General features: G+C 40.7%; 1 protein-coding gene across 1 annotated transcript; it reads left to right on the top strand.

Annotated features, from left to right (window-relative positions):
• Positions 1 to 27,145: 27,145 nt before the first annotated feature.
• Positions 27,146 to 126,646, top strand: RGS7BP (regulator of G protein signaling 7 binding protein; the record flags this gene model as incomplete). Its single annotated transcript, XM_080933881.1, has 6 exons — positions 27,146 to 27,679; positions 28,592 to 28,758; positions 98,794 to 98,924; positions 112,469 to 112,616; positions 117,049 to 117,119; positions 126,555 to 126,646. Exons 1-6 carry the CDS (start codon positions 27,515 to 27,517, stop codon positions 126,644 to 126,646), a joined length of 774 nt encoding a protein of 257 aa, XP_080790007.1. The 5' UTR covers positions 27,146 to 27,514.
• Between the last annotated feature and the right edge of the window lie 17,533 nt (positions 126,647 to 144,179).

The raw sequence follows: 144,179 nt of genomic DNA, 5'->3' as shown, positions 1-144,179 counted from the left end.
GCACCATTCCACTTGCCTCAGCCCTGTTTTTTTCCAGGCTTTGCTGTAATCTTTGGTGCCCTTTTCTGCCTCTCTCCTGATCTAAATGGCATTTCCTTCTCTCAGGTTTATTTAAGAGCCAGGAAATTCACAACGTGTTTTCTGATTTACCACGATTCTTCATCCGTAGGTTTTTTTAACATCTAACATTCTGACGCTGAAATGCTGTTCTGTGGACTCTTCCATTTTTCGGTGAGAACGGAGCAAGTGAAAAACACTAATGCTTCTACTGAATTACATTGTACTCACTTATTACGGCCCTGATGGAACCCATCCAGGCAGTACACCGGAGTGCTGCAACCCCCTGAAATCTTGCCAACCAGACACTTGCACAATTGAACTTGGATTCAATGGATACATCAGGAATACAAAGTGCAAGCTTTGGAGAAAGAAGAAAAGTAAAACTTGAACAAATAAATGAAATTAGAAGGTTGGGTGGTGGCTAAAACTCCCTTCTGTAAGCTAGAGGCTGTGTGCAGGGCACACCGGTCTAGTTTGTAAAGTTTGTGTAAACAAAACGCTTCCAAAGCCAGGCAACAAAAAGAGATAAACCTATAAACTTACTGTAAGCATTGGTATAAAAATTTGAACACTAAATCTAATAGTACATTTCAAAATGGTAAACATTGCTTAGTTTACCTCAACAATCATAAGAATTTGCAGCAAAAAATCTATTAATGTTATTCATATCTTAAAATAGAAAATTGAGTTATAAGTAGCAAATTAAACAAGAAATATTTGATAAAGTTAAGCAGTTAATATCTTAAAACTTGTAGCTACTTAAGAAATAAAATAATCTTTCTCATTTTTTAAGACAACTGCAAAATTCTACAAAACTAACTTTAAATATGTTCCCATAACTTCTTCACTGTTGGTGGGGTTGCAAACTAATACAACCACTCTGGAAATCAGTCTGGCGATACCTCAGAAAATTGGACATAGTACTACCTGAAGACCCAGCTATTCCACTTCTGGGCATATACCCCAGAGACACTTTAATACACAACAAAGATATATGCACCACAATGTTCATAGCAGCTTTTTTTATAATAGCCAGAAGCTGGAAAGAACCCAGATGTCCTTCAGAAGATGAATGGATACAAAAATTGTGGTACATTATACAATGGAATACTACTCAGCCACCAGAAACAATGACTTAACCAAATTCTTAAGAAAATGGCTGCATCTAGAGAATATCATCCTGAGTGAGATAACCCAGTCACAAAAGAACAGACATAATATGCAGTCACTGATAGTGGGATGCTAACCCCAGAGGCTTGCACTGCCCCAGAAACAACTCACAGACTGTATGAAGTCCAAGAAATAAACAAAACAAAACAAAACAAAACAAAAAATAGTTATGCTCAATCCTTACCCACCAAGAACACATTGACAAATTCCAGGTTACACCCTGTATTACATGTACTGTCTGCTCATTGTAAAAAAAAAAAAAAAAAAAAAAAAAAAAATCTTTACACACCAAGAAAACTTTGACTATTTCCAGGTTGCATCTTGTTTTACATGTACTTTATGCTCATTGTTACTGGTGGGATTTTTATCACACTATCAAACCTTTAAAAAAAAAAAAAAGTACTGACAAAAATGTATTGTATAATTTTATGCAAAAAATGCTTAAAATCTGTACATTTATCTTTGTTTTGTAAAATAAAGTTGTTAAAAAAAAACAAACGTAACATGGAAATAGTTTTCTTGGTGATAAGCTGGTTCTTTTTTTTGTTTTTTTTTTGTTTGTTTTTTTTTTTTTTTGCATGTCACTTAATTATTTATTTTGTGTTTTAGAACATAATTTGTCACTTTACAGATCGTTAAAACGTAAGTTAAACAATTTATACTCAACATTATAATAAATGGTCATTTTCCAAATTAAAAAAAATATGTTCCCATAAAACCAACTATAAATTAATAAGCCTGACCCTATTACCACCACCTATATATATGACAAAGAATTAATACCTAAAATTCATAAACATATAGATACTCAAAAACTAAGCAAGAAAAAATAAATTGGTCAAAAATTGGACTAATGGACTTTCAAAAATAAAGAGTTCAAACAGCTAATAGGTGTTCAATGTTTTTACCCATAAAAATGCAAATTAAAACTATTCTGCAATTCTATATCATTTCAGTCAGAATGACTATCATCAAGAAACAAATGACAGAAAAGGTTGATGAGGAGATGGGGAAAGAAGCTCTAACACACTATGATGGGAAAGGAGTAAGGTGTGGCTATATAAAAATTAGATATTTAAAACATAATTAATTAAAACTCTTGTTATATGCATACAATATAAGTGCACATGTAGAAAATATCAGGGATCCAATACAAATAAATAAACAATGTCCTTTTCTATCTGCACAATAATTTTATAAATCTAAGAAGTTTTAACTAGAAGTTTGTTTGAAAAGCAAATATATACCTGTGTTTGAATTCATAAACTAGTTTGGCAAAACCACAGTACACAGGGCTATGCTCAGAAGACTGTCATAGTACTTAACCACCAACTGTCAATCTGAAAATAAGGATAAGAAAATTCAAGTCAAAATAGAACTCAATAGAACAAAACTGTACGCAAGTAACTTTCAAGGGACTGGCTGCTTTGTATGTCAAAAATCATGGCAAAATGCTGCTGCTGGAGAAATGAGGCTGTAAGTAATGGAGAGATTCTTTGTGTGTGGACTTGAAGGTTTGATATTTTTAAAGCTATTTAAATTGATCTATAAATTCAATACAATTTCATCAATTGATGCTAGCTTTTATGCAGAAATTGGTAAACGTATTCTAAGTCATTCAAGAAATAAAAAAAAAAAAGAACTGGAATTACAAAACAAAGCAAGGTCATTTATAGTTAGTTCTTTTTCTCTAATTCTTTTAGTCTATTAGAATATTTTTCTCTAATTCTTTGTTAAGTTTTTGGGTTCTGATAACCAACATCTGAACTTGAGATCTTATTATGACTGATTCGCACCTTTCCCCATGAAATAGTTCATTCCAGTTTCTTTTCATGTCTAATAATATGAGGCTGAAGACTAGAGATTCTATAAATGTTACAATGACTTAGAATTCTCCTGTGTTGATGTGAAAATTGCCCTCTTGCCTAATTGGCTACTCTGTTTGGGTTCAAGTTGCAAAGTTTGTCTTCCATACATTAGGTAACTTCTGATGTATGATCTATGGCTTGCATTGATCACCAAATCACTAGCCTTGTGCGTACCTGTACCTGTGTGATGTAGAGATCATCCAAAGATTTAGACAGTCATCATCCCAGTGTGTGAGAGCTCATCCTAGATTTGACTTCTCTCTAAGCACACATTATCAATTTCTAGATAGCCCACTGTCCTCAGACACTACCTTTCTTAAAAACATGGAGGTTCAGAACTGTAAGAGCTCTTTATATGTAGATGTGGGCTCTTACTCTCTGTCATTATTCCATTAAAATCTTCTCTTTAATTTTCCCATTAATTTTTAGCCATGAAGTAATTGGGTACCTTGAATTGATAAAGCTGTGGTTTATAGTTATGGTTTTCTAATTAAATTCACCTACATCTGGAGAAACCCATCAGGTCAACCTCTTCTCAAATTGAGCCACAATTTACAATCTTGACTCCTTCCTGCTGTGATTTCTTAGAGAAAAACAAAACTTGCCTCCGTTCTCTATTTCAAATGCTTCCTGTTGTTTCCAATCTATTGCATTTTAAAATGACTAGCTGTAATTACCACTTATTATATAAGTCAAGAATCTATGTCACTCCATTTACTAGAATTTTGACATTTTCTTTAGTTTTTTCCAATAGTTGTAAGTTCTTTTAAATTCCATTAGTGATCATGTTTTAAAAACATACACTGCTTTCTTGACTCAAGAGTAAATAACATACTTAAACTTCCTTATTGAGTTTATGACATAGGAGAAGACAGCCAGGAGAAGCATCTGAATGGGCTCAGGAAACTTAAATCGCACAGAGAATATAAAACTTGAAATAATGTAGATCATTATCTATGCTTCTGCATTCCTGGACAGCATCGGTGATTAGTTCATTGCTGTTGGTACTGACTTGCACTTACTGTGGAATATCTATATCCAGCTGCCCCATTTCTCAGCCTTTCAATACCTGTAGAGGTGACAGCTTGAGACCTGCACTAAAGAAATTTCTAATGCTTTAATGGTACAATAGAAGTTGCAGGCAGGGATTCTCTGACACTCTTTTGACCCCTGTCTCTAAATGAGGGACTTCCTGCCTTTGATATACAAAAACTTTTAAAGGCCGACTGGTTGAATGGATAGTGGTTGTTTTTTATGACAATTTTGGTTCCTAGAGAAAAAAATAATTGAATGTTCCCCATTCCTTACCATGTGTGCATTCTCCATATCACAGTCAGAAAAGGGACTGTCACCCCTGAGCAGGGAGAGAGATGGCACATTTGATCAGCTGGTGATGACTCCCACCCTGACTCAGCTAGCCCATCACTGTCTCTCCCTCTCTGCAGTCATGGGACATTTTTATGTTTCCTAGTGTCTTTCAAACAAAAAAGCATGAAAGTGTAGAATAAAAGGCAATGATGACAAGTTTTTCTTTCTATACCTATTATCAAAAACATATATACATTTATTTAAAGAAAATTAATTTGTCAGTGAGGGATATTATACATCAGAAAAAAGAAGAAAAGCCAATAGTGAAGCCAGTTATTATGCTATATAATAACCCAAGTGGAGGAGACATCCCTGTGTTCCTAAGAACCACTAAGAAGTTTGAGGAGTTCTACTGAAACCTCCGTCTCATTTGACTGAATATTTCCTCGCCAACTGCAGCTCTGGCTTAAACCGGGTCTGCGTCACACCACACTATTTGCCAGCCACAATTCTGCTGATCTCTCTGTTTTCCTCTTGGCCTCACTAACCTTGTCTGGAATAGCCACTACTCTAGCAAAATTGGGTTTCTGTAAGGACACTGTGGGCCTGCCAAGTATGCTAAAAGATACTGGAGCAATCCTGTAGGGAACAGGCTGTTTACAGAGCCTGAGTCTGAATTGTCCTTTGACCTATGTGTGTGCCCTGACTTATTCTGGCCCTTTACTACCCAGTCTTTCCCTCCTTACCTCCCTTCCTTCTCTTTCTTTCCCTCCCTACCCCCTTTCCCCCTCTCTCCCTCCCTCCCTCCCTCCCTCTCTTTCTCCTTCCCTAGTTCCTTCCCTCCTTTCTTCTTCCTCCCTCCCATTCCCTTTCTTATAGTCCACACAATTATAGTGCATGTAAAGATAACTTCTTCCTATCCTAGCCTCAATCTTTTCTTTTTATAAGTTACTACTAAGTCCTGCACATCTTCCAGCACTATAATGGACCTTCTTGAGGAATCGTACAATGCTTTGGTGTCTGTGTGTGACTAGGATTATAAGAAAATGTTAGATTATCTACCATTCTGCAAATTGTCTTTTTTTTTTTTTTTTTTTTTTTGCTTTCTCAACACTGAGTTATAAAAGGCATCAGCATTAATGTCCATTTACCTCCATATTGTAATTCTGCATATTGTTCTAGAGTAATAGCTATCTAAACAATTTCCCTAGTTGGGATATTTAGATTATTTCTAGTCTTTAATAGTATGTTTATAATACTTCACTAAGAGTATTACAATGGTTGTCTTCTTTTTCTTCATCTGAGAATATATTTAATACTTCAGAAAGATATAGGAAGAAATGAAGTGACTGGCTGGATAAAGTAGGTGGATTTGCATAGTTTACTCATGTTTATTTTGAAATGCTGAGAATAGAACTTAGGGTCTTACATATACAAAGCCAACACTGCTAATCACTGAGAGGGTTCATCCCCAGCCTGAATTTTCATATTAAAGATGCTTCAGAATTTCTTTCCAAATTATGCACAGGCTAACAATTTATAAAAGTTCTTGGGTGCCCATCCCTGCTCAGGCTGACATCATTCTACTCTTCCATGACTTTCTACTCTCACGTGACTTTCTTGTTTTCAGTCTGTATTGTTATCTTTTAGTCTTCAGGTTTCTCTTTGTAGATTTCAGGTGGTTTTTGTGTTCTTAACCAAGGATCTGTATGGATGAATATGTACTAATATTCACATATTCATGCAGGTGTGTGCACACATACACACCCATCTCTAAGCTCTTGTGGTCCAAAATTCTGTTCAAATTTATCATGAGTAGATGCAACCCATTTCTAAAAGAGTGGGCTTCTAAATTGCTTACAGTATGACAGGCAAGAAATGTGAAAGATTATTCAGAGTTGGGATTGGTAGCTCAGGCTTTGATATCCCAGCAATGTAGGAAACTGAATCAGGAGAATTACAAGTTCAAGAAAGCTATCCTAAACTATAAAAGAATTCACAGACAATTCAAGTGTCTTAGTTAGTCCATCTCTTAAACTAGGAAGTGAAATAGAATTAGGGATACAGCTGAGTGTCAGAACACTTCTTAGCATATATGGTGTCCTAGAGGATTTAGTTCCCAGTACCACAAAAGAAAAAAGATGAACAAAAGGAAAGACAAAAAATAAGAAACAAAATAAAAACAATTAATTCTAATGTCCTAATCTGAGAGTTTTCTTTTTCTTTTTTTTTTTTTTTCCTTACCATTGATAGAATTTAACCATTTAAAATATTAGGCTGACTCATATTCACAGATAGAGAAAAATTTAGAAGCTAAGAATTAGATATTGTTAATAAAGCCTTGAGAATGTATCTGGGCAGGAGTAAGTATATAGGGGGAAATGAATGGGAATGCATTCTAAATGCTGGTGCAGGTCTACAAATAGGGGGTGGGCCAATGTAAAGTGAGCAGGCATAGAGAGAGGATCACTAGAGAAAAAGGGTGCAGTGCACTATTGTCTCAGAGAAGAAGGGCAGGTGAATGCTGAGGAATCAACTGTGCTTTGTCTCACAGCTAGCTAAGAGGAAAAGGACACATTTGCATAAGAAGCACTGGTTGTGAATTTATAATGACAAAGGCAAAACTTAACCAGTAAGTTAGGTGTGAGGTGAGAGCAGGCAAGAATGAAGTCTGAAGGCAAGGAGGGACCGAGTGATACCCTTGGCAAGATGTTCTCATCAACGGTTTTGATTTACTAAAGCGCATGTTTGGAAAAAGAAGAGAAGAGGCAAAGAAAAAAGCAAATACAAATGTTTCTTCATAAGAACTTATAAGTATGAAAGAAAAATATATTAATGAGATAAAGTGATCCCATGTACAAATAAGGAAAAGTGGACTGACTTTTATTTTAAACCAGAAAAATATTGAACAATCTTCTCAAGAATTGTTTAAAAAAACACTGACAAAAAATATAGAGTTAATATATGTAGGTCCTATGAAACATATTGGATAAACTGCAGTATCTAGGAAGGAGGCAGGAGGATTGTGAGTTCAGTGTCAGTGTCTCCTCAAAACAGGTTTTAAAAATGTAGGTCTTGAAAGGAACCAAGGACTAGCCAGGGACAGGATCCTTCAGGTGTCCACCTGCCCCCCAAAGCTAAGGCTGTTTCACAACTCTCCATACCCAAACCCTGCCCAGAGAAAGCTGGTCTCCCAGGAGTTCTCTCATTCCTTAGCCCACAGATGAGACCACCACTTTCGTACCAATAACCTTCTAAAGGGGACTCTCCAGGAGCACATAGGGCACAGTAACTGCAGAGCTAGGGACAGGATCATGCCTGTCCACATGTACCAAGACATAAGGCAGTTCCACAGACCTCCATACCCAAATCCTACCCAAAGGAACCTGGTCTCCAAGGAGTGCTTTCATTCCTAAGATCACAAGCTCACAGGCCCTCAAGAGGGATAAGTGCCAGTCAAAGAAAGCAAGACAAATAACACCAGAGATAACCAGCTGACAAGAGTCAAGGGCAAGAACCTAAGCACCAGAAACCAAGGCTACTTGGCATCATCAGAACCCAGTTCTCCCACCAAAACAAGTCCAAAATACCTCCAACAAACCAGAAAAATTAAGATTTAAATTTAAAATCCCATCTTATGATGTTGATATGAAACTTTAAGAAAGACATAAATAACTGCCCTATAGAAATACAGGAGATTACAAATAAACAAGAAGCCCTTAAAGTGGAAACACAAAAATCCCTTAAAATTACAGAAAATAATAACAAAACAGGTAAAGAAATTGAAGAGAACCATCCAAGAGCTAAAAATGGAAATAGAAACAATAAAAAAATCACAGTAAAAGAAACCTAAAGATAGAAAACCTAGAAAAAATATTAGGAGTCATAGACACAAGCATCACCAACAGAATACAAATGGTAGAAGAGAGAATCTAGGGGGCAGAAGAAATCATAGAAGACATTGACACACCAGTCAATAAAATACAAAATACTAAAAGCTCCTAACACAAAATATCTAGGAAATCCAGTAAAAAATGAGAAGATCATACTTAAGGAGAATAGGTGAAGAAGAGAGTGAAGAAACATAACAAAAGATATTGAAGAAATACAAAAATTCATCAGACCCCACTACAAGCCTACATTCACCAAAATGGAAAATATGCATGAAATAGTCAATTTCTAGACAGATACCAAGTACCAAAGTTAAATCAAGATTAGATAAATCATCTAAATAGAGCCATAACCCCTAAAGAAATAGAAGTCATTAAAAGTCTCCCAACCGAAATTTGAAGCAATCCCACTAAAATCAGGGACTCGAAAAGGCTGCCCACTCTCCCCCTACCTATTCAACATAGTACTAGAAATCCTGGCCGGAGCAATTAAACAGCAAAAGGAAATGAAAGGGATACAAATTGGAAAAGAAGAAGTAAAAACATCACTATTTGCAGATGACATGATAGTATACTTAAGTGACCCCAAAAATTTCACCAGAGAACTTCTACAGCAGATAAACAAGTTTGGTAAAGTGGCTGGGTATAAAATTAACTCAAACAAATCAGTAGCCTTCCTCTACTCAAAGGAAAAACATGGAGAAAGAAATTAGGGAAAAGATACCCTTTACAATAGTCACAAAAACTATGAAATACCTTGGTGTGACTCTAACTAAGCAAGTGAAGGACCTGTATGACAAGAACTTCAAACCTCTAAAGAAGGAAATCGAGGAAGATCTCAGAAAATGGAAAGATCTCCAATGCTCATGGATTGGAAGAATAAACATTGTAAAAATTGCCATCTTACCAAAAGCAATCTACAGATTCAATGCAATCCCAACAAAATTCCAACCCAGTTCTTCATTGAGTTGGAAAGATCAATGTGCAATTTCATAATGAACAACAAAAGACCTAGAATAGTGAAATCCATCCTCAACAACAAAAAAATATCTGCAGGAATCCCTATCCCTGACCTCAAGCTATATTACAAGGCAATTGTGCTAAAAACTGCATGGTACTAGTACAGACATAGGCACGTGGATCAATGGAATACAATAGATGATCCAGAAATGAGCCCTCACAAATTTGGTCACCTAATTTTTGACAAAGGAGCTGTAAACATTCAATGGAAAAAGGACAGCCTATTCAACAAATGGTGTTGGTCCAACTGGCACTCAGCATGCAGAAGAATGAAAATAGACCCTTTTTTATCTCCTTGTACAAAGCTCAAGTGCAAGTGGATCAAGGATCTTCACAATAAACCAGGTACACTGAAATTATTAGAAGAGAATGTAGGGAAAACCTTAGAACTCATAGGCACAGGAGAAAATTTCCTGAACAGAACACCAATGGCTCGTGCTCTAAGGTCAAAGATTGACAAATGTGACTTAATGAGATTGCAAAGTTTCTGTAAGGCTAAGGACACTGTCAAGAAAACAAAACGGCAGCCAACAGAGTGGGAAAAGATCTTTACCAACACCACATCAGATAGAGGCCTAATATCCAAGGTATACAAAGAACTCAAGAAGCTAGCTAGACACCAGAGAATCAAACAGCCCTATTAAAAAATGGGGTACAGAGCTAAACAAAAAGTTCTCAATTGAGCAATATCAAATGGCTCAAAAGCATCTAAGGAAGTGCTCAACATCTTTAGCCATCAGGGAAATGCAAATCAAAACAACCCTGAGATTCCACCTCACACAGGTCAGAATGGCTAAGATCAAAAATTCAGATGACAGCAGATGCTGGCGAGGATGTGGAGAAAGAGAAACAATTCTCCACTGTTGGTGGGGTTGTAAACTGGTACAACCACTCTGGAAATCAGTCTAGCGATTCCTCAGAAAATTTTACATAGTACTACCTGAAGACCCAGCTATTCCACTTCTGGGCATATATCCCTTAGAAGCTCCAACATACAACAAAGACACATGCACCACAATGTTCATAGCAGCCCTATTGATAATAACCAGAAGCTGAAAAGAACCCAGATGTCCTTCAGTAGATGAATGGATACAAAAACCGTGGTATATTTTCACAATGGAGTACTACTCAGCTATCAGAAACAATGACATTATGAAATTCTTAAGTAAATGGATGCATCTAGAGAATATCATCCTGAGTGAGATAACCCAGTCAAAAAAAGAACAGACATAATATGCAGTCACTCATAATTGGATACTAACCCCAGAAAGCTCTGAACACCCTGAAACAACTCACAGACTATATGAAGTTCAAAAAAAATAAAGAAAGAAAATGAAAAATCATTATGCTTAATCTTTACACACCAAGAAATCTTTGATTAATTCCCAGTTACATCTTGTCTTGCATGTACTTTATGCTCATTGTAACTAGTAAGATCTTAATGCACACTCTCAAACCTTTAAAAAACCAAGTACTGACAAAAGTATATTTGTATACTTTTGTGCAAAAATGCTTAAAATCTGTACATCTATCTTTGTTTTGTAAAAGAAAGTTGTTCAAGTTTTAAAAAAAGTATCCCAATTAAAATAAGCCCAGGACCAGATGTTTTAAGTGCAGATTTTTATCAGAGTTGATCTTGAAGCCTACTTGATCATGGTAAGTGATTGTTTTGATATGTTTTGTATTCGGTTTTCAATAATTTTAGTGAGTATTTTTGTATCAATATTTCTAAAGGAAAATTTTTCAATGTATTCTTTCTTTGTGGAGTCTTTGTGTAGTTTAGTCATAAGTATAATTGTAGCTTCAAGGAATGAATTGGATAGTGTTTCTTTTTTTTCTATTTTGTGGAATAGTTTGTAGATTATTGGTATTAAGTCTTTTTTGATGTTCTGCAGACATGATTATCTCATTAGATGCCAAGAAAGCATTTGATATATATATAATTCAACACCCCTTCATGCTAAAAATCTTAAAAAGATCAGGAACTAAAGGCACATACCTAAACACAGTAAACCAGTAGCCAACATCAAACTAAATGGAGAGAAACTTGAAGCAATCCAACTAAAATGGGGTCTTAGACAAGGCTGCCCACTCTCTCCCTACCTATTCAATAAACGACTAGCAGTTCTAGCCAGAGCAATTAGACAACAAAATAGGTCAATGGGATATAACTTGGAAAGAACTAAGTCAACATATCACTATTTGTAGATGGCATGATAGTGTACATCAGTGACCGCAAAAATGCCACTAGAGAACTCCTACACTAAATAAACAACTTCAGCAAAGTGGCTGGATATAACATTAACTCAAACAAATCAGTTGCCCTCCTCTACTCAAAGGATAAACAGGCTAAGAAAGAAATTAGAAAATCAACACTCTTCACAATAGCACTAAACAATATAAAAGACAAGAGTGTGACTGCCCAAGCAAGTGAAAGATCTGCATAACAAGAACTTCAAGTCTCTGTAAAAAAAAAAAGAAAAAGAAGAAGAAGAAGAAGAAGAAGAAGAAGAAGAAGAAGAAGAAGAAGAAGAAGAAGAAGAAGAAGAAGAAGAAGAAGAAAAAGAAGACCTTAAAAAATAGAAAGTTCTTCCATGCTCATGGATTGGCAGAATTAATATAGTAAAACTGGCCATCTTGTCAAAAGCATTCTATAGATTCAATGTAATACCCATCAAAATTACAACTCAATTTTCCATAGAGTTAGAAAGAGCAATTTGTGAATTCATTTGGAATAACAAAAACAAAAAAAAAAAAAACCAAGATAACGAAAACTATTCTCAACAATAAAAGAACTTCTGGGTAAATCATCATTCCTGACTTCAAGCTGTATTACAGAGAAATAGTGATAAAAACTGTATGATAATTTTTGAACCAATATGAACCAGAAATGAACCCACACCCCTATGGTCACTTGATCTTTGACAACGTAGCTAAAAACATCCAATAGAAAAAGATAACATTTTCAACAAATGGTGCTGGTTCAACTGGCAGTCAGCGTGCAGAAGAATGCACATCCATCCATTCTTATCTCCTTGTACAAAGGTCAAGTCCAAGGGGATCAAAGAACCTCCACATAAAACCAGATACACTGAAACTAATAGAAGAGAAAGTGGGAAAGAGCCTCGAACACATGGGCAAAGGGGAAAATTTCCTGAACCGAACACCAATGTCTTATGGTCTAAGATCAACAATCGACAAATGGGACCTCATAAAATTGCAAATCTTCTGTAAGGCAAAGGACACTATCAATAGGACAAAACAGCAACCAATAGATCTTTATCAATCCTACATCTGATAGAGGGCTAATATCCAATATATACAAAGAACTCAAGAAGTTAGACTTCAAAGAATCAAATTATCCTATTTAAAAATGGGGTACAGAGCTAAACAAAGAATTCTCAGCTGAGAAATACCAAATGGCTGAGAACCACCTAAGGAAATGGTCAACATCCCTAGTCATAAGGGAAAAGTAAATCAAAACAACCCTGAGATTTCACCTTGCCCCAGTCAGAATGGCTAGAATCAAAAACTCAGGTGACAGTAGATGCTGTGGAGGAAGTGGACAAAAAAGAACTCCTCTATTGTTGGTGGAATTGCAAGCTGGTACAACCACTCTGGAAATCAGTCCAGTAGTTCCTCAGAAAATTGGACATAGTACTACCTGAAGACCCAGCTATACCACTCCTGGGCATTTACCCAAAGGAAGCTCCAACCTCTAACAAGGGTACATGCTTTAATGTTCATTGCAGCCTTTTTTTAAATAATAGCCAGAAGCTGGAAAGAACCCAGATGTCCTTCAACAGAGGAGTGGATATAGAAATTGTAGTATATTTACACAATGGAGTACTACTCAGCTATTAAAAACAATGACTTCATGAAATTTTTAGTCAAATGGATAAAATCAGAAAATAGCATCCTGAGTGAGGTAACTCAGTCACCAAAGAACACACATGGTATGCACTCACTGATAAGTGAATAAAAGCTCAGAATACTGAAGATATAATTCACAGACCAAATGAAGCTCAAGAAGAAGGAAGACCAAAGTGTTGATGCTTCAGTTCTTCTTAAAGGGGGAGGACAAAATACTTATGGGAGAAATACAGGTGCTAAGATTGGAGCAGATACTGAAGGAAAGGCCATCCAGAGACTCCCTCACTTGGGGATCCATCCCATATGCTACCACCAAACCCAGTCACTATTGCTGATGCCAAGAAGTGCTTACTGGCAGGGGTCTGATATAGATGCCTCCTGAGAGGCTCTGCCAGAGCCACACTGATACAGAGGAGGATGCTTGCAGCCAACCATCAGACTGAGCACAGGGACCCTAAAGAAGGAGTTGGAGAAAGGATGAAGGAGCTGAAGGGGTTTGTGACCGCATAGGAAGAACAACAATATCAACCAACCAGACTCCTTTCCCCAGAGCTCTCAAGGACTAAACCACCAAGTAAAGAGTGAACATGGAGGGACCCTTGGCTCCAGCCACATATGAAGCAGAGGATGGCATTGTCTGGCACCAATAGGAGGAAAAGTCCTTGGCCCTGGGACGGCTCAATTCCCCAGTGTAGGGGAATGCTAGGACAGTGAGGTGGGAGTTGGTGGGTGGGAGAGGGAGCATCATCATAAAAGCACAGGGAGGGAACATGGGAGAAGGGAGAACCAGGATAGGGAATAACATCTGCAATGTAAATGCATAAAATATCCACCAAAAGAAAAAAGAAAAAATAGGACTTTAAAAGATGCAATTATTTGTTGAATAAATAAAGGGTTATAAAACAATACCAGCAGCTATCATTGAACTGAGTTGTTGGATCTCCTGAACTTTAGTTATTGAAATTCTGATGCAACAGAGGGTGGTAAAAGAAAGTTGGGAATCACACACTAAGGTGCTGGCTCAGAAGCTGACTAGTGCATTTTCTTTGAAGCTGGTTCTGCATAATGATTCTATGGCTTTTTTTTTTTTTTTTTTTTTTTTTTTGATAACCTGTTCCAGCATCAAGGAAATGTAGCCAGTGAATTCATCTTTGTGTATACTTAATAGACATGAAGACAGGTGAGTTGAAAAATATGAACTGGTTTCCCATCCTCCGTCCAAAATGGAGGTGTCCTATCTTAAACTTTGAGAGCTAAAGGAAAACATCGAAGGCAGGAGAGTTCTCTTAACTCCATGATAGAGAGGACTTTGGGCTTCTGCTCCCTGAGGAGACTGAAGAGCAAGGGGACCCTTCTAAGAGACTAGGGCACAGTCCACACCCTTCTGTTGGCTTGCTCTGTCCTCTCACCCCTTCAGTGGAAGTTGGAAGAAGTTATCTCATGCCTCGGGTCTGGACGTCTGGCAGAAGCAGAGAATGCCCATGTCTAGTCTGGCAGCAAATGTAGTCTCAGGACCACTCAGTTTCCCAGTTGCAAGAGGAGAGTCCACCAGCAGCTTCTGAAATCTGTTATATGTGCCATGGTAATTGAGGCCACTATCTTCATCACGACACTTCTCCATCTTCCAACATTCATATCAAGTCAGGTTTCAGATTCAGGAAAAACATTCAATATCTTTGCCCTTCTTCAAGAACATGCACAGTACTTTCGTCCTCTTCATACACTTGAAAGTCAGTGTCCATAACAGGGTCTCTGATATTAACCCAGATGAAGTAAAAGTAACTTTAGTGTAACTTCATAGCACATATAACTTTACCTTTAGGGTCTAATTGAACTTTTAAAGTCAAATGGTCACTTTAAATCAATGTTAACTTTATGATCTGAATGAAAGATACAAAATATTCTTTACACAAAAACATTAACAAGAGAAGAGATCCAATGATATGCTATTGATTAAATTTAAGAAAAATGCAAAGTGAGTAAGAGAAATAAAGATAAAGAGAAATGCTTATAAGGAAGTACCTCTGGCTCATCAATATTTGAATACATTTTGTATACATCTAAAGAAATAACTTTTTAATATATTTAAGCTTTCAAGTTACTCCATTATTATAGTTGCAATGAAAATTATTAACAGATAACCCATGTAAACTGGGAATTCTACACAGCTAGAGGAAATAACTGAATCTAACTCAGTACATGACTATGTTAAAGGATCACAAATTAATATCGGTAGAAAATAGACAATTCTTCATTGTAAAGCTAAATTTCAGTCTAAATGATGTGTGTGTGTGTGTGTGTGTGTGTGAGGGAGAGAGAGAGAGAAAGAGAGAGAGAAAGAGAGAGAGAGAGAGAGACAAAGGCAGGTTGTCATTGATAATTGATAAATCTTAACTGATACCTGGCCCTGAAAGGCTGACTGTGCTGCTGCTGCTGCTTCTGAAGAGACTGGGCAAAGTTGGTCCAAATGCCCAGGGATATCTCGTTCTCTTGGAGAGTGTTTTTTTTTGGGGGGGGGGGGAATTCCAAAATAACTGCTCTTGTTACCAGAACTAATTACTCAGGAGATGTTGGTCAAAGGATACAAAATCTAGTTAGACAACAGGAATCAATTCAAGTGATCCATTTATACTTATGTTTACTAGAATTAGCAACACTGTATTATGATTTTAAAGACGGTGTATTTTTTTAAGAATCACACATCTTGCCCATAGTCACTCTCCAGTCTTCCCAGATCTACCCCTACGTCTTCCCCATTCCTCACTTCATATCCTTTTTAAAAATAATTTAGTTCAGTGTGTCCTACCCATATTCATGAGTGTGGCACTGTCACTTGAGTCCCTCAGTTAGAAGTGGGGACTCATGAGCCCTCTCTGCTCCATATTAGAACGCTGTTTATCTTGATCTTGTAGGCAGCCGAAGCTGCTTTAATGTCATGACTTCAGTCTTTCTGTCATGTCCAGAGTTCCCTGACCTCTGGCTCCTACATTCTTTCTCCTCCCTCTTTCTTGATGGTCTGCAAGCCTTTTTGTGTATGTGTGTTTGGGGGGGCGGGGTGATGATGTTCCATTTGTGGCTGAGGACTCTGCTGACATTTATTCTCTGCCCTTTGATCTGTTGTTTCTTTATTTAACATCTGTCCATTACACAGAGAGAGTTCCCTAATGGGGTTCAAGAGCAGCACTAATCCATGGGTATATGGATATTAATTTATAAGTCAACTTCAAATATACATTTATCAGAGTAATAGTGTGAGGTTCACCTCTGGAGCCTGTGAATTCCCAACCATAGGTTCTTAGACAGATTTACAGTACAAGGCACATATTTCCTCCAGAGGCAGCCTCAAATCTAATCAGAAAGTGGTTGGCTGCCCTATAATATTCCTGTTACTACTGTACCCATGGGCACACTGGTTATCATTGTAATCCAGTGTTACTGTGGATATGTTTGTTAGTGACAACTCTGAATCCTGAAACCTATAGAGCACTTTGGCACTAAGAAAGAAAGCAGATTTTAAGTTTTCTTACTGAACAACAATAAGAAGAATCTGAGACAATATTTATGTTAACTATTTGGTTTAGGAATTTTATGGTGTCAAAAACACCACATTATCCTTGATAGAAATATACAACTTTTCGGCTGGAGGATGGAGAGAAAATTTTTTTAATAATGTAAGACACTGGTAAGTTCCCCATATTCCTATAAACAACGTTCCCACAAGCCTTAATGAATACATAATTAACATACCACACACACACACACACAGAGAGAGAGAGAGAGAGAGAGAGAGAGAGGAAGGGAGGGAGGGAGGGAGGGAGGGAGGGAGGGAGGGAGGGAAGGAGGCAGGGAGGGAGGGAGGGAAGGAGGCAGGGAGGGAGGAAGCACAATGAAAATGGGAGTGGAACAAGAAAAAATAATAAGTGTAAATGTGGTTGAAATAGAGAATGCACACGTGAAAATGTCAGACCAAACCCATTTTTTATATAATACAGAACGCTTTTGAATGATCTATGAAATTCCAAGCCTGTACTATTCGAATACTATTTTATGTTCATTTTAACAAGAACACTAAGGCTATATGAGAGGGTACCAGTGGGTCAAATGGTTTACAAGAACTTTCTGTGCTATTATTGTAAACTCTCTGTAAATCTAAAATTATTCAAAAATAGAAAGCTTATTGAAAGACAAATGAAAATCTAGTGTGACTCATTCACCTAGTATCCGCTAAGTACTGTAGACACAAAGACAAACTGGACAGGTCTTACTAAAAAGCACTCCAGTACCCCCAGCAATTAGAAATGACAAACGGCATCAAACATTGTGTGTGAGAAAAGTTTATTGGGAGCGAGTCTCTCAGCATGCGGGAGACAAGGAAGCCGACTGAGAAGAGCTCAAAAGACACTGTGGCCATAGAGAAGCAGATTACGATTTGGAGTGTGGCTTCATTTTCCAGAAGAATCTAACGATCTGAAAAAAAAAACTGAAGCAGAAATTCATGTGACACAGACCATGCCAATTTCTTTTGGGAACAGCAAACAGATGTAATGCAATGACCTAACTGGTATAAAAATCTGTCTACTCCAGGCTTAGAGTTTTGGGCAACAACGCTGGTTTTAGGTCTGGAGCATTTTGTGCTATGACCTGCTTTGGAAGAGAGTGTTTTGGGAGCTGTGAGTGGAACGTGGCTGTAGCGTGGAAAACAGTATGAAGAACACTCATTACTTCGTGAGAAGTGGATCAACGGACTGTGAACACACTTCAGGACGAAAGGTGTCACGTTGTGGACCGCTTCTCTAAACAATAGAAAAAATTAACTGGAAAGTTTAGAAGTGGAAATTTAGCAGTATTTCGAAAGCCTATGCATGGAATGGATAAAGTGGAGTTTCGAGTGCAAAAAGACTGTTGCCCTGACATAAAGGAAGCTGGGAGACAGAGGGGAGAGGAAGGAGGGAGGAAGATAGGGAGAGAGGGAGAGAGAGAAACAGACAGAGTCAGAGAGTCGGAGAGACAGAGAGAGACAGAAAGAGAAAAAGGAAATGTGTGTGGTAGGTGGTAGAGACTTTTCAAAGGAAGACTTGTCAGGCCTTTGATAGAGAAAGAGAGGACTTGTGAAGGTTTATGCACTTTTATATTTAGGAGGCTGAATTTCATCTGCAATATCTAAATCCAGAGAGAACGGTTGGGTAGGAAAACAAACTTAGCTGAGTGTAGTTGGATTGAAATGGTGTTGCAGTGAGACTTCCAATAATACACAGCACATCTGAATTATTAGGAGAGGGAGGGCCTCAAAGTGGAGTATCTGGGAATCGCCAGCGACAGTGGAAGCCTTCAGCTTCTTCAGGACCCTGAGTAGAGCGGCAGGCCTCTGAGCAGCCGTGCAGCACTGGCTTGGACACGTGTTCTATCCCCTCTGGCCTTGTTTCGCTGGAGGAGTAGCCTTGCTTCCTTTGTGAATTTTGTTAAAGGAAACACAAATGTGGAGAGCCACTGCGAACACGGCAGAGCGCGGCCTGGACAAAGTGTCCCTTTGTCGAACACGCAGACTGTGGTTAAGAGGCCCTAAGTTCTTCCTCTGGAATTAGTAACAAGGTGGATGGAAGGAGCCAGAAAGAGCTTTAAGTACACAATATAGAGAGAGCCTGCCTGGTAATGAAGCCAAAGAAAACAGTGCCTGGATTCCACTGACAGCGCATTGTTTGAATTCTTCGGACTAGACGTTCTTAAATTTAGTCCTTTCAAGCGATTGCCACATACCATCAGAGCATACTAAGGTTGAACTGGAAAAGGGAAGAAATTTGACTATGGCTGCCGGATTAAAAACAGGCTGAGTATCTGGTTATTTAGAAGAAGATGCATTTTTTTTTTTTTTTAGTTTATGTGTATGGGTGCTTTTTCCTGCATGTATGTCTGTGCACCGTGTGCATACGGTGCTCATGGAGGCCAGAAAAAGGTGAAGGATCTTCTGGGGCTGCCGTGTGGGTCCTGGGAACCAAACCTGGTCCTCTGTAAGGAAAGCAAATGCCATTCTCCCGCCCAGCCTGTTTATGCTGATGGGATTGTTGGGTGTTTTGGGTACAGATAGCATTAACTACATAGACTACATGTGTGACAAAATTATTCAGAATTGTAACTAATATAGTGAGAAAAAAGTGGCCCTGTAAATGTAAATAAGACAGGGTTGTTGGGTTGTAAAATTTTAATTGATATGCTTCATTGTAAGTAGTGGGGTTTCATAGCTAAATTTTACTAATGTCAAGCATCTCAAAGGAAAAACAGACATTTTTTCACAAACAAGTACCCTGCAGATAAACCCCTGTTCTATTAACCAAACTTCCTTATAGTGTAAATGGATAGAATAACTTTAATTTTTCTAAGGAAAGTATAAGAATAAGAAATTATAGCTCAATATCACTTTTAAACAGACAGACAGACAGACAGACAGACGGGCAAATATTGAAACCCTAAACAAAACACAAACAATGACAATCCCTGCAGGAAAATACTACTATACCATTACCAATGTGGGTGTCTACCTTGCGTTAAGATGAGTTGTTTTGGAGCCATGATCTTGTCTGTCGTCCTGGCTAGCTTCGAACTAATCGGGTGGACCAGGCTTGACTTGAATTTATTCTGAGATAACAATCACACACCACCATGCTGGCTTCCTGTTTTTTACTCTTTCCTTCCATTCTTTTTAGAAACAGTGCACATCATCTTCAAACTTATCTTCCCAGGTCAGCCTGGAACTTGTAATCCTCCTGCATCAGCTTCCTATGTGTTAGTTAATATTACAACATGCATGAGGACAATGCCTGTCTTTAAAGTCACTATAAGAAGAAATCATTCTTCATATTATCAGCTTAAATAAGGCAAGAAATGCATGAGATTTTTTTAATCCTTTTTTTTTTTTACTCAGAATCTGTCACCGGTTAGGTAAGTACTGTACCACTATGCTTTATCTCCATCCCTGGTTTTATAGAAAAAAAGGTGATTCATGACATTGATAGAAATTGAATATAAATGCTTTATGAATTAGTCAAGAAGAAAAGAATTACCAATCCTTATAAAAGGCATCTAATGAATATTAGAGAAAACATTACCTATAATGATGAAACACGGAAGACATTACCTTTAAGATGTATAAAACTACCTAAGTGTTCCTGCTACTACTTGCATGAAATTACATTTGTGATACCGAGACACTAAAACAAGGCACACAGAGTAAGCATGGGAAAGGAATCAACGTATGTATGCACTAGTGCCATCTGGAAATAAAACTAAAGATAAAGAAGTAAGGGCATGTAGAGTTGAAATCAGAAGAAAGCAAGCAACCAGAGGCAGCCTCTGTGTTCTTTGTGTCTCCCTTTCCTTATAAAGGTTTGGGTCACATGAAACTGTAGAAAATACATTTAGTGTATGCTCCTCCTGGTTGGTTTTATGGCAATGTTCTTGGGCTTTTTCAGGACCATAAGAAGATAAAGTGGGAACAGAAAAGGTTCTGTAGAGTCAGAACTAGACGAAAATCTCAGGCAGAATTGTCAGTGGGCTTTTGTTGTTTCCAGGAGAGACTGAAATTCCTGATACCTTGGATAGTCCAGATTTCTCTCCTAGTCAGTCCTGTTTGCAAAGTAATGCTCTGACCTTTAAACACACACACACACACACACACACACACACACACACACACACACCCTTTTTAAATATCTTAGTGGTTCTTAGGAACATAGGGATATCTCCTTCACTTGGGTTATTATATAGCATAATAACTGGCTTCACTATTGTTTTTTTTTCATTTTTTCTGATGCATCCCTCACTGCCAAATTAATTTTCTTTAAATAACACTGGACTCTTATTAATTTACTTAGATGAAAAATGGCAACAGTCCTCTTTTGCCATGAACTCTCCTAACCTGGTGTCAGGATCAAACTGTTCTGATCTGAACGTTCTTACTGCCACCAACTCCCTCCCTCCCATCAATTCCACTCCTGACCATCGATTACTCAGCATTCTGAAGCTCAGCCTTCAAGACCTAGTCCACAGGCACGTGGAAGGTGAGTGGTAGAAGAAACATTAGTCCTTTGGGTGTATCACTTTTCCCCAGTGTGGCCTCAAGTCATATGCATTCTTGTCATTCAAAGTAAATTATTACAGTTTCTTTGCTGCTCAAATCAAAGGCAGCAGACTACTTATCCTGCTCTGGGAACCTCCCTCACAAGGCTTCCCCATGAGCCTCCTCTCTGCTATTAGATGCCCCACCCCCAAATCTCTCCCACTTTCCTCAACTGTCCAGATCCTGCCCATTGTTTGATAACTATCGAGTAAGTTGGGTCTTATGTTGAGGTAACCTTTTTCTTCTACTGATGTCATCCAGAGATCTTGCCCATCTCTAAATCTCTATAGTGTTTGTATATAACAAAATATTATTATACATTTTCTTGTTCTTGGTGGCTTCATGCATTTGTTCCCCCTTTCAAGTATAAGTTCCTTATAGAGAAGAATTTTTACCTTATTTTTATTCTCTTTTGTTTTTCTATAATTCCTTGGTCACACTGGACATTCAGTAAGTATTACATAGTGAGTTACTTAGAGGTATCCTTTGCCTTTTAATAATGGTTCTTTAAGTATTGTACTAGCCCAGTCTGCTGATTGGCCATGGCAGTATCTCCAATCCAAATGACTTCATTTAAAATGCCTTCTTCTCGTTGTTCAGTGAGCTGAAGCAGTAATACAGTTTAACCGTTATAGTGCTGGATCTACGCACGTAGACACAGTTCAGTAATGCATTTTTGTCTATCTCTCCCTTGATTAAATATGAGACAGTTCATGACTGACAAAGGCAGTCATCAACAACTACTTCATATTTGTCCTGGTTTTATTAGAAATAAACAATTTATTATGTAACTTATTCATTAAGTCTTCATAATGACAATATCAGATCATCAAGCACCACTAGAAAATAGTAATAATGTGATTATTCCCTACATATCTTCCTAGCTTCTAGAACTTGGTCACCTTGGTGCTTTTGCTCTGCCTCTGTCACAGACCTTTCTGTTTCACCCTTTTGACCTGAACTTTAACCTTTGGCTTCCAGATGTAAGCTTGCTTTCAGCATCTCTCTTCATGAATGGCCAGGATAGCTCATAGCTCTCTCCTACTCTAGTTCTCTAAAGCACCAATCAGAAGAAATGTACCAGTTGTTCATATTCATTCTAAGCTAATACTCTCTGAAATAGTCTTCTATTTTGGATTTCAAGACAAAATAAATTTTCTTAAGCTATAAGAGAGAGAGAACGTGCAGTGTAAGGTGGGCCTTACGTTGAGGTGACCTTTATCGTGGCCCTATAACCTGTAGGGAACTCATCATCAGAAAAGGGTTGAACCTGGGGTTAAGTAAATACAAAATGTGTCCGTCTTACTGAGAAGTCAGACAGCCCCGGGAATATAAATTCCTGCTGTTTTGAGTGTGGGGGAAGGTGAGAGAAGTAAGCCTGCTGCTCTTCTGATTACAACATTTGTAGCTGGGAGACAGCTTGATGCTATTTTTCCTCCTTTCGGGAAAATGGCTTGTATCGGGAAAGGCCAAGGGCAGAGGCAAGTGACAACTTCTGAGTCCCCAGCACATGTGCGAGCCCGTAGTGCCTATGACATGGCAGTAGGCTCCTTTATGCCCCCTGTTCCCCTTGTTCCCACCTCCTGCATGGAAACAGGGTAATGCAATTATGTCGCCTTTTTTTCTTCCTTTTAATTTGCTGAAATAATTTCTAGGCAGAATGAGGGAAGAAACCAGATGGGTGTAGCTGGAGTAGAATGACAGCACTGAGGAGCTTTAAGTACGCAGCTCTGGTGGAAGTCTCTATTTCCTTGCAAAGAAAGGAGGTGAGATTCCAGAAGATTGGCAAAATATTAGGAGCACACGGAGTGTCAACGTCCTGTTCTCTAGTGTTTCTCCATGAACCAGAGTGCCAGTCCCTTTCTTTACTCTCATCAATCCTATCAACCATGTACAACAGAGAATTTTCAATGTGGCAGGTGGAGGAATCGGTATGAGGAGAAATTAATAGCAGCAAGCAGGGCTTACTTAAGGAATTTACAAATGAGCATAATCCAAGTCATTTTAGAGTCCCTTGATCTCTCCATTGTTCTATTCCTCAGCTACAACTTCATCAACCCCTAAGTTCCAATTATGTGATACAGTAATTCTTCAGCCCTTCTTCCTATACACATGAAGCAGAGAGCACACTGAGACTTCAGACAGAGTCCAGGAGCTGGCTGAAGGCTAATTTATCATCTTCTTGAGTCTGTGGAGAGATAAGCAACAACTGAGTCCTTTTATGCTGAGCTGCCAGTGGAAGCAGTGCACAGAGAAGAGGAAGAAGCATTGGCTGTCCTTCCTCTAGTGTCTGTGGCAAATGTCTTGTCTTCTGTGGGATAACAAGGAAATAAACTTGGATCTACATTCAGATCTCTAACTAGTAGGTTTCAGTTTTCTTCCACAACCAAATAAATAATGTCCTTTCCAATAGTACTCCATCACACTGCAAAGAATTCAAACAATTATGGCATGAAACACCTGGGGCTGACCCTAGATTCAACATGTATAAGGGCTTCACTCCTCAAGACTGTTGGTGGAAAGTACTGGGTTTGCAGGTTACTCGTTCTGCTGAAGTGCTGGGTTTACTGGCTAATTGCTCTGCTGTCCAAGCAGGACATAGATTCAGAAAATCCCACAAGTCTCCCTCTCAGACTGAAATTTTATGACAAGAACTCACAGAACCTAGGAACACTTTTTAGTTATTACCATTTTATTAAAACATATGTCATCCTGGAACACCAAACAGAAGAGGGACACACATTTGGAGACAGGAAAATGGCTCAGCATATAAAGATACCTGTCATCATGCCTGAGAAGCTGAAGTACATCCTTGCAACCTACATGGTGGGAGGAGAAAAGAAATGACTACTACAAATTTCTCTGTTTCCATAGGCACCTTGCTCCCCTCATAAATAAATAAAACTAAGTTAAAATTTTCAATAATCTTTAGTGTTATCCCAGAAAACTTGAGACCTTTAAAAAAACTCCAAATGGAAAACTGTCTCCTAAAATAAATGCATAAACATAAATAAAAAAAGAGTTTAAGTGGAGTTACCTAACATGGAGGGAGGTGCTTATCCTGGACTACATAGCTATCAAAGGAAATGCTCAGTGTCAGGAATAGGTTACTTCTTCTGGAGTTGTTAGTCAGTGGGGTCCCAAAGTCCTCCCCACAAAAGAACTATAGGCTATTAGTGCTCCACCTGGAAGCTTTAATCCTGCTGGCTGGCTTCTTAGGTTGAGTGATGCTAACCAAAATGCCAAATGAGAAACACAGTCATTTTTTTTATCCATCTGTAAACCCTGTGGGCTATGGAAAAAAAGGCCAGCCTCATAAGGAGCACATATGTAATGGGAATAATCAACCATTTTCTGATTAGATTTAAGACCTGCTTCATAAAATAGAACTCATGTCTGATATTAAAAAGGCCGAGATCCCATGGCTAAGTAGGTCATGGGCTCTAGGGAAGAGCCTACTACAATTATTTTGCTAAATGGACAGAGTATTAAACCAATTCTTAATGAGTTATCATTATACCCATAGACAAGCACATCGTTCAACTCTCATTAAAATAGCTTCTGTTAATCCCACAAATTTAGGGGGAAAGACCACTGACCCGAATCATGGCCAAATTAATTAAAGCAAGCAGTTACTGACAGCAAGCTTTTGTTCATTCATGTACACCAAGCTGTCTTTGCCTAGAAGTGAATCTCAAGAGACCTGTACTGGACATGGGTAAGATGAGGTGTTGTTCCATGGCCCAGGAACAGGGGTTCTGAATGAGGGATTGGGCAGGCAAATAGGATGGGGTACACAGGCAGAAGATAAGTACAAGAACAAGTTGTTCATAACAACCTCCTAAAAATAAACCAAGACATGCATACAAGGTGGTCCGAACAGGGTAGTCATAACAAGGGGGTCATAACAACGGGTAGTCATAACAGGTGTTCCGAACAGGGTAGTCATAACAAGGTGGTCATAACAATGGGTAGTCATAATAACTTTTGAAACAAAAGCCTGCTTGCTGTTTCCTGGAACAGCAATACAGACAAATTTTGTAGTTAAGGTTACAGGTGGGGGCACAGTCCAACTCTTAAGAAACAGATCTAATCATAAACAGGAATGAAACTGGTTTGTCTTTATTATAAAAATGGCTTTCAAAATTAAGGTGACGGTAGGCCGGTTAGTCATTTCCTTTTTTCAGTAGATGGCAATTAAACACAGAAACCTACCAATGGTCAGTAACCAAAGAAGAGACCACAGAGTGTTTAATCCTAATGGGACATCTGTATCACATACCCTTGTCTCCAAGGCTAAGGGTTTATGGAAGAAGGGATGGAAATATTGTAGGAGCCAGAGACACTAGATTATTTCAAGGAAACAATTGCTGTGAGTTCTGTAGAACTGTCCTATTGTTTCTGGAGCAGGGCCACTTAAGGACTGGTTTTTGTTGCATCAAGACATTCCCACCACCCCTTTCACTCAGACAGTACAATGGTTTTAGAAGGGCTGTATCAAGACCAGAGACAACAGACTAAGATGCTTCTTTATTATCCCACACTATCTCAATGTGTTTATCTGAGCATTAAAAGAAAAACCAGCGGAGGCCGTGGAGGTGGGGGTGGGGGTGGAAGTACATAGGAAGAGTTGAAGGCGGTAAAAATGATGCAATTTTATTTAAATTTCTAAAAAGAAGGCAATCTAGAGGTACTTCTAACTCCCATTTAAAGTGTTGGATTCCTGGCTATTGCTGCCTCCCCGTTCTGTGAACTCACCACATTCACCTAAGGCAATGACCAAGAACCACTGATCTGTTTTGCCAGGGTTGTTCAGTACAGAACTACTTCAGCAGGGAACTAGTTTACCCTAGCACTCTTCCTCTTCAGAGTTGAATGAATGGCCTCACCACTCCCTCTTCCTTCCAGGAGGATGTTACAAAGTCACTGGTCAGGAAAAAACTGATTGGCCGAGGACCCAAGCCCGCCCCCTTCTGAAGACATCTTTGCCCTCTGACCTCCTGTAGAAAGAAAGGGTCGTTTTGTGTGTTGTGGGGTGAGGGAGGGAGATCTGTTGGCCCTTACTTCCTTTGGTCTCTGCTGGTAAACTGTTGCAGGTCTCTGTTGCAGAGCCTGCATCACAAGCACCTGAAGCAGGTGAGGAGCAGTAAGTACCAACTTCAGTGAATGCTGTTCTGCCGTCACCTCCTTGCCCCTCCCAGGAATAAAGATCAAACAAAAGCAACTCAGGGAAGCATAGCTGTCCCTGGACTCTCTCAAGAGAGCTTCCTTTGGAAACAAAATACCTCACTCCCCCCTATGACCCCGGAAATCTCCTCTCACGTGCTGATGGCCTTAAGCCCCAGTCGGTTTATTTGAAATTCGTGTTTAGGTCCCAGCATGTGGCAATGTGCTCCACTCTGATGACACTTTTCGTTTCTAATAATAGAGCAGATGAAGTAATATTGCAATTGATGTTCCCGGGAATTTGATTGGATAAGTGCATAAACTGTGGAGGGGAAGGAGATTGTATGGATGGATCACATTAGTATTCCTGTCCTATCAATGTGCGGGGCCAAGACCAACGTCAGCCGGACCGACTCCGTGCGTCTGCCAGTCCCGCCACGGATTCATCTGGGATCCTCACACACCCAAGACCGCCGAGACGAGGGATCAAGGCGGCCCGCTTAGCGCCAATTACCTGCTGCGGAACAGCTCGCCCCTTCCAGGTCTAGCGAGCGTGGAGGGAGGGGGAGAGGCGAGCCGCGCGCGTCGCTGCGGGAAGACACCGAAGCAAGAGCGACACCCCCTCCCGCCCCCCACCCTGCAGCGCAGGCTTTCAACGCCGCTTCCCCCATCTGAATGGAAACTCGGAGCCGCCCGGCGGCGCGTTGCTCCTCGCTCAGCCCGTCAGTCCATGCGGAGAGGAAGGCGGTGCAAGCCCGCACCAGCAGCGTCCAGCTCCCGGGACAGGGCCGGCAATGCTGCTGAGCAGAACTTGATCGCGCCTCCCCGTCGCCGCTAGCGGAAGCGATGCTGCACCGCACAGGCAGCTCTTCTCCGGCTCTCCTTCAGGCTGAAGGTTACCCACCCGCGCAGCCAGCCGCAACCTTGTGAGCCGCGCGCTCCTCGGGTCCGGGCTCTGGCTGCTCCGCGGCGGCGTTCAGGGGCAACCACCGGGCCGCCCGCGCCGGGGCGCACTGCACCAGCGGCTTCGGCTTCGTGGATGTGTATGCATGAGTTCTGCACCGAATGGGCGCAAAAAGCGCCCCAGCCGGTCCACCCGCTCCTCGATCTTTCAGATCAGCAAGCCTCCGCTGCAGAGCGGGGATTGGGAGCGCAGGGGCAGTGGCTCCGAAAGCGCTCACAAAACCCAACGAGCCCTGGACGACTGCAAGATGGTGGGTGAAAATTGCACCTTTTTTTTTTTTTTTTTTTTTGGAGAGGGTGGTTGGGGGAATCGTGTATCTTAATCCTTTGCTCGAGTGCCAGCCACTCCCCACCCTCAGCCTCCCCATGCCGATCACGTGCACGATGTACTATTTTTAAATCTGCACTCCCCCAGATGCGGGGTGACACCCAGGTCGAAATGGCCCTGCTGAAACAAGAGTCATGGGGTCTGGATCCTGGAAGGCAGAGGCTATAGGTGATGCCTCCACCCCTGGAAGATGGTAGACGCTGCGAAAGAGGGTGAAGTGGCTGGCTCACCAGAGGGGGTGCGGGGTGCGGGTTTGTGGTGACACAGTAACAAACAAACCCAAACATAGCGCAGGAGCGCTGCAGAGTCTATGAAACGTCCCAGAGCAGAGGACAGGACATGGCCAGTCCTTCTGTTAGGGTCCAAGCCAAAAGCGTTCAGGTTCAGTGGTCCAGCAAGAGGTGAAAGGTTTGCCTGCTGTGTCCTACTTGTGGTTTGGTTTTGTTTGGCTGGTTTTTGTTTTTCTGTGCCGCTTCAAATCCATAATCTAGCAGAAGAGAGCATCTATCTCAGAGCCCCCAACATTATTCTCTCCTGGCCTGGGAGTGGTTTGAGAGCTCCGGAGATGTTCTTGCCCTTCAGAAACCAAGTCTAAATGTGGGGGCAACTGGGAAGACAAACGGAGCCTCCATGGCTAGCTTGTAGAGGGAAAACAAACATTTGCCTTGTATAAAGAGACTTCGCCATCCTTGTACCTTAAGCTTTAAACAGTTCTACAGGTTCTTAGCTTAGAGACTTGGGGGCCAGCCCAGAAGTCAGTGAAATCTTGTTTATAAATACTAAAATAGTTACGTTTCTGATAAGTGTTGGTGAAAGAAACTGGCTTCTTTTCCAGCTTGTCCAAGAGTTCAACACCCAAGTGGCCCTGTACCGAGAGTTGGTCATTTCTATTGGGGACGTCTCAGTCAGCTGCCCCTCGCTGAGAGCAGAAATGCACAAGACAAGAACCAAAGGCTGTGAAATGGCCCGTCAGGCACACCAAAAGCTGGCTGCCATCTCAGGGTAGGAGACTCTTGACTGTGTGGTAATTCGTCTACATGATGCATGGATGCTGGGAAAAGTCTGTAGTGACCGTGGCCTAGGGACGATCTCTACAAATCTAAGAGTTTTATCCGATCATTCTCAGATGGGTGACATCATATAAGCTGTATTATGAGATCTGTGTTATTGGGATGATAGACAGACAGGCAGGCAGGAAGGCAGATAAAAACACATGCACATGTGTGGTTTTGCTCATCAACTGACTTTTAAAAAGTTAACTTTCAGGTAATTTTAACTGTAATTGGGAGGGGAATGCATATGCATTAAAGTTGCATTATTTGTTTGAAGATGATTTTGTAATCTGCTGTTGGACCAAAGGCCTGTGCTAGAGAAAGAAAAATCTTTGCTGAGTCTCAGCTTATAATAAATAACGCCATGTGAGACATTCCTATGGTGATGCTTAAAGTCAGGAAATAATTTTGACACAAGTAAAGATGGGATTTTTGTCATTTTTTGTTTGTTTTTACACATTGTAGATATTGACAATTTTGACCTAACATCAGTTACATTCACCCCCCACACCCCTCATTTTAGTTTATTTATCACATTTACGGATTCCCAACTCCATAGAAAATGCTAATAAAGTACATGAAAACCGCTTTTCTGGGGTCCCATCTATTTCACCAGAACCTCAGTACTGAGAAAGGACCAGTGATTTGCCAACAGTTGCTGCTGTCAAATTAGCAATTCCCAGAGGCATTGTGAGGATCCTTGCACAGGCACGAAATGCGTGGTTCAGTCGTGCTCTAGACTCTAACCATTTTCTTTGTGAGTGTGGCTTTATCATAGGACAAGTGTGGGAAAGTCTGTTCACCTGATGATGATGCAGACAGTTCACTTAGGAAATAAATCTAATTCCTCTCTTTCCCACCTTCAATGTCAATAACATACAATAACATGACTGGGCTATAAAGTTGAGAAAAACCATGTTACTTCTTTTAGTAACATTTATGTTTGACAATGGACATTTTATTTTATTAAAAAATGTAAATTTTCCTTATTTACTTCGAGTGAGATGCCCCAATAGCATGCAAACCTACTTTATTTAGGAGTAAAATTGAGAAGTTTTACCCTTTTCTGTCCTGTTGTATTTAACAGGAAGTAAACTTGGAGGTGGGGGAGAAGGTATTTGAGGTTGTACCTATAACAACACTGAGAAAAGCCAGTGTGCAGCCAGAAGGGGAGCCATGATGCTGACAGCAGAGAAACACTGGCTGGGCAGGAGAAAGAAAGTGGGCATCTCTGTAAATCAAAGATGAACTCAAATCCAGACCCCCTTTTTGTCAAAACTCAAAAATGAGAATACGTTGCAATCAGAGAGGGGGAATGGAGAAATTAGCAGACGTTCAAGTCAGTTGACTTTGCCGTCCTCAGGAACTGAGTTCTCTGAATCATCACTTAGCAAAGAGTCTGGATGCTTGGGACAGCTACTGAACAGGAGGCTACGAAGTGGATGGGGCTTACTCTGAGCCTGGCAGTCCTTTGCTGCTTGCTTACCTGCTATTCTGCAGTCGATGATAATGAAGGCAGTTTTATAAGAATAGACTGAGAATGACAATATTCATGGATCTCCGTAAACATAAAAGTCCACAGTAGTCTAGCATGTGATTTGGCACACACCCCCTTTTAAATAAAAAATTAAATGCAATGTGATGTTCCTTATAAGAGGTGACAGTGATACAATTGAATGAAATCCCTTCAGTGCCTTAGCATCTGGACACCAACTAATGAAAGCCATGGTTCCTGTCGGCAGAATTCTTTCTGATATTGCTTCATTATGTGGCTCTCGTTTCAAACTTGAAGTCTGGTAGGGAGGATGTAAGATTCACTTCACAGCTTGAAGCAGGAAGTGAGAAATACACAGACTGTGGGGTAAAGTAGAAGGATTGCGTTTACTGAGTGACTATTGCCTGATGCCATAACTCAGCTATTCACAGAAGAGTTGCCCAAGAGGATTATTAGCGCCGATCTACAATATCTCAGCAATGCTGGGGAGTTCCGCAAAGACTCAGCTGAAAGGTGCCACAGACTCGAATGAACATTTCCTTTCCTCCGAAGGCCATACTCTTTTCTCTACACAATGCTGCCACACAACAGGGTGTCACATATTTTTATCATTGCTAAAATATGAGTGAACTTCAAAACAACAAATAGGCTAGCTGAAAGAAATCATAAAATATCACACATTCTGTGATGTTTTTTATATTAAAATTTTTTTCTTCAGAAAAGGCAAATCTATAGAGACAGAAAGTAAAATAATGATTACCTAAGTCTGATTAGAACAGATAGCATATCTTTTCAGTGTAATAGAAAGGTTCCAGAATTGGACAATGGTGATACTTCTAGAACTTTGTGTGTTTAATAAAGTTCATTGAACTTCCCTCTAAAAGTTAATGTGTCTGTTAACGTGAGTTACATAAAGGTTAACTCAGCAAGTTCTCTTTTAAAATGTTGCCATCATCAATATGATTAACACTTGATTATTTGTTTATTTCATTCTTTTTCTACTCACATGGCTTATAATAAAGTAAGATACACTATAAGAAAGAACAAAAGCTGAAGTTGTTCTAGGCATTTGTCAAGATGCCTGTCCAATAACTATCATCACAACACTAACGCTTCTCTATTTGTAGGAATACAGAAACAGCTAGGGCAGGACTTCAGGAGATCATTGAAGTCATGTCTTTCCTATAGCGCACACCACCTCTTCCTAGACCATGAGCTGAATTTGGGGCCAGAGGAAGGAGGCATGGTACAAAGCAGACAGGGACAAGGAACATGAAGCAAGACTGGAAGGCGAAAAAATAAACGTAATTTAGAATGACGCCACAAATACTTTATGACTCTCATCCCTGACTAATTGAAGCCTTCTGGGGATGATAGTGTTCTCACTGGCTCTGGGCAGGAAAATCATCTTTACCAACACTGTCTCACTCTTTGTTCAGATCAGCAGCTGGCCCAGCATGCCCTTTGCTTTCAAAGTATAAGGTTCTTTGGAACTGACCTAGATAGGGAAATGCAAAATCTTCTCTGACAGAAGTGTCAAGCTATTATGTCTTTACAACCCAGCTCCTTTCTTAAATTGTATGCTCGGAGTCAGGGAGGCAGGGAACCTTAAAGATCAATTGTGAAAATGGTCCACAAACTTTTTTAAATATGAAATATAAAAAACTTTTATTAGGCAGGTCAGAATAGCATTACTATGCACTGTTTGGTGTGGATGGTGTATGTGTGTGTGTGTGTCTGTGTGATTTTGTTTGTATGAGTGTATCTCTGTGTGTGGATGTATGAGTATGTCTGTGCATCTATGTCTGTGCGTGTCCATGTGTTCATGTCTGTGTGTATGTGTGTGTATGTGTGTATGTGTGTCTGTGTCTGTCCATTTGTATGTATACATGTGTGTGTGTCTGTGTGATTGTGTGTTTGTATGAGTGTATCTCTGTGTGTGGATGTGCATGTCTATGTGTCTATGTCTGTGTATGTCCATATGTTCATGTGTGTGTGTATGTTTGTGTGTGTGTGTGTGTATGTGTGTTTGTGTCTGTGTGAGTCCATTTGTATGTGTACATGTATGTGTGTATGTTTGTGTGTATGTGTGGGTGTCTATGTTTGTCCATTCACACACACCAAAAGAAGACAACAACCTAGACTCTGTTTCATTGGAATTCCTTTCCAACTGACTTCTGAGACACCTGAAAGAATTCTTGGAGCTCTTTGCCACTTTATAACTGAGGATTCTGAGAGTCAATAAATTAAAGGAACTTTGGATGCATCTGAGCACAGTGCACATGGAGATTTGAGAGTCAGATAGACTTGGGATATTTATTATATTTTAAAACTTTTGTGGAATTTATGCTCTGAACCTCATTTACTTCCTTGTCTATCAAGTGATTGTCAGGGGCAGTTGTGTGGGCTCAGTATATAGAGCAGGAACCATATGTCCAGCCTGTCTTGTGGCATGTCCCCATCAACGGCCACATTGAGACTATAACTCAGTGTCTGTCCTGTTCTAGTGTTAACCTTATCAACCACACTTCTTTCTTAGAAAGAAAACAGGGGAACACGCAGGAAGCCAACATCTTCCAGAAAACTTCAGGATTGCACTGTGACTTGTGGGCTGGCTGGTAGAGATATTTTCCCATCACTGTGTGTATGGTACCTATGTTGAGTGAGTCCTCCTCATACCTATACTTGATCACAATGGCTCCTGGAGAGTCAATGTGAGAAAGGAAGTAGGGAAGAGCTTATAAACACTCGTGAGAGGGACAAAGTGAAAGGCAAGGAGAGAGAGCACTGAGTCTGAAGTAGATTAGATCTGAATAAACCCGCCTTCACTTCGACTCTTACTAAGGACACATGTGTAAGCCAATAAGAAAATATCTTCACAGTATAGCAAGTGGTCATCTGGTCCTGTGCCTAAGAACATAGGCATGGAAACCAGACCGTCATCCCTGCTAATTACAAATAGAGTGAACTTGGATGGAGGGATTATGACCCTCTGCATCACTTTCTTAAGGCAAATAAAGACCAAATCTCATAGCATTGTGAAGAAACTGACTATCATATAGTGAGTGCTGTTATTATATGCAGGTCAGTGTTTTTATAACTATTCAAACACTTGAAAACTCAGATGGTCAAGAAACACATATTTAAAATTTTATATTAATCCATCAAATAGTTTTCAAATAAATGCTTTCAATGAAATAAATTTTGTTTGCCTTTCATTCTTATATTATCTGCTGAGGTATTTTCTATATTGAAAATGCCCCTAGAGAGCCATAAAATGTCCTATTCTTGCAGACTCTATGGGTGATTTGGAGATTTGACAGCTCAAAGGTCAGTGTAGAGTTATTTTCCTCATGAAAATCAGCCTAGATTACTCTTAGGGCATAGAATACTTACAAAACCTTTAAGCTGGTTCTTTATCTGTATGGCATAGCATTGACCAGTTCTGCTAAGTTCACTGTCCACCTCAGTGAGAGCGTTGAATGGCTTTTCATCCCCCTGCCTTCATTGGTCCAGCATTCCCCGTTAGCTGATGTAGAATCATGAAACTGAGCTATGAAAACCATAAGCGTAACAGAGGGTTCAGTGATGAAAACCTCAAAGTGATGGCTGGGGATCTGAACAGATACTCCATTCAACAAAGGCATCTTAATTTCCTGGTAGCCTTCTGCTTCACTGTGCTGAATATCACAGAGAGGTAACAGTAGACTCTGGGAGTTTTCCCTCCAGCCACATTTTCCCCAAGAGTCAGGGTAGTGGTTTTCTTCTTCTTCACCCTCAATGTTCCAGCTTTGTTTGTTGTCTACAGCAGTTTTTGTTTTGTAAATCTCTGTTTTCCAGCCCCACTTCTACCTGATTCTGCTCTATCCCTTTGTTCTGTGTGTTCAGAAATTGGGCGTCCTGAGAGAGAAGAGTGAGAACAGCAGGTGATTCAGTGTCCCTTCTGAAACCCTGGCTGAGACAGCAGCAGTTATGTGGGATAGAAGGTTGTTGACAAGCTGACTGACATGGATGTGCTTCCCACAGCTTTCTGTGAGTCTCATGATGGAGGCTGTATTGGTGGGCTGTGGCAGCCCTAACTGTCAGCTAAACAGACCTGTACTTGGCCAACATGCATATACATCCACTCTGACCTTTAGCCTCTCTTTCTTATGGAGAATTGAACTCTCACTGGCCCAATACTGAAAGACAAGTTATGGAAATGTTATTGTATTATATTTCAGTAAGATAATGATGGCACCACTGTTCTCAAGCATCTGGCTAATGCCAAAATTTAAAAGAGCCATAAACTAGGTGCTACACCAGCAGGAACTTGTTACCTCAGGGTGGTGGAGGTGAGGAGTTCAGGCTGAACAGTTGAGCAAAGTTGGCCAGCAGGAGTCTCTAACCCGCATCTTGCTTAGATTCTGGTGGTTTGCTAGCAGTCTTGGATATTGTTTGGTTTGTTGAAGTGACTCCACCTTTGCCTTCACTTGGTATTTCCCTGGGAGTATGTCTGTGTCTAAATCTCCCCTTTATGCAAGGACACCAATCGTATCAACTGGGAGTCCAGCCTACCCAGAGTCGGTGTGATCATACTTAACTCAATATATCTGCAGGATACTCTTTCCCCAAACAGGTCACATCCTCAAGTATTCAGAAGTACAACTTCAATTTATAAATTTGAAGAGGACATAACTAAACACACAGCAAGCATTTTGATCTATTGCTTTGTCTGAAGGGGAGGTGCACAGCAAAGGTAGAGTTTTGTTCAGAACTTCCTACATCTCCTCCACTTTCACAAAAATGGCACCCCAAGACCAAATGCTTTATATTTGTGCAGCATGGTTAGCATTCTGTTTTATATGATGTAACTGTTGTGGAGGAGAGACAATATGGGTTAGAGTAGGAAAAATGTCATCAGTGGTCCTCTATACAACAGCAGTGGTCCCTTAATGGTGCTAATAATTGTTACTTATGGGCCATAAGCATCATCTCCAGCAAGTGACAAGGGACTGACACACACCAGGTGTAAGAGAGTTCTTGCTTAATTGGTTTGCTTGCTTGCTTGATTGATTGATTGATTGATTGATTGATCGCTCTACACGTCTCAGGACCCCCTCAAACTTTCTATCTTCCAACTCAGCCTCCCAAGGTTTGGGTTTATCATCCTGTCCCACCATGTCCTACTTGAAGGAGACAATTACTAGCAAGTAAACTCAGCATAATAAGTGATCTCCCACTGATTGAAAATTTTCTCCCTTTTACCATTTGAACAGATCTAGTGTCGTTCACCTTGTTAGAGTCTTCTTAATAAATGTTCCAATTCGAAAGAAAACTGAATCTAAAATAAAGTTTAGACAATTTACCATTGCTTTGTTATTTAAACAGTGAAGTTCTGGAGAACACGGTTATGTTTCTTCCACATCTGCATCCTGAGTAGCAATTTCAATGGTGCTGTGTGTCCTATAATTTTACCAAGTTTAAGGGAATTTCTGAACTCTCTTTGTGATCTTAGTAAGTATAGAGAGATTAGTCTCCATGGGTGTGGCTTCTACCAGAGTTGGTTTATTTTTCTGTTTACATATTTTAAACTAATATATTTCCGTTTACATATTTAAGACTAATATACTGACTTGAGGCACATGCGCAAGAAGCAATTTCAGGAGCATACCTAAAACTTGGCTTGTAGCTTTCTTTTGGATAGTAAATAATCACTAGTCACTGAGATGACCTTTTAGAATTATTCTTTTAACCTTTATCTCTGGACAGTGTGACTGTGCTGCATGCTAGGGAGAGACCAGGACATGGCATGACCAATCTGGTCACTCAAGTGCCTGAATTTTATTTCTCTACTTTGGAAGGTAGGGCGGTGTGCGTAAGCATATGTCAAGACTTGAGGTTGATAGTGCCCCTCAACTACTATGCACCTTATGTTTGGAAAGATGGGGTTTCTCAGTGAACTTGGAGCTGGCTGACTTGGCTGAACTGGCTGGGCAGTGAACCCCAGTCCTCCCCCTCCCCAGTAGTGCAATAGAAATGTTATACCACCTTGCCCAGCTCTTCACAATAAGTCTGAACGTGGGTCCTCATTTTTACTGACTTTCCCATCTCCCCAACCTCCGTGAACTGTGTGTGTATGTGTGTTCCAAATAAGAAAAACCACATGAAAAAGTTATTTGCTTATATACAGTTACATACAGATATAAGCCTATGCACATCCACAAAGCAAAATTATTTATGAGATCAGATCTTGTTGAGTAAAGTATCTAAGACTTTAAATTGAATTGCTTTACAGACAAACGTTTCTGACCTACGCATAACAAAATTATTTTTTAAAAATGCCAGGATTAACAGACACAGACACATCTTAAATTAAGAATGAACAGTAAGGTCACAGATTAGAAGGTGCCCCAACCTAGTGGGTTCTTCAGGTCACTAATGCTGTCTTGAAGTTAGCCTTCCACTCCTGCAGTGTTTTATCTTTTCAGTGTGTGATAAGCCTCTTTTTGTTCAAAGTATCTATAACCATTCTCTGAGCTAAGAAATGTATCTACCAAGGGCATAGGGATGTCACCTACTGAGCTCAGAAATGTATCTACCTGGATGTCACCTGCTCTGCAGCATCACCTTCCCTGTGACATCACCTCCCTGTGACATCACCTGTTCCTAGCCTCCTTACAGCTTGCCTGCCTTCAGTCCCTCACCTCTTGTCTTCAGCTTATTCACCAGCTCCAGATTAATCCTCCCTAAATGCTCTTCTGATCTTTGTTATTTTTTTGCTTTTGAGACTTCCAAAGATCCCCTATTGCCTAAAGCAGTGTTTTTTTGGTTGTGATCCTTGGGCCGTCTGTATGGAAATTGCCTGCCTTCAGGTCTGAAAAAATAAAAAAAGCTAAAGATTCTGGGCATGAGGCCTGGAAGTCCAGACGGTTAACAAGCATCACCATATTCCCCCTGGAGACTCTGGAACACACTACACAGAGACCTGCTGGCCTCACATGATGATTCTCAGCCTGGGCTCCCCGGGGGGATCACGATGCTTTAAACATTTGTAGCTCCTGACTTTCATGCCTAGAATTTCTGATTCAATCGCTGTTGAATGCAGCCTAGGCATTAGATTTGGTGTTAGTAGTTGTTGTTGTACGTTTTGTTTTTAAGTCTTCCTACAAGAGCATCTGAAGGGATTTTGTTTGCCCCCTCACACACACACACACACACACACACACACTGTATACATTTTTCTATTCTTAAATAAAATAAAGATATTACTAATTTAAAATGTCAGATGGACGTCAGAAAATAACAAACACTGTGTGGCACAGAACATAACATATTTCTTAGTTTTATATTGAACAACTTGTAAACATTTTTGTTCTGTAGTACATACAACAGGAGAACCATATACCATCATTCCTCACACATGGTCTCCATATGAAGAGTCATGTTCAGCCAAAAGAGAAAGTGTCACTTGTCTGAATATCAATATTATTATTCTAGTCTCATTCTGGGCTGTCAGACTCCTTATATTGAACAGTTGAGTTTCTCTCCCCTGATTAAGATTTTTCTGTCTTTTAGAAACATAAAAAATATAAAGTTCAGAAACCATTTTGGGGGACAGAAAGTTAGGCAAAGTGGATTTGTAATGATCGGAGGATAATTTTCACAAGACAGGATGTGAAATAAGACATGGACATAAAGAAATATTGATGACAGAAATATTGATTACTCTGGAGAAGCTAGTTTTTTATTCCTTAGCTGATACTGAGTGGGACCCAGAAACAAAAACAAATCTCTTAAATCTCCTATAGTAAATGGAAGAACCAGATGCATTAGACAATTCGACTGTGATGAACTATTGTGAATGGAAGGTGGCAGAAGCCAGACAACACAAGAAAGTAGGTCAAAGGTCAAGGTCATGAGTTCATTAAAGGACATTGAACTTCAAGTGCAATGTCTTGTGTAAACAGCAGGTTGAGGTAGGTCATATCCACATTTACCCACCAATTCCCTAAATTATAATCCAGTGTGTATGATAATCTCTTTGATGGGAAGACGTTCCTGTCTAACCCAGAAGTCAGTGCCCCGGGAGCCACATGATCTTCCAACCACTATAAAAACTGATGAGGCCCTTGATTTCACAGTGACTACGGAGACCAAAGAATGCAGATTAGAGAGAGCGTTTCAGATAGTGACAATGCAGTGGCAAAATCAAAAGAAGACAGTAGCATTAAAGAATTAGAGATGAAGGGCACAGAGCTACTTTCAAACAGTATGGCCACTGTTGCTTCTGAGGGGATATTCTTCCTTGATATCTGACCTTCAAAAGGAAAAAGTCCTGATATAATCTGAGCAAAAAGCATTTCAAGGCATAAGGAAAAGCAAGCATAATTGTCCTAAGAAATAACTAGCCTTAGCATGTCAAAAAAACAAAGACTGTATTTTAAGTTCAGAATTACCTTCAGTTGTTAAATAACACGGGTCAGATGTCAGTAATTCAGTCCTTCAGGCCCTTTCCTTCCAAAGTTGTTGTACCTCCAAAAATTGTATCTGCATCCAGAAAAGTTCGTCAGACAATGAAAATATTAGTCGATTACATGTGTCCCTGTGTGAAAGACTTTCACAGAAGACTCCTAGAGCAATTTACATGGATATTTCCTTGGCCAGAATCATGAAAATTCCAAGTTTCATGTGTACATATTGCCAACTGTCTAGGGAGAATAAACATTCCTGGTTTATCAGCCAAAAGGATTCTTCCCTGAAGTCAAGGGAAAGATGTTTTATTATTATTATAACCTGTTGTGTTTGTGTGTGTGTGTGTGTGTGTGTGCATGTGTGTGTGCCTGTTTGTGATATGTATGTGTATATGTGTGTGAGTGTTTTATATGTGTGTGTGTGTGTGTGTGTGTGTGTGTGTGTGTGTGTGTGCAGGTGTATACATGTCTTGGTGCACACGTGAAGGCCAGAGAATAATTTCAGGCCTTTCTCCTGTCTCCATCTTCCCACTGTAACACTGGGATTAGAGGCATGAACTATCCCAGTTTGTCTCTTCCCACTTTTATGAGAAGTACTGAATTCATTGAGACACATCCCCATCCCCAGGGAAAGAAATTCAGCCAAACAGGTGGAAAGGAAAGTGAGGAGCTTGTAAGTGAAATTTAACAGAAAGAAAGTTCTTGGTATGCCTGCCTTCTCCCCGCACATCCTGCACTATGGGCCAGATGGTGTACGAGGCCACAGCACAGACATGAATGGAGCACAGTCCCATCTTTGAGGGGACGCCTAGCATTGTATAGACCTTGACTTATAGACAAATCATTGCAAAGCAGTGGGATTGGCACTGCAGAGGGATGTCCAGAGGTCACAGTCAAGTCTTAAGGGAAGCAGCAGTCGGCTTGGATCAGTTGTGGCTGGCTCATGAAAGAAAATGATGCTCTGGGAGGCAAAAAGAAATGTGCTTTCTCTTTTCCTTTTGTGGCCTTGCATATTGTGCCATAGGAAAGCTCTGGTGATGCTGTCCAGTCTGTAACTCAAAGGGAAAGAACAGGAGTTTATTTTTAGTTTTTTTTTATGGAATCTCAATATCTTGTCTACGATGGCCTGAAGCTCCTGGGCTCAAACAGTTCCTCAGTTTACCAAGTAGCAGAGGCTACCTGCATAAGCCATCATACCTGCTCAGTAACAGGAATTCAGGTGTGCTAAGAGATAGAAAGCTTTTGTTTCTCTCTCAGATATTCTACTACGTACCCTACACCATCTACACATACTGTTTCCTGACTTAACCAGTTCATATGAAATAATATTTGCTCAAAATCCAGCAAATTACTATTCTTCGAGCCTGGCATTCTGCGTGGGAAGTGTGTGTGCCCACATACAACAGACCAGCCATCTCTTCACAGCGACCCACTCAGAGAACCAGCTCAGCAGTGTGTTGGCACTGGGGTCATTGCACCGGTTTGAGGATGACAGGGCTGAGATCCTTCAGGTTTAATGTAGACCCTGCTCTGTCAGTCCAAGATGGCAACCCTATCCAGTGCAAGCAAAATTCCAGGCTATCTCTGAACTTTACGTGAGGCACATGGACAAGCTTTCCTGAGCACACAAAATGTCATATTTTTAAATCTCCATTTTATAATAAGCTGGCATTCTGAAATGTTGATCTGTGTGACCTACTGGGGTTTGAACCCTGGTCTCTATGGTGCTAGTTTTTCTATTTTCATTCCTACAAAGGTTTTTTCTCCTGAACCTAGGGCTGCATTCCTTCCTGTCATCTGCCACAAACTATTTCAGAATCTTCCTTCTTCCCTGGACACACTTCCAATTGAGAATCTTCCTCACCAGGCACATTGCTGATATGAGGTTTTTAAAGCTTCCTCAGAAAAGAAAAACAGGAAGAAAGAAAACTAACAACATGGCGGCTGGCTGAAGCTGCCAGAAGCATAAAAATGGATCTTGGCTCTGCATTCTCAAAGCTTCAGCACTTTTCTCTGGACCCCAAATTTTCCAGAATTTTCCCCCCACATAATCATGTTTATTCAAATTGTTCCATCTGGCATCTTCTCTCTTGGCTGATCATCTATGCAAGTCCTAAAAATGACCCTGTAGGATGAGACTTTGATCCAACTCAATTCTAGGTCATTTAAGGAAGAAGCCATTTTCATTCCAGTGCAAAGAATTTAGCTAAAACTGAACACTCCATCAGTAGAACTACTTTGTCAACCCAGCTTCCTTGCAGGACAGCAGTGGCCACAGGAATAAAACGGACATGGTGCTAAGTGTGGGTGGGGCTTTAAAAGCCCAGCTTCCAGCTGGTAACAGGAAGCCTTGCAAGACTTCCATTTCTGCCACCACTCACTGGGGAAGGATGTAGCTCCTCTGTGTTTTCATTCATATAGTCTTCATGAATAAACAGAACATTTCTCACTTGCATCTTGAATATATATAAATCCCCAAGTTTTCACTGCCACAGAAATTTACGTTGGTCTTACAAGGAACAAATCACCCCCTTATTCTTACCAGTATAGTCTGTATTTAGGAAAAATTCAAAGAGAAATGGAGGCTCCATCCTAAAATTGTCCCTAATGTACAGTAAGCTCTTCATACTTCTTGAGTTGTACATATTAAAGGTTTGGGGAGTTATGTCATGATCCTCATTTAATATGTGTCCTACTCTATCTAGTCCATGCTTTCTTTCTGTACCTGCACCATGAAGTGCGTGGGACATGCACAGACTAAGAGGCCATTGCATGGAAGGGTCTGTTCGCCATCTGAATCCCAAGCCCCTGTGCTATTGGTACTTCTTTAGCTGTTACAGACTCCATTTGTTTTACCATTATGACACTCACCTGCTCTTGCTCACAAGTGGCAGACAGTGTAGGCAGACATCCCCACAAGGATGGTCCCCAAGTTCTCCCCCTTTAAATGACAGAGATGAGCAAGCAAATGGCCAGAATCTCCTATGACTGGTTTAGTAATGGGTATTTGTGGAACCTCAGCTTCCATTGTGTGAGTTCTTCTCATCACCACAAATGACTCAGAACAAATTTGAAAAGCTCATCTGGAATGTTTGAAAAGCCCCCACTGTGTGCACAAGCCAGTGGGGAAGGATTGAGATCCCTGCCAATTGACACTATGTAGGATTTGACAAGCATCCCTCTCTCCTAAACTAGGTGATCCCTGTAATTCCTCTCCCGTAATTCCTGTCTTGGGCTTAAGCTCCAATGGCAGCATCTGTTGATGTCAGCCTTGTACCGTCCCTGAATGATGAATAAATTGCTCAGATTATGACGAGCTACAGCATCCCACCCCCTAACAGTTCTACAGTTGTTTCTTCCATGAAACAAGCCGTAAAAAAATGGTTTTTATATCCAGAGACTCAATCTTTTCTTCTCTGAGGCTGAAGTATGTTTTAAGCTACCAGGTCTGTTCAGACTTTGAGTGGCTTTAAATGATTCCCTAAGTCTTCCTGGTACTTATTGTCCAGGTTCCACTGCAGCTCACGCAGAAGAATGGGAGGCAAGTTCAGGTGTCTAGTTAGGGTCTTGCAGAAGCAAAGCCATCTCATGTCAGTTCATTCCAGGAGACGCTGGCTCATCGCTTCAGCTTTACAAAAAGCATCCTCCTGCCTGCGAGGAGGAAACTCTGTGGGATGTGAGGGGGAGCAAGGCAAAGAAGGAACATGATTCAGATGAAAAGAAGAAAGAAAATGGGAAGGAGGGCCGGATTTGCTCTCTGGGAATTGTGCTGACTAAAGGGTTGGACTGCCAAGAGAGGAAGGATGGAGTTAAAAGAAACAAAAAGGGACTGAATATCTGGACACAGGGGAAGGACTAGAGGCAAGCAGGATGTCCAAACTCGGATGAGGGCAAGCGATGAGATCACGTGTCATTGTACCCAAAGTGGTGGCAGCCACCAGACCTTTTTGATTGCTAGTTTCAATGTGAATCAAGAACAAAATTTTTGTGGCTTGTTTCTGTCTTTTCTTCCTTTCATTTCTGTTTTTTATATCTTGGCGTATTAACAGTAGGGCCTCACATATGCTAGGCAAAGTCTCCATCATTGATCTCCGTCCCCAGAGCTTACCTTTTTATTGTAAGACGGGATCTATCTCTCCACCACATTCTCCCAAACTAATTTAGTGACCCAGGAAGGTCCTGAATTTTTATCTTTGTGTCTCAGTTTCCCAACTAGCTGGGATTAACAAGACTGTATGACCAAGCCTGGCTAGTTGGTTTTTTCTAAGAGACTCCAGGGACTAGAGGGATAGTTCAGTGGTTAGGGACACTTTTGAATTTGGTTCCCAGCACCCAGGCTGGGTGGCCAGCAAGCATCTGTGACTCGAGCTCCAGGAGATCCAGTACCCTCTTCTGGCCCTCATGGATACCTGCATGTCATGCACTCATACACACACACACACACACACACACACACACACACACACACACACACACAGAATAAAAATGAAAGACATATTTTAAGAAGAGACTCCAAACTTCATGTAAGATACCATGAATTTTATGTGTTGCCTAACAAAATTGTCCCCAGAGCAGGAGGCCCTCAGACACCTGTTAGCTGTTCCCTTTCTGTTTGCCTGGGACGTGTGCAAAAATGCCTTTTATCACCTTAAGTTCTTTATTGTTATCACAATGACCCATTGCAGAGGACAAAAACTTGTGACTTCATCAAAAAAAAACCCTGCCAAATACATTTTTAAGAGAGGTGGAGAGGAATATATTTTTGGTTTTGAGTAATTAGCTAATGAAAGCCAAACTTATTTAATTAGCCTTGGAAACTTGTTAAACACTCCTGGAATTGACCCTAAGAAAGTAAATGAGAGTATTTATCTATCTTTCCTAAAGTCAAAAGAAGAAAACCATTTAATTATTATAGAGCTTAGACACCACCTCACATTAAACAAGAGCCAAAAATCATATAATGATCAAGATCAAGACAGGTAGCATGTCAAATATAAAAGCACGGGGTCTGTAAACATGCCAAATACTGGACTCGTCTAAATGAGACCTTAGGAGGAAATGGTTTTAAACCTGATTTTTTTGGTATTTATATGACTTAATAGCCAGGAGGGTTTAATTAAAAGAGTATACCTTGTGTGCAACAGTGACAAGTTTTAATCTATATAAAAGAGTTATGGATATTTCTGCATTTCAGCAGGGTGTTCAGTTTACTCTATGAAGAGCTTATGCTACTAGGTGTGAGACCAAACATTCCTTTCCAATAGTCAATTTACTGCAAATTCTGAGTTGATGTTATATGTAACTTATTGGTTCGATCTTCCATCCTTCACCTGCCTCTCCCTTAGTGTACCCCCCCCCACTCTTCCAATAAAAAGTGCGCAGTGTAATAAGGCTATCAACCAGATGTTCTCAGCCTTCCTAATGCTGTGACCCTTTAATACCATTCCTCACATTGCAATGACCCCCCCATCCATAAATTATTTTGCTGCTACATCATAACTGTAATTTTGCTAATGTTATAGATTGTAATGTTTATAGATGTGTGTTTCCAATGATCTTAGGTGAACCCTGTGAAAAGCCTATTCAACCCAACCTTCCAAATAGGGTTGAGAGCCACAGGTTGGGAACTACTACTGTAGACATAAGAACTAGAGATAAAGAGCATGTGTGACCTGCAAAAGAAAAAATGACTAGAGAAGAACTTTATGCATTAAGAGGAAAGCTGGGTCATCTGAGTAACCTGTGAGCCCATGAAACTAATATGCAGCAAATTATATCCTAATTTACTTTGCTTTGGTAGTTTCTCTAATTAAGGATTCAGTATCTGTGTCTGTGAACAGCATAAGTATTTCATGGGCCAATATTCTATTGTTAATACAATTATACTTCTGACCATCTTAATGTTAGGAAGGTTCCCTCAACCCTAAAATCTCAGGGCTCTGAAACTGTTCTTATTAATATTTTCTGTTATATTAGTGAACAGAGACCTGAATATGAGCCTACTTACCAGTCTGCAACCATGGGTACCACACAGCATCTTTGAGCCATACTCTCATGGTCCTGCTTCAGCTTGGTTCATCTATGTTAACTGAACCCACGGCCTCTTGGCTCAGCCCCCATAGTCTATTTCCCAGACAAAAATTTCCAGGGAAAAGCTTCCTCCTTCTCCTGAGAAAAATGGGACGTTCTCAAGTCTGTCCATAGATGTGAGTTGAGTTGACAAAAGCAGAGACAGGAATAGCAAAGGAGCTACAGATAAAGAAGTGAGTTCATGACTGGGACCATCTCCATCCCAGTACAGTCTGCTGAGTTAAATAAAGAGTAAGCAGCCACTGAGCTTCCGTCTCTTCCTAGGTATCCCATGAATCCCTTTAACCTACCCTATCATTATTTGGGTTGTTCGAACCTGTAACTGCAGAGATAGAGTGGATACCGGGTGATATCCTTGGTTTCTTAGATACTGCTGGGCCCTGAGCAGTCCTTATGCTCTATAGACAACACAGTAATCATCCTCCTGCTCTTCCAGAGCATAGTACATCCATAAAAATATTATTCTGAGTCCTCTTTGTACCTTGATGAGCTGAAAATCATCTTCATTTTACTTACAAGAAAACTGAAGCTCTGAAAGGCAAACAGGACACTTTCAGTTACTAAGTGTGAGCACTTGGAATGGAGAAGTTGGTTCCTAATGTCCAGTTCATGGCTTTGCCCATAACTCCACAGGGACTTTCTATGGCATTGTCTTTAAGGAATTTCTGAGTTAAGATTAAACAGATTCTCCTATCTCTTGAAATATAGACCTATTTTTATTTCCCTCACCTTTTCCCTTTAATAATTCTGATTGATTATGCAGATCTGAAGAACCCTGCTAATAGAAAGGACATTGAGAAGCCCCAGAGGCATCATGTCTGTAGGAATTAAACACTGCGTCAGTAGAGTCAGAATCTTACAGTCCAGGGTACTCTGCCTCCCAACTCTTCTACAGATAAGTGAAAGTTAAATAGTCCTTCCTATCTTGAAATCCCCAGCTTAGAAAAAAAATGATGTTTAAAGCTTCACTTTCCCCTAACCTTGGTACACAGAATATTTTCTGTCTCACTGCAACCAGAGAGGGCTAATAGTCTCAATGAACAAGTTCCACTCCAAACAACAGTTGTATGGACAATTAGAATGTTAAGGTATGAATGTTCCAACCAGTTTGGTGAGCATCTAATGGAGTCCAATTATACCCCTGGAAGTACTGAAAAGAAACACAAATGTTGGACTTCTGGAAGTGTCTAGAGGAGCCACTTAAAGCTAAGCACGAAGGAGAGGCCAGAGTTGCTGAGATCTGAGGTCTAATGCTGAGGGGGTTGTAGCTCTGTGTCTAAGTGGCAAGCCTGAGACATTCCAGTTTCCCACAAATTGCAAATCTTTATTTGCTCGTCAACCTTTCCTCAGTACTTGCTCTAAAGCAAGCATCCAAAGCTCTCTAAAACCTGAGCGATTACAAAAATACACTTTACATCTAGCTTTCAAGACCAAATATACCACAAAAATGGACTAAGAAGTCACCAGAGCCATATACCTGGGTACTGTTAGATTAAGACAGAGTAATTGCCGGATATTTTGAGAGTCTCTGTTATCTGATTCTCTCTTTAGTGTCTTTGGAGTCCCAGTACATATGTCTAAGAGGTCTTGATTCCAACAGCAGTTTGGTGCATACTGTGAACCTCAGGGGGAGCTTTTAAAAATAATGATTCCTGAGCTCCACCCAGGAGAAAAAAAAAACTCCCTGCACATGAGTTGAAAACCTCAGTAGGAATTAGGAGCCTCTGGTGGAGAGCAAAGACCCCGTTAACAGTCTCTGCAAAACATTTTAACCAAGTAAACTCTGGCCACTCTGAGTAGCAGATTTCCTATCACTTCTACGTCTGCTGAGGGCTGAAAAAATCAGAATGTTCATTACAGTGTGACATAGAATCAAGTTAGCAGGTGTGTAACAAGAAATTAACTTAAGGCTCTAATGCTAAGTAAACAAACAAATGACAAATACAACAGTTTATAAAGCAGTTTGTTCTCTGATTTTAGTTTTAAAACAAAATATGAATATATGTAGAGAGATGATAGGTAAATGATAGATATATAGATAGATCGATATGATATGATAGAGGTGTGTCTGTGTGTGTTTGCAAGGTTATTCACAAAAATCTTTACAGGTTTTTATCTCTAGAAACTGACTCTATTTTCTTCATTTTGGGTGTCTGTTTTCCTAATTTTATATTAAATATTAAGGGGGGACCTACTAACTGATGTCAAGACCTGAACATTCATTAGCTTGAGTTACAGAAAACTTCAAAACTAATTAGGTTTGTGTTGAGTTCTTTCCACTGCGGAGGATCAAGGCCAGCCTCACATACGCAGCAAACACTCCCCACTCTGACCCTGCGGCTTCGCCTGTCCTCTGCGTTCTTATGAAGATGTGCTAGCCTTGGACAGATTCCTCTCTCTGGACCCAGGCGATCCAGGGAGAGGGGAGGATGGAGGTTCTCCTGCAGCGTTTGTTCTGGGTCCTGACAGAGCTGCTCACATTCCATTCGAGAGAATAATGACAGAGGAAACAAGAGAAGGAAGTCACAGGGCCAGGGAGCTGGAAGAAAAGACTTCTGCTTTGTCTTCTTCCCTAGAGCATCTCCTCCTGTGTAACTGCCTGCTGTGTTCGGGGAAAGAGGTTAGGATTCGTTCAGGCTCACAGCTGCTTGACGCATTTCCACTCGTGCTCTAGGAAGTAAATGACTTGCCATTTATTTAACAGTCACGTGACTCCTAGAATTAACCTCTGCAAGCCTCAGTTTTCTCTCAACACACAAGGACAACAACAGCAACGGTTGCCATGAGGCTGCACTGGTGTGATGTAGTTAGAGAACGAAGCAAGGCAGAAAGCACATAACACACGCTCAGCGGGTACCACCTGCTGTTTTTACTCCAACACACCCTGACTAACCACCGAGGGCATCCACAGCATCTTCACTCCCAGGAGCCAGAGAAAGAGACGTGCACACCAATAATAAAGGATAGTTAGGGAAGTAATATTTAATTAGACGAATCTAACTTTTATAAGTAATGAGTTTATTTTTATTTTACCAATGTTGACTTTGGTTTTGCCTTATGTATGTCTATATGAGTGTGTCAGAGCCCCTGGAAATGGAGTTAAACTGTTGGAAGCTGCCATGTGGTCTGCTAGGAATTGAACCCAGACCCTCAGGAAAAGGAGCCAATGTTCTTGACCACTGAGCCATCTCTCCAGCACTGAGAATCTGATGTTCTACCATTTCAGGACTTTAAAGGCGGTTGGGGGGAAGGATTGCCTTAAGTATTTTAAAAATTATTCCTCTCAGGTCTGGCACCAAGAATATAATATTTCATTTTAGGAAGAATGCCTTAGAGAATGATGGACAAAGGCACTAGAAAATGACTTCAGGTGAAAGACAAGTGCTTCTCTGATATAAATGTGACTGACGTGATTGGGCAGGCTAGAGGAGTGTCAGTAATATGCCTGCCATGCAAGCCTGGGGTGGGGACCTGAGTTCAATACTCAAAACCCACATAAAAATCTAAGCATGATCACTCACACATACACACTCACACATTTACACACACACAACTCACACACACTCACTCACGCACACACACTCACACACACACATTCATACTTAGGTACACAGACACACTAATAGTCATGGACACAGACACACACACTCACACACTCCCACACACACTCACACACACATACTCACACAGTCACACTCACACACACAAACACACACACAAACTCAAACACACACACACACTCATAGTCACCGACACAGACACACACACACTCACACACACACACATACATACTCACACACACACAAACTCACACACACACACACACACACACACATTCACACACACCTATAATTTCAAAGCAATGGGAAAGGAGACAGGAGGATTGCTTGGGCTTATTGGCCACAAGCCTAGCTCTAGATTTAGTGAGAAACCTGTCTCAAGGGATTAAGATAGAAAGAAAAATAATGGGACTACTCAAAGTTCTCCTCCAGCCTTCACATACAAACAGGAACATGTAACTGCATATATACTGTGCATATGCCACACATGTACTTGTATACACACAGAAAAAGAAAAGAGGTTTAGTTTTCTTTTTAAGTTATTAGGCTTTTAGAAATGCTTTCATAACAATGTAATAATGCACTTTATCTTGGTCTGACTTTACTGCTGGATTCAAGAGCTCAGTGAAGAAACAAGAGGGAGAAAACTAACCTCGTGATGATTCCAGTACATGGACTTTACTCCAATACATGAGTTATGAGAGCAAGCTCATGCCAGTAGTTCAAAAGTGCTGTTGCTTGTCAGGCCAGACTCACCTTGTCAGTGAGTGAGCTCCAATTTCTGAGGCTAATTTGCTTAATCTGGGGCATGGCCTGGGCTCCAGAATTCTTTAAATATTTCCTGAGATGATTCTGGTGTGTGAACAATTGGCAGAGACAGCAGATCTATAGAGATCTCTCCCTCTTTCCCCCAGGTTCCCAGAGAAAAGCCATCACAAGCAGCAGGACTGCATCCTCTCCCTCTCCCTCTTTTCCTCCCCCTCCCCCCTCCCCCCTCCCCGTTTTTTCTATTCTTTGTGGGGAAAATTACCTCAACTCGTACACTACATCCTGTTCTTTGCATCCCTTCACCACACCACCAGGAAACAACTAAGCTCCACTTAAAACCCTCCAGGAGCAAGTCTTTAGTTTTATACTACATGGTATTACCAGACCAAGACCAGACAAGAATTTCAGCCAGAATCCAACATGTTGGAAGGATCACCAAGTAATGAGTTAGGGTTTGTTCTTGTTTTTTTTTTTTTATTTTTATTTTTATTTTTTGGAGCTGAGGATCAAAGTACTGTTTTCCCACAGTGCCCGCCCTAGAAGAAGTTAAGTTGAAAGCAGCTCCCTTTGCCTGGATTTGCATGTCTGTCAGTAGGAGATGGAAGTAACTGGGTAAAATACAAACTTAGCTTTTGAACTGAGAAAGGAGGAAGTCATCTGCTTCTGTCCTTTTAACGGTGACATTCTATTGCTTACAGTGGAAGCAATGTTCTGAGGTTTGGTTTAATGCTATTTTAAAGCCAAAGGCATCGTGCCCTCCTAGTTTCTATCTGAAGAAAGTGCAGGAATGTATAATGGATGTGGATAATGGACAAAGGGAGACGGCACAGGAGAGAACTTACTGGTCTGACATCATAAAAATGGAACTTCAATACGTAAAAACTTTCATGATAAAAATAATCTTACATTATTCTTTGGACGGATCTGCGTGATATTTTATTTCTGTCTATTAGCAAAGAAAGGAAGCCACTAGAGATGAAGTGTCTTGTCCAAGGTTACATGGTCTATAAATGGTAGGGCTGGTGTTTAAGCACATATATCCCTCTGACCAGACTCTCAATTGTGCCACTACTGGGAAATAGAAATAGTATGTGGATGTTGTGCTAATTTATTAGACAATGTGGACATTTTTTTTTCTTAATTTTGGACACTGCTGCCAGGGATGGACTTAATTCTGTTTGTTGCTCAATAAATGAGGAAATGTGACGGATTTAGTTATCTTAAGCAAATAGGAGAACTGACTGGAAGGTGGAAGGAAGGCCCAGGAGTGAATGGAAGGCAGAAGAAATGCCTTAGGAAACAGTGCAGGCTCCCAGGCTGCATAGCACACAGTAGGGCAGAGAGGACTGGAGCAAACCCACCCAGGGTTCTGGTGAGCATTAATGCTCTCTTCCCTTTGGACCACTCATCCCAGCTTCAAGAGAAGATCAGGGGGACCAGTAGGAACCAGTTAGTTGAATGCAGTATCCTTGCTTCTGGGAGTAGGTAGAGAAAAAACAGACAGACAGACAGAGACAGAGAAAGAGAGACCACACATAGAATATGAATCTTACTTGGCCTTTATAGTGACATTATGAACCCTCAAGACAACTCACTGATGGTGAGAAGAGGAATTAGAATGTCAAATGTTGGACAAGCAGCAGAATATTTCTTGAGAAACAACACTGGTTTAAGAAGGTCTATGCTCTAATAGTCTTTCTATAGTTCTAAAAGGTCTTCTCAGAAAGAAGTCCAAGAAAATTTGCTTGCTATTTTATAAAGAATATTTTATTCACTTGCTAATTTAAAAAAATCAGTGGCTAACAATGAAGTCATTAAAGACATGAGTCAATGTGCCCTTGGAGAGGAACACAAAATTCTGCCCTGCATAATCCATAGGTCCCCTCATGAGGAAGCTGGTGGGGTTACACGGTCAGTAATTTTTTAGCCAGCTCCATGACATAAGTCCAAACATACACCAGAGGCTAGAAGCACATATTCATTTATTCCTTCTTTAGACACATCTGTTATACTTTTCTCTGTGTTAGGCAGGATGCTTTTAGCACCTGTTTCTTAAAATATGAAGACAACCATGTGTAAATCCAGATCCCTTCCAAAAGGAAATCCTCATTGGGTATGTGTGTGGTGGGCTCATCCACATATATTTGAAAGTGTATGTTGCTTTGCAAGACTTATAGTCAAGTTTTCAAAGTGCATAGAGAATTTAGGCAATGTAGACAACCCTTTTGTTGAGTGCCAAAGATACTACTGTATGTTAACACTATTCAAATATGTGGTTGATTTCGAAAGTCACCTCCTGCTCTGTCATGGTTGCACCTTCTCTCTATGCTGTGCGCGCGCGCGCGCGCACACACACACACACACACTATCTTACATACATATTCACACACACTCTCACACAAACACACACACACACACAGAGCAAATGTTCTTCGCTGCATAGCAATAAAAGCCATCTTTAAATAAAACTTAGGGTCTTAAGAGAGATAACCAATAAAATTTTAAAAAGAGAGATTTTGATTCATAAATCACTTTTGCAAAAAGGTAAAAAGAAACTCACCAAGGTCAGACTTGGACTCAGAGTTGGATTGATTTATGTAGTGAAAACCAAGCTGTTGCTCTATACAGAAAGAGTTGTAGTGGCTTAATGCCACTGGGTTTTAAATCTTCTCCTAAACAAAGTTAGCACGGTCACGATTTGTTGCAATATGCTTTACCCTGGAGTCAGAGCAGTGCCTGGGTTCTATCAGTTCACTGTCTGTTTTCATAAACCCAAACAGAATCTGGTCCTGGAACAATGAGGCTTAATCACAAAGCTTGGAGAGGCAGAACTCACTCCAGGGAAGCATTCATTCTTGAGAGAAATTGTGTAAATACCTTCTCAAGTGTCAAAATAATAACTTTCTGTCTCTGGAAGTTGAATGTAGAAGCATCATTGTTTGCTTTTTTAGGTATTTGGAAGGTCATTTCCATTGAAAAATAAGCAAGACATTGATCTAGACTCTTCTTTCACAGAGAAAGAACAGACCAGAGCTGCTCAAAAACTCTTGTGAATAATGAACAGTTTCTTGAATTTCTTTGGTTACTGGAAATTTTTCTCTCCTTTCTTTCTTCAACTTAAGATCCTATTCTGTAGTCCAGGCTGGTCTTTAACTCATATTAATACTCTTGTCTCAGTATCACCATTGCTGCGATCAGTAGTGTGATCTACTACACCCACACTGAACCCACCATTGCTGAGATCAGTAGTGTGATCTACTACACCCACACGGAGCCCAATTACTATTAATGTTGTTGTTTTCATTATTTGCTTGTATATATGTATACTGTATTTACATTTTGTCCTCTTCCTCAAATCCATCCTGTGCCTGCCTTCATTCTGTTCCCTCTGAAATCCATGATCTCTTTTTCTTTAGTCACTACTGACACACGTGCATGCACACACCCAACCAGATAAATCCATTTGGTGCTGCATGTATCTATATGTTTTTAGGACTGATCACTTGCTATCAGACAACCAAGTAGGGGACTCATCCCCAGGATTGACCAGTTCTCCCTCTCCTAGCATTCATTCATTATTTGCTTATGGCTCATCATCCCAGAGTGTGTGCATGCCAAGGGGTAGGAGTGGCTCATATTAACAGGTATTGTCAGTTTTTAGGTCCTGATGAGAATACACAATGTTGAGAGTTCATGGGTGCAGCTATACCTATCATATCTGCAAGACACAACCTCTCAGCAGATATTCTGGTTCTCTGTCTATTACAATTTTTCCTCTCTCTTTCCCAAAATGTTTAGGGCTATCTTGCAGAGATATTTAGTTTGACTTAGCTACTCTTATTTCAAGAAGGGTTGGTAATTAAACTCGGGGCCCACCACATTTTCATCTCTAGGGAATACTCCAACATTTAATACTCTCCCAAAATAGCAGGAGACAATGAATGCCCTTCCTCTTTTAGAGAGCCCAGTGTCTCATGTATCCTTTTGTCTGGTATTCTCAGAAAGTAAACTTGGGTATCAGAGGCCTTTGCTTCAAGTCCCCTATTGAATCTGCCAACACTGACTCTTCAGTCTGAAGCACTGATGGGCTGACTTCTGTCCCCTCCACGTTTGCTCTCTGTGTCTCTGGCCCTCTCAGAGTTCCATCTACTGATGTAAGTACAGACCACAATATTTTGCCTCCATTTTCTGGGCCACTGCTCACATGAGGCTTCTACAACCAGTTAATCCTCCCTTCTAACCAGAATCTTCTCACTCAGTGGTTCTCAACCTCTGGGTTGTGACCCCTCTGGTAAACCTTCTTCTCCAAAAATACTTACATTACAATTCATATCAGTAGCAAAGTTCAGTTATGAAGTAGCAATGAAAATAGTTTCATGGTTGGGGTCAGGGTCACCACAGCATGAGAAACTGTATTACAGGGTTGTGTTGCAGGTTATTTGTTCACACTGAACTCAGATTGCTTTGTTTACTGAAAAAAAAAAAAAAACCAACCTTGTTTCTAGTGTTGGTGTGGTTTATTCTTAGCACACACTTTTAATCCCTCTGGCTGGAATACAGACCTGCCCTTTGCGTACAACTTTAATCCAAACAATGAAGGTAAAGTTGGTTTGTAGGAGGAAGTACCCATGTTTGAAAGTGATGTCTAATTGAGTGGCAGACAAAGTGATGAGTCAGAGAAGGAGTTGACAGATTAGGATATGCCCAACTCTTACAGAAGAGAGAAGAAAGGGAAGCTACTTAGAGAGTGGTGCAGGGGTTGGGAAAGAGGAAAGAGGACAGTTTTACTAGGGTAGTTGTTCAGAGACAGATTGAAGAAAGAGAACAAGATAGACATGAGTGATGAACCAGAAGATTAGAGCACATTGCCAACGTTAGTATGAGGTCAAGCAGAGCAATTCAAGAGAAGCTAAGAGAAATCAGATTGAATCAGTCAGCTTGGAGAGGAGTTTGATCCAGAACAGCTGAGTTGAACTAGCCAGCCAGAGACCAGAATGAACAAAAAAAAATGTGAACTTATTCAGCAGTAAGTCTCAGCAGCTGAAAACATTCGAGGCCTAGATAAGATCGCATGGAGGCTAGAAGCTTCCAGGGCTAGGCCTAGGTTAGCAGACTGAGGCAGTAATCTAGAGACAACAATCACACCAGACAAATGGGGTATCAGCATTGGGAAGATTGAGAAGACTATCACTGTTCTAAATGACGCCTCTGAGAACTCTTTCCTCTATTGGCGCAATGCATAGCTAAATCCATTCCTTGACTGAACTCCATAGATGTCTTCATTTATTTTTCTTCATGCAGCTTCTTGTTGCTTCTGAAACATCACCAGTCTCATTCTGGCTCTCTCCACAGAGCCTTCCCAGCTTTAAGAAGATTGATCCAATTGGTAATGGTGATGCTGAAATTCATGATGTTTTAGGCTTTATCCTACCTCTGCAATGAATAAAGAAGCCTACGATACATAGTCCTTAGAAAGGTGACTCTGTTTTCCAGCATCCAGGGTATTTGGAAAGTGTATTTCCTGAGGTCCATCACCCCTACAATATCCCCTTCAACAGGCACTAGAGATAATCTAGGAAATAAAGCAAAGGTGACTTCTTATGTAATGTGCATCTGCCAAAAGAGACTTAGAGTAGATAGGAAACTACTGGATGCATATTAGAGAACCTGGAAAGCTATTAAAACTTTGACACCCAGCACATATCCGGAATTAATGATATCAGCATCCCTGGGGTGGGAATCAACCACTCTGGGTGATTATAGTGAAAAACCAACTTTGAGAGCCACTGGCAGAAGCTGTGGCAGAATCAGAATTAAACAAAAGACTGATGACCTTTTCTTTTACAGAAAAACTCCTATACATCCATTTCATATACATTCAAAGCTTTGTGTTGTTTTGTATTTGCAAGTTTGAGGGTCACTCTGATCTTTTTGACACCCCATGTCTATTTGTGAATCATAATTATTCATTAAACAAAAATTTATTGAACTGAAAGTCTGCTATGCACCAAGCCTCTGGAGAAGTGCTGTGGGAAATAAATAAAGCTGGCATGGTTTGCTGTGATACAGTTCAGCTCTTCCACTGCAGAGGTGATACGAAAACAAACAAGATAATACAGAAATGTTATTTGTACAGAGGCAATAATACAAAAAGGATCACACTGGAGGACAAGAAAAAAAGCATCTGACTTAGTGAGCAGGAAAGATCTCTCAGAACCATAAACATTGTAGTGTGAGCTCAATTAAAAAAAATAAAAAGAGCTAGACATGGGACAATCTTGAGCAGAGCATGCCAGCAGAAGCATGTGCAAAGGCCCTGAGGCAGGAGCAAACTTGGCAACTTCTGACGAACTGGATTGAATCATGAGAGATCAGGACAAGGTCAGAGCATGATAGAAACCAGCCAAGCAGCTCCATATTGGGCCACAAAGAAGAAGGGATCTGATTTAAGGGGAGATGAAAATCCATGAGAGACAGGAGTCATGATTCTGAAGTGTGCAGAGAGACTGTATGGGTCAGGAGAGGAGTCTGCAGCTTGGCACAATATAGCTTATTTTAAACATATTATTTCAGAGGTAAGGACAGCAGGACTTGTAGATAGGCTGAGAATTGGAGGCGAGATCGAGCCATTCATGGTAGAAAGAAATTTAAAAAATGAGTCTTTTTTGATTTGGCCTCGGCACCTGACTCCATGGAGATGCCATACTATTAAGTGGGAGGGGCTAAGTGAAGCACACTTTGGAGAATGAGAAAATAGAACTCAAAACCTGTGCTTGAATTCAATGAGAGATTTTATTTAGCAATCCATTAATATCTATTAGGCATTGATGCCTATTAAAACAGCTCTGAAACGCAGATGAAAGTGTGGTGTAAGGTTTTGGGGTTCCTGAGTCTGCTCTGCCACAGGGCACGGATGCTGGGGAGGCAGGACACGGGACGTTTGATTGCGCTTACCCCATGCCATTGCAGGTGCTGGGCTGTAGGTTAGCATGGGACAGCACTTAGTGGGTGGAGAAGCACAGTCTGAGGTCTGGGAGACTGTGGAGCTGGTTCGTGGTTCCCGGGCTTACAAGGAGGCTGAGGGCGTCTGGTTCCCAGGCTCTTGGACACCCAAGCACCACTGGTTGATGCAAAAGAGCTGAGAATAGAGTGGGGGCCTGAAGGCTGGGCCTATCCTGGGGCTGGAGGGGGAAAGAAGGGCACTTGATGGTCCCACAGAGATAAACTTTGGCTTGACTAAAGCAGACTTGATGCTTGGGCTTGGTGGTGGCTGTGGCTGGGAATGTCCTTCTACAGATTAGACAGGGGCTCAGTAGACGAAGGCCTTCTCCATGGATCCACACAGATCCCGATGAAAAGTGACAGTCCATGGTCTTAAGGCATTTATTGTCATGGCAGAAGGAGAATGAGTAAAGCCACACCCCCTCTTCTCAGGGTGGACCTGAGATTAAATACCTTTTGCAGGGAGAAGTGTCTGGGAAGGAAGGTTTACTGGCTAATCCTCCAGGCCTTTAGGTACTTTATTAAAATGGAAATCTGTCTTGAGCCTACATAACCTGTGGTCACATTCTTTACCTGTGGAGGGGCTTGGGGTGTTGCCCTTATGTTACTGATGGCCACAAATCTATGGAAGGCTGTGGCTAGTAATGGGCCTGGTCCCTGAGAATCAGGTGAAATGACTACTGTCCCTTCAGTGTCACTGGGGTTTCTAGCCTTAGCTCAACCAGGAACCAGGCTGCCTTTCACGTTCCCACAGGTTGGGGCTATAGGATGAGAACTGGAAAATGTAGCTGTGGAGGTAGTATCTACAACTTTGGAATCAAATGATTTCATCCAAGACAATAAAACAGACAAGACATGGAAGAACACTGAGGACTGAGTATAGAGGCACTCCCAACCTTTGAAAGAACCATCCACTAAAGGAGACTAGGGAGGAGTCAAGGATCTAGGACTACAAGACTCTAGAAATCAACGTATATTGAAATAGAGATTATGTCCCAGAAATGTAGCCCAGTTAATACAGTGCTTGCTCAGGATACAACAAGCCCTGGTTTCGATCCCCTGTACCACATCAAAACAGGGAGTGATGGCATGATTCTGACCATGTAGCCGTCCTGGCTACATTGCAAGTTCAAGACTAGCCTGGGATACATGAGTCTCAGGCTCAAAAAAAGAAACATGGAGACTGCAATATGAAGACAAATGTAGCTGAAATGACCAATCAGATGAAGACTAGCAAACAGTGCATTTTGTGAAAGGCATTCTTGGTAATCAGGACATGAGCAGTCATGGGAGACATAAATCCAGATTCTGTTGATATGCCTACAGAGATGCTGTGTTATTCCTGGCAGCCTGGGCTCATTCCTTACCCTGATTTTAAGCTTTGAACCAACAGATCTACTCCAGGGTGCACATTTTTCTTGTCCTTAGATGTCTGCTCTCAAGTTAAATACCATATACCTGGGGCACTCAGTGCATCCTTTGCTTTATCAACCGCCAGAAACTTGAATGGATACTTGAGATAGGATGAGCTCTGTGCTCTCCCTGTGTAAACATAACTGCCAGCAGGCTGCTTCTTAGAAGCTCTATCTTTCTAACTAACCATAAGAGTCAAAGAGAAAAATATATAGTCATTTTAAAAGAGCAAAAACTAACTATCGGGAAAGACTTTCCCACACAGAAAGCTGCAGTTGTAAGTAGTGAAGTCCAGGCTCCTTACATGCTATTCATTGGCTCTTAAAGTCAGAATAAATTCATCTGGCTCTCAGCTGAGCAAGATTCATCCTCTCCTCCAGGGCATAAAGAAAGACACAGGCCCTCCTTTGTGGATGGTTAATGTTCCTATCAGTGTGCTTGAGATGACAGCTCTGAGGGCCAGATGCATGTTTGGCCAAAATGGTGTTAGAAGAAAAGTTTTTAAAAATTTAAAAATAAGAGTTTAGAAATACAAGAATCTCCTCTTTTGGAAGAGAGTTTGGGGGAATGGAAGTGGATAACACATGTCTTAGAAAGAGCCCTTTGGAATATAAAAGTAATTGAAATAAGTAACCGGGAAGAGAACTAGTTAAGTCTGTTCTGCAGGAAAACCTTAGACTCAAACTTGTCTTGTTCTGCATGGCAGGGATTTTAGAACTGGAGTCTTGAGTCTATTTGGGAAGGAACAACCTGGAGCCACAGGGAAAGGATGGTGGGTCTGAGTTCTGGGTATAAATCTCCGTGGAAAGCAAGAAGAGAGAGCCACAGTGAGGTGGCTGGAATATAGAGTCTACTCAGTGAGGGACTGTGAGAAATACTGTAGTCACAAAAAATCCTAGATGAAGGGAACAGGGTGCAAAGGAAACTGTGTTACCAATGTAATTACATTCCTTCTGGCTTTGTTGCTGCTACTCACAGTACACAGCCAACTGTGCCTTGTCCTGGCAGTAGCTGTGGTGCATGAAAATCTTGACCTTATTCATGTGTTCCTGTGGCTCAGTTTGGTGTGTCTATCACACACCTCACTTCTCAAAATGTACCCAAGCATATGTGCACTGTCCCTGACAAATCTTCTAGTTGGTTTAAAGACCTACGTTCATCTTAGTCATGGGATCAAGCAGCACTCCATTCTTTCTGGGAATCCCAGTGAATTGTTACCAGGTTAGCAAGCTACTTCTAGACTAGAACTGGAATTCTGCCCACCCCCACCAGTCTATGTGTATCAAGAACCAATTATGTGCATCTATAAACCTGTTTATTCTGTAATTTGGCTTAAAGGTGACATAAAAATAGGAGTACCATTGGAACTGTTAATATAAACATTATAAGAAGGATAGTAAAAAAAATAACAAACAATGTCAAATTTGATGTTAATAATAGAACTATAAAAGGCTATAAAAATCAACGTAAAAGTCAAGAGGGATTGTTACACTTTGTGTGCTTACGGAAATGGCTTGAAATTTTTGCTGCACATAGAGAAAGTGAAAAAGGAGATTGGAGCTGATATGTTATTCTGAGTGCCAGATGCAGAACTCCAATAGATGGTTCCACACTCACAAAAGGCCTCAGGCTATAACCTCAAGACATGACTGTATATCTACCAGCTCAGGATATAGTTACTGCTCACTTATTAGGCACCCAGTGACAAGTCTCAAAGACCAAGGGTAAGAAGGCTTCTGTTCTTTCTACCAGGGTCGTTTGTTTTGGATGCTTTAAGCTTTAGCACTTTGCCAAAGCCTTAGTAAAATTATTATTATTCAAGAAAGACAATGTATGTAGGAACATGGTGAGTTTCAGGCCCTATCACTAGCTAGAATGAGACAAAGTTCCAGAAAAGCTGTCCCACTGACCAGCTTACTATAGATCATGATTGAAACCCTGTTAGAGAAATGTGATGTTAATGGTAGGCGCTTGACTCTTATTGAGGACCCATATGAGCAATTGTTGTACCTGGTCTATCAATCCGCCATCAAGGCCTTCCATATACTATCTGCAACCTAGGACATGAAGAACCCTGTGGTAATTGTTCTGTCTTGAGTCACCTCAGGCAGTCATAGAGAAACTGGAAGAGTTCAAAGGGGCTCAGAAAGAAAAAAAGGAGAGAAATCAGTCTTGGAGATAACTAATGTCTTGGCCAATTAAACATAGAGCTCCACACACAATGCTTCCATCTATTTTCTTATGGGTTTTTGGGGTTTTAAAAGTTGTAGGTATTTAAAAGTAAATATCCAACTTTGATCTAATTAGCTTAAGGCACTATAAACAACTTCAGTAAATGTTATCATGAAAACTGAACATTTTATAAAACTTTATTTTTTTCACATTCAAAAATTATCATTTCTAAAACTTTTATCTTTTGATCTCTGCCTCCTATAATTTTAATTCTTTAAACTTTAACTTAGAGTAAAATCTACTTTTACGGATTTCTGAGAATTTAGAAGGATATTCAGAATCTTTCTACATAGCTCTAACTGTCCTAGAACTCACTCCGTAAACCACGATGGCTAGGAACTGACAAAGATCCACCTGTTTCTGCCTCTGGAGTGCTGAGATTAAAGACATGTGCCACCAACCGTGGCATAAGAGAGTTTTCTATATGTTCTTATTATGAGTCCTTATCAGGTAATGTACAAATATCTTCCCTATCCAACATTTGCATTTTAATATTTTTATGGCATATTATCTGTATTTACAATTCAGTTATTATCCCCTTTCCACAAACCCCATCCCCTCCCCCCCTTCCCATTGCCTCCATAAACAAGCTCACTCTCACAACCTCCATCTCCTACCTCAGCATTCCCCAACACTGGGAAAATGAGCCTTCGCTTGCTCAAAGTCCAAGTCCTCTCATTGATGCCAGAGAATGCCATCTTCTGCTGCATATGCACCTGGAGCCATGGGTCTGTTTGTAACAACTCTTGAATAATGTTTCAGTTCCTGAGAACTATAGTTGGTTTGGTTACTTTATCATTTTGTTCTTCCCATGGGGTTGCAAAACCTTTCAGCTCCTTTAGTCCTTTCTCTAGCTCCTTCCTTGTAGTTCTCATGGTCAGTTCAATGGTTAGCTGCAAGCATCCTCCTCTGTATCACTATGACTCTAGCAGAGCCCTTGAGGAGGCATCCATATCAGATTCCTGCCAGGAAGCACTACTTGGCATCAGCAATAGTGCATGGGTTTAGTGGCTGCAGATGGGATAGGTCCCCAGGTGAGGCAGTCTTGATGGACTTTTATCCAACCCCTGCTCCTCTTTTGGTCCCATTATTTCCTCCTATGAGCGTTTTGTTCACCTTTCTAAGAAGAACTGAGACATCTATCTTCTGGCCTTCTTTCTCTTTGAGCTTCATAAGTTCTGGAATTGTTTATTGAGTATTCTGAGATTTGGGGGCTAGATTCCACTTATCAGTGAGTACATACCATTAATGTTCTTTTGTGACTGGGTTATCTCACTCAGGATGACAGCTTTAAGTTCCATCAATTTGACTAATAATTTCATGAAGTCGTTTTTAATAGCGGAACAGTAATCCATTGTGTAAATATACAATTTCTATATTCATTCCTCTGCTGAAGGACATCTGAGCTGTTATAAATAAGTCTGCTATGAACATGGTAGAACATGTGTCCTTGTTATATGTTGAAGCTTCTTTTGAGTATATGCCAAGGAATGGTATAGCTAGGTCCATAGGTAGTACTATGTCCAATTCTCTGAGGAACCCCCATATTTATTTCCAGAATGGTTATACCAGATAACAACCCAACAAACAGTGGATGAGTATTCCTCTTTCTCTGCATCCTCGCCAGCATCTGCTGTCACTGGAGCTTTTTATCTTAGCAATTCAACAAAACTGAAAAATCTAGAGGAAACGGACAAATTTTTAGACAGATACCAGGTACCAAAGTTAAATCAGGATTAAATAAACCACCTAAACTGCCCCATAACCCCCCAAAATATAGAAGCAGTCATCAAAAATCTCCCAAACCCCTCCCCCCCAAAAAAAGGTTCAGGCCCAGGACCAGTTTGGTTCATTGCAGATTTTTCATAGAAGACCTAATACCAATACTCTCACCACACTGTTCCACAAAATAGAAATGGAGGGAACACTACCCAACTTATTCTTCAAAGCCACAATTACGCTGATTCCTAAATGACACAAAGACCCTACCTAGATAGTAAATTTCTGACCGATTTCCCTCATGAAAATTGATGGAAAAATAGTCAATAAAATTCTTGCAAACTGAATCCAAGAGCACATCAAAACGATCATTCACCATGATCAACTAAGCTTCATCCCTGGGATGCAAGGATGATTCAGTATATGGAAATCCATCAATGTCATCCACTACATAAACAAACTTAAAGAAAAAAAATAAAACCAAAACTCACATAATCATCTCTTTATATGCTGATTCAAGGCACATACTTAAACATAGTAAAAGCAATATACAGCAAACCAGTAGCCAACATCAAACTAAATGGAGAGAAACTTGAAGCAATCTCACTAAAATTAGGGACTATTCAAGGTGGCACATTCACTTTATACCTATTCAATATAGTACTAATAGTATTAGTCAGAGCAATAAGACAGCAAAAAGAGGTCAAAGGGATACAAATTGGAAAAGAGGAAGTCAAAATTTTACTGTTTGCAGATGATATGATAGTATACTTAAGTGACCCCAAAAATTCTACCAGAGAACTCCTACAGCTGATAACTAACTTCGGCAAAGTGGCTGGATATAAAATTAACTTGAACAAAGCAGTAGCCTTCCTCTACTCAAAGGATAAACATGTTGAGAAAGAAATTAGAGAATAGACACTCTTCACAATAGTCACAAAGAAAATAAAATATCTTGGTGTGACCCTAATTAAGCAAGTGAAGGACCTGTATGACAAGAACTTCAAATCTCTGAAGAAGGAAATTGAAGAAGACCTCAGAAGGTACAAAGATCTTCCATGCTCATGGGTTGGAAGGATCAACATAGTAAAAACGCCATCTTGCCGAAAGCAATTCCTATCAAAATTTCAACTCAATTTTTCATAGATTTAGAAAGAGCAATTTGCAAATTCATTTGGAATAATAAAGATCTCATGATAGAAAAAACTATGGTCAACAATAAAAGAACTTCCGGGAGAATCACCATTCCTGACCTCAAGCTGTATTACATATCAATTGTGATAAAAACTGCATGTTATTGGTATAGAGACAGGCAGGTAGATCTATGGAATAGAATTGAAGACCCGGAAATAAAATCACACACTTATGGTCACTTGATCTTTGACAAAAGAGCTAAAAGCATTCAATGGAAAAAGAACAGCCTCTTCAATAAATGGTGTGGGCTCAACTGAAAGTCAGCATACAGAAGAATGCAAATTGATACTTTCTTATCTTCTTGTACAAAGCTCAAGTCCAAGTGGATCAAAGATCTCCACACAAATCCGGTTACACTGAAACTAATAGAACCTAAAGTGGGGAAGAGCTTAGAATACACAGGCACAGGGGAACATTTTTTGAACAGAACACCAATGGCTTATGCTCTAAGAATAAGAATCTACAAATGAGACCTCATGAATTTGAAAAGCTTTTGTATGGCAAAGGACACTGTCAAATGGGCAAAACAGCAACCAACAGATTGGGGATAATCTTTACCAATCCTACATCTAACAGAGGGCTAGTATCCAACATATACAAAGAACTCTAGAAGTTAGAATCTAGAGAATCAAATAATCCTGTTAAATGGGGTACAGAGCTAAACAAAGAATTCTCAACTGAGGAATACTGAATGTCTGAGAAGCACCTAAAATGCTCAACGTGTCTAGTCATCAGAAAAATGCAAATTAGAACAACCCTAAGATTCTACCTCACACACTGCTATTGTGTGTGGTACAATATATGGCTTGAACTTTAGTACAATTTCTTTTATGAATGTGTGTGCCCTTCTATTGGGAGCATAGATGTTCAGGATTGAGAGTTCATCTTCTTAGTTTTTTACCTTTGATGAGTAAGAAACTTCCTTCCTTCCTTCCTTCCTTCCTTCCTTCCTTCCTTCCTTCCTTCCTTCCTTCCTTCCCTTCTTCTTCTTCTTCTTCTTCTTCTTCTTCTTCTTCTTCTTCTTCTTCTTCTTCTTCTTCTTCTTCTTCTTCTTCTTCTTCTTCTTCTTCTTTTGACGACTTTTGGTTAAATTTTTATTTTATTTGATCCTAGGATGACTACTCCAGCTTGTTTCTTGGGACCATTTGCTTGGAAGATTTTTTCCAAGCCTTTTACTCTGAGGGAGTGTCTGTCTTTGTCTCAGAGATGAGTTCCCTGTATGCAGCAAAATGCCCATCCTGTTTATGTATCCAGTCTTATAGTCTATGTCTCTTCATTGGAGAATTGAGTCCATTGATATTAACAGATATTAAAGAATACTGATTGTTGTTTCCTGTTATTTTTGTTGTTAGAGGTAGAACTATGGTTTTTTTATCTTTCTTCTTTTGGTTTTCTTGCATCATTATTTTCTTGCTTTTCCTATGGTGTAGTTTCCCTCCTTCTGTTGGAAGGGAACATCTATTATCCTTTGTAGGGCAGGATTTGTGAACTGATATTGTGTAAATTTGGTCCTGTTCTGGAATATCTTGGTTTTTCCATCTATAGTAACTGAGATTTTTGCTGGATATAGTAACCTGGGCTGGCATTTGTGTTCTCTTAGAATCTGTATGATGTCTGTCCAGGATTTTCTAGCTTTCATAGTTTCTGTTGGGAAGTCTGGTGTGATTCTGATTGGTCCCCCTTTATATGTTACTTGTCCTTTTTACCTTACTACTTTTAGTGTACTTTTTGTTTTAAACCTTTGGTATTTTAACTATTATGTGTCAGGAGGAATTTTTTTTCTCTTCCAATCTATTTGGAGTTCTATAGGCCACTTGTATGTTTATGGTTATCTCTTTCTTTAGGTTAGGGAAGTTTTCTTCTATAATTTTGCTGAAGATATTTATTGGGTCTTTCATATGGGAGTCTTTGCTCTCTTCTACACCCATTATCCTTAAGTTTAGTCTTCTCATTGTGTCCTGGATTTCCTGGATGTTTTGGGTTAGAAGTTGGATGTTTTAATTTTTACATTTTTTTCTGACTATTGTATCTATGCTTTTTTTTTTTTTTTTTTTTTTTTTTTTTGCTTTGACTATTATTTATTAGGGTCTAAAGATAGAAAGGAGGAAATTAGAAAATATCAAATTCATAAAGCTGTTTGTTTCTTAGGGGACATTAAGTATCTATGCTTTCTATGTTGTCTTTGGTCTCTGAGAGTCTCTCTTCCATCTCTTGTATTCTGTTGGTGATGCTTGTGTCTATGACTCCTGACCTCTTTCCTAGGTGTTCTATCTTCATGGTTGCCTCTTTTTGTGCTTTCTTTATTGTTTCCATTTCTGTTTTTAGATCCTGGGTGGTTTTTTTCAATTCCTTCATCTGTTTGCTTGCGTTTCCCTGTGTTTCTCTATCGGCTTTTACTTGTTTGTTTGTGTTCTGAATTTCTTTAAGGGAGTTATTCATGTGCTTCTTAAGGCCCTCTATCATCAGCATGAGGCACAATTTTAAGTCCAAATCTTGTTTTTCTGATGTGTTGGTATATACACTGCTTGCTGTGGTGAGAGAGCTGGGTTCTGATGTTGCCAGGTTGTCTTGGTTTCTGTTGCTTAGATTCTTGCTCATGCCTCTTACCATCTTCTTATGTTTGATGTTAGTTGATCTTGTCTCTGAATGGAGATTGTCTTTCCTGTGCATATGTGGTCCATGAACTCCAGATGGAGATAGGTTCTGGGTGGTCAGCTCTCTATTGGCAGGCTGTGAGTTCCGATGGTAATGGGCCAGCTCTAGCTCTGTGTGCAGATGGAGGCCTGAAGGACACAGAACCAAGCAGTACTGTGGTACCTGCTTTCTAAGAGTTCCCATAGAGCTCTCCCCAGACAATCAGTGGAGAGAGAGAGTGGGCTCACCTATGGGCTCAGTAGGAAGAGTGTTTCTGCATCTTCTCTGGGCACTCAGTTCCCTGCAGGCAGGCTGTGAGTCCTGATGGCAGTGTGCCTGATCTGCCCCTAGCTCTAGGAAGAGATGGAGGCCAGTCTGGTGTATTTTAATATTCTTAATAGTATCTTATACAGACCATTTTTTTTTTATTCAGTGAAAATCAGTTTGTCAGTCTTTGTCTATTATGAATCATGCTTTTGGTACCTTAAAACTTCTTTGTCTAATTCAAACCCATAAAGCCCTCCTCCTCTGTTTTCTTTCAAATTTTTTATCATTTTCCTGAACAAGCTAGTGCACAGCTCATCTATTCTAAAGGATGAGCACAGAGGCTAATTTGAGCCCTAATCTGGATTGTCTAAGGACAAGCAGGCCAACCAGGTGAGGAATGGATCAGGTCAAATCTGCCATGTTACTCAATGGTATGACCCTCCCTGTGAATAGTGACTACACTACAGCCTAAACAGCATAGAAAACTAGACAAGAGAAGACTATCTTAAAAAGACACAAGCAGGAAAAGGTAAAATTCTCCGTACTTCCTACAATGTGACTCCACACTATAGAGGGCTGGGTGTTATCACTAATGCCTTTAATCTCAGTACTTGAAATGCAGAGACCAGAGCCACCATGCAGGTCTGAGGCCAGACTACTCTACATAGAGAGTTCCAGGCAACCCATGACTGCATAATGAGACCCAAGGTGGACCAAAAACAAACAACCAATCATACGGACTCCACCAACAAACTATTAAATCTGATAAACACCTTTCAGTATAGTTGCAAAATGCAAAACAAATTTGAAAAAAAATCTGTAGCTTTTTAATATACCAATAACTAATTTTCTAGGAAAGAAATTAGGAAAATATCTCATCCTCAATAGCTAAAAAATAATGTACCTACAAATTAACTTAGTACAAATAAACAAAGAACATCTGAAGGTACTGGGAGGAAAAGCAATTGGGGGATGAAGAAATGCTGCATTGTTTAAGACCAGTGGGTTCTCTTCCAGCAGACCTGGGTTTGATCTCACATGGTGGCTCACAACCACCTTTATCTTCAGAACTAAACAATCTGACTCTCTCTCCTTGACTCGAGGGTACCACATGGATATGGTACACAAACATGCATGAGAGCAAAACTTGCATACATATAAAATAAAAATAAAATGAAAACCACTTTTGAATAAAGGAAGGAAAACGAAACAGAAAAAAAAAGATACTAGACAATGAAAAGGAATTTTATGCTGCTACATTGGCAGAATGCTATTATGAAATTGGTATATTGACAAAAATAGTCTAGATTAATGTAATCTCTCCCTGTCTGTATTCTAGCAGCATTCTGCACAGAAGAGGGAAAAGAAAGCCAACCCTACAGTTTATATGTAAACATAAAATGCCACAGGCTACCAAAGCTATCCTAACCAAAAAGAGGACCACCAGTGCTGTCAGACTACCTGGCTTCAAATTAAGCTAGAGGGACAAATCAAGCAAGAATCATAGCACATATAATTTGACACTTAGACCAGTGAGAAAGCAAAGAGAACCTAGAAACAAGCCCATGGTCACTTAATGTTTGGCAAAGGTGTTAAAGCATACACAGTTCAGGAGGGAACATTACTTGACAAATGCTTCCTGCCAAGTCTGGATACCAACCTGTAGAGAAATGGAATTATCTCATTCTTCACAATTGTCAATCCAAAATTGATTAAAGATATTAAATTAAAACCCAAGACACTGAAATTGCTGCCAGAGAACACTTCAAAATATAGACGTAGGCAACAACGCTCTGAATAGGATCCCACAAGCATAGAAAATAGCTTCAAGATGAATAAACAGGAAAAGATGCAATTATAAAACTTCTGCACAGCAGACTGAACAGACAGCTAACAAAATGGAGGAGCCCCGTCGCTGGTTCATACTTCAGCCAGGAGGTAAGATGGAGTGTATACAGAGAAATGCACAAATTAAGTACCAATAAAATTAAATAAAATAAAAAGCTACCAATCAAGAATGGCACAGAGAGGACAACAAACACTGATGAGGGGATGAGGGGATGAGGGCGTGAGGAGTGAGGGACCCTGACTGGCTCACTGGTGGGAGCAGAAACAGGGTTGGGGACAGTATGGAAATCAGTTTAGAGGCTTCTCCAAAGAGTATAAATAACGGGATTACTGGTCTTGGCTACTTTGTGGGTTTTTCTTTTCCCCACCCTTTATTCCCTAGATTTCACCCCCTGTCACTAGACAGAAGAGAAAGAAGGAGAGAGAGTGTGTTGCTGAATTTAATTTCTTTCTCATTTTGTTTCTTTCTAGAGCATGACTGATACAAAGAGCAACCAAACCCCCTGAATGATGATAGAGATAGAGATGGAGATGGAAATGGAGAGGGAGAGGGACAGGGAGAGGGACAGGGAGAGGGACAGGGTCAGGGTCAGGGACAGAGATGGAAATAGAGATGGAGGGGGAGAGGGAGAGGGACAGGGACAGAGATGGAGATAGAGATGGAGGGGGAGAGGGAGAGGGACAGGGACAGAGATGGAGATAGAGATAGAGGGGGAGAGGGACAGGGACAGGGTTAGAGATAGGGAGAGGGACAGGGACAGGGACAGGGACAGAGATGGAGATAGAGATGGAGGGGGAGAGGGACAGGGACAAGAAATAGAAGTGTTGAAGAAGCAGGAGATAGTAGAACAGGGATGACAGGAAATGAGGTGGGTAATGATGAGAGTGAAGAGAGACGTGGACGGGAAGGGCACAGGAAAGAGGGGCAGGGAGTAGAATCAAGAAAAGTAAATGATGCTTGAAAATCGATAATGAAACTCATTATTTTATATGCTAATTAAAAACAGGAAAAACATACAAATTTAAGGCCTGGCTTGTTGGTTGGTGCCTCTAATCCCAGTGCTAAGAGGCAGGAGAATGGGTGAGCTGAAAGGATGAACTATGTAGCAAGTTCCAGGGCCAGTCCACCCGTGACTTTGCACAGAGCATGATGCAGGGATGTTGTAAACATGGAAACACAATGTTCATTTTTCACAGGGTTGTCATTTCTCTACTAAATTGTTTCTCACTGCTTTTCTGAAATTCTAAAGTTGCTGGTTTCAGTTTCAGAACAGCTGAACAACTCGGGAAAATAATAAGATGCAGTCTGGCTCGTAACACCAACACAGACAAAATTAATAACTGATTATAGGTTGATTCTTTCTCACCTTTAATAAGGCTCTTGTGAATTAACATTTTTACTGTAAAACATTTATTGCAAAAATTTTAGAAGTTACAGGAAAAAGCATAAAGCATAAAGTGAAATGTATCTTCATACTTATATTTTCTGTTCCTCCTTTCTCCTTATATTTGAGCAAGTGCACCCACCACTTGCAATTCTTGCTTTTTAACACTGTAATAAATAACTTCCCACATCCTTAAACCTGAGACCACTTGAATGCTTTTTGAGAATAATTGATTAAATTCTTTGTCATGAACTTTATTTTCACTTTTTCAAGTATAAATGATGTTTTCAAGTATTTCTACATAAAACTGTGTAACTATTTCTGCTGACATCTATAACATCATTCTCATGAAGTGGATGTCAAATATCTCTTCAGTATTGATTTGCAAAAAGAATACTTTGCTCTGTGGTGTAGGCACTCTGAGATGCAGACACTGCAGTGGAACTGAAAACCCAAGACACTTACTGGGGGCCAGCACTCGTGAAGGAACAGGATTGCGGCTTCCAGCGTTGCTGGAATTTGTGGAAATGTGCTTGTGGCTGGTTAACAAGGCCATAAAGAAAGGGCTATGGACTCCGGAAAACACCACTAACCAAGGCTCCTGGAGCCTGAGATGCCTGCTGAAAGAAGCAGAAGGGAGGGCCCAATGCTGGGTCTGGAGAGCTCTAGATCTCAAAAAGGCAGTCAGCTCTAGAAAGCATGTTCTCTTCTGCGTGACTGCCATATTCTCTCCACTCATGAGGAAAGCGTGAGGGTGGCTGCCGTGCAGGACTTTGCTTGTGGGATTTCTCATTATCTCTAACTGCTGCTGGGGTAGCACACAAAACTCCTGTTTCCTTCTAAAAAACCTTTATTTTAGTTTTTCTTGATTCATAGCATAGTTATACATGCATTCATGGACACTTTGTATTTCAATATTTGACATTTATTTTATCCTTTTCCCATGATGCCTTTTTTCCCAGAACATTTTAACCCTTGGTATCTTGCTAAGCACATGTCCCTCAAAAGTGTCATGAATATATTTCTGCCTGTCATCTATCTGCCCTTTTTCAATCATTATTCTGGTGTTTGGTTATACTTTGTTTTATACTTATTTTTGTTTTAACATATAATCCTAGGAATCCGTTTATTTCTAACTATTAAGTCAATTTTGACAAAACTACCTTTAAAAACTCTTCTGTGTATGATCTACTTCTCCTTATTTATCAGCTTCTGATTTTTTGTGTATGTTTGACTGTGTTGGTTAAAGAGTAGAACGCTCAAAGTAGACTCCTGAGCATCATCCTCACTGTCCAAGCCCACTCTGTACCCATGAGCATGGAGTACCAACCAGAATCTAAAATGGATGAAGCACTCTCTGAGTTGCAGCCAGACACCATCAGTTAACACTGTCCTTCTTTTTCATATTGGGATGGGTTTGGGTTAACAGTTAGCTGTTGAGTTCTTAACAGTTCATGTGAACATGATGTTCTTTAAAAAAAAAAAAAAGCCACTTTGGTTTTGAGGTTCCAAGTTTTATACTTTTTCTAATTGGACAGAAAATGCTTACATGAGTACCTACCAACTTCCAGGCAGCCATGTCTCATAAATCCATACACTGCAGGTTTATTTACAATACACAGTCTAGAAAGAACATACTAGTCCTGCCAAAACCTATCATTTTAAACAGGGGCCCTGGTATCTTTCCACTAGTAAATACTATTAGCATATTTACAAGGAGCCTGTTGAAGCCAATCATCTCTAGCTACAGAAAACTACTCTGGGGTTGCTATTAACTCTTTCCTCCCCATGTGGACACTACTTGAACCACCAATAAATGGAGACATCTATGACTTTGTTTGATTTCTTACTTCTGTCTCTCCCAGCATCATAAACTGAATGAGTTCTATATATAATATCCACCAGGTTTTTCTTTTATTTGTTTTTTAAAGATTTATTTTTTATTTTATGTATGTGAGTTCACTGTTGCTGTCTTCAGACACACCAGAAGAGGGCATCAGATCCTAGTCACAGATGGTTGTGAGCCACCATGTGGTTGCTGGGAATTGAACTCAGGACCTCTAGAAGAGCAGTCAGTGCTCATAACTGCTAAGCCATCTCTCCAACCCCTTCACCACCATTTTTGACACTATGTTTTCATAATAATAATGGATAAAAACTAAATGTAGAATTTAGGGTATACAGTTTAATAGAAGTGTTTGTCTCACAGGCATGGCATCTTGGGTCCAATGCCCAGCACCTAGGAAGGGAGGAAGTGAGGGAGGGAGGGACAAATGAACGAATGGGTGGGCAGAAGAGAAAACTAAATAGGAAGTTGTTGAACACATGATATTTGTTTCTTCTACATAGATCATTTCCTTTGTTCCCACATAACTCAGTCAATGGCTAATGATATGGGAAAACTCATTCATACCACTTGATCTTCCAAATGTGAAGTCTCTTTGCTAATGTATTCACAGTCTGCTGAACTGTAACAGAAGGCATGTCTGTATTTTGTACATGATACAGTACTGATATTTCATATTCAAATGCAAATGCTCAAAGTACATATGTCATACCCTGGCAAGCATTCACAGGACGTAGATTTAAGGGAAGAAGAGAAACAATATAAACAAATTTTGTTTTTAAAAATGATAATTATTAATCTTTTGTATGCTAATGAAAAAATAAAAAATAAATATATCTAAAAGTGAAAATATGCTCTAGAAATCAAAGTATTCTCCATTCTCTTTGCATAAAAGCATTCATATAAAAAGAATAATTAAAATAGAAGGTTTGGTCTGGCCATAGGGTATTGGAGACTGGGGGGAGAGTGAGTGGGAACTGAGGAAAACCTACGAGGACTCTGTGTCACTTACATGGGCAGTGATGTTAACCTGACCACCATAGTAAAGTGGGACCAGAAAGAAACGGAGAAAATTGGCGTGAAACACTGAAGGCAGTCTCTAGCAAGGATGCATCGAAGTAAACACGGTCAGAGGATAAGCCACGGATAACTAGTACAGCTTTGGCTTGGTCTTCCGAGGGAATGCTGCTGCCTCATGAGGCAGGGCACACATAAGAAGATGTGGGGACAGGACAATAATATAAAGTTTGGATATATGTGGGAAATCAAAATAGACCTGCTTAATAGACTGCCAGATAAATCAATCTGGGCTTCCACAAGATCATCTAGGCTGGAAAAGAATCTTCCAGGACTTAATGGCAGTGTAGGGAGGTGGGGATGAAGGTCTGAGTGGGGGGTGAGGGGCAGTGGAGACCAGAGGGCTCCGGGGAGAGGAGGAAGCTGCAAAGGGGCGGAGCAGGCGGCTTTCTGACCGGCAGGAGGAAAGGCAGCGTCAGGGAAACAATGAAGGGGTTGGTTTTCAAGGAGGAAGAGGAGGTCAAAAGCATGAAATGCTCCAGACAGGTCATAAAAAGACACTGAAAATCGTTCATCAAATTTAATAGCAATGATATTAGGGATGTTGGAACATCTTGTTTCAGGGGAGGACAGTGCTTGAAGTAAGATAAGGTTAGAGAGTGATCACAGCCATCTTTAAAAGGACTTTGTAAAAAGAAGGACAGAGAGATACTATGAAGTCACTAAGGGCCAGGAACACAGAGATGCTATGAAGTCACTAAGGACAGAGGCAGGTACCTCAAGGTAACTAAGGGCTATTGTTTTTATTTTAATATAGAGAAGCTTGAGTGTATGTTTTCTGACTTTCATTAAGCTAAAACCATCGGTAGCAGATTTTTTTTCTCTTATGAAGTAAGATACACAAACAGCAAGGTGAGTTTGTATCCTAATTTAACATGCAGTCACCTAATTCCTAGTTGTGTACACAGGTGTATAATCACCATCCATTTTCCTTTTGGATGGCGCTCAGACAGTCTGTTCATGCCTTTTCTAAATCTCAATCCCTAGAGATAAATAATTCTGGTCTCCCTTGGTGAAAAGCAGCTTTTCAGATTTCATGCAAATGAAATCCCTTAGGATATATGTGAGATTAGTTCATGTGTTTCAAATGGAGGCTTTTTTTTATTATTGTATCACATTTCTTTGTGGGGCTATATGATTCATCTAGTGCCTTATCGGATGACATTAAAGTTGTTTCCAGGGAGAGGATGCACTTTCCTGGAAACAAGTGGAGGGGGAGGAGGGATGGGTTCGAGGGGGGTGGGGGAGGGGATGACATTTGAAATGTAAATACAGAGAATATCCAATAAAATAATTTTTTTAAAAAAGTTGTTTCTCGTTTGAAGCTATCATGAATAAGGTTGCTAGCACCATTCTTATTTCTGTCTTTTGGTGGGCAGAGTTCCTCAGAAGTCTTAGATAAAAATCTAAGAGCAAAAACATGGGGTCACTGGTTCCATGCACTATTTTGAATAAATGCCACTGATATTCAAAGGAGGCGTAGCATTCATGGCACTCTGGATCAACTTATGCGAAGTCCTTCTCTTGGAGGCTTCATGTTACCACTGTGTAATTGTGGCTTCTTGGTGAGCAGACATTTGGAAGCCAGAATGATTGAGATTATAAACCACAGCTTCTCACTTGTTACTTATAAACATTTCTTTTTGTATTTTTTTTATTTAAACAACTTTATTTTTTTTAAGGGACAAATGTACAGATTTTTTAAATTTGCATAAAACTATATGAATATTTTTTCAGTACTTGATTTTTTTAAGGTTTGATAGTATGCATTGAAATCTTACAATGAGCATAAAATACATGTAAAACAAAACATAACATAGAAATAGTCAAAGTTTTCTTGATGTGGAAAGATTAAACATAATGATTTTAATACCAAGAATTGCCACAAGGCTATATTCTTAGCTCTTAAATTATTAATGGTTTAAGGTCTAGGTGTACCACACTCTGAGAGGGTGCTATACACTTATTTTTTTTTTCCTAAGAAGGACTGAGGCTTCCACTTTTTGGCCTTTTTTTTTTAAGCTTCATGTGATCTGTCAGTTGTTTCTTGGGACTTATAAACATTTCAAAGCCTTCCCCTTAAGTATTTCTCATCATTGGCTACTGTTCTTTGGTAAACCAAATCTGACATTAAAAACACAGAAACAAATTAAGTCTTATGAGAAAGAATGATTAAATTATCCTTTATAGTTAGCTGAATTGAAACATGATGATCAGAAAATCCTGACAGGAAGAGCTGAGCCCCTGATTATGAATGTGTAGAGAATACCACGTTCGATGTATCACTGGAGAGGCAAGTTGGTCTCTGTGGTATTGGAAACCCCTCCTGATTACTCCGACTCATTCTGCATACAAGCAGTGGGCTTAGAGATAATGATTCACTTTCCTCTCCTCGGTTTTATTTTAATGAGCTGTATTTAAAGCCATCACGCTCTGTGATCTGTATTATAGTCTCTACCATTTAGAAAAATGCTAATGATTCTTTGAGAGGGAATAATGAAATAGAATAAGATGTTAACATTACATTGGATATGATTATTTTTATATTTTCACCTATGGTCTTTCCCTGGCTCTGATGCAGTTTCCCATTATCTGAAGCCTGAAAAAGAACATAAATATGTGATATACTCCTCATATTACTTATGTTACTTATAAATTCATATTATAAATTTATTAATGTTGACATTGTACACAAAATTCCTTGTCAACACTAATTCCTTCCCATTTACTTCTAAGTGGTCACTTCAAATCCTTAGGAAGCTGAATCTATTCACTCACTTCATCAAAATAATTCACTACAAATTTAAGTGTATTTCCTGAAAACTGCATAAGAGATAACAGAGTCATATGCTGTATGGTTTTATGTGAAACAGGTTCTCAGAACGATGCTGGAACCAGCAAGCATAAGGAAGACACTTAGCAAATGCCATACAATTTAAGGTTTCTGTGTGCTGCGATGTGAATTCAGAATTTGAAGCACTTTTTTTGAGCAATTCATCTGTTCTCTTTTAAAATGTCCCTGTCGTGGTAGAGCAAGAGTTGTTCTACATTAAAAGCAGATAGAAGAAACAGAATTGTGTGATCCTTAAGTAATTCCGGGTTAGTTGGCTGGTTTCGTTGTTTTTTGTTTTGGGTTTGTTTTCTTTTGTTGTTTAAGACATTTTGTAATGACTGGGAAATTTAAATCACATAGAATATTTTCTGTGCATATTACATAATTTGTTGCATTATCAATTGATTCCTATAGTTCTCTATCAATTTTAAGATGAACACTAAGAAATATATCAAGCATTTCAAAATAAGTTAAGCTAATAACTTGCCTTAAAACTTTTACAAACTACTTTTAAAAAGCAACCTCAGGAATACAATTTTTCAAAGACATGTAATGTCAATTCATTGAAGAAAATGTAAAATGATGAGACCATTTAAGGAAACTGCTCTGCTTACCAGAAACCACGGCAATGGGACTTAGATTATCAAATACAGAGCTGTGAAGTTACCTCGTCTCAAAAATGCTTGGTAAAAAATAAATTAGACTTGACGTTCATGCAGTAAGATTTTATCAAAAACCTTAACAATGTTTCTAGCTTTGATTTAAAAATTCCAGTTACAATGATCCAGCCTACAGAAATAATCTTATGGCTAAAACAATTCATAGATGAATTTTCTTTAAAATGAAATGTTGACAGTCTTGTAATATAAAATATATTCACACTGTCTAAATGACAGTTGCAGATACCACTTAGGATTTGATGTTTATTCTAAGATTATCACTTTTATAAGTTATATATTCACACAGAAAAACATTTAAAATACAATAAAGGGTGAGTTTTACTCTGCGGAATTATAACTTTGTCCTGCTCCCTCAGGCTGAAGGTATTTCCCAACACATACAGTATAGTTTCTTACTGTGGAAAACAATGCATTCCTTAAAACAGCAGTGTGCTAGGTGACTCTGAGGACTTAGAACCACCATGATTGCCGCTTGTGTTAAATGTCTGTGATTTAAATCTGCATCTAGAAAGGTGAACTAAGTTTCCAGGTGTCTGAGATGGCTGGTCACTCACTTTTCCAGTGAAACAGAGAAGGCCCGGGTGACAATATGTTAGAGGCTGATCCCTTTCTTAGAGAAGGCTGCTGCTATGAGTCTTTCCCCATAGACCCTCGGGAGCTTTCTTAAGGCAGTGATGTGTGGAATACACCATGCTAATAGAGGCCGAGTGTGGTTGCTTTCTTTTCCTCAGGGATGGACTAGTAACATCAGTGTGAATGCCATGTTTTATGAACATTGTCCTAAGTTCAACTAAGCATTGGGGCTTTTAAGAGAAAAATTTTTAAATTATCTTATTGGATAATATCTGTATTTATATTTTAAATGTTATTCCCCCTGCCCAGTTACAATACTCCCTCCCCCTCAACTTGTCTCCACCCAAGGTGCATCCTCTCCCAATCACCCTCTGCACCTCAGTGCCTTGGCATTCTCCTACACTGAGAAAACGTGCCCTCATTGGACCAAAGGTCTCTTCTTACAATGACGCCAGACAATGCTATCCTCTACTACATATACAACTGAAGTCCTGGGTCTCTCCATATGTGCTCAATGGTTGGTATTTTAGTCCATGGGAGTTGTGGAGGGTTTGGTTGGTTGATAATGTTGTTCTTCCCATAAGGTTGCAAACCCCTTTTGCTCCTTCAGTCCTTTCTCTAGCACCTTCATTAAAGTTCCCGTGTTCAGTCTGATAGTTAGCGTCAAGCATTCTCAACTTTATCTGTATGACTCTGGCAGAGCCTCTAATGAGGCATCCATATCTGGTTCCTGCCAGTAACAACTTCTTGGCATCAGCAATAGTTCTTGGGTTTATTGGGTGAATATAGGGTGTGTCCCCAGGTGAAGCAGTCTCTGGATGATCTTTTCTCCAATCCCTGCTCCTCTATTTGTTCCTTTATTTCCTCCCATGAACATTTTGTTTTTCCTTCTAAGAAAGACTGAGACATCCACATTCTGGCCTTCCTTCTCTTTGAGTTCATAAGTTCTTTGGATGATTTCTTGGGTATTTTGAGCTTTTTGGGCTGGTATCCATGCTTTAAGAGACCTTTCAAAGTAATTATTAATTTTAATTACATTATACCAGCTTTATAAATACGTGTTGACACTTGTAATCACGCAGCCTACAGTCTGTCTCCCATTTCTATCAGCTGCCTAGTAGTTCTCTATAGCATCCCCACACACTGGTCCTCATAGGCTTTACTCTAGAACAGGCTCTGCATTTGCTTAGCTTTAGCTTCCACTGAACGGTGATGTTTGTACAGATTTTATTCACTTTTATGACACAGGCGTTTTTAAGAACATGCCCTTCTCTTTTTATAGGATGGCTCTGTCTTCTTCAGCTGTCAGAATGAAGTATCATAGTTGGGTGTGTAACAAACAACACAACTCAAATTTATTTTCTCACCACTCTGAAACCTGGAAGTACAATGTGCTATGCTAGCATTGTGAGGGGCTGGGGAGGTTTCCCTTCCTAGGTGAAGGAGGGCGACTTCTTATGGTCTTTAGAATTCTCTGTTATCCTGTGTTAAAGGGATGCTAGCACCACTGAACCAAAGGCTCATCCCCTGCTCTAACATGAGGGGTTTAGTTGGGAGATTTGACCTCAAAACGTGAATAATAGAAGGGTGATGAAAAGATTCATCCCATAGTACAGGTTGTTTCTCACTCTGTAAAACAAATGCATTTTGAATATATGAATAAGAAATTGGCCTGTGTTATAAAATAGTATTTTCTAAAGCTTTGAAACTAAAATAAAACCATAGCATTGATTTCCCAAATCAGGTGCTGACTGAACTGATAAAATTCTCTGAAAGCCTAACTGTGCACCCTAGTCTCTGAAGGTAGCCTTCCTCTTCTCATACGTGGTCATAAATGTACCCTTTTCTGGGGATTGGAAAGAATCTAAGAGCCAGAAAGCCAGAAGAAAGTCTGGAATGTTGTCTCCTGGGAAAGGCCTGGTCAATGCGCGATTTCACAGAAGCTGTGTCAGTGGGGCTGCCTGTCGGCCATAAACTGGGAATGGCTTACAGGGCCCTACAGCTACCTTTTAAACTGACCTATGATAACTTTTGGTAAAAGGATAGTTAGCCATTTTCATTCAAAAGGAGCCCACCAGGTACCAGAGAACAATTTCAAAGCCTTACTCATCCTGGTAAATCTCAGTGTGGTTTGTTGTTGGTTTGGCTTGGTTTTTGTTGGTTTGTTGTTTTGTTTTTGCTGTGTTTTCAATGTTTATTTGCTTACATTCCAGATTTTGTTCCTCCATCTTCCCATCTCCCCTCCCATAGTACCTCATCCCTCTCCTCCTCCCCCTTGCCTTGGAGTGGGTGTTCCCCCTACACCAGGTCTTCTCACTTCCTGGGGCCTTGAGACTCTTGAGGATTAGGTGCATCTTCTTCTACTGAGGCCAGACCAGTCCTCTGCTGTATATACATATGCTGTAGGCCTCAGAGCAGCCCATGTATGCTACCTGGTTGGTGGCTCAATTTCTGCGAGCTTCCTGGGGTCTGGGTTAGTTGAGACTGCTCGACTTCCTATGGGGTCCACCTCCCCTTCAGCTTCCTTCCCCTAATTCAACCATAGGGGTCCCCAACTTCAGTCCAATGGTTGAATTTAAGTATCTGCATCTGTCTCAGCCAGCTGCTTGTTGGGCCTCTCGGAGGACAGCCATGATAGGCTTCTGTCTTCAGTCTCTTCTCTATTTTTGTCCCTGCCATTATTGTATTTTAAGTATGAATTAGAAAAGAGACTTGTTAGATGAGGGTGGATAAGGAATTAAGAGAGGCTGAGAGATTACAGTGATCAGAATTAACTCAGTATATGTATGAAACAGTCAAAAAGAAATTCAGTTAAAAGGTAATTTTTAAAAAAATGATCCCTTTCTGCCGACAAAATATTAAAGTGGATGATGTATTTACTCTCCTTAGAAGCATTGTCTTAAGAATTTTTTTTCAGGAGCCAACCTTCATCAGGCCCATAGAATGTGCTTCAATTTATTTTTAGACATCAAATATTCAGAGAAAATATTTGAAGTCAGCACTTGAGTAACAAGACTTGAGGGATTTTCCTATGCAGCCTCCAATCCTTTAGGTCACTAGAATGGTATTCCTTTTTCTATATTTATTTTAAGTACTGTATCTTTATCATTTTGTATCTTTGTTATGAAAATGTAGTTCCATTATATGTTAATCATATATTTATCCCATAATATATATGTATATAGGTGTGTGTGTTACATATCATATATTAAAATTTAATCTGCTGGAAATTAGTTCATGTGTTCTTGATAGTCAATCTAAATTTTCCTGCTTACTGAATTTTGAAAATTTTTTCAGTTGTTTCAATTAGGTGTCATCTGATTTATATACAGTTTCTCTTAAACATGTATTTGTTGTTCAGACACAGTGGCAAGTATCTATAATTTCAGCATTTACAAAACAGAGGCTGAACGATTACAGCAAGCTTGAATCCAGCCTGGCTTGTAGAATGAGTTCTAGACCCACAGCAACACAGCAAGATGTTTCTTTCTACCATTACTCAGAAACCAAAACCAACCAGGTTAGTGTATGAACTTTACAACTCATACTTTACAAGCTTGACTAGTACGTGAATCTTTGACTTTATCAGATCTGTTGGGAAAAACTGAAGTATCTGTTTATTTGTTATATAGTCTAAAGTGAATCCCTTTCATTATTTGGTTATGCAATAACTTTTGAGAATGACAAACGTTGATTATGTATTCAACTACAAACAACCTAGAAAAATGTATGCCTTAAATATCTTTCAAAATTATGTTCTTAAAGTGAATATGGGAAAATTTTCTTTGTATTACTTTAAGAAATGCTTTCTCCCTTTTCTTCTATGATTCTATTTCTTCCGAAGCCAATATTTTCTGCTTAGCTTTTTAAAATGTAAACAGTTCTTAGATGACATGAACTTCTTCTGGCATTGCCTTTAAGTAGCTCATTGTCTGTTTCATTTTCAGTGAAATTTCTTTCATCTCTGGACTAATTTTTTCTTTGCTCTTATAGAACCAAAGGTTTAGAATATGGTTGAATCATTATCTTTAACCCATCTTCATTTATTTATTTATTTTTATTAGATACTCTGTATTTACATTTGAGGTGTTATCCCTTTCCCCCACTCCACTCCCATCCCCCTCCTCCCATTTGCCATCACCATGGCCCTCCCTCCTAATCACCCTCTCCACCCCAGTGCTTTGGCATCCCCCTACATTGGGAACACATGCCCTCCCTGGACCAAAGGTCTCTTCTAACATTGATGCCAAACACTGATATCTTCAGCTACATTTTTGTAAGACAGGATTCTACAAGGGATTAAACATTGTTGAGTCCAACTAACAAAGTAACAAACAGTTCTCCAAACATTACAACAGACTAAAAACCTGTGTTTTTAAGTTTTTTTTTCAATTTATTGAATATTCTCTATGTTTATATTTCAAATGTTATACCCTTTCCCCCCACTCCCCTCATTCCTCCCCTTCAACTTGCTTCCATGGAGGTGCTCCCTCTCCCAATCACCCTCTTCACCTCAGTGCCTTGGCTGGTTGATGATGTTGTTCTTCCCATGAGGTTGCAAACCTTTCAGCTCCCTCAGTCCTTTCTCTAGCTCTTTCACTGGGGTGCCCGTGTTCAGTCTGATGTTTAGCTGCAAGCATCCTCATCTGTATCTATATGACTCTGGCAGAGCCTCTGAGGAGACATCCATATCTGGTTCCTGTCAGTAAACACTTCTTGGCATCAGCAATAGTGCTTGGGTTTGGTGGATGCATATGTGGTGGTTCTCTGGGTGAGACTGTCTCTGTAGATCTTTACTTCAATCCCTGCTCCTCTATTTGACCTTGTATTTCCTCCTGTTTTGTTCTCCCTTCTAAGAAGGATTGAAGCATCTACATTCTGGTCTTCCTTCTCTTTGAGCTTCATAAGTTCTGTGAATGGTTTCTTGGGTATTCTGAGCTTTTTGGGCTAGTGTTCACTTATAAGTGAGTACATACCATGAGTGCTCTTTTGTGACTGGGTTACCTCACTCAGAGTAATAGCTTCAAGTTCTATCTATTTTCCTAGAAATTTTATGAACTCATTGTTTTTAATAGCTAAGTTTGTTTGTTTGTTTATTTATTTATTTATTTATTGGATATTCTCTGCATTTATATTTCAGATGTTATCTCCTTCCACCAATCCCATCCTTCCTCTCCCTCCCATTGCCACCATCTCACAACCACCCTCTCCCACCTCAGCACCTTGACATTCCCCTACACTGGGAAAAAGAGCCTTCACTGGACCAAAGGCCTCTCCTCCCACTGATGCCAGACAATGCTGTCCTCTGCTGCATATGTATCTGGGACCATGGGTCTCTCTGTGCAAACTCATTGGTTGGTGTGTTAGTTCCAGGGAGCTGTAGTGGGTTTGGTTAGTTGATCATTTGTTCTTTCCATGGGGTTGCAGATCTTTTCAGCTCCTTCAGTCCTTTCTCTAGTTCCTTTATTGATGACACCATCTTCATTTATAATGGCATCTGTAGAGGCTTGACCTGCAGCCTCTACAGCGTAATCTGGAATATGATGTTTATGACATCAACTCCTAACACCAGGAGAAAACTTAGATTATGGTTTCCTGGACTTTAAAACTTTGCTTGTTTTCTTTCTGTGGCATCTATTGGGCATTTTGTCAGCTTAAGGGCTTGGGTTCTGTTTGAAATATCAAGATGTAATCGTGGATGTTCAGACAAAGCAAAAACGAAATATTATTTTCTAATAGCTCTCCATCATTTCACAATGGCTTCCTGGAAGAAGTGATGCTGGACTCAGACCTGCTGTGTATTCACTGTCAGCCTTGGTGAATGAAACTCTGGTGTTCTTGCTTTTAATCTGTCCTCTGTGGTTTTATGGTTAACCTTTGATGTGATTAAGTATTATTCATCTATATGAGACTTCACTTCTCCCTTCAGGCCTTTATAGTTTGTCCAAAATGTTACCCACCGTTCTTCTGATAGCTTCTGTTCACCCACTGAGTCTTATAGCAGCAAAGGTCTAAGTCCAGAGTCAGTGTTCTTACTGGTTTCTATGTCTCCTGAGATACAGCCCAATCTCAAATGTTTCACCTTTCAATTTTCAACACTGTCTACACAATAAGATATAAGATAATTGGCCTTCTTTTCAGAAAATTAAAATAACGTGAGTTTTTAATTTTAATAAGTTTAGAAAGCTCATGTTTTCGAAAAACATGAGTCATATAAAATACGTAGAAAAGTAAGAATAGCCCTCAAACCCAAATTTAAAAGAACTGAGTGTGAGGCACACACTTGTGACCCCAGAGCTCTGAAAATGGGGCAGGAGGGTTGTGAGTTCAAGGGCCACCTGAGTGAGGTCCTTTCTAAGAGAAGGAAAGAAGGGAAGGGGAGGGTGTGATGCTGGGCTCCAGGAAGGACTGTTCTGGCTCCGCTGATAATGGTTGTGTAGTTGGAGCAAGGGGAATGATGTAACTCTACTACTATCAAAACTATGTTTTAAAAGATTCTGTCCCAAAACCAGGACCTTTAAAGTGCTACATGCTTAGTGAAAAGAAAGCCCAGGGTGGGAAAATAAAAAGTAGAAAAAAAAAAGACCTGATCATTAAAATTAAACTCTAATGGATGAATTATATGCCACCAAATGGAGTTAACTGAAAGACAGAGCTAAAGAAAATGCTCACAATACAACAAAGCTAAATGCAAAGAAAATATAAAAGAGAGTAAGAAGATCCAACATATTCCTGAGACGTTTACGAAAGCTAGAATGAGTATCTGAGTCTGCCTCCTCAGAAACTATAATAAAACTAGATATGGTGGCATACACCTAAAACCCTGTCAGTCGGAGGTTGAGGTGGGAGGGTTACAAATTCATGGTCTACCTGGGCAAGGTAGTAAAATCCAGACTCAGATAAAAGACAGACAATGGACAGGTGGATGGATGGATGGACAGAGAGAAGAAGGAAACATAATCGCACGTGTCGTAATCTGAAAGCAGCACACCTCAGAAATCTGCAAATAATGTCCCGCTGGGCATGGGATCTTGAAACATACAGAATCTAGTAAAGGCAAGGGGGAAAAAACATAATAAATACCAGGAAGATTTAACCTTCCGAGAGCATCTGCTGATACCATTACTTGATTAATAACATAAAGAAAGCATGTCTTAAATTATTAAAGACACAGGAGATGGGTTGAAAATGAGACCAAAAGGCATATGTGAAAATACAAAACACAGTCGAAAAAGGACTCAAATAAGTTTCCAGGGTAGAAAAAAATGTGATCAGTAAAATTAAAGTCCAATGGGCAGATTAAGTTCAGCCAAGTAAACTGGAATATGGATCTAAAGGAAATGTTTCTAATACAGCAAAGATAAATATAAAAATATAAAATAGAGGGTAAAAAGATACTAACACTGCCATGAGAAGTTCCAACACATCCCTAAGACAGTTTATGAAGCTAAATTAGGGAACGGGCACCACCACCACGGGACTCCAAAGACAGAGGAAGAGTCAAAGCTAGAGAGAGAAAAGACTGCACCTGAACCGCAGCTGCCATGAAGCTGAACGAAAGTGTTTCCAGGACAAAACAGAAGGCACATGACAACGACTATTTATTAGATGCCTGGCACTCAGTAAATGCTCACGAAACCTTGCCGCATCTCTCAGTCGAGTGTTGCTGGTGAACAAAGCAAGTTCTATCTTTTCCCTGCATGGTCCAGTGTCTGTATTTTGTGTCACTTTAAGTAGTTTAGTTTTTCTGAGCTTGAACGTACTGGTCTTAACTAAAGCTGCACTCTACCTTCAGACAGAGCACTTTAAGACAGAGGGTTTGAAGTAGAAGAACGTAAAGAGGAAACACCAGGTGAGTGAGCATGGTGCAGGGGAACTTGGAGCTTGCAGGTATTTGTACACTCGTGTAAGTTGAGTTTATAGTTAAAATAGGAAGCTTGGCTCCTGTCACACACTAGCGATTGTGAAGGTTCAGAGCATCATAGTGCCTACCACCCTGCTGAGTACTAAAGAATAATCTCACCCTTCTGTGGAAACCTGCTGAACAGGACTGCTCTGGGGGGTGCGCAGAAGAGCCAAACTGAAATATTCTGAGTGTACACCCCTCTCCGTCTACGTAAGACTTCAAAATGGATTGTGAGGCGTTAGCTTCCCCGTGATAAGCACATTGCTTCATTTTTCCCTTACAGATTTACCACGTAATCTTCTTCTAATCCCATGGGTATGAAATGATATATCTCACTTAATTAAATTTGCATTTTCCTGACAGCTAGAGGTTGAGAAGTTTTAATGTACCAATATTTCACAGTCCTTATCCTGTGGCTTTCCTCATTATATCTTTGCTCTACATTGCCATATTGAAATAATTTTAAACTGAAAGTGATTCTGATATACGGAGAAGTAAGACAAAAACAATTTCTATGCCTCCTGCCCCCCCTCCAATGGCCTACAATGACACTCATTAAATGAAAGAAAATGTTCATGTGCTTAAGTTCTGAGTGAGTATAAAAGCAGCAGGACCTGAACAAATTTATTTTTTCATTTAAAAATGATTTTTTAATGTTGCCGTAATATCATTTTCTCATCTTCAAAGGTCAAAACAAATGCAATTATACTTGGACCTTGGGAACTGGTCCTACAACTTCCTACCCTTTGTTTTCTACATCTTCCCCTTGGCTCCATGGAGACTGAGCGCTTACTCTTCTTTATCCCTGCTGTCATTTCTATTTGCCGTACACCATGTTTAATTAGACCATGTTTGAGTTGCACAAGAGACTATGTTTTGTAATTCTTTTAACAGAATGAAAAGAATGTGTGGACATTGCTGGATATTTTGCCTACTTGTATTTTGGAAATGGAGTTTAAATCTACACTTGTGCTTGGACTTAAATAGTCAACCCAGAAAATAAATGATAATTTTAAAAAGTAGCATTATACCAGAGAAAAAACAGAAAAAAGGAAGGAAAGAAGAAAGGAAGGAAGGAAGAAGGAAGGAAGGAAGGAAAGGAAGGAAGGAAGGAAGGAAGGAAGAAAGAGAGAGAGAGAGAGAGAGAGAGAAAGAAAGAAAGAAAGAAAGAAAGAAAGAAAGAAAGAAAGAAAGAAAGAAAGAAAAGAAGTTGTAGTGTTGAAGTTAAATAGAAATCTGAAGTAGAGTGATTGGTTACCAGGTAAAGGTACTTGTCACCAAATTTAATGGCTTGACTTTAATCCTTGGTGACTTTAATCCTTTAATGAATGGAAGGAGAGACCTGACTCTCCAAATATGTCCTTTCACCCTACACATCATGATATGTATGTATACACACACACACACACACACACACACACATGCACACATACACACATAGGCACACACACACAAGCACACATTATAAAGTGTATATAATTTAAAAATTAAATAGAAACTCTAAATTCTTAGAACAGAATGGAACAGAACATTTTGCAAGATACTTTAGTGTAGCACCAGCAGCCTGCACATGTAAACCCCCACTGGTAACAATGTAGTCAAGCTTCCTCTTGCAGACCTATCCCCTATTCTGTGTATTGTTGGTAAGGTTTCTTGCTATTGTCTCTTTCACTTCCTGCATGGAACATCTTTTCCAAATATCCCTGCTACTCTCTGCTGAATGGTGTTTTTCAAGCCTGGTACAAGTGTTCTTAGCAGCAGGTGCAGAAAATGCAGCCAGGAGTTTTACCTTGAAAAAAAAAAACAGACAACAGCTATCTTTATACCTTTCCAAGGAGAGGCAAGCCCCAGCTAATGCTGATGTCTGAAATCCTTAGCATTTCTATCAGCTGTGGGCACACCGACTATGTGCATCTCTGAAATTTTTGTAGTATGAGCCAGAATGTGCCTTTGTGTGCCCTCTGCCTTTCCCAAACGAACACCCCACAAACAATTTGTTTCGAGCAGGAGGCAGATTGCCTCTTTGGGTGGTTCTTGCCCTTGCCAAGGATGCTGACACTTTGAGTCATCTTGTCACCAGGGCTCTTTGCCTTACCTACACTCATTTGTCAAGTGGAACTTGCTGCATTTTTCCTTGATTGACAGCATGGTGTCAGTTCATATTACAATAATTTTGGCATGTGTTCAAGGACAAGATATGAAAACAAAACTTTTAAAACAGTACTCTCTATTTTTTAATTAGAAAAAGTTTCCCCGGTAAAAACTGGAAGTGCAAACCACGTAAGACCTGCTGTCTGAGTGCAGTCTCCAGAGGTCCTGCGATAACCTGCCAAGAAACTCTTGGCTTCTCAGCAGTGCTTGTCATGTGAGATGTCACACATCACTGTGGTCCTGGAGCTTCCTATAGTCCTCCATCTGTTAAAGTTGAACTGAGGTGTGGATTTAGAGCTAATTCTAAGATTTCTGTAATGTGTGTCCCAAATGGCATCTGGAAGCATTTTTCTCCCTGTGTTCACTAGGAATGCTCCCGAATGTTTGCAGGGTCCTCTGTGGAGCAGTCTTGAAGGTTCTGTGTTTGTGTCTATAGGGTCATCTGCTTTAAATACCAACGTCACCACTGCACTCTGACATCACTGCTTCCTCCCATTGGATGCCTGGTGCCTTCTGATCCGAAGTAGTCCCCTTCTAAGCATAAATGTCTTGACTGCTGCATTGTGTTCCAGACTGATATCCTAGCATTGATACGTAGGAAATAAAAGAACAGGACAGAATGACAGCGGCTGCACGAGGAAAGAGGAGTAGTGGAAGAAATGAGGAGGAAGAGGGAGGAAGGGTCCCAAGGATGAGATGAGAGCAGGGAATACAAGTGCTCCCCAAGTGATTATATAAAGCAGAGAGCCTCCCTCTGGAGTTGTTTGCTGGCTTGTTTGTTGACTGCTGTTTGCTCACTGGGATATACCTACAGTCTCTGGTTATTTATGGAAATCAAGCATATACTTCAGATTTAAAAAAAATAATTTGTCAATTGAAAATGACGAAAGCCATCCCCCGGCTCCCCTAATTTCACCCCATCCAACCCCAGAATGAAAAGATGCCCTTTTAGAGAACTGGGTGGGCAGAGATATATTGGAAGCAATTTGCATATTTTATCATCTGTCACATTTGAGTTCTAATATATATAAAGTCATTTGTATAAGAACATTAATCCCATACTATTGCCTTACCAGAAAAATCACACAGCCTATTTTACTATAACTTTAATTTGGCATGCAAACATGAAGAGCTGAGTTTAGATTTCCAGGATGAACACATACACATACACACAAAGCGGCTTAAAGGTGTGTGATTCGTGGAACTCCAGTGCTAGCTTAACAGAATCACTGGGCTCCATGTTCAACGAGAGATTCCATCTCAGAAAAGTAAGGTATAGTGTGGTAGAGAAAGATAACCAATGTAGATCTCTAGCTTTCACGTGACCACATACATGTACACCTGAATAAACATATGTATGTGTGTACATACACCATGAAGTTCTTATTTTAATCTTATTTAGCATTTCAGTTGAATGTGTCCACCAAGGTTATAGTTATAATAAGTTAACCCAAAGCTTCTCCAAATATGGGTCCTAAATAAACTGGGACCTTAATAGAGATTAAATAATCAATCTCCACCGCAAAACTCAGGAAGAGGACCTAGTGCTCTGTGGCTTGATAAACCCTCCTGATGATTAGATGTTCACTGAAGTTTGAGAGCCTCTAGCCAAAACCTTTGAAATTCAAAGGGACAAAGGCAAGATGATCTGGTAGAAAATAAAACTCATATTTTATATTCCTTTCAAAAGTTCTATTGCTGTATATTTAAAATGTACCATGACTAACAAATCTGTATATGTTAGAAGTACGTGCTTATATTTTTTGATAGAGCCATGTGGGCTATAAAGGTTGGATACTGTTTCCCTAAGAGTTGAGAACCCTTACTCTACAAACCCAACCGGTCCATTAGCCACCCACATGTCCATGTTCTTACTAATATATTTGTCTCACCTGTTGCTTCTGGAACGCTTTACACATCATTCTCAGTATACCTTGCTCTTCACGTGCAGAGAATTCCCACACTCCTAGCAGAATGGTAAGAAAGCAACATTACACTACATCCCTTCCTTGAGGAAAGAGCTGCAGCGAGGCCGCTTTCTTTCCCCTTCAATGCATTTGTGTGCTGGTGTGTAGACCAGGACCCAGACAGTAGAAAGAAGCACCCCTCTCATGCTCTTTTCTCTTTCTTGTGGCTTGGCTTAGACTGGGGAGATTTCTGCAGAGTGAATCACCCCAATTTCCTTGGTAGCATCCCTCAACCTCTTACACACACCAGCTTACATCAGCCTGGTGGGCCTCTTACATCACGCATGTGAGCAGAAAATATGATTTTAAACATACTCTAAGTGGAGAAGCACAGGAATTTGGAGTAAGGCTGACTTTTGAGCTCAACTGTTTAGGGATTTATAAGAATAAGGTTGAAAGGGTTATTTTCTTTCTAGTTCAGTATTTTTTCCTAAAGCAGGCTGTCAATAACTCAGGGTAATTCCAAAACGGTATATAAGGATGGTCCCTTTCTATGTGCTTGGTTTGGTAATATTGTGTAGGAGCTAAAAACACACACATGGGCTTCGATCTTGTCTCTGCATTTACTTCTCCAGTGATCTTCATCAAGTCCCCTCTCGGGCCTCACGACACATGGAGACTAAGAATACTACCATTTCATAAAGTCAACAGGGGAGCTAAGAGGACGTAAGACCTTAGGACAATGTCTGGATTGAAATAAATTCTCAATAAACATTGCATTGTGTTTTGTTAATGCCGAAAAAATTGCAAAAAAGTAATAAAACAGGATCCTGTTCTAAGTCCTTCATCAGAAAAACTCACCCGCCTTTTCATTTTTGTTTTGTTTTACAGGCCAAGTGCTGATGAGCTTGTGTAATGTACAGTGTACTGAAAATCAAAAGCAATCTCTCCACTGTAGACACTGACCTAAACATTTGCCACTAGCTCCCTCCTCATGCCCCTGACTGTCTGGGTGAAGAACTATTTCTGGTCCTGAGCTAACTGTTGGCAGAGATGTCTATGGAGTTACATTTTCTTCTTAGGAAAGAAAGGAAAATCACATGTCATGCTCCGTGACGGAGCTAGTTAGGTAAAAATCCACTAGCAGTGAGAGAATGTTGTATCAAGGAAGGAAGAAAGAATTTCAAGCTTTCTATAAATGCTCCAAAAAATAATTTGTTTTTAGAGGAGGGTCTAGAACATTCTATCATCAAATCAAAAGGCCTGGGGTAGTGATCATTTTCACGAACTCCTAAGAGTGCTTCAGAACAAGTCATCAGAAACCCACCAAAATGTACTTGAATCCATCACTAAGTAAAAGCGAGCCTGTAATACAAGTGGAAGGAGGGCTAAGCTAATGGGAAGAATTGCCTGATGGGAATTCTCCCCTTGTTCATTTGCTATGATCCCATAGGTCCTACGGAGTGTTTCATCTGAGTCTTTTCAATAAAGTTACAAAATAGATATGACGGTGCTGCTGAGGTATTTGAAGTACTCTAGACCACTTGCGTTTCCTGTCAAGGCTACAATGTAGGCTTTCTCTGGTTACCTCTGCCCCAAGACCCATGATCGTCTGCAGTGCACCAGAACCCCTCCCCGAAATCAGGTTACTGTGACTTTCTTTCACCAGCTACCCCTTGAGGCTTCTTGGAGGACAGTCCCTGGTTCCCGTGGACTCACTTTCAGAGACCACCCAGCTCAGTGCCATTTCCAACTTTGGATTTGATACTGTAAAGATATACGTGTGTGTCCTAACAATGTGTTTTCCTTCTCAAGAGTTTCTATTTGTAATGGACAGTTTTCAAGTTTGAAATTATCTTTTCTTTTTAATCGTTCCTGGGATTTTTAGTCCAGTGGTGTGCATGAATATTGTCCACTTCCTGCTGCCTGTACAAGCTTGCCGATTAACCTTGCCTTCCTTTCTTCTCCCCTGCCTTTTTTCTGTGGGTCTATTCCTGGACATTTAGCAAGCCTATACATTCTTCCTTCAAATGTGTTTACTTAGAAACTAAATAGGATTTGGGGAATTGCAAAGACAAGCCTGAAATGTTTCTTTGCTATCTTTCATGGAGATGTTTCCTCTGGTGCAGGGGAAGCCTCAAGCTCATGTCTGGTTCCACACGTGCCTGCCTGCTTCTCGTTTAACTACAACCCTGTCCGATCTCCATTTCTACATTAAAGAGCTGTCTAGCCTGCACTCTACCCAAAGGGCTTCAGAACACCCACACTGATGTCTTGGTAGAGCAACCATCACCAGTCAAATGAGCTCATTCCCTTACCTTTCAACTTTAAAGTGGAGAATTAAAACCGACAAAGTTGAAAGGTCATTTTAAAGTGAGAGGCTGAGTAATGGCATTGGGCTATTGTGCAGTTCCTGTGCCCAGAGCACTGGGAGGACAGTCCACGTGCCGTGGTAAACTTGCCCTGTTCTTCCTCATGGGGAAACCCGTGTGACAGCCAGTTTGTAACCACCATGGGTGAATCTCCTTTAGCTCTGTTTACAGAGCTGCTGAAAACAGACATTCATTCAGTGTCAAAGATCTTCATCGGTTTTTCTTTAAAGTAGGTACTTCCTCATTAAGTGATAAACACTGGCTCTTTTTCTTCTTAGACTAAGATCAGGTCTTTGCTATCTCTCAATTATATGTCTTATTTCACCATTCAGATCCATGATTTAGCTCAAGAGCCTTTGAAGCTTTTAAATAATTACTTCGGCATGATTCATAATTTATTGGGAAAGCACAGATTGTTGTGAAATTTTTATACATCCTTAAATAATTACCATTTCTAGATCTCCAATTTTATTTCATATCAAGGAAAGTGGTTTTTATCTAGGAAATTTGACTCCACTGTTTCTATTTATTGAGCTTTTCTAGAAGCGTGTCTCTCACAGATGGCTGTCAACTTGCAGTGCGGATACATCTTAATGAGCCCCTCATAAACTGCAAAGTTATGAAGAGCAAATGCCCTCGGCACAGCTCATCCACGCAAGCTGCCCTGCAGCACAGCACACTGTAAACTCTTTCTCGACGACCCTCTGGATCTCCGAGCACATCATGGCTCTAGTTCTTTACTGCCACCTAACACTGTTAGCCTTAAAAACAAAGAAGAAACATCAGCCTCAAAGTATGCTTTTGCCTAATGGTTGTCTACACCAGCTGAGTGTTTAATGTTGATTCAGAAACAAGAGGTTGAGCAGGGCCAGACGAGTAAATCGAGTTTCTAGTCGGCCTGGAACAGTACGGAGTGCATAGTCTCTACATGAAATCCTTAGAAGAATTCCGGAAAAGACTCAGAACTATTCCTTTTTTGGAATTTTCACAAGTGGATTGCTGGGAGTTGATTGTCTGCCGAGTCTTCCAATTATAATCCCATTTGCCACACTACCAAGTAGACATGGTTATCTCAGCATGATAGATAAGAAAAGCCAAACCTCAGAAAACTCTGGAACTGATTTAAAAAATCATCCTTTTATCTTCCTCTTATAAAAATTGAGTGGGGGGCAAGGGATCTAACCTGAGCCTTGTGAGTGCTAGACCATTCTTTAAATCTGAGTTCCATTTTCTTTAAGAAAATAAAGAAGAGTTCACAATAAAAAAAATAGAATGATAGAATTGAGTTGGTGACAGCATCAGTTTGACATGTGACTCCTTATTACACCTCGCTGACCTTTGTAAGCTGCCTGAGAAGTTTCTTTGAAATCTGTGATGTAGCTGACTCTGAATTACAGTCCCTTGAGGTAAACTTCGGGCCTTTGTAATCCAATGAAGAAGCTCATGGTGGAATATATTTTCCATGTATACAGATACTAGCAGCTCATATTTGCATAAAAAATTTACATTGTTACGCAAAATAGCTCTCACATCTATCCAGAAACGCACATTTCCATATGGGGCATAAAGTGTCATCTTTTGACAGTTATGTGAAAAATATGTTAAAATCACATCAACAAAGACACAGTAATACCACAGAATATTCCATTGCATTTATTTATTGTGTGCATGTGTGATGTTGCGTGAGGGGAATGTGTGCACAGGTCAGAGGACAGTTTGTGGGAGTCTATTGTCTTCTTCGCCTGTGTAGGTCCTGGGAAGGAGCTCAGGTTAGCAGGCTTGACAACAAGAACATTTAACCACTGGCTACTTCACAGACTCATCGACACAAAATCTTACTGAGTACAGTACTTACAGACATAGTGCTGGATAGAATCTGAAGCAGAAAGGGAAAGCTGTAAATAAAAAATGCCAAAAACGAAACAAAACAAAAAACCCTCACTGAGTTTTCTCTGCATTCTTTATAGAAATTAAAGCAAAAACTCTGGCGCAGAGTAGAAGCCCTAAGTATCACTGGCTGCTTTCATTAAGCTGGAAACAAGGATTCCTCTTTCCTATGCTCATCCTAAGCCCTGTAGGTAAAATCTCTCACAGATAACAAGGACAACAGAAAAGATTGGATAATTAGTTCTTCTATGACAATATACAATTTGTTATGGAAGTATTAATTGCCGTTTGTGATGTCACAATTGAATAAGATAGAAAACCATTTATTTATTTTATCTAAAACTGCCTTTAGCATTAACAGACTAGGTTAAGCTTGCTCAACTCAGTTATCAGAGTTCATATGAAAACTTTTCATTGTTTTGGACGATATTGATGATATTCATAGCTTCACTAAGCACCAGTTTAGAGGCCTACATACTGTTTAAACACAGCTCAACAGTTTAATATACCTACTTCTAAAAGCCTGGTGGATTAAGATAGAAATTAATTGTATACTGCAAAGATGGGCCCAGACTTTGGATATAATGACATTTAATAAGTGTGATTCTTTCCAAAGAAATACAGAGAATAATAATTGGTATCAGTTTTAATACCATTGAAATCAGGAGAAAATAGTCAGCCTCTAAGTTGTAAGATCTAGATTTTATATCTAAAAATATTTTGTGGATTATAATATAGAACTATATAATGCTTCTTTACCTTAAGTATGTTTTAAAACAACAGATAAATACATAAGTATCTATCTTTAAAACTACCCTGGCTGTAAGAAATCACACTTAAATATAGAATATGTTCATCTATACCAATATGTATATATAAATTTAAAAATATAGACATATATCTATCTATATGTGGATGTATACACATATTTATGAAGTTCTATAAATATATATTTATAGTTAGATCAGTATATATGTATACACATTTATATGCATATCTTTACATATACATACATCTATATGTATTTTATAAGTATATGCATATGTTTAAAAATTAAATCAATTCTGGCTATTTATATTGATTTATGTTTTTATGCCCTATATTCAGTAAGAAATGGCTGTGGTCTCATCAAGTAGTCTCTGGTGCTATAGCCACTCCCACAGTCTTAAGAACACAAAAGCAGATTTCCTCAGCCACAAGCATCTGCTAGCTGTAAGAATTGTAAGACCTAGCAAGACCAGGATCTACAAAGCTATTTTTAGACTCCGTATAACTCCTTGCTAGAGACCATAAAGGGGAATGCTAAGAAAATCAGAGGGGAAAATGGAGAGGCCAAGAAACTCCCATGCCAAAAAGGGTATAGAGGAGGAAAGCAGCCAACACAGAATAAGAAACACATTTTATTTTGAGGACTGAAGAATGTCTTGTGAATGTCAGAGTACCCTGGCCTGCACGCCTGAGCTTCAGGACAGACGCTCCTGTAACAAGAACCACAAGTTGCTGTGTGTAGCCAGCGAACTCCCACCTCTCAGGTCTAGAGAAATCCCCAGAAGGCCCAGCAGACGCACTATAGCGGTGGTTTCTTAATGTGCGGGTCGAGACCCCTGGAGCCACATATATATTTACATCACAATCCATAGCAATAGCAAATTCACGTTTGTGAAGTAGCAATGAAATAATTTCATGGTTATGGGAGCCACCACAGCATGAAAAACTATATTAAAGGGTTGCAGCATTGGGGAGGTTGAGAACCGCGGCTCCGCAGCATCTACACCTTTTCCCAACTCTCTCCTTCTGACCATAAAAGTAGCATTTGTGGAAAGCAAGAGATGTGGTACAATTCAATAATAGTATTTCAATTTTATTTCAGCATAGGTATCATAATGTCAGAATAGTGATGGCTACTTGTTTTAAACACAGCTTTCACTTTTAAAATGGAAAAAAAAAATGAGCAAAACTCTTGGTAAGGCTACTTACTCATTAATTACTCGTTAGTTAGACAAACAGGGCAAAGGGCAACTAGAAGGCGGGGCGGGGCTGAAGCTACACAGGGAGCTCCCCTGGCTTACATAAAGGATCTCAGTTGCTCCCAGAAGATAAGGCGATAGCACAGCAAGTTCCCTCTTGCTTTTAAAAGTCAAGTCTCCTTTAATGACTGACTGTAATCGCTTCGGGGCAGAGTTTGATCCAGGCTCAGCTCACTGCGGAGGAAGTCACAGAGCCAGCCACATGTCCCCATGTGATCACATGCTGTGAAGTGAGAGGAGACTCTTCAATTGCTTTTTGCAAAGGCTCCTGGGGGCACCAAACTTGTGAAGACTCTATGGGGAAAATACAGGTTTTTACCTAACACACAGGTTCATAAGAATCCTCAGGAGGAAGCTTGTGAGCAAAAGGGAGACCGACCATCTGGAAGTGTTCTTGTGTCTGGCTTTCTCTCCTGTTGTATATAAAGCAATGCAGTCACTGGATAGGTATCTGGCTTCTATTCTGCGTTTCTGATCTTGGATAGGCTCTGAAATTACCTTCAAGAATTTGAAACCTAAAATAATTGCTGGACCATACACTGTTCTCTTATGACTTCACTACATAGCTTTTGATGATATAGACTTAAGAGCCATCTAGGGAAATAGCCATCACTAAGCTATGTGACGGTTGGGGTAAGCGTTGCTTTAAAATTAAGGCATATACTTGAGAAGAAGTGCATCCTTGAAAAAAAAATTGAGGGGGATATGCGGAGAGATATCTTGAAGAGCATTCTCCTCGGTAAGTCATTTCTTCTGTCTCCTCACTATTTAGAAAGTAAAAGAGTCCCGTCCTCTCCTCTCGTCCCACTCTGTTTCCTGAGACATTCTCTGCTATTCTGCTTGATAATCAAAAGCAGAATTAAATTCCCAAAGACTATCTTCACTCTGGCAGAAGTTTTGCTTTCCATCTGTGCAAGGTGATACCCAAGTGTTTATCTGTCCTCGCTAAAATCTAAGACCTGCTGAGTAGTCAGTGGGTCACCTTCTCACCTCCCAGTTCCTCGGTGCATCTCCATACCTCAGCCTGTGGGAACTGCTTTCTCAGACTGAGGCATACAGTACGTGAGCACAACCTTGATGTCAGATGGATTGCAGCCGGCTTCTGACGGCTGCTCATTCTTGTTTTCCCCACACATAGTCTCACTGGATCACTGCACTGACCTTGCTTTTCACAGGGAGGATACCAGTCTCCGGGAAAATAAAGTGGTTTTCTTAAGATCAAACTTCTACACGGCAGAGGCATACGTCCACCTGTTTTCTGACTCCAACTCTTTCTCCTGTTTGTCCCTTGACCTTCACTTCCATGACCAAATCATTATATTAGGGACATGCTACCAAAGCAACATACATTTCACTAATTTTCTGAAAGTTATTAGTGATTCAAAAGACCATCAAAGTCTGGTAACTTCAACAATAAAAAGAGCAGATAAATTTAGGGCCAAGACTTACCCTCACGCAAATGCCCAGCATAAACCCTAAGCTTGACTTAACAGCTGTAATGCTTCCCAGTTGTTTGGTCCCATTTACACCATGTGGCTATTTGCACACAGGTAAATCCTCAGCAGAGTAAGTGCCCACTCACCAGCTAAAGACCACAACTAGTATTTTATTCTGTATACATTGCTTTATTGTACACCCAGCTGCTGGTTCATCCTTCTGTCCAGCCAACAACTCATACAGCTTTTCTGAAATTGCAAGCATCAGCCAACTTGACTCCTAAATGAGTCAACATGAATTTTGGGAGCTACCCAGGTCAGCATGAAAGCACTGAGTGCATACAATAAATTTGCTAATATTAATACTAGTGTAGTAGTCATGCTTCCCATGAACTGAGGAGTCCTGGTGCTTGCCTGTCATTCCTGCCCCAGGAGGCAGAAGCAGAAGGGTAAAGAGTTCAAGGCCAGCTTTAGCTACTGAGAGTCTGAAGCCAGCCTGGGTTACATAAGACCCTGTTTAGCTGTTGATACTGCATTCAATTTACTGTTTGCAATACTAGTCACATTGTAACCACTGAATAATGTGTCTTTTGTGCGGAAAAGCAATAGCCATGTGCTTGAAGGCTCTAAAATGGAAGGAATAAACGGCTCATGCGCAGAAGCTAATGCACGCTGCTCTAGGCATTGCAGAACAGAAAAACAACAATGTCTTAGCTTTTCTACTGCTTTTTAGGACATTCTCTGAGACATAGAAGAGTAATACATGAGAATGTGTGTGCTTTTTAACACAGAAATTCATAGTGAAGTTTTAGCAAAGGTTAATTTTATCAGACACATTGTTTTTTTCTGCTAGACTTGCTCAATTCCCTCCCATAATATTTGTGAAGGGCACAATGATCCCAGCTTCTAGAAAGCCTTCATGAATTTGAGACACTGTCAGATGATCCCCTTGAAAACAATTTGATTTAAACATCCTGGTCTCTCTTCTGACTTGCTTTTCTTCAGACAACACATGCTTTTCTTTCTAGTTGCAAAATAATAAAAAGTGCTGGTTCAAAAGGTATATAATATGATAGAGTTTCTGGAAAAAATCCCCCCTGGCCCCTCTTTTGCTCTATTAAATATAAGATCCTGTGGCTTGGAGTGACATTGTATTGGCCAGTTTCTCTGTCATAAATGTACAAATCATGTAACAGAGTTAGTATAAAGTTTGTTTCTTTTCCTGTTTTTCTTTAATCTGCATATGAGCTCCCACAAACAATGTCATAAATAGATAAATAATAGGCAACTGTGATCAAGATGGTTAAACAACATAAAAAAAATATTTGCCTTTGAATGTTCTCCTTCTGCCTTGCCTTCAGAAAAAGATGAATATCACACCAGGATTACTTTTTTTTCTGTTATTTGGGTAACGTTTTATTGGGGTTTTTTCTTCAGAATTTGGCAGCACCATTAAGATATGGGACACAGAGAAATTTCTAAAGACTAAAGGCAATAAAAAAATCTATGTGTTTGTGTGTGTGTGTGTGAGAGAGAGAGAGAGAGAGAGAGACAGACAGACAGACAGACAGACAGACAGAGGCAGAGAGACAGAGAGAGACTAAGAGGGAGAGAGAGGGAGAGGGGGGAGGGGAGAAGAGGAAGGGAGGGAGGGAGGGCTGGAGGGAGGGAGGGAGGAAGGGGAGGGAGGGAGGGCTGGAGAAAGGGAGGGAGGGAGGGAGGGAGGGAGGGAGGGAAGGAGGGAGGAAGGGGAGGGAGGGAGGGATGGAGGGAGGGAGGGAGGGAGAAGGAGAGATGTGAGGTGGGGGTATGTGTTTAGATGTATGTAGTGGGGCAGTGTGGCGTAGGGGAAACTTCTGGTGACTTGAGAGTGAAAGATGCCTGAGGTTTTTGTGGGAGTTCACTTGCTTCAGACACTGGTCCAAGGCTGGCTCCATATGAGACAAATTAGACAGAAACAAGATGGCGTTCATAACTTCCAGATAAAGACAAATTTTGCACAGCAGTTTCTGGGATGCGGTTTGCGCTATTTGACCCTGAAAGACCCAGGATGACTGTGCAGGCGTCACGGCTTGGAGGCTGAGATTTTTGCATTTTTCTGAGTTATATAAGCCATATGGTTAGATAAACTCTTCTCTGCCTATAAAATAGTATTGAAAATGAAAACTAATTTTCACTGTCAAGTTCTTGGTACATAAGTTTTTTTTTTTTTTTTTTTTTACTTAAAATCAAAGTGAATTTTTTTAACTTGGTAATTAACCTTAAAGTTTGCCACTGGCCCACTTTACACAGAAATCGATCCTAAATGCTACAGCATTTAATTAGATTTTATTCTATTTTAAATGAGCAAAGACAGAAATAAAGATAATTCATTGGGAATTAACAGGATTCACCTTTAGGCTTTTTTAAAGCTCAAATTGATCTATAAATGCATGCTTTTAGTTTATATCATCCAAACATGCTCTTCTGGTTGAATATGAATAGTTTTATTTTATTCACATATGAATTTTCTCCTTCAAAAACCAAAAATGATCACTCCATGTTTTTATCATATTTACATATGGAATTTAAAAAGAAAAACTCTACGACTTTAAATTCATGTAGACTTAGATTGCCTCGCATACCTATTGTAACTTTATTACTTTTCTCTTCTTTCATAAAATATTTATTTTTATCATTAAAAACATTTGGGTTTCCACTAATTAGGCACAGCAAACAACAAAATAATATATGTTAGACTAAAACAATAACCTCGATTTTAAAAAAAACCAACTTGAAAATTGGCTCTCTAATCATATTAGGCTGGGGCCCTGATATTAAAAATGTCTTCTGAATGTTAATTGAACAGACCATGCTAGTCCATCTAGGAACAGGGGTTTTCCAGCCCTCTTTGAAGCTAGGAGAGTATTATGCTTTAAGCGTATTTTGGAAATTTCTTCCCACGGCTAAATTGAAAATGTCTGATATTCTCAATTACTTCAAGCGTTTATGATTCTAAGCTCCCAGCAGAAGCCGCTGCCAAGGCAGGGAGGGTGAGCGCTGGTGCTCAGAAGGACACTTATGTAAGAACCACCAGGGTGGTTCTGGCTTGAAAGCATGAAGCCCTGTATTTCAGACTTCAGGCTTCCAGGGCATTTTATTGAGCGTTTTCCCTTCTCAGAGCTGAGACAAAGGGCTGATAGCCGAGTCCTGTAACTGACCGTAGCTTTGCTCTTTCGTTCTATTTGCAGCCCGGAAGATGGTGAGATCCATCCCGAAATCTGCCGGCTTTACATCCAGCTGCAGTGTTGCCTGGAGATGTACACAGCGGAGATGCTGAAATCCATCTGTCTGCTGGGGTCTCTTCAGTTCCATCGGAAAGGTACGCACCAATGGGACACCAGAAACACAGAGAGAGAGTAAGCAGAGCTGACCTTGGGCCACGTGTCCAGGTACTGGCCTGGGCGCATGAGCAGAAGGAATTCAAATCTTCAAAAAAACAGGATATGTGAACTGATCAAGAAAGCCTACCTCGCTGCTCTCTGAACACGTGAGGATTGAAACCTCGGTAGAAACTGTCCTCCAATGTACCTACCAGTTCACTGCGTTGTGAATGTGACTTACACTAGAATCTACAAAGGCTGCAAAGATATGCAAAGATCTTAGTGGAATAGTAAATGTTCTCCGAGAGCCCAGTTTCTCTAAATGAAATGTTGTAAGGAGATAAATGGCATGCTGTGTCCCAGTGTCTTCCAAACAGGAGGGAGCTCAATGGGTTATAGGGAGGCGTGAGCAGTAGCAAGTCTCACTCCCGGCCTTAAGCTATAAATGGAATGTACGGGCTTCAGCAGTGCACGTATCTGGTAGCTACAGCCTCAGCATGCCTTGATCATACTCGCGACGCCTGTTCTGAGTGGGGCTGTCTTTGAGGAATGGACTGTCCTCTCAAGTTCCCCTCCCCATTAGCAAACTGACCACCACAGCCCTGGTCATCATCTATATACACCATTTGACTCATAGCGGATAGGAAACTCCTTCCAATTATAAAACAAACGATCTGGGCTTCGTTCTAACAGGAACACCTTTTTTCTTGAGTCATGGAGGGCTGGAATTTCACTGACTAGCTTAAGCAATTAAGGCCGGCTCATGACACTCGGAGTCTGTTTCATCCAACCAGTCTATGTAGGACAGGGTAGGAGGAACTAGAGAGGAAGGCGGCTTGTCTTCCATTGCTAAAGTATCTGACTTACGTCTTCTCTTTAATTCATCAAAGGAGAATTCCTTGGGACTCCCCTGAGTGTGCACTTTTCATACTTTGAGTCAGGGAAGTGGGAACTGAGAACTGTGCCAATGATTTCAGATTGAAGATGAGGAAGTTCGTAAGCTGGGTGGAGAAACCAGACAATGAAGCAGTTAAAGATTTGAAATCAAGTGGGTATTGCAGTTTGATGACAACATTGACCTGATAATTTAGTAGTGAAAAATCTAATTTTCCGTATGCATTTATGTGTGCATATGCATACAAAAGAACTAAAAACGCAAGTTTTTCTGCAGTGGTCCCAAGACTGGATAGCATTTTCTCAATACATGAGTGTTATTTCCCTTTCCTCAGGGAGTATGTTCTTCACTCCTTTGGTTAATAACAAAGGGTACATTTAGACAAATCAGCCTCATAACACTCCTGATGCCTTATCTAAGAATCAAGTTCTCAGGCACGTGGCAATAAAACAGATTTTACACTCACACATACACATGCCGGTCAGTGTATTCATTCTTTGCATTGTTTGGATAGGTTGGTGTCTCAGTCACTGTGCTATTGCTGTGAGGAGACACCGTGGCCAAAGCAACTCTTGTAAAGAAAGCATATAATTGTGACCTTGCTTTCACTCTTAGAGGTTTTGTCTCTTATCATCATGGATGGGAGCATGGCAGGCATGGTGCTAGAGAAGTAGTTGAGATTTACATCCTGATCTGTATTCAGAGAGAGGAAGAGACACTGGGTTTGGCATGGACTTTTAAAACCTCCAGGTTCTCCTTCAGGTTGACACACTTTCTCCAACAAGGCCATACCTTTTAATCCTTTCAAATAGTAATACTCCCTCCCACATGACAACCCATTCAAATGCATGAACCTATTGGGATCATTTGTTTTCAAACCACCACCATTGGGAAAAGACGGCCTTGTTTTTTCAGATCTGCCTCTGTTATACTGTATGGGCTCCTGCTCCTGGTTTTAGTCCTTGTTTTGGTTTTCTAAGTAGAGTAATGTGTAACCTAGACTGGCCTCCAGCTCCTATGTAGCTGAGAAGAACCTTGAGGTTCTTATTCTCCCGCCCCCACCTCTACAAGCATTAAGGTTAACAAAGCACACCTCCACCTCTGCTTTATGTGGTGAAGGGGCTCCAGTTCAGGACTTGGTGTTTGCTAGATGAGCACCCTAAAAACTGAGCTGCATGCTCAGCTCCACAATTAGCTTTTGAAAAGAAGCTCTTCCTTGCTCGTTCTTGTCTTTGGATTAGAAGAAATCCTTTACTCGGGCGTTCCCTTGCATGTGTTCTCAGAACGGAGAAAAGGCAGGCCATCTCAGCCTTTGCCATCCTCGCCTCCTGTTTATTGTCAGTTTGTGTAGCTTCTCTTTCTGACTTTTCCTTAATAAATAAATAAATAAATAAATAAATAAATAAATAAATAAAGCTGGGGTATAGCTTAGTGGTCTAGCTCTTGCCTAAACCTTAGGTTCTACTCAGAGAACTACAAATGAATGAATGAATGAATGAATGAGTGAGTGAGTGAATAGTAGCTTGAGTTGACTTTGAACTCATAGCAATCCTCTTTGGTCTCTACAGTGCTGAGATGACAAGCATCATCCACTAGCCAATCTTATTTAAGATAGCACTGAAGCTTCCAGCACCTATAGTCATCATGCTATTAAGAAAAAAAAGAATTATTTCCTAAGTCACAAGGAGTCCATGAAAATACTCTTAGAAATAATGACTATTCTCAGCAGGGTCAAAGAATACAAGTCAGCCTCCAAAAGCAATATTTCTATATGGTAGCCATGAACACGTAGTCACCCAAATTAAAAATGTGGTGCAATTAATTATTATTAATTATGTTTATCTGAACATTTATTAAATCTAAAAATCTTACCAGGATCTATAGCCAAAATTATAAAATGGAAGAAATCAAAGAACACCAAATTGATTCCTACATTCAATGAAATTACCATCAAGCTCTCAGCAAGGTTATCTGTGGACGTAAACATGCTTAGTTTAAAGTTCATAACTAGGGGATGGCAGCACAGTAGCTCAGTGGATAGAGACATATCCTACCAAACCTTTCTGCCTGAGTGAGCTTTCCAGAGCCCGTACAGTAGAAGTAGGGAACCAACTCACAATGGCCATGACTACATGCACAAGACCTGCACAATATCAAGCCAGGCCAAGTCCCTGAATGAAAGGGCTCTTGAACTCCAGCTCCTCTGAGAGGCTGCTCATGCTCCAGCAGATGGCACTATATCCAGGTATGTGTTGGCAGCACGAGGTGGGCTTCATGAGCCTTAATAAAAGATCACATAAGACTGTAAGGGAAAGGTCATGGTCAAGTGTAGAGGAGGGATTGGTAGGAAGGGAACACAAATGAGAAATTCTCAAACAAACGAAAAGAATAAACAGAAGAAATAGTGGCATAAATGTTTAGGAAGAAAAAGCAGGTTGCAGCAAGGTCGTCCTATCTACATAACAAGGCTTTGGAGGAGGGGCCTAATATATGAAAAATGGTTCCATATTGTAAGCAATCAAGAAAATGCAAGCTAAAACTGCAGTGAGATTCCATCATGCTGATCAGAATAACTAGGACATAGAATCCACTTAGGTGCCCATCAATCAATGAATGGATAATGAAAATGGTGCATACATAGAAAATAATGTTCTGACCAGTTATAAAGAGTGAAATCATGTTGTATGAAGACAAGATTTACGGAGCTGGAAATTATCACCTTTAAAATAAAGACCCAGAAAGAAAACAGGAAACAAACAAGTGAGGCAAAGAACCCCATCTTCTGCTCTAAAGCCAGCCTGCTAACCACAGCTCCTGAAAAGAGAACAGCTAGTGTAGTTGACTTTCTATATGTGAGGTTAATTTCTTCTTGAATTTTGGATTACTCTAAAGTCCTTTTAAAATACTGATGTTGATACATGCCTTTAATCCCTGCACTCGGGAGTCAGAGGAAGGTGGACCTCTTTGAGTTCTAGGCCAGCCTGGACTACAGAGTGAGTTCCAGGCGACTGAGTGTTTGATGACATCTGTGATCACAGTAGTGGGTGCTGTTGACTCGACTGAGTATTTGATGACATCTGTGATGAGCAGCCCATACACGGTCACTCCTTGGGAAAGAATGCATACTCTTTCTCCCATGGCACACGCACAGTGTCCTCAGACATGCGAGAGCTAGCACTGTACTCATAGAGCCAAGGCGATCATAGGAACTGTTTGCTTTTCATGAGAAATTTCCAGTTATTAAAAAAACAGAAATATGTTCGGTTAAATCCTATGTTGGTGATAAGTCACGAGGCACCAAGAGAAATTGCAACACTAGATTCATATGCATAAAACTATGTATTTGAGAAGTTTCCTGGAAATATTTTGAGTGCAAAATAAAACACTACCAGCATTTAAATAAGGGATGGAGTGATTTCATTAAAGAAAGCATTTTGAAATTTCCTACCCTATTTCTGCATAATGCATCCTTTCTATTTTTTTCTATTAATCCCTGTGTTGAAACTAAGAAATTAATTCTACATCGCTATTTTGGATTCCTGTCTTGTTTATTTTGTGTATGAAATCACATTCCTGCTACTAAAATAACATAGAAAATGTCAGCTGGTGTCATTGAGTTTTGTTCTTTCTTGCTTCATTGGTAGCTGTGAAGTAGCTTGTGTCTACCCAAAAAACCTCCAGCTAGCACACAATATGCATATAAAGTCGGCTGTGGGCTCTCTTGGTACTGTGGGTTAAGAAGAAGAAGAATATTTGACCCCAGTGACCATAGATACTAGAAATTAATTGAAGAAAACAATGTTTCACAGACTATAGCACATGAGTATTAAGCTTTAAGAGAAGATTTGGGACTACTAAGACATATGGTATGTCTCTGAAACTTGGAATTGGTACTATAAAAGTAGACGGATAGGGGTCGTCAATTCTGAGAAAACTACTGCAGTATGAGGGAAAAGGAGATAAGAAATGTGGGGGAGATGCGTAGCCAGCTCTGTTCTAAAAGAACTTCAAATCAAGATATGTAAGGAGATATGTGGATAGATCTGAAGGAGCCATGCAGTAAAACCTGGGAGGACCATTTACTCATCCAACTCTGCGAGGTAAGGTGGCAGATGATTTTCCCAAGACATATTGTTTATCCGAGCCATGGTACCCGCATTATAGTTTCAGGCTAGGGAATGATCTCAACAGAGAACACCCACTAGGCTTCTTAATACTCCCCTATTACTCCCCTACTCCTTTTCAGCACTAGGTGTGAACCCAGGGCCTCTGTAAGCTACGCAAACACTCACTCTAGCACTGTGTGAATGCCCCAGCTGCACTGCCTTATCTTCTCTCCTCTCTACCCTACCTCTGCCGCACCCCCTCTCAGACATCAGGGAGCTTCTAGAGTTTCCAGGTGACTCTTTACAGAACTCATACTATCTTCCTACTCAGAAGCCTGACTGGATTTGTTTTTTTTTTTTTTAATGTTATAATAGAAGTTGATGTTTTCACAATCTTTAGGTGAGCTCCTTTCTTTTCCCTCTGTGTGGATGCTTCGACAAATCACTTCTGTCAAGTAAAGGAGATGTCGTAACTGAGTTTCTAAGTGGCTTTTTAGAAGATCCTCCTGTCAACGTTGGCCTAGGATTAAACACTGAAACTAAATTATTTAATTGCAGTCTGCACATGTAGCTTAAGCTTACATCTGTGCACCCCCCAGCTCCCTACCTGAGGCCCATATACTAGTGAATATCTCATTTCGATTTTATTCTTGTATGAGGTTATCAGAGTGTAAGTTTACTCTTTAGAGAATGGGGGCTTACAAGGTCATTTCGAGAGTTAAGAGTGTGGCTTTTTATTTGTCCCTGGGAAAGTATTCCCCATGTCATTTTAGAGTTCCCGCAGTGAGCTTGCATTTAATAATGAAGGTTGTCCTCCTCCAATTAAACAAATTCTTCGTCCTTAGTCTCAACAGCATTTCTGTAGCTTCTTGTTACTCTCTACTCTTTGTATATGAATTTTGCTATCTCATATGTCTGGTTGGCTCAAGGCCTTTAGAAATATTTTATGCTTTGCAAGATCATATTTTTGCCAACTAAATGAAGAAAAATATTCATAAGATGATGTCTCTTCTTCATAGCCAACGAAAGTAAGTTATGGCTATGTGAGGTAAATACTTCCATTTAATAAACATTATTGGGTTCTATCAGGTAGAACCATGGCTCTGAAGAGCTGCATTTCTATAGGAAGATGACAGATGGGAATAATTTTGTCATTTTGTACTTTGATATTCTAACACTTTTAAGCTGTAAATTGGAGTACGGCTTCGTGTGATTCCGTCTCTATGCTAATACTGAAAAAGGCTCATCCTCTTCTCATACCTGCAGAGGTTAGAAATCTCTTCTTACCACCAATTATGGGCACTATGCTGACCGCCTAATGCCTGCTTCCTGCCACTGTAGAAAATGAGCTTATGGGTTCATTCATTCTGAGAGCAGAAAGTGGGGGCAGTCTGCTAAGGGGCTGTAAGATCCTGCTCTCTTTGACCACCATTTTCTGCTCACTTTCTCTTCCCAACTCAGTCATTACCCATTCTGAAAAGGGCTCCTTTGTATGAATTTGGTTTGTCCAACCTCGTCTCAAATTGCTCTGTCATTAGCCCTCTCTGACTCTACTTGCCTCTCAGTCACAGCTTACATAAAAAGTGTCCCCAGGTCATGTGAAGGCAGGCCACCTCCTCACCACCAGCAGCACCCTTCCCCTACTCCCACCTCTTTAGGATGGGATGGATTCCTCCCTGAAATGTACTGTTGTAGTAAATTCAGATTTTAGAATATGTAGATGTCATTACAAAAATGGGAAAAGAAAGAATGTTAAATATTGAAAAATCTTTTATTCAGAACTTTATTGGAACCCTGGGAACTGATTACTCCAGGTGTATGTACTATTGGAAATTAACAATACAAGTGAAATACAGGATGAACCAAGACAGGAAGGAATGGGTTACAGGCAGGAGAATCCAGTGTATTCAGAATCTTGCTAAGAAATGCAAAGGAAATGATCCACACAAATGAAAGAAACAAGCAATAAAAAGACAAAAATAGAATTTAGCCACAAGTCAATTCTTTATTTTCCAGTGTAAGAAGGAGCAATTGATACTGAAATAGAACATCAAGTTAGAAGAAATGAACCAAAATAAACCTTAAAATAGAAACTGTGATTGAAATTCTAAGAAAATAAAACATGAATTTATTCTTTAAGCAAATACCCATTGTTCATCTGTCATATATGAGCTACTGTTCTGGGATCTGAAAACCTGCAGTGACAGAGATTGTAAGGGTCTTGTTCTCAAGGAGTATGTATTCTAGTGGGGGGTTAGGGGAGATGAGGGAGAGATAAGGGAGAGAGGGACAGAAGGAGCTGAGGAAGAGAGGTGAAGGAGAGAGGTGAGGGGGGATGGGAAGGAGGGAGGGAGAAAGATGAGAAGAATAGACAATCAGATGTTCTAAAACTCCCAAATATGCAGATAATTGAAATCGAGTACACAGTGTAATAAGGTGGACTGGAATAGCTACTTTAGATGGAGTAGCCAAAGTTCTCTGAGGACATATTGTTGAATCTGACCTGGATAGCAGAAAGGAAACAACTTCACCACAGACACAAAAGAGCTCGAACCCAGAAGCTTGTCCTGATTAAAGAATATACACACAGCCAAATTCTATAATCCCAGTGGTTGCCTAAAAACATCCCTTACTCTGTGTCTGTCTGCACCACATGACTGAATTTCATATAGTAAGGCACTGTCTGGTTCAGCCCCAACACCCATTATGGTAAAGTTGCTGTTAGGTAGTTTTATTGGAAATGCATCTTGCACACTGCTCTGCCCGGATCTAAAGGCTGGAGATGGAGCAAAGCCTCCTGCATATGCATGTGTTTTCAATCGGTTTTTCTCCTGCTCTGGGGAAACCTGCTACCCAGGGCCAACATGAGAGATGCTACTCTGGGGTAGCTGAGGGCACCATAGTGGCACAGTGAAGACAGAGAAGGACAGTGAGCACTGAACCAGAGGTGGTGCCTCATCATGTCCAGATTCTGCAGAACTGAAGGAGCCCGTGTTTAGTATAGTCATTATCCTCTGCCACATGCTTTGTGGTACAATGAGCATCAACTTATCATCATGTAGAAAAGCCTTGAAATTATTTTTAACATATATAAGCAATTTATAGAATAAGTATAACCAATATATACTGTCATGAGCATGCTTTCTAAAGCAAGAGAGGGTGCAAGTAGATTACTTAGCAAACGCCCTGAGTTTCTTTAGTTCTCTGCACAGTGCATAGTCAGAGAGGCTGAGAGCCACTCAGAACAGGCAGCTGTGCCTCTGATGGAAGCTGTATTCATTTTGTTCTTCCCACTCAGTCAGAACAAAGGCTGTCCTGAAAGCCTCTTCTGTAAGGACTGTCCCAACAGATGATGTGTCAGAGCACACAAGGCACAGGAAATATGCCTCTTCCATCAAGGATATGGCAGAGCAGGGATACAACATGAACTCCAGAAAGAATGATTTGTTTTGATTCCTGCCCAGAGGGACACACATGGGGAATATTGGCTTGCTGGTCTCTGGAGGCCAGATTAAGGACCTCCAAGGAAACTCTGTCAGTGGCAGCATGCTCTCTGACTATTACTGGGAGGCTGAAGAAAAGAGGAAAACAACAGTGGAAGAAAAGGAATTAGGAAAGGGGTAATATATGAAAATATATTTTTTCATATAAGAATTTTAGTATCAATAGAAGGAAAGAAAATAGATCTCCAGAGTAGGTGTGACCAAAAGAGCCCCACCCAGTCTTCTGGCCAATGCCTAGAACTTGTAAGGATCTGTGGCTCTCTTAAGATGCCTCATGAATGATGTGATCTTTCTCCTGAGAGACTAACCATTTCTAACGAATATGAGAATATCCAGCCTTCCTTTCCATGGTTGGTTTCTCTTGACTTCCTCTCAACCATCCCTCTTATGTTATCTATAAACAGGCTAAAAATACATGTGAATTCCCAAGGAGCTGAAAGCAAGTCTTTGCAAGACCCTGAGGAAAGTGACGGAAAGTTTAGTGCCCTAGTTCTAAACAGTGATGAGCATGGTCTCAAGGCACGCTGCAGGCTCTCGTCCTCATTCCCGTCCCCTCCCCCGAGCAAAGATTTGTTCACTGAGGCCTGAAATTGATTTTTAGGGGACAGGACTCTTCATTTCATAATAGGAAATTATTTTGGATGCACAGTAACTCTTTTTAGGCAAAGCAAAATATGGTTTTGAAGTCACCATTTGAAAGCATGCTGATCCCTTTCCTAAGAGCAGGACGGGGAGCCCAACCAGGTATTATATAACAAGTCTCCCATTCCAAGACCAGGCCAGCAAAGGAGGGAAGCTGGGGGTGAAGACCTTAAGTAGGTTACTGATCGAGTAGTGTATAGAGCACTATCTTTTCTGCTAAGTCCTTCATGTAGCTCAAAATCACATCTACGAAGTGACCTTGATAACTTCTTCCCTCTCACAGACCACCAGCAATACCCCATTCTAGCACACACAAAGTATATGAGACCACTTTGTGGAACCTCTACAAACATCTTCTTTTCTGCATATCCTTCTGCCTGGGATAATATTGTTCATTGTACCCAGATAGTCACTTGTCCCCCACCCCTCCGCCCATCCCTGAACTTCATTTCTGATCATAATTTAGATCTGACTTCCTGCAGAAACTGCTCCTGACACCTTAAGTCTGGGCTGGTTCCTGTCCCTTGGGCATTCCCATGGTGCTAAAGATGGCACATACATAAAAGTTGTCGTTTATTTCCTGTTTTCTTGTCTGTTGTTCTTCGTAGACTTTGGTGGTCTTGCGTATATTCCCAGCTTCTAACATAGAGCCTGGAGCAAAGATTAAAGTAATGCTTGCATTTCCATCTAATGTCAACAGAAAGGGGACATAATTAGAACAGAAATATTGACCTAAACATATGGATATTTCCGTTCCTAGTTAAAAAGCTTTTTTCATCAAAATCACAGAAAAATATTTCAGGAAAATAATAAATCAGTATTAGCTTCTGAGGGTGAGGCAATTACTTTATGAAATAATGTCATATCTCAATAGATGAGAACAATAAATTCACTCATTTATGGCATAGTCCAATGATGTCAAGGTTAGGGTGGAACATTTATCCAGCTCTTAGAAAACACGGGGATTGTTTAGGAAGAAATTTGAAGACTCCATTATTCATATCTGTCACATGGCCCTTTCCAACTAACTTTAAGGAGAAAGTAGAGGCTGGAAAACACAGAACACCGCCCATAATTCTAAAAAGCAAATGAAAAAGGTTAAAGAATTTTTCCAAACTGGCAAGCAATTCAGATTGAAATTCATAAGAATAAAAGAGCAGAGGAAACCAGACAGGGTTTTTTTTTTTTTTTAAATCCAGGAAGAAACAAAAGAATTCAAAGGATAAATTCTTTAGAAAGAAAGAAGTCAAATCCGAAAACACTTCAAACCCAGGCAACAAATTCAAACCATAGGATGGGTTTCTGTAACTGCTGGAGTTAGCCTTTGAAACTACACTTAGAGTAGGGCTACTACCAACTCGCGGCAGAAGCTACAAGTGTGGTCTTGGGAAGGAAAGCAGAACAGAGCGTGACACTGCTAGTCCTGCACAAAGGCAGAAGGAAAGCAGAACAGAGTGTGACACCGCTAGTCCGGCACAAAGGCAGAAGGAAAGCAGAACAGAGTGTGACACCGCTAGTCCGGCACAAAGGCAGCAACGAGACAAAAGTCATACTGTATGTATTCAGTTGTGTGGTGCTCTATTCAACAAAAGCTTTAGAATTATTTGGTGTGATCATTATTTGGGGGTAATATAACAAAACATCCTTATTCTGTCTTCCTCTCTATTTTTGCATGTTCCCTGTGTGTCTGTTGCATGCATGTGTTATACACAGGTGTAGTATGTATGCCAGGCTGGTAGAGGGTGTTGAGTGCCTTTCTATGTCACTGTCTGCCTTATTCACTCCACACTCTCTCTCTCACTGAGCCCAAGCTCACTCTTTCAGGTAGGCTGGTCAGGCGGGAGCTTCCAGGCTCTGTCTACATGCTCTTCTCAGTGCTGGGGCTATAGTCATGGTCAGCAGGTTACTGCTTACCCACGGAGCCATTGTTCATTCGTCACATCCTCATTCATTAGGGAATACACTCTCAAGTATTAAGTGTATTAGTAAGGCCTTCAGCTTACATTTAAATGGTTTGTCATAAATGTATGTAAAATCCACATATAATTATAGATGTCCTCTTATCGGTGATGTTTCAAAATAAAGGGTAAATCCTAATCAAGTGTCAAAAAAAGATAGAGAAATTCATGCAGAGACATATTTAGCAACCATTTTAGGATTCAAAAGTTTAAAGATTATACCCTACAACTTTTCAGAGATCCATAAATAGAGCATGTACAAAAGCCATCGCTAGCTATAAATAGAAGCCAAGAGAACAATGCCATCGAGTTTTCAGAGAAACTTCATTTGAACATAGATCTCTGTGTGTAGCCAATAAAACTTCATCGGGAGCACGGTGGGAGGAGGAGAGGGAAGAACACATATTCTGAGGCACATAAAGGCTAAGAACCTTTGTCCCACAGATCTCTGAAATAATCCATCGAAGGTACATTCCACACATGTCTTCATGGATGAACTCTGCCCAGAGGTGGATGGCAACTGGACAACTGTTCTTGTATCTGGAGGCAAATGCAAATGGCTTTAAGAGGCCATTGCCCTCTGACTGTGACATGATAACCTGCTAAATATGTGCTCAATTAATTTCCACCCAACAGCATACCATAAAATTGGAAAAGCGATTCCTCAGGCAAGCTACAAACCCCAGGGGGGATGAGCATAAAGCACGTGGCCAAGGATCACAACTTCCCATCAGGCAGCTTGTGCTTCTGCTCGGCCTGACCTCCCCAGGGTCCCTCTGCAATGCTTTGAGGAACGGTGCACAGTTCCCACTTCCTGGTGTGTCTGAGTTTCCTTGTATTGCTAACTTAGGGGATGGAAGACAAGGAGCTATTACCAGTCCCTACCGGATAGTTAGATCTTTCCCGTGAGTAGTTTATTTGTAACCAGCATTGTTAAGACCGGGATAAGAGCATCTACATCATAAACACTCAGTGATAAGCACTAGTTTCAATTTCTCTAGAAAATTTCATCTAAAGTTAAGTGAAATAGTATAAAACACAGATATACCTTTTTCTCCAGACTGCATGGTTAAGCAACAGCTTTGCAGTTATTTGTATCTTTTTTTTTTTTGTTTTGTTTTGTTTTGTTTGTTTGTTTGCCATTGTCTGCTGGTGGTTTCTATCTGCCATCTCAGCACTCAGCAAACTGAAAGAGGAGAATTGCCATGAGTTTGAGGCCAGCCTGGGCTACATGCTGCCCATACATCCAGGGCTATATAACAAGATCTTGTCTAACAGAGAAGGGAAGGAAGAGAAAGAGGAGAAGGAGAAAACCAGTCTTTGGTTCTTTCTCACACAAACACACACACAGATACACATGTAAATACGCAGACACACACACACTCATGCACAAACATGCGCATTCACACACATACATACATGCACACATACAAATGGGTGCACATACACATGCACATATATACACAGTATCAAGCCTAGTGTTTGGAACTTAACATACTCAGAAAATATTTGTATGGGACATAACTGAGGAGCAAATAAACAAATAAGAAAACTGGAGTAGGTGAAAGCCTAGTTCTCTGACCTTGTGGGTCATTTCCACAGTCATATTCCTCTGTAGCTATAAATATTTTCAAGGTAAAATAGACGATTATGACAAAGTCTGCACCTAGACCAAGGACTGTAATCTGCCATCTAACTTCATGTCACCTTATGGTTGAACCAATGTTTAGTGTTGTTAGGAGATTTATTTATTTGAGACCAGTCACATAGGCACAAGTCTTAGTTAAGGCTAGGCAGTGCTTTGCCATGAACTCAGGACGAGGCCTTTCGGCTGATAAATATTTGCCTCATCAACTCAGGACTTCTGCATCACAGGGCTGGGTTTTCTTCACATAGACTGCTGTGTTAAAGGAGACTGGAGAGCCAAGGAAATTGAAGGCAGGTCCTTGCTCTGCAGTAGCCTGAGAAAGTCAGTGTCCAGGATCAGAGAGAACAGCAGGAGGCTCCCACTCTCCCTGCTGAGTGTCATCTTCTCCTGACCCTGACACTCTGAGAGCAAAGCCCAGCTTATGTTCATAGACTAAATCCTTGCTCCCAAGAGGGTGATCTAAGTCAGTCATGCCAGGTTACAAAGCAACTCTTCATCAAAGGTAGGGCCCTTACTTAACTTGTTTTGACCTTTAGGTGGTATTGACTTCAGCTATCATTCCAGAATGTTGTAGGAGCATACTTTACACACACAGGCATGCGCACACACACACATGCACATATACACAAGGACACATATACACACAGAGAGTTGCTTCATACTACAGGGAGACAATGGTCTTGATGAGGCATTGACTCCAAGCATACCAGTCTTTATAATGACATCCTGAGTAGAGAAATTGCATTGCTGATTTCTTACCCCCTTCTTCTTACCAAAAACCTTCTCCTTAGGAAAAGAAGCTAGTGGGGGAGTGAAGAGTGTGGACAGCAAAACTGAGGAGAATGCTGAAACACCTGCCCTGGAGGACTCCTTGTCATCCCCTCTAGACAGCCAGCAGCAGTCCTGGCAGGTCGCCACAGATATTGAAAACACCGAAAGGTAAGTGGGATGAATCCTGATGGACACTGCCCTTCCTCCACTCCGTGTACTTGAAGTTCCCTATTTCAGATTCACGAGAAATTTTATGTGGTCCGACAGAGTAGGTTGGCAGGAACTTGGAGTTTACCTAATCTGCACAGGAAAACCTGGAGAGAGAGCAATGTGTTAGTTGGGTCTCTAGCACTATGACAAATTTGATGAGAAAAGAGCTCAATCAAAGGTGAATGGTTTGTTTGAGCTCCTGACTTCAGGGGATGTAGGCTGTGAGCAGCTGGCTCCATTGCCTTTAAGCCTGAGAGGATGCTGGGGAGCCCAAAACAGAAGACCCTACTCACCTGACAACCAAGAAGCAGAGCAAAAGCCGAAGGGGCTGGAGGCAGGATGTGTCTTTCAAAGACACACCGGTGACATACGGCCACCTCCTCCTCCTGCATCATTTGCATGCCACACTCTTGACACTCCATCAGCCTTAGACTCCATTCTGAGCATTCCAAGGACCCTTCTTCCCCTTTCTCCAACTGTACCCCACCTCCTAGTTTTCCCTGCCTCCCAATAACACCACCAAATAATTGATCTATCAGTGCACTAACCTGCCAGTTAGGTCAGACCCCTCACGGTCCAACCACCTCTTATCAGTGCCTCCAGCTGAGACCAAACATTCAACACATAAACTTTTGAGACCGTTTTATGTTCAAACCACATAAGAAGTCCTCACCCTACCTATAGTAGAGAGTAGCAGGGTCTACAGCACTTTCAGTCTCCTTGACTTCTGCCTGTCTCCCTCATCCAAAGTGCCACATCTCCATGGAAAATGAGAGCAAGTCAGGAATGGTAGCGCACAACTGTGATCCCAGGATTTGGGAGGCCCTGTCTTAAAATGAGAAGAAACCAAATACAAAACTAAAAATAAAAAATAACTTTAGAGTTTTACTATTACCTATTATTACTATCTCAATCCACTCATTGGCCAGTTCCTAAATCACACTTTTGTTTAAGGCAGAAGAATCTAAATTATGTAGATACTTCCAGTAGATTCTTAGATGTGGGGTATTTGGAATAGCCTGCTTAGCATTTTGACCAATTCACAGATTTTCACAGTACCTGGTCTTTTCCCCTCCTGGAATATAACTGATGACATCTTACTGGTCGTCAGCATGGTGAAAACATCACTCTGTGGATGAGGTCCATATGTAAGCTTCACACAGCCTAAACCCTTGCTATGAATGTCCGCAGAGCTGGTGCCAGGCAGCTGAATGAGCCTGGGTTGATTCTGCTCTGTTCTCTCTGTGTGTGGGGCCGAGTCACTGACATGATGCTAAACATTTCATTTTTTATTTTTAGAAATAAAAAACATAACGGCATTTATAGCCATCGTGGTTGTAAAATAATTCTAAAGCTAATTACCAAATCTCCATGTTTATAAGAAATTGGAGCATTTGTGGTAATTGTGTGCTATTAATATAACTTTCATAAGCTTCGCTATCCAATAATTCAAACAATAAAGTTTGTTTGTCTCTGCTTTATAGAAGTATGAACAAATGATGAAAGAGTTATGTATCTTAATTTGTAAAATAAAAGATTCCTTGTTCTGCTCCCAGAGAAAGGGAGTACATCTGTCAGAAAGTCATGGTCTCAATAAAAGTCATCTGCAAAACTATTTCCTTCTCATACACCTCAGACAGCAGTCAGACCCACACTTCATGCTTTAAGAAGTCAGTCAAACGTGGCAGTAAGTGTCGAGTAGGGTCTCTTGCCGTGTTGGCAATGTTGCTGGCCAGAATGTAAGTCTAGATTTTGGTCAAAGGAGCCAAGCAAGCCTGCTGGAACCAGGCAGCAAGAAATGCAGGCAGGGGTGAGCTTCTTCAGTATTCCCATTCTTTCTGCACAGTACTTGGTGCGCCTTAAACTGGGCTGGCATTTAACTCCTTAGTAGAGCTCTTTAAAAGTCACTGGTGCCTTGTTTATAATAGCCAGAAGCTGGAAAGAACCCAGATGTCCTTCGACAGAGGAATGAATACAGAAATTGTGGTACATATACACAATGGAGTACTTACTACTCAGTTATAAGAAACAATGACTTTATGAAATTCCTAGGTAAATGGATGGAACTTGAAGCTATCATCCTGAATGAGGTAACCCAGTCAGAAAAGAACACACATGGCATGCACTCACTGATAAGCAGATCCTAGCCCCAAAAGCTTGGAATACCCAAGAAACAATTCACAGACCTTATAAAGCTCGAAGTGAAGGAAGGCCAGAATGTGGACGCCTTAGTCCTTCTTAGAAGGGAAAACAAAAGACACATGGGAGGAAATATAGGGACCAATAGAGAAGCAGGGATTGGAGAAAAGATCATCTAGAGTTTCTCGCCTGTGGATCTACCCCGTATGCAGCCACTAAACCCACTCACTATTGCTGATGCCAAGTAGTGCTTACTGGCAGGAACCTGATATGGATGCCTCCTCAGAGGCTCTGACAGAACCATACTGATACAGAGGAGGATGCTTGCAGCTAGCCATCGGACTAAACATGGGGACCCCAATGAAGGAGCTAGAAAAAGGACTGAAGAAGCTGAAAGGATTTGCAACGCCATGGGAAGAGCAAAATTATCAACTAAACAAACCCACCCCAGCTCCCAGAGATGAAAACACTAACCATGGAGAGACCCATGGCTCCAGGTGCATATGTAGCAGAGGATAGCATCTCTGTCATCAATGGGAGGAGAGGTCTTTGGTCCAGTGAAGGTTCATTTTCCCAGTGTAGGGGAAGCCAAGGTGCTGAGGTGGGAGAGGGTGGTTGGGTGAGGGAGTATGTTCATAGGGGCAACGGGAGGGGAAGGGGATGGGGAGAAAGAGGATAACATTTGAAATGTAAACGCAGAGACTATTTAATAAAACAAGTCAATGGTGGCTGACCAAGCCAACCCAATTAGGTTCTATTCTTTGATACAGGTGATAACAGAGCATTTTCCAGCTTAGTTCTCCTCTGATCCAACTTGGCTGGAGACCTGAGGTGGAAGTGTTATGGATGGTGGCCATGCCACACTGTGTCACCTCTTCCTTCTGCTTCGTCTGCATGCCATGCCCGTGACACTCCGTCAGCCTCAGCCTTAGACCTCATTCTCAAAGTTCCAAGGGTCCTTTCTATTCACTCATCAGGCTGCCCTCCTTTTCTTTTCCAGCCAGCAGGGCCTGAGACTTGAACTTCCTCTTGGATCTAAACTGGAGTGAGGGTTGGGTCTGTGGCTCTCCCAACAGTGCTCCTCCAACACTTCTCAGTGGAATACTGTTGCTTCATGAAACAGACTGAAAATTTCAAATCTGAGATTACATGGTGGTTCTTTTTTCAACTTAAAATGAGCAGTAAATATAAGACCTTTCATGGGGGGGAGGGTTCCTTTTCTTACCTTTTTGTTTTGAGACAGGGTCTCACTAAGTTCTTCAGGCTAGCCTTGACTCACTTTTTAGTCCAGGCAGGCCTGGACTTCTGATCCTCCTGCCTCTGTACAACCAGCTTTACTTCAACGTTAGAATTTTCTGCCCCAGCAAATATTTTTAAGAAAATTTATCTATCTGTTCATTTATGTGCACTCAAGTGTGTGTGCATGCAAGTGTATGCTACACTGCAAATATACAGGCCAAATGACAAGTTTTAGGAGTCTATTTCTTCTAGCATGAAGATCCTGGAAATTGACTTCAAGTTGTCAATGGCCTCCAAAGACCTCTCTTCCAGCATCTCTACTATAAAGAACTCATCTCTGGATATCTCAGAATGTGTCCCTTGTCAACACTGGTGGAACAAGCCCATTCCAGCACTCAGGAAGTTGAAGTAGGAAAGCCAGAAACTCAAGGCCATCCTCTGAGACCTGTTCTCAAAGAAACAGAGGCTATGAGTGTAGTTCACTGATAGAGAACCACCCTGCCATTCTTGAGGCTCTGGGCTTGATGCCTAGGACCACATGACAACATCAACAAGAGAGCAGTAACAACCTATTGCTCTGTTATCATTCAGTCCTGCTCATATCAAGGGGAGACTTAAAACAGACAGCAAGAAGTCTGCACTGGAGCACAGCTCTCTGACCATAGCCCCAGTGACCCATCTTGAAGCCTGACTTTCCCCAGAAGCTCACTGTTCCAGTTGTGTGCCCTTGGCCTCTCCCTGTAGGTCCATAGTACTCTCCTCACTATAAAGACTCTTCACTGAATTCAGCCAGGCCAGACTAAAAGCAGAGATGCCAAGGGCTGAAGCCAAATCCTATCTGATATTCTTTCCTGTAAAAGCAAAGTAAATTCAATATTTATCTATTAAAAACTAAAACTGATAAAAATTCGATGTGAAATTCCACCTATCACTAATCCCATAGAACATTTTGCTTGAGGCTTCATTTGGAAAATATACATACAGCTAATTTTTCTTTCTGTCAACTTTGCAGAGACATGCGAGAAATGAAAAACCTTCTTAGCAAACTCAGGGAAACAATGCCTTTACCACTGAAAAATCAAGGTGAGTCCTGGCATTTCTCTTTGAGGCAGGGCCTGTTGAACTTGGAAATTGCATTGCAAGGGTTTCCCACAAAGAGAGGATGCCTTCTTAGAGTGCGGATGAAGCTGTAGTCTTGGTGACTGAGTTTTCTCTGATGGAGGCAGAGATACTCACCTGCAAAAGGATGCCCACATCTGTGCCAGACCTGTGGAAAGAGCCCCACCAGGGATGTGTCTATGAGAGGACACGGCTCCCATCTGCATGAGGTTCATAGACTACTGGAGAAGAGATATCCCCCATTTACATGCTTAATTATATTAAAAAAGAATAGAAAGAATTAATTCACATTAGAAACACATGGTGTGTCACTGTCCTGGGTACTTCATATGTATCAGCTATGTTGGTTTATATAATTACATTTTTTTGTTTGTTTCTCCCATACTAGGGGTCAAAGAAACCTAAGGCGTTACATGTTAGACAATCAGTCTACCACTGAGCTAAATTTCCAGACTCCTATTGAAGTCTAGCGATGATTTAGGGAGATTCTATTGGGGTTTTTCTATTTTACAGAGAGCTGAGATGTAGGGGTTAATTGGTTTTACCAAAAGTTGTACCGTTTGTAGTAGAATGACTGGGCTATGGATTAGAACTCAAGTAGTCCATGTCCACAGGATACAGAGTCCAACCTGACAGAGACCTGTAAAGAGATGTTCACTAGAATAAGCGATGGTCCTGATTTTGTTAACTATTGGATGCCCTGCATCTGGAGCCTGGAGTTAGAATACTGCCTGGCACAAACAAGAAACATTTGTAATCTTTGCAGGACTCTAGGACTGAAGATGTGCACACAAGTGAACAGTAAGTGCTTTACATTAAGCAGACTTAGCTAGAGCAGCCATGGGTGAAACATTAGCTTCAGAAAGTGGTACCAAGAGGATGGGAAACGCTCTTTAGAGGCAAGGGAGAAAAACCCCTCCTGCTTCCACTGAAGAAAGCTTGTGCAGGAGGGAGGGCAGTGTACTGTCTGCCTGGGAGCAAGGGAAGCTGAGTGAGGAGGAGGGAGGAGGGGGAGGACTTGGCAGTAGAGCTAGAGAACCTCTTGGCTCAGATCGTATCAGCAGAAGGTGGAGAGGTGGAGGCAGGCGAGAACACCAGACAAAGGCTAGGACTGCGTAAGCTGCCCGTGCTGGAGGCTGGGGTCCGAACAGGAGGCAGGGGAGAAGGCAGGACAGGTAATTCCAAGTGAGCTTGTAGAACCTGCTCACAGAGGCCAAGCTCCGCATCCCGTAACCAGCTTCAGAGTCCCTGAAGGGAGTAGACATGAGTAACATGAGAGTTCTCTGACTATGCATACAAAGCTGCTGCTAGAAGCACCTGTGGGTTTAGGATGAAGGGCTTCAATCAAAGCTAGGCTTGACGTCAGAGTCTGGCTCTGCCATTACCCAACCACGTGACTCCAAGCAAGAGGTTTGACTTCTGGAAATCTCAGAGAGTGGGGAGACCATATTCCATAGCATTAGAGAGGCAGTACGTGCCACATGCCTATCATCAACCTTACAAAGAGCAAATCAACGGAAAATCAACTTCGAGGAGATGTTTGTTGAGTAGAATATGGGAGAGATAAAATAAAGTCTTAAAAATGAACCCAGGACCACTTTGCTGTTGTGCTTGAAAACTGATGTTATGCTTTAGTAGCTGGTCCACACAAACTTGCTTACAACTCCAAAGCAGCAGCAAGTAGACCTCATCCTGCAAAGATCATGTGCCCTGCCTGAGTCCAGTCAGTCTTGAGGTCAGAGAATAGGACTCTAGGACTTTACATGTGGAGCACACATTAGGACTGATAGGTTTGGCAGTCTCTCCCATGGACACTACCCAGCCCTCTCACTGAAGCATTTGCTGAGCTTCCCAGGAGGGTAACTTCCCAGGGTGCCCAGTTGAATTTTGTGAGTGCCACAAAATCTGTATTTTCCATGTGAACCCATCTTCAAACTTTCTTCCACATCCAGAGCCATTCCAGGCAGCCATGGGGAACCGTGATGACGGGAAACAGACATTTCCCTTTAATTAGGTAGCTTTCACAGTCACAGAAGGTATAATAGAAACATTTTGTATTTTATAAGAATGTCTTGAGAGTTTTCAATGGATCTGTAAAAGAACAACAGCAAGGGGTGGTGGTGTCAGGAAAACATAGACAAGAAATCACCCAAGTAAATAATCCGAGGTGGGAAATCATGAATCCATCTGGAAAAATAGGAATTTGATTTATTCAGAGGGTCGGTCACATTCTAGTAATAAAAAGAATCGTTGAAGCAAAGGGCTTTTGGAACTCCAGGCGTCTCGTCTTGTGGAGAAATGCAGACACTTAGCACCATGGCGTCTGCCCAGTGTGCTGTCAGTGAGCGGAACTGTGACAATAGGGGGGTGCAGACAGGCCCCGGGGGAAGGAGAAACAATCTCCAGGGACAATTTTTGACAGACACATATGGCAGTGCCAGTCAATTCATTTTGGAAGTCATCCAGGTTCTCCCCTCTGACTACATAGACTGAGATGACCACAGAAGGTCCCGGTACTGGTGATCAGTGAGTTATGCGGGTCTGACTTAAGGTGTGCAGGGAGTGGGGTGACACATGGAAATTTATTCCGGTTCTTTCACATAGACCCTTGTTCTCAAAAGCTAATTCTAACTGGTTGAAAACCATTATAGAAAGCCATCTGTTTCTTTTCTGGCTTATTTCCTGTCTGTTTTTATTCCATTTGCATGTGTGTTGGAAACAGAAAAGGGGAGAAAGATGTCATTTGGAGCACACATTAGGACTGATAGGTTTGGCAGTCTCTCCCATGGATACCTCCGGGCCCTCTCACTGAAGCATTTGCTGAGCTTCCCAGGAGAGTAACTCCCCAGGATGCCCAGTTGAATTTTGTGAGTGCAAAAGGGGAGCAAGAAGGTCCTGCCTTCCTGCACTTGGCCTGCTGACCGTGTGAGCCCCTGCCAGCTCAGACTCTCCTCTTCTCTACGCCCCATTTTAGTTCTTCACTTGGAACTGATCCAGGGTTTGTTTCAACACTAGATTACATCTCTCCCACTCACTACTCAACAAACGTCCACTTGAGTTGATTTTTAGTAAGAAAGAAGCAGAGTGGCCAAAGGCAGGGATTTAGAGCATCACTGAGCTGCCTACATTTAGGGCATTGTCTTCTCCATAGTTCTCTTCCAGCCTGAGCTCAAAGACACCGGTACCCAGGAGAGTAAGCAGCCCTTGTTCTGTGGCACCTCTGTGGTGGGCTACAGGCAATGTCCAGGTCTCCTGGCTCTAGGCCTGCTGTCCTTTCCTCTGCTCCAGTGCCCCTCCTGTCCTCCATTCTGGGTCATTGAAGGTGCTGCAGGGAGCTTCATTAATTATGATCAGCTTGCTGTGTCAAATGGATTACAAATGGAGCCACCTGTGGGGAGCCCACAAGGTTACTGAAAGAGGCTCAAAGGAGACTGGAAAGTGAAGGAGAAGTGTCTTCTAAATTCGTGCTGTTACAAAACAAAACAAATCAACAGAAATAGATTAAGCCTGAAAGGCAGTTTCACCTTTGCTGCAATTCTGACTTAATGAGGTCTGCGGGATGTGGTGGTGTCTTTGCTCATTCGTGGAATCCAGGAGTTGATAGCATGCCTTAGAATCCATAGGAACTCAGTCTGCTCTAGAGCAGAATGCAGTGAGCAGGCAAGAGCTGCATTCAAGATGAGACATGCTTCAGATGTTATGTAAAGCCAGGAAACTAGGGAGAAAAATATGACAGGTCAGATCTGATTCATAAGGGAGAAAGCAAAGTCAAGGATGAATCTGGGTTCAGTCTTAACTCGCAGGATAAATAATGCTATCAGTCATTAAGCTAAGAGTAGAAAGCAAGAAGCTTCAAGGTATAACATGACTATAGTTTTAGACATGGAGAAGCCCTGGGGGTAATAATCAAAGGTTAGTAGCATTGAGGGAAGACAGGACCCAAGAAGACTGGAAATAGATCTAAGTATCTTCAGAGCAGTGGTCATTGGAGCGCTGTACACAGCAGAGACTGCCCTTGGGAAATTTGCCAAGAGAATGCTCTGGAATGCAACACTGTAAAGCTTGAAGGCTTGAAGGGAAAAAAGACCAGTTCACAAAGGGATCCCAAGGGGAAAAACAAAAAAGCACTGCAAGGAAGGAACATTTAGTTACGTGGGGTGACTGGGCTGAGTACCGCTGCAAAATCCAGAGGACTAAACAGAAAGGTGATGTTCGAAGCTTCCGACCTGGCATTTGGGACAGAAAAGCCTGGCCAAGGAAGGCTATTCACTGACTCAGAGGTAAAGAGCTGAGACAGCAATGATAAATATATTAAGATTTCCATAAACCGTTGTTTTTACCAGTGCTAGGACGATAGATGGGATTAGAGTCAGCTCATCTACCCAGGCAATTGTTGATAGAACTGATGGCAACAGGAAGGGGGAGGTAGAGGCAGGGAAGCAGAGTCAGAAAAGGCATACAAGTGAGTAGCTGATGCTAGTCTCAAAGGGAAGATTGCCAATCAACCAGGGTGGGAAGGCTTTGGGAGAAGGGCAGCATAAAGTCAAAGAAGAAAGAGAAACAGGCCTATATTGGTCATTTTTAGCTGGGTTTTGTTTTGTTTTGTTTTTGTTTGTTTGTTTTTTTGGTACTGGCCACTCCTTCATAAGCCTTCAGTTCACCCTGACTAGACTGTTTATTTGAACTTGACCTAGCCTGTCATTGGTGCCTCTTTGTCTGAGTGCACAGTATCCCATTCATTCAGGATGCCTCCCCTTCAACAAGCACTCTAGTTCTTCTCATTCCTTCTGACCAAGAATGGTCACCAAGGCCTACATGAATCTTCCATGAATGACGTCCTTTAAATGGGAGTGACACCTCTGCTCCTCTCCCTGGGAATTCTCATGCACTATACTTGGATCTTTCTCATGCTTTTGGAAATGCAGTCTCACAGCTAGACAAGAGATGTTCTTTTAGATCAGAAGTCATCTTTCTTTTAAACTCCATTTTGGTTTCATCCTCACTGCCCAGCACAGGATGTATTAGTTACTTACCTCATTGCTGCACCAAAAGTGCCTCCAAAACAAGGGAAGAAGGGAAGGAGGGAAGGAGAGAGGGATGGAGGGAGGGAGGGAGAGAGGGAGGGAGAAGGGAGGGAGGGAGGGAGGGAGGGAGGAAGGAAGGAAGGAAGGAAGGAAGGAAGGAAGGAAGGAAGGAAGCGTTTGTGTTGGCTTACAGTTCCAGGACATCAGGTCTATTGTGGCAGAGAAGTGTAACAGTAGGGAAGGCTTTGGGGGAAGGGAAGCTCATGTACAGAGAACGAGGGCACATTTAGGTGACTTCTAAGCTTCAGCAGGCACTGGTCAAATTGTTGTCATAGACAAGAGAGCATCAATATAATTTTCATTGCTCTCTTCCTCAGTCCAGGACTTCATGGAGGACTACTGTCTGCCTTTAGGGCAAATCTCCCATCAGAACTAACCCCATTTACAAAAAGCCCTCACTACCATGGCCAGAGACTTGTTTTCTTGATGATTCTATTTTCCACCAAGTTGACAATCAAATTAAGCATCACCTAAGGGCACTTAGTAGTTCCTCTGTTCATTTAGTGGCCCTCAAGGTCTGCCCTTGTGACTTGTAACATCAGTACCTTTAGGTGCATTTAAGAAATGCTGCTCTTCTGGCTCCACACTAGACCTACTAGTCAAGAAACTGGGGTGGGGGGGGTGAAGTCAATAATCTGTGCATTGGAAGTGCCCAGATGATGCTATATATACAGCACTCATTTCACAGCCACTAAGTACTTTAAAATATCTTCCCTCTCACTCTCTCTGCTTCATTATATATGATATATATTTTATAATATATAATATATTCCATAATTATATAATAGGTATGTTATATAGTTGTTATATTATTACATAATATGGCATATAGATAATATATTATATAATACATAATTGCATATATATGTATATATATGCACATATGTACATGCAAATATGTGTGTATATTCATGCATATAGATTCATATAAAGAAGGGGGTAATAGAAGAGTTATTTCAAAAACAACAACAACTCCCATCTGGCCATTTCTCTTAACTATGTCTGAGAACGCAGCTTTAAACTTAGATTATTATTTGAAACTTCTGTTTTCTATTTCTCTCATTTTCCCAAAGTGTCATTTGTATAACAAATGTTAGCAAAAGGAAAGTGAGTAATGGAGAAAGAGCCTCACATTTCCTAAGCCACCCCAGGTCCTTGGACTGACTGACAGTGACCACTCCTGCTCCACCCTTCCTTTACTTTCTCCTCCACTTTTCTCCATTTTCCTTCCCACTTTCCGTTTTCATTTTTTGAGCTATCTTTAGTTGTGGTTTTGTGAATTGTGCACTCTGCAGGAAGAACCTTAAAATGCCACACAAACATGCATTTGCAGCAAAGACCAACCATTCCCTAACAAGCTCACCAGACTTGCCCAGAGAATTTAAACAGTCAGGGAATGTGCCACTTTGTTCACATTCTTTCAGCAGCCCTCTAAAACTCAGAGTTGGGATGTCAGTACACACCACAAGATGTCTTTGCCTGGAGTTGAGCTAGTATCAAACTCTTCCATACATCTTTGCTGCTTAATGAATCTTAGAACTTACTACAGCTGTTGTCATTCTTTTTGGTAGAAAGCTACTCCAGATTAGCCAAGGATTTCTAAGCCCTTATTTCTCCTCTTCCCAAGGTGAAGATGAACAGGCTGTGGTCTAAGCAAAGGAGAGACAAATGCACACCAAAGACACCCAAGCCGGTAGTCATTTTCAGACAGTAACATGGCCTTTGCCTAGTGTCAGCATTTTCCCATCCATCCTAGACTATGTCCACTTGTAAGTGACCCACATGCTTGTGTACAGAAATCTATACAGCATAGATACCCTGCATATACATGTATGTACATCCTATATGAAACATACATACCTACAAAGAAGGTTGAATGGGAAGAATTTCAATAGCATAAAAGGCTCTTCTATAGAGGGATTTTTTTTTTTTACTGTAATTAGGAAATAAGAGTTATGGTGATAATCTCTATATGTGACACCTCTGTGCTTTTAACATAAAAATGATAGCAGGACATCCCTTTGATAACAGTAGGTGCAGACATACTTTCCTTTATAAATGTACAACCGACATGTCCTTATGTGGTGAGAACAACACATAAGACAGGAAATTAGATGAGGAATTTAAATGATAGATCTTACAAGTCAGAGAGAGGGAGGGAGGGAGGGAGAGAGAGCTTTCTTATCTATAAATATCTTCCTAGTTTTGATAACTCTACTTCTAAAAAGCACTGAATTGCCGGTGAACTTGAATTTCAGCAAGTGTCATTATCTAAGGAGATCTTGAGCTAGCGACCCCTCAAGGCCTATCCAGTTAGGCTAAGTTCACTGACAATTTGGTAGTTAAAATAAAAGTCCCAGAAATGATGAAAACCTCAGTTATGTATTTATGTATGATTCCTTTCTGTTCTAAAAATATAATTTTCCTGTGGTGACTCCTCTGCACAGCGATGCCCGGGCTCAAGCTTGGGGCCTGGCATTTCCCTCAGGGTCTTAACTCTTCTGACACAAGTATAGGAGAAAGAGAATGTAGTCTTAGCTCTCGAATTACAGTTGCCTGCAGAATTGCAAATTACTTTTTCTCAGTTAAAAGAATATAAATGGACCTGGTTTTGTCCACACTTGAAGAGTCTGTTTTAGAGGACCGTTTTTGGTTGCTGGAGACAGGAAAGGGGACCATGTTAGAGTCATTTGCTATGCCCAGCTGGACATCTGTTTTTTTCTTTTGGTTTAAACATGCTTCTCAGGGTACAGCTAAATTTATCAGACTGAACTCTGCCATGGCCCCTGTCAGTTTGGGTGGACAGTACTCATTTGCTAGTAAGTATGATATATTGACACATAGGAGACTTTAGGGAAGATGAGGAAATTCAGGGACCTGGATGAAATCGTTTCATAAGAGACTCGGAAGCCAGGGTTTATTTTTATCATAAACAAAGGCTCTGTAAGAACGAAAAACAAACCTCAACTACAAACCAGTTCCCTTAATATATTGTGCCTCCCTCCCTGCATCCACACCTTCATCTAACTTTGGAGAATGGCCCTGCCAAGGTTCTATATCCTTCAAAGTTGGAAGTGGGGAAGGAGAGCCCCTCAGCCCCATTCTGAAAAGCCACCTGACAGTCATCAATGCCAAACATCTTGTCACACCAAGACCACGTGCTAGCTCCGCCCCTGCACTAGCTCCGCCCCTGCTGGAAATTCCCAGCTTATACTCTGCGTATAGCCACTGAGACCCATACTGGCCAATTCTTCTCTCCCTGGACCTCCCTGACGGCAATAGGCTTTAAAAACTCAGTTTAGAAAAGCAAGTTAGTCTACTGGTTCCTTTCTTCCTTTGCTTGTTATCACACTAAAAAATTTTGATCCCCAAAGTATTGATTAATCTTATCAATCTGACCAAAATATATACAAATATATACATACATACATACACACACACACACACACACACACACGCACACACACACACATATATATGTATGCATATAGAGAAGGGGGGTGGCCTTCTTGGAGGAAGTACTGCCATGCTTCCCACCATGACAATAATGGATTAAACCTCTGACCCTGAAAGCCAGCTCCAATTAAATTCTTTCCTTTATATAAATTGCTGTGGTCATGATGTCTCTTTACAGCAATAAAACTGTAACTAAGACAATGTGTGATCAAATATATATATGAAAAGGCACAACAGAATATAGCTAAAACTTCTTCCTAAAACAAGAAAGTTGAATGGAACCGAGAAAAATGTCCCATGTAACAGAAAACAGTTACTAATTATCTATTTAACTGAGGCACTAGGCTGCTGCCAGAGTGAACCGTTTTAAGTCATTTCACTTCATCTTCACTTAAGGTAAGCGTCTTCATTTCGATGTTCCGAATTTATATTTAAGGACATCAGAGTTTAGTGAGGTTGAGTGACAGATGAGGGTCATGGAAGGTAAGTTGAGAAGGCAAGACAAGCTTACTGGGAGGTGGATTGTTTCTATTAAGGTGTGTGCACCATCTCCCAACTGAAAAGCTGTCTCAGTTCAATTTAACTGTAACCAGGGCTTGTCAGCCTTGGAGTTTGCTGTCCCAGGCCATACTGAGGACACCGATGAAGCCCTTCAGTGAGGGAGGATAGCCTCTAGCAACAAAGGGTTAGTGAAGGCCTCCAAAGCTCCGGTAGCCTCCAACAACACAGCATTATCTAGTCTGATATTGCTGAGGTCTGAAACGTGATGCAGAGGATGACGGCTTTTTAGAGCCATTTCATACTGAGCAGGTTGTTTTCTGTCTGTGCCTCACTCCCGTGCACACTCTGTCCCATCCAGATGACAGCAGCCTTCTGAACCTTACTCCCTACCCCATGGTCAGAAGACGGAAGAGACGGTTCTTCGGCTTGTGTTGTCTGGTCTCGAGCTAGATGGCTCCCTGGGAACTCGCCTTGAAGATCACCTGAAAACACTGCAGAACCAGAACCTCCACACAGCAGACCACTGAGAACGGTTCTGACCGTGTTTTCTATGCTTCCTCATTACGTTTCTCTGCCTCTCCCTGCCCTTTGAAATAATTTCACACTTGAAAGCAGCTGCCATCAAGGGGGGGAAAGAAGAACAGATTCAAAGAGGCGCAGCCTGTTTTTAAAGGGATTTTTAAAAAGTTGGCATTGTGCATGTCTGCTCTCAACCATGCCATGACAGATGCAAGAATTATGATTTTTAAATTATTTAAAGGTTTTTTAAATGTATTATACAGAAAAAAATATTTCACATATAATAGTATATCTGTAACTCTTGTTGATATCATGTTAACAATTTATCGGATATAAAAGATGTCTCTTAACATAGAAGTCTATTTACAACAGAAAACTGTTCAAGAATCCAATGGTGAGTATCATTAGACATGTTATAACCGAGCACACGCCACCTCATGTGTAGCTTTCTCTGCACTCACTCCATTTAGTCTTCCATCTGTCAGAACCTCTGTGTCAACATAAAAATCTTAATTTATAATGCAACAGTTTGTAAATACACAGTAATCCTACTATCTTCGAACTGTGCATATGGTGGGAAACTAACCTTTTTTTCATCCAATGGTGTCTTTTTAAGCTTCTTGGAAAATGAAGTCGTCCAGTTGAGAAATGGTGTAATAACATACGCATTACCCTCAGATGTAAAATTGAATATTATCACATTTGTTTGAACTGAAACCTGAAGCATGGGTCCGTACATCAGCGTAGTGTTCAATCTTATAGGGCATGCTGGAGTTAGCTCAGATCATAAAACTATTTAACATTTTACATTATTAATGAAAAACAGATGTTTTAGTTAAGCTTAGCTTGTCTCATTTTAGATGACTATGCAGATATGACTTTTCCAATGTGCGCTCTGTGTCTTGTCCTATGCCTGGGCTCTCGAGAGTAGGACACATAAAGCAATACTGTACTTTAGGAAAGACGGAGCCACACGCTGTGTTCTGCTCATAGCTCTGCTGCGCTCTTTTTCCACTAACTTGTAATATGCTACAAATCCTGTTTTATTCCCTCCTGTCCTTCCTTTGACCCTTTCCCGGGAAGGAATTCCCAGGAGTCTTTGCACCTTTGTTTTCTGCTCTGACTTCTTCCAAGTCAGAGCAGGAGGCACAGGTGTCTAACCTTAAAAGGGACAGACTAGCTGCCTGTAAGTGGCTTAATCCAACCCTGGGGAGGGGCTTATTTGTATATTAATATTCTGGCCAAATACTAAATATTTCAAAGCCTTTCACTTTATGGAAGATGGAGAGAGCGTGGATAACTATTGTATTAGGTTGAATTCTATGAAATGGCTGATATTTGACTGTTTTGATCTATATATAAAACAAGCAATTTCACATAGTTCAACCTAAAATCTGTGAAGGTAATCACACAGCACTTGGAATTCGCTGTTATATTTATGTACCATAAGTGAAAGAATTCAGGGATGGAAGAGGTCTCCAAAGCCTACCACTGGTCTGCATTTCAAGTGCACTAGTCACTGTCCACCATATTCTCGGTACCCCACAACTCTGCTGCACTAAGCTGGTAGCTAGGTCTGACTGGATTCGGTAAGAGGAGGGCTTTTGACAAGTTATATGAGGTGATTGTAACTTTGAATGGAATGTTTGTGAATCAATGGAAAGAAAGTGGTATTTAAAGACTCCTTCCAAGGAACTACACCCAACTCTCCCGGCCTGCCATCTTGAATAAAACTCACTCTTCTCTCCTGACTGCAGGTCATTTCAAATGAGATAAACTCCGAGGTTATCTCAGTTATCACTTATGAGCTATTATTTCTAAATTGGCATGATCTCAGCTCCTGTCTCCATTACCTCCCACACTTGAGCCTCGATCCTAGCAACCCACGCAAATGACTGGTGAGGCTGAGGTTTGCAGCGAGCTCTTGTGGACGCCTGACCTAAACCTCTCCTGCTTTGCTCACGTGTGATAGCTCTCCTTAGTCTCAGTATGACAACACCTCCTGTGCAATTGTCCATTGTACAACTGAAGACTGTTAAAAAAATTCAGGTCTCACCTCCATGTCTGAGAAAGCTGTGGTAGCTATTCATGCAGATGGGAATTTGTCTAATTACCCAGCTAGACTTTCCCTATGTGAGGAACTAGAACCACCTTATGATTTATTCAGTGCCTGGTTTCCAGCTTTGCTCAGTTTTATGGTTCCCATAGATAGACACACTTCAAGATTTACAGATGTTCTTTCCGTAGCAGGTCGTAAAGCGGCATTAATAACCAAGGTTCTGATAACTACATTGGCCCATGGTTGCCATGGGCAACTCACCACCTCCCCTTAGATATGCTAAGTGTATCCGGGAGGAGCTGCCCCTCTCTCCTGTCACCTGCCAAAGGACTTCCTCAGGCGTGGGTTTGTGAGATAAAACTGCTGCTTCTGCTCCCTGTGGGAGATGGTCTTTGCACTCAACAGAAACAGCCAGCTGCTCTGTAGGGGTCTGAGGAAAGCACTGAGTATTCTCTTACAAACACATGTGTACAAACAGAAAACAATGACACTCCTTTGTGGCACACACTCATTTTATTGCCATACTTTTATATCCTACCTTAGGGTTTTCTGCAAATTATAATGAATATATGGGGGTTTTGGGTTTTTTGTTTGTTTATTTCTTTGGGTTTTTTTTTTTTTTTTTTGGCTTTTTAAACATCACATGTATAAAGAAAGTAAACATTATCCGAACTCTACTGCAATGTATTGTTAAAATCACATTTCTGGACTCTAAATCAGTTGGGGCTGAGCTCAAAGACTCTTTTGGGGAAAGACACATGAAGTAACCTTCAGGCCAAAGTATCACTTTAAAGTCTGACCACTGGTGTTTGGTGTCTTAGACGCAAACTGCCCTATGTGGCATTCATTAATGGGGTACAAAGCAAGCTGTAGAAGCAACAGGGCTTTAATAGGTAGTGTGGTAGTGGTGGAGGGGTGTATTCTCAGGCTCTGCCCAACCCCTTGTGAATGTTAGAATGCTCAGAATTGGGCAATACTGCCACCTAGTGGAAACTGAGTTTCAGAAAGACCAAAGCATTTTATTTATTCCAGAAACCTTGTCAATGGGCCCGACTAACAAGGAGCCCATGGCAACTTCCAGACTGTGACAGTCTCAGGGTTGAGAGAATTAGGAATTAACATGCAGCTTAAATCCCTTCCCACACATCCGTGCCTAAGACATATCTGTGTTTTCCTTTTGTTCTGGAATATGCCATAGCAAATGCTTACCTGTCCTGTAACTATAGGAAGAATAAGGAAAAGTCACCAGACTGTAATGGCCTCACAGTAAATTCTCACACGTAGTTACGTCACCCACAACATAAAATAACTGAGAACACTGCATTTCAAATTTGCATTTGAAAAAGGTCTTGATAATTAAGTAATTTATGTAGGAATAACTAATTAACCTCTCCTGGATGCAATTTTTAGGTCCGTAGTTTAATCAAAATAAATTCTAGATGAAATAAGTGTTCAAAGTTTAAAAATAAGAATAAATGACAAAAATGAGAACTACGTGTCGTCAGGATTGGTGAAGACGCCGCTGTGGTGTGGGGATCAAAGCCTTTCTGAGCGTGGCACCAACTATGGAAGGGCAAGGGAACGAGAATGGACGGAAATAATTTGTGAAAGAATATAAAACCCCTAGACAGTAAAAATAAGCCAAAATAAAAAGTAGTATTTATAATGCACAACATTAGACCTCTACCATGTGAAGGACCTCAGCGCTTGGGGAGTCCCTGTGGTTTACAAAGCACTTCCCCCATTACTGCCTGTGTGACTATCTCGAAATTTCAAAAGGCAACAATCATATACACTTTGCTTTATGTTGTTTTCTCAGCTCCTAACATTGCTGTACACAAACCAAATAATGAAACACACTCGTTCTGTGAGGACAGAATGAGTGGATGGCATAAATAATATTTAATGATTCAGAGGAAAAAAATTAAACTTTCCAGTTTGAGGTCAGGATTCAAGGAAGTAATGTCCATACATTTAAATAATCCACTGATAATTTGAGCATATTTGAATAGACCAGTGGCAAAAACTTCAGATACAACAACTCAGAAAGACATGTGCATATATAAGCTTCCAAGAACCCTGAGGAAGTTTGAAATATAAACATCCTCGTATAGTCAACTGGAGTATAAATTGATCTGACCTTTCTGGGAAATGTTTTGGCTCTATGTGTTTTTCATATATGCCAAGTAACCTCACATTAAAGAAATTCTCTTCTTAGAAGTTCAGCAATAGGCCAGCAAGATGGCTCAGCATGAAAAGGTCCTTACTACCAAGCAAGTTAGATCCCCTGGATTTACATAGTACGATGGAACTGTTTCCTCCTATAGGTTGACCTCTAACCTCTACATGCACTCTGTGACATGTGTGTGTCTATACACACACACACACACACACACACACACACACACACCATTATACAAGTAATTATATTATTTAATTTTAAGTAAAAACGTAAGCTAAGATGCAATTATTCATTGTTTTAAAAGTCATACAAGAAAGAATATTTTGTAAATATGTCTACATTGTATGGTTAAATATGCTATACCCCGTCCATGGATACTGTTCACCAACTGAGAATGCACACCATGTGTATTTATTGAAATGTGCCATTCATGTTGTTAAATAGAGAAGAGGAGACTGTAGGATAATTTCTAGAGAATCACCCTCTCACAAACATACTGACACATGTGTGCATTAAAGAGTCTGAAAGGGCATTCACCTATAGGACAACAGCATTTCTCTCTGAGAGGTGAGGTTTAGAGCAATTGTATTTTCTTTTTGCATATCTGTGTTTTTTGACTTTTTCACAATGAGCATGTAGTATCTGTATAATTTTTTCAGGGAATAAACAATGAAATTGACAACATATATTAAATGAAACAAATGTTATAAAACAGTATGTATAGTACGATACAATATTTGTAAAAAAAGAAAACCACATATAAATATATCTATGTATGTATATATATGCATAAGAAAGCTAGAAGGCCATACACTACAATGTTAATAGCAGTTATCCATGGGTAGTGGGATTATGGGTGGTTATTTTTCTTTTTGCTTTTCTGTGTTTTCTAATTTTTCTACAATTAACATGTATTACTTGTGTAATAAAAACTAATAATAAAAGTTTAAAATACATAAAGGAGACATTATAAGTTACCACTTGTCCTTCCTTCTCTTTTCCCAGCACTGTTTGGCTCACTCCTTGTCAAAGATGTGAGCTGTGGGCTATGGAGAGAGTACGCCAGCACAGCAGAACATATGGGAGAAGTGGGTGGGGAATGAGACGCAAGAGAGACAAGGAGGGAGGCAGGGAAAGATGGGAGAAAAAAAACCATGCTGTGGAATCAACAGAGGAAAGATTCGGAAACTGTTTTGGTGGTAGCAGCCTCTAAACCCAGCTTATCTGACATCTGCAAGGGCACAGACAAAAGGGCACAGCATTAAACAGTTTTATTTTCCAATAAAAGAATACAAGTACGTGCTTGAATGTGCACACATAGTCCCGAAAGTGCTCACACACCTAAAGAAAGGTCTACAAACACCAACAAGATTTGACACCACGAAGGTTTTCAAAAGGCAGTGTGGGGTTCACTGAAAAGCTGTGCATCCCTGTCTAAATCTCAGCATGTTGCCACCAGTAACAGCCCTTTGGACATTGTTCCAACACCCAGTCCTTCTCTCCCTTAGTAAGAGAACCCCAGATTTGTGAGAGTTACTAACCGTCTCAGGAAAGGCTGCCTTTCCCAGGCACCCATGGAAAGGCACAGCTCCAAAGCTGAATGTCAATCATCAGGATGCATGAAGAGTCGGAAGCGAGCAACTCCCAAGTGATGCCCTTTACATTGTTGACATAAATCTCTTCTTTCATGCCTACAATGAAAGCTCTACCACTGAACTACATTTCCAGCTCTTTATACTCAACCTATGTCAGAGTCTTCACTAACTTGCCCAAGTTGGCCTTGAAATGGCAGAATTCCTGCCTCAGTCTCCCAAGCAACGAACCATAAAAGCCCAAGTCTCCAGGCTTAGCCTTGGAAGTTTTTTCATGGGCTTGGACCACTTACCTCTATACTATTCCTGTGAACATCAATCTTGTCACTTTGTCTTTAAATATTATTTATAAAGTGAACCTGTGTATAAAACAACCTGCTTATTAAACATTCAGTTTCTGGAGAATAAGGAATGGGTAATACCAAAATCGCATGACCTTCTGCCACATATAAATATAATTGTCTGCTTAGAATGGAATTTCTATTACTAAAAAAAGAAATCAATAAAACTTTGAATGATGTTGATGGAGGCTAGAGAGGGCAAGAGAGGACGTTTATCTACCGTGTTTAAAACAAAGGGTCAGAGAATGGATACAGCTTACCAGGGCATAAACCTTGATTAGTGTCATAGTTAGCCTCAGCTATCAATTTGGAACAACTCAGAGGAACCTGAGAAGAGGGGGGATGGTTTAATACAGGGAAATCCATCACTGTAATCCACCATATAAACAAACTCAAAGAAAAAAACCACATGATCATCTCACTAGATGCTGAGAAAGCATCTGACAAAATTCAACACCCCTTCATGTTAAAAGTCTCGGAAACAACAGTAATCCAAGGCACATACCTAAACATAATAAAAACAATATACAGCAAACCAACAGCCAACATCAAACTTAACGATGGGAAACTTGAAGCAATCTCACTAAAATCAAGGACTCGACAAGGCTGCCCACTTTTCCCCTACCTATTCAACATAGTACTAGAAGTAAAATCAAAGGGATACAAATTGCAAAGGAAGACGTAAAAACATCACTATTTGTAGATGACATGATAGTGTACTTAAGTGACCATAAAAATTCCACCAGAGAACTCCTACAGCTGATAAACAAGTTCAGCAAAGTGGCCGAATACAAAATTAACTCAAACAAATCAGTAGCCTTCCTCTACTCAAAGGACAAACATGTGGAGAAAGAAATTAGAGAAAAGATAACCTTCACAATAGTAACAAAAAATATGAAATACCTTGGTGTGACTCTAACTAAGCAAGTGAAGGACCTGTATGACAAGAACTTCAAACTTCTAAAGAAGGAAATCGAGGAATATCTCAGAAAATGGAGAGATCTCCCATGCTCATGGTTTGGAAGGATAAACATTGTAAAAATGGCCATCTTACCAAAAGCAATCTACAGATTCAATGCAATCTCCATCAAAACTCCAACCCAATTCTTCATTGAGTTGGAAAGAGCAATGTGCAATTTCATCTGGAATAACAAAAGACCTAGAATAGTGAAATCCATTCTCAACAACAAGAAAACATCTGCGGGAATCACTATCCCTGACCTCAAGCTATATTACAAGGCAATTGTGCTAAAAACTGCATGGTATTGGTACAGAAATAGGGACGTGGATCAATGGAATAGAATAGAATATCCAGAAATGAGCCCTCACATATATGGTCACCTGATTTTTGACAAAGGAGCTGTAAACATTCAATTGAAAAAGGACAACCTATTCAATAAATGGTGTTGGTCCAACTGGCACTCAGCATGCAGAAGAATGAAAATAGACCCTTTCTTATCTCCTTGTACAAAGCTCAAGTGCAAGTGGATCAAAGATCTCCACATTAAACCAGGTACACTGAAACTATTAGATAAGAAAGTAGGGAAAACCTTAGAACACATAGGCACAGGAGAAAATTTCCTGAACAAAACACCAATGGCTTATGCTCTAAGGTCAAAGATTGACAAATGGGACTTAATGAGATTGCAAAGCTTCTGTAAGGCTAAGGACACTGTCAAGAAAACAAAATGGCAGTCAACAAAGTGGGAGAAGATCTTTACCAACCCCACATCAGATAGAGGCCTAATATGAGTTATACAAAAAACTCAAAAAAAAAAAAAAAAAAAAAAGCTAGACACCAGAGAATCAAACAACCCTATTAAAAATGGGGTACAGAGCTAAACAAAAAGTTCTCAATTGAGGAATATGGAATGGCTGAGAAGCATCTAAGGAAGTGGTCGACATCCTTAGCCATCAGGGAAATGCAAATCAAAACAACCCTGAGATTCCACCTCACACCAGTCAGAATGGCCAAGATCCAAAACTCAGATGACAACAGATGCTGGCAAGGATGTGGAGAAAGAGGAACACTTCTCCACTGCTGGTGGGGTTGGAAACTGGTACAACCACTCTGGAAATCAGTCTAGAGTTTCCTCAGAAAATTGAACATAGTACTACCTGAAGATCCAGTTATTCCACTTCTGGGCATTTATCCCAGAGATGCTCCAACATACAACAAAGACACATGCACCAAAATGTTCATAGCAGGTCTATTTATAATATCCAGAAGCTGGAAATAACCCAGATGTCTTTCAGTAGATGAATGGATACAAAATCTGTGGTACATTTACACAATGGAGTACTAGTCAGCTATCAGAAACACTGACTTAATGAAATTCTTAAGAAAATGAATGCATCTAGAGAATATCATCCTGAGTGAGATAACCCAGTCACAGAAGAACAGACATAATATGCAGTCACTGATAATTGGATAATAACCCCTGAAAGCTCTGAACACCCCAGAAACAACTCACAGACTGTGTGAAGTTCAAAAAAAAAAAAAAAAAGAAAGAAAGAAAAGAAAAAACCATTATGCTCAATCCTTACACACCAAAAAAACCTTGAGTAATTTCGGGTTACATCCTGTTTTACATGTACTTTATGCTCATTGTAACTAGTAAGACCTTAATACACACTATCAAACCTTTGAAAAAAAAAAAAAAGCCAAGCACTGACAAAATGTATTCATATACTCTTATGCAAAAATGCTTAAAATTTGTACATTTATCTTTGTTATTTAAAATAAAGTTGTTCAAAAAAAAAAAAAAAACCTGTAAGCCAGCCCCAATTAAATGTTTTTCTTTATAAGAGTTGCCTTGGTCATGGTGTCTCTTCACAATAATGAAATCCTAACTAAGACAAGGACCTAGGTTCGATTCCCAGTACCACACAGCAGCTCATAGTTGTCAGTCACGCCAGTCCCCAGTGTTCTGATGTCCACTTCCAGCTTCTCTGGATACTGCATGCATGTGGTCCACATGTATACATGCAGACAAAGCAATCTTACATATAGGATGCAAATAAATAAGTCTCACAAACAATACAGACACTTGAGTGCTGAACTGGCCAAGGCTAAATGACAGGAAATGCTATCAGCAACCACCAATGCCCATCAGCTGAGGTACAGGTGCCAAGTTGTCAGGAAACATTGACAGGCCTCACCAAATCACTGCAGTTCTTTATTGTTCTGATTAGATGTGTTCACTCTTCAAGGTACATTTACACATCTGGGTATAGCTGCTTCTTGGGTCTGTTGTTACAATTCTTGAAGAAAGATATAAAGAGAGAGCAATCTTCAGCTCCAATACACATAATCAGTCCCAAGATCATGTAGCTAATATGTGTTGTCTCCCTCTGCCACCCAGTCTTGATGCGCCTTGTCCTGTCCCATCTGGGCTCTGGGACCTTAGTCACCACACCATTATGTGAACTGTGCTTGTCTGCTGTCCATTAAGCCTGAACGTGGCCATATCAACAAATGGCCCCATAGGCCTACTATGTGCTGATCGTACCCCTCTATGTTCTCATTCTGGCTCGGTAGCCACCTTAACCCCCATGGTGAGGACTGGGGCAATCACCAGTTTCTTGGCATGAGGAATCTAAATCAACTACCCATGGCTTTAAGTACATTGAGACTCGTGTTTTCTTCTCTCTAATATCCAGGACATTAGACAAATAAATTCTAAAGGCACACGAAGAAGCATGGATTCCTCAGTGAGGAAAAAAGCCTCTTCTGCTTCCAACCCTCGCCTTTTAGATTCATGTTTTCCCTGTTAGAGACACAGGCCATAGAGCGGGCTTTGACACAAGAACAGCCGATGTTTACAGATGTTTACAGCAGTTACTCTGCAGGAAGGGACCTGGAGGTCATACATCTCACCCAAAACTTCAGAGCACTTCTGGCTCATCATACCCACTTAACACAATATCCAGATAATAGAGAGATGTGACCTTCTCTACAAAGTCATTCAGATTGACAGACTCAGATGGCGCCACTACTAAGCAGAGTAAGATTTTTCAGAGATGGAGAAACACTGCAAATATCATCTGAAGATATAGAGTTTTACACTATGAGGTATGATACCAATTTTTTAAATGTTTCAACATAGAGTGCTATCAACATGAGACCATCGATAAACTGGGTTCCAAATGTTCCCTGAGCAGAGCCACACATGACTGGTATGTGCTGTCATCAGTGTTGGGCAGTGACCCACAGCATTCAGGCACATTGTGTCAGAAAGCACACAACACCTACCAGTTGTGAAAAGTCATCCATGTTTTAGGAGTTTCTGCCCCACCTACTTCTGCAGGGGACTCTTAAAGTTAAAAAGTTCCCATTTGTTTACTGATGGGAAGATTAAAAACAGCAGCTTTTACTAAGGACCCACAGGATTCCCAGAATCCCAAGCCTCTTCAAAATCCTCATATTTGTCTTATAAAAATCATAGCATCACTATAACCATAAGAAGGGTGTGTGACTCAGCTAGAGCCATGTTATAGACATGACTGAGACTGTTTGGAGCAGTAGAGAGACCACGTCACTGCAGTTCCCACGGGGGCTTCTTGGATCTGCTGGTAGCAACGTATCTGCTGCCCCTCCCATGATCCACCAAAGGAACCCTGTCTCCACCACTACCCTTGAGTAGCTATGATTTGATCTTAAAATAGAAGGTTATTGGAATGTTTATTTAGGTCTCTCCCCCACCCTGAAGCCCCATACATTATCTCTTCCCCCCCAGGCTAAAAGCCAAAGTGCTGCTGGAGAGAATTGAAGAAAGAAGTCTCATAAAAGCAGCTGCCACACTGTGAGCCAGGTCTGCTTCCAAGCCCTGTTTGCTCTTCTCTAGCACAGAGGAACAATGGGACATTAGTGTCAGCTCAGATTCTGTCCCCAAGGGCACTGAAAGATGTAGAAATTACCTTATTCCTATTTTATGGTTTCAATAATAAATGACTACATGACTCTTTGGGAAAGAACTCAAGGGAGGGAGGTCACTGCTGTATAAACTTTGTAAGTCTTGTGAAGACCACATAGCCCCTCTTTCCACAGAGGAGTTCTGGGTCTGATACTCATGGGTAAAACTGGACAAGGGCTTGTGATGTCAGCGTTCCAATTATCTGGTTTTAACCTTTCCAGACTACCCTGCCCACTATTCTGCCCATAAAAACACCATGATCATCATCAGGTTCCTCAAATGATCCTCCTGGTCTGTCTCCTCTGGCATATGTGAATATGGGTGCCCATTGTGGGTGCCCATTGTGGGTGCCCATTGTGGGAGTCATGTCAACCTCACTTCTGAATGTTAGGTGCTCCCACTCAGTGTTGGCTATCAACTCAAGATGCTACTACATTTCTCATCATTGCTAGGAGCTAAGCCATCCCTGAGATAGAGAGAGACACCTCTGTTCCTTCCTCCTCATGCTGGTGCTGGTAGTGGGGGTGATGGTGATGCAGCTTCTCCCTCCCTCACACATTTACACACTTTTTATTATATGGGAAAAATAAAGTGTCCTCTGGGCACTCTCAGGATGGGCTTTCCAATGTCATAGCAAAATCATTTTCAGCACTCTCACCTACCTGAACCTTCCAGCCCCTTCCGTTGTACTTTGCCGTGGTATTTCTGGTATAGCAACTATGACTACCCAGCCCATCATTTTCTCCAAGTGTCTAAGTGCTGTAGTAATAACATATTGAAATCATCTCCCAAGACCTCAACTAAAGCAACAAACCCTGTATCATAGAACACTGTTGCCACATTTCTCCATCTATTTGGTCTCTCCTTCATCTACCTCAGTCAGAATCAATTCCTAGATATGAGTTTCTGGTCTCAAGTGGGTATGTGTAAGCCATCTCTTTGGGGAGCAATTCATCACTTCCCTTTAGAAACATAACAGATGCTAACTGATGGTCTGACCTCGGTTATTTATCCCACAGCCTGAACAAGGACATACAGAAATACCTAGAGAAAGATGCTCTGAGTCTCATTAGACAAGCTCATTGCCTTCCAATGGGTACATATGGACCTAATGACCTATAAGGTAAAGGAGTGTATCTGCAGGCCCCAAGGATTTAGGAGAACCTGAAGGATCAAAACACTCATCTGAAAGACCCAGTAGTTCCTTTTACAGCTTTCCAGCTTTAACTGGGTCCCAACTCTGGTACTGGGAAGTCAACCTGTCCTGAACTCTGCCATCCTCATAGAGTTAAACATAGCATCTTGTCTTCACATTCTCATACAGTTAATTATAGTGTCTTATCTTCAGGGCTATGTGTTATCCAGATACAGAAAATGAGGTTCTCTAGATTCTTCCCAAGAGATTAACTCTTACACCTCACTGTCAGTGATAATGGATAGATGGGTGGATGGATGGGTGGATGGGTGGATGGATGGATGGGTGGATGGATGGGTGGATGGGTGGATGGGTGGATGGATGGATGGGTGGGTGGTTGGATGTGTGGGTGAGTGGATGGGTGGGTGGATGAATGGGTGGGTGGTTTGGTGGATGAGTGGATGGGTGGATGGATGGGTAGATGGATGGGTGGATGAGTGGATGGGTGGGTGGGTTGGTGGATGAGTGGATGGGTGGATAAATGGGTGGATGGATAAGTGGATGAATGGATGAGTGGGTAGGTTGGTGGATGAATGGATGGGTGGGTGGGTTGGTGGATGGGTGGATGGATGGTTAGATGAGTGGATGGATGGATGGATGGATGGATGGATGGATGGATGGATGGATAGGTGGATGGAATCAATTGCCTTGAGCCCGTCATTTTCCCTCACCAGCACCTAGCTTCACAGCCTGCCTAATTGCTAGTTCTCCCATGCAAAAGCTAAAGCACATTCTTTTCTGTCTCCTCAGATATTCAAGAAAGGAATACCATGGCAACCCAATGCCTTAACACAGCCGTGTTCAGTCTTCACCTACTGTCAAGCTCAGGGATCTTATCACCATTTGTCTGCTGAATAATCTTATCCTTAGAATCACCTAGTACCCTTCTAGTACCCAATGTGTTTGACTGATATTTATAAAAACAGATAAGTGACAGATTATATCAATGTTTTATTTGCTTTGTTTTGACTTAAGCTGAGAAATGCAGATATTTTTAAGAAAAATGAAGAGCTCCCAAGAGTAGGAGAGGTTTCAAGAGAAGAATACCCTCAATGTGTTTTTGTTTGTTTTTTTAAACAAGGAAGATACAAGTGCGGTACTGAAAAAGACAGATGAGAGTTCAGACATTCTGTGTGGGCAGTCTACATATGGCATCACCAAGAAGAGCCGTGTGGTTGGAGATTAGGGACGGGGCAAAGGCAGAGCAAACTTCTGGGATTTAAAGCTTAGGGGGGAAAGAAAAGAGCCAAGGAAGAACACTGAAAGTTATTATTAATTAGTAAGGAAGAAAGACAGGGACGGGAAAGCCCTGGCCTGGGGGAAAGGTGTTCAGCAGAGAGATGCATTAAATGCACACACACACACACACACACACACACACACACACACACACACAAAAGAACCCATCAGTGCTCATAACTGATACACTGGGTTTGTGAGTACTTAAAGAACACTAAATGGCAGATATATGTCAGTTAATAGGAGACACTAGGACAGAGAAGCTCATGAAGACAAACACCTGCAGGTTTACTAGAAGGGGAGCAGCTAAAGGGAACAGTGTTGGAGGAAAAGAAGAGGAAAAGAGCAGAGCATCTTTGGGTTCCAATAGGACTGGTTTAATAGTGAGAGGAGACATCACTGAAGAAATTACAGGGAAGTCTCACAACCCTAGGGATTGAGCTTGGTGGTACTGCACCTTCCTAGCATGAAGAGAAAGCCATGGTTTGGTGGTGGGTGGGGCAGGGTAGATGAAATCATCTATACAGATTTATTTTCTAATGAAAAGGATGGGGGATAGACATGTCCCACATAAGAATAATTAAATTGGAATCACAGAGGGTGAAATTCACTCCTTATGTTATTTTGTTTCATTTTGGCTTTCTATGTTTTGGGTTTGTTTGTTTGCTTGCTTGTTTTCTAGTGTTTGGGCTGCTCTGAGACATACTAGGTGGCCAAGCTAGGCTCAAATTCACAGCACCCGCCTGCTTCGCCCTTTCTGGGAGTCACGGTGTTTGACTAGTCACTTTCATCTGTAAGCCAGGTCTGGGAGTTACTAACAGCTCAAGACAAGAGGCACAAAGGTGGGTAGTGTGGGTACAAACTACAGGCATTCTGCTCAAGTCACTGGTGAGAGAGTGAGGCATGTCACCCAAGCTTCTCAGTCACATAAGGAGTATAGTGTCAGCTGCAGTATGTTGTGGGCTTGAAGAGAGAGGATTAGGGTATGAAATCACCTTCACAAGTAGAAAATCAAATGTCCTTGTGAAATGTGACAGAGTCACATGGGCTTAGAGAGGGCACTTGAGACAGACTGGGACAGATGCAATGTGACACTTCATAGCTCAGCCACATCCATCCAGGCATAGACACAGAATAGGGGATGTGCACTTTTCTGACATCTGAAAATGGTAGCACCACTTGATTCCTGAATACAGCTACAAAGTTGGAGGAAGCTGCCTAAAGATCGGGAGAGGAAATAAGATCTAGACAGTGCCTCACAGAGTGAAACTGTGCAAAATGTAGCACAATCCTAATGTGAATTCAAGTATACTAGCTCATGAACACAGTCGATCAATACATAAGCCTGTCATACAACAGTTACCCTCATACCCTTTAAAAATCAATATTCCACTTAAAGAATCAGTATTATCATCCCCGTACCCACAGACAATAGATGTACCACCTCACACTCCCAGCAGAAATGTAAGTGCCTTTGACAATTAAATTTTAGTGGGTTTGACAAAGAATGTGGCTAAAGACTTTCAGAAGCCTCTTGTCTACAGTAGATCTATGTCAAGTCAGCGTTCAACCATTTAATGCAACATCCGAAAGATGGGTAAGCTGCCTGCTGTGGCACACAGTATGACTTAGTAGCTTCTACATCTACAAGGCATTTGTTTTAAGGTAAAATTGAGTTTGCCTTAAGAGGATCTGCTCCCACAGCACCATGTTTTCTAAAGCTGTCAGCCTATTTGGAGGCTTTCTTCAGGGTGCAGGGACATTCTTCATTAAGCACGCCAGGGGATGAATGTGAATGTCTCCAATCATAGGGTCTAGGTTATATGAATATGAAGAATACACATTCACTCCACAGCCAAATCTTAGAGGTAAGTTTAATTTTGATTACAAGCTCCCAGACCAACAGGTTCCAAAGAGTAATACTTGGACCCTACTGACAACCATCCCTTCTACTACTATAGGACATTCATGCCCTGCACAGGAAGTGGCTCTTCCCTGATGCTCAGCCAAGGCCCAAGGGAGCAGAGTCTGAAGACAAGGGCTGGCCTAAAAACCTTTATCTTGAGGGAACAGCTTGTATGTCTTGACAGGAGGTAACCCTCAAGAGAGGACTGTGGGTAACCTTGGAAGAAAAGAGTTAGGATAACGTCATTTGCTAAAACATGGTAAGGTCAGCCTTATTCAGGACTGACAGGTGAGTGTAAGAGCCTTTACGACAGGGCCTGCTTGGGAATAGGAGATTGGACTCAGTTCTTTATACAAGGACAGGATTTTTCTCAAGCAAAGGAGGGACTGGGAAAGAGTCATAAGCCACAAAATTACTAACAGCCAACACCGGGACCGAGGAAAGTTCTGTTTGAAATACTAGCTCTTGGTGTCTTTGGCATTAGAAAGCACAACTCTGGACCTTTGCTTGCCGCCTGTCCTTTCTTCTCCCAACATGCACACACTCCCAGCTCAGTACTGATGATGTTACTCAAATCCGTCAGCAAAACAGTTGTGGGTACAACTTACACAGCCTGAGGAATATGGCAGATTTTCCCAGTGTTCCTTCTTTCCCAGTCTCGGGGTGGTCCTGCCCCATCAGGGCGCGGTGGGGAGGCAAGTACTCATATTCTCAAGAGAATGTGAAGGAAGCGAGTCTCGACTGAGTCTCTAATCTCTTCTTATTGCAGAAACAACCAGGGATCATCAAGAACCAGTTCTGAACAAGTTTCCTGTATCCATCCACACGTTCACTCACTCAAGTAAGGACACACTGATCCTTGCACAGCCCAGATTTTGCCAGGCTCTCCTTTTTGCCAAGCATAGTCTCTCTTCTCCATGCAGCTTCTTGAACGTAAATCGTGCTTCGTCCCATTACTAAATCCCCTGGCTGAATTACCCTCTGGGGAAGCAGACAAAATGCCATCTTCAAAGACCAACTTCTAATGTCCTTTCCAACTTCATCAGAAGCCATCCCGGCGGACAGTGCTTCCATAAGCACAGCCCTTTGAGAAGTATTTGTTACTACACAGTCCGTTCCTTTCACTTGTTGGTAAATTTGTAACAAGGCCTCCACAATCTATGGAGCAGGAGCCATAAATAGTCAGTCACCATTACACAACCCTTTCAATAGACTCTGGGACTTGAAATTTTATTTACCTGCACACAGATGCAGTTCATAATTCGGCCGACAGATGGCAGTACAGTGCTTTGTGCGTCATTGTCTCTGCAACCATTTCTAATTCTGCTAAATTATAAAACATACTGAAAAGACACTTCATCATGAGAAAACAGAAAATACAATCTTAGTTTTCTGCTATTCCATTATTGCGACAGCAATTTTTGTAAGTAAATAGCTCACATATTCAAAATGCTGGTATAGCATGCAAAATATCCTAACTCACACAGCTTAATCCTGCCATTACCCTATGTAAGGGCTATTTTCACTTTGTATCATAAGTTCTGAAATTAGTCAAACACTAACCCAAAGCTATTCACTAGCAAGTAAGCAGAGCCAGATTCCAAAAGCACAAGATTCTTTCCAACACATATCTGTTTAGCAAAAGGCAATTGTATGTCCCAGTTCTTAAATTTCAGAGATACTTGAGATTAAAAAATCACAGAATTTGGAGCTAGAGCTGTCAGGTACGTATGGTGGCCTGCTAAGCCTGCTTGGCTAGCAACTTTGCCAGTCATAATTTTGAACATTTCTGGGGGTGGGTAATTTTAGTTTGAGTTTTTCAGTTCCTGGAGAGCTCCTCAATCCCAAGAACAACTGGACAGCTGGTGGTGCCTGAGTGATAGGTGCACTGGTCACATGGTGGTGCCTGAGTGACAGGTGCACTGGTCACATGTGGTGCCCTGTGGTTCTGTGAAAATTCTACTGCCTTTTGCTTACCAGTACAGGGTGTTTCAGTAACTCAGTGTTGTGGCCGATGCCAGGCTCCGCAATTAG

This window comes from Micromys minutus (assembly GCF_963924665.1).
Source record: "Micromys minutus genome assembly, chromosome: 20".
NCBI classification, from domain to species: Eukaryota; Metazoa; Chordata; class Mammalia; order Rodentia; family Muridae; genus Micromys; species Micromys minutus.
The sequence above is the reverse complement of the archived record's forward strand: the minus strand, read 5'-3'. Positions and strand labels throughout refer to the sequence as shown.